Genomic DNA, 144,179 nt, shown 5'->3' with positions numbered 1-144,179 from the left:
GGGAGGTTCAGGTGGAATCCATTAGGTGGGAGAGAGTTCCACAAAGCAAGTAGGGGTCTGGGAACTTTGGGATCATATGGTTAGTTAGGAGGTCTGGGAATATGACTGCGAGATTTTCCAGATAGGCCATAAGGTGGAACTCTCTATCCTGGGGATGTTGATGAAAAATCCAGCAACCACAAAGATGATTCCCTGATGCCATAATTTTTGAAATACTTACCACAGAGTTATGTTCCCACCCACACTGGATCAGGATAATTGAGAGAGCCAAGAGAATTAACAGTGACAGCATGGTGTCCAGTTGGGCCTTAGAGTGGCTTCTACACCCACCAACTGCAAAAGAGGTGCTTCCCAGGAAGACGTGGTTGGCCAAAGCAATGGAAAAAAAGTATTGCAGTTGGGAAAAAGAGAAAAATTAACATGCCTGTTCCCATCCCCAGCATCACATTACCACTTCTGGCTGAGTGTTGATTCTTTTAAGTAAGTATTGGAGGTCTTTTAAAGGTTCACAGATGTCATCATGGTGTCCTCATTTTATGCCTTGCATAAAATGCAAAAGAAATAGGTTTAATCCTGGACAGGTGTACCCAACTAGTTATTCCCTGGAGTTTAACATGAGTAGGGTACTCAGCAACACTTGGCAAGCACCCTTCTGTTTTGGTTGTAATCCCTTGGAGGATTTTTCTTTTTCAGTTTTTAGTAAGACTAAGTCTTCTGGGAGGAGGCATTATTTTATTTCTATATTCTTAAAGGGTCTTGCAAACCTGGCCTAAATTGTAAAGGGGGCATAGTGAGGTGTCTCCAATCCCCTGTTTTGTGTCATGGACTGAATTAGTTGTTTTAGAATTTTCTTGTGTGTGTGGAAGGGGGATTTCCTTTGGCCAACAAACTTAGAATCAAAAGACTCATAGTCAATTAAACATTCTAGGCCAGTTGGGAATAGAGGTAGGCAGGTACTTAAAACCATTTTAAGCACTATAAGAGTCAAAAACTAAAAGCCAAAAATAAGGTTTTAAAACTGACTTATCTATACATTCTGTGCATTGAGCTACTGTAATCTTGACTTGTAGCAATTAGCTATACCAAACACAAGCATTTTGTTTAGGCATCTGTGTGCCTTTTTTTGATTTGGAGGGGCTGAATTAATTTTATCCCTCAAAACCAAGCCCTTGCAGTCTTTCATGCCCACTTATTCCACTATAGTTCCCAGGCCTGAAGGAATTAAATCATTTTAAATTCTAGATGTAAAACAAAACAGAGAATTAGCAATGTTTCAAGCAAAAAGGTCATAAGCCCTGCCTAGTTTTGAGAATGACAATAAAGAAAGCTCACAGGTAGCTAAACATTTAAATTATTTGGCGTCAAGGCATAGAATAAGTTATATTAATTCAGTTAGAGGCAAGATTATTAAATGAATACAAGCTTTTCTCTGTGTCTCATGAAAGCAGTTTACTTTGATTGTCTCCTTTGCCCAGGTTTAAAGACAAGGCTTTGGTTAACTTGAGTTTGATGTTAGATACTGGCAGGAATTGGTGCCATCTCTAGATGAGCTATGCATACCCAAGAATAAAAGCCCTGTAATTTAACAGCACATGGATTAGTTAATAGCACCTGATAAGGAACTTGTCAGAGGGCTGGAGGTGGTGATACTGGAGTTCATGACCCGACTGGAAGCTGTAAAAAGATTTTATAACCTTGCAGTGATTAATTTTTATAGCTTTGATAAACTCCAGCAACAAGCAAGAGATTTAAACTAGGATTCAATTCTAAGGGCATTTGTCAAAGGGGTTAAAGGCCCAAAATATTTGATCAGTGTGGAACTACAGGTTATTGTAAGCAATAGTTACTTATTTATCCAAAGTTAAATATCCTTGGCACTGTGATTACCTCTCCATATGGGAACACCACTTAAATAACCTGAAAGTTGAGTTTGATGAAGAAAAACATAATACTTGAATTTAATCAGATGCAGGAAAAGTGTATTTAAGATTATGAGTGTAGCAGGGGAACTGAGAAAGTTTTCTGGTTACACTGAAAATTTAGAAACATCAAGAAAAACCAAGAGTATAGAATCAAGTTATATTGGAGAAAAACACAGCTTTTATAGACCTCTAAGACAAAACACTTTAGTATCAGGCCACAATAACACTCAGAACCAGAAGAGAAAATGTCACAGGAGCTGATGAAAAGGCTAAAGGAGACAGTTATATGACTCTGAGAAGCAAGAGGCTTTTAAAAGAAATAGAATATAAAATCGAAAAGCAAAATTTTGGGTAATTTAGCAAATTAATACTGTAAGAAAATTTGGTTTGACATGGAGACTATTTTTAGAAAGTCTATTATATACAATTTTCTTTTAATTACAGCTAGCTTAATCACACATAAAATTCCTTTCATAAATTCCCCTTTATGAACCTTATCACAACTTACATATACCATCTACCACATGCTTGGACATTTTGACTTGTCCTATACTAACTCTTTCTTAAATAACCATTCATTTTCCTCTAGGACAAGAGTTTACTGTAGAAGATCTTTTTATACAAAATTACTCTTTCTTTATATCCTTCCTTGCAAAAAAAAATACATTTTTTATCTAGAGCTTTCTTTCTATCTCTTTTTTTTCCACTCATGGTTCCTTCATAATTTGAACCTCACCTTCAATGACTTCTGAATTTGACAAAAATTACTCCTTTTCCCAATAAAGAATATATTTTCCCTGGCACATTTTATATAAACCTAGGAGGCAAGAAATCCTGAACTTCCCAACAGTCATTGGCATTCTGTAGATAAGAACCATTTCACAATTTTAAGGTTTTCAACTACACAAAAAGCTTGCTATTTAAAGCCATTTTAACCAGTTCAAAACCTACAAACAACAGTGGTTTACCTTAAAGTTAAATTGTAAAAGGCACTATATTTTTTTCAAACTAACAAGTTCAGACTAGACTTACATGTTTAATTTATTCTTGCTCTTTTATTTATAAGCCAATCTGATAGCATGCTAGACACAGGACATGCCACAATACCTGTCTATACACACGAACACTTCAAACAAAGGGCCTATGCAGGATAACAGGATCCAAGTTATTTACAAAACTGGGACCTGTCTACCTGACCAAACTTTATTTGCCCCAATGGGTATGGAAGACAGGAAGAGGCAGGGAAGGGGATCCTGTAGCAGCCAATAAGGAAAGGAGGGGGCAAACTGTGTTACTGAAGGGGAGACCTGAGTCTCTGAGCTGCTGAAGAGCTCACCCAGCAGTGGAACACTGAAGAAAAATGTTCAGGCAGCCTCTAGTCTGCCACTGCAGGAAGCTGTTTGTCAGGTAAAGGATCTAAGATCCCTAGTAAACTTACTTGAGCAAAGCAGCTCATTGGGGCTAGTGGAAGAAGGTTAGCTCTAGAATTGATGGAGAGTTTTTTCTCTCTCTCAGTAGGGACAGTTAGGACAGTCTCATTGTCAACAGCCCTTTTGTTCATAGTAGGCACATTGATTCTGACCCAGGGGCCAGTCAGTTGGGGGCTCTCATCTGGGCATTCCAGACACTGATCTTGTGACACTTTCTTGGGATGGGTAACCCTGAGGAGGAAGAGGGCTTAAAGCTTATGCTAATAATTGCACTTTTTGGCTATTTCTTATGGTTTTGCCTCTTCTTCTCCTTTGTCACTTTTGTTCTTAACTCCAAAAACCGTCTTTAAGAGTTGGATTATGGGGGTGTGAGACCCCCTTGCTGCTGCTTTTTGTAGCATTTTCCTGATGTCAGGGGAAGACTGAGTAATAAAATGCATACCCAGGAGAGTCTGCCTTTCTGAGGAGTCTGGATCTGTGTTAGTATATTTCTTGAGTGCCTCAACCAAACGACCCTGAAACAGAGTGGGACTTTCATATTTTCCCTGAGTTATTTCTCTAACCTTGTCATAACTCATTGGCTAAACCACACCCGTTTCCCACTGCATTTCTTCCATAGCACAGCAAGTAAATGATAATACTTGCAAGTCATGACAAGTTAAATTAAAGAACATGGTCAACTTAAAAAACTCCTCTATAAACTTTTCTGGATCCTCTGAAAACTAGCCAAATTTTTTTTTTAAATACAGCCAAATCAGACATAGAAAATAGCACATGTACTCTAAGTGCTCCCCAATTTTCATCAGCTACTTCTTGCAATGGACACAGGTTTGACTTTTAGGGGCTGATATGGGGTCCACTTCTGGAGGTATTTGTTGGGCTTACTCTTTTGAGCAGTAAGAAGTATAGGCTGGAGCTAGCTGGATAAGGGGGAGAGGTGCCTGATGACCTTGGGATGGAATCCTTTGTTAGAGAACTGGCAGGACCCTCCTCAGAATGGCGGCACTGAGGAGGCTCCAGGGAGGGCATAGGCCTTCTGTGAGAGCAGCTAGGAATGCCACTTGATGCAGGGCAGGCCAGTCCCAAAACTGGGGCTTAGCCTGGGAAAATTGTTGGCTTCACTCAGGAAAGGTTTCAAGAATGAGCTGGTGGTAGAAAAAAATGGCTTTATTGGGGCAACAGTGTTACAGCTCTGTGACTGCCTCTGCAGAACCAGGATACCTCAAAGGCAGTGTGTTTGAGTAGCAGTTCAGAGGCAGTTCTCCAGTTATATTTATACATACTTTTAATTACAGGCAAATTAAGGGGTGGGTTACTCAGAAATTTCTAGAACAGAAATGGTAACTTCCAGGTGTTGGCACGGCAGTTGTAAATCATCATGGTGCTGGTAGGCATGCCTCTTCCCTGTTTCAACCAGTCTTCAATCTGGCCCGAAGTGAAATCCCACCTGCCACCTCACTTCCAGTGGTGTCTGCAGTGACATTTTGTTCCCTCTTTCAAAACCATTTTCAATGGGGTCTCTTGTGGGTGGGGCGTTAAGCACAAGTGCTCAGCCAACTGCACTGAACCAGAAATTCTGCACCTGTGCTGACCAGAGATGCTTTCTGGAAAACCAAGTGTATAAACCATGGGGACCATGGGACACATGTCACGCTGCTCTCTCACACCTTCATGCATGTCCTTTAGTGTTGCGCAGCAGCAGCCTCTAAGGGAAGCAGCCCTGAGATGTACTTTTAAAACACTTTTACTATTTCATTTGATTTTTTACAACTATGAGTCACAGATGTTTTACTGGGGAAAAAAATACGTAGAAGACATGGCTGGATGTGTGTTATGAGAAAGAGGTCAAGTGCAAATGAGAAAAAGAGGAACTCATGAACCTCTTCTGCCTTTTGGTGAGTGGCCAGTCATTTGAAACTGTGAAGCAGAAGGTAGTGAGGGGCAGTTGTTCCTGTGGGCGCCAAGGGGAAACTTCCTCTTTGCCCTTGGAAGGGTCACTGAAAATCAACTGACAAGAGACAGATTAATTGGAGAAAAGGCACACATATTTATTAATGTGCACAGGAATCTTACAAAGATCTCCAAGAAATGGTAAGGAGGTTGAGACTTTTACACTATCTTTTTAAAGCCTTTTGATATAGGGTCTCACTCTCTTGCCCAGGCTGTAGTGCAATGGCAGGATCATGGTTTACTGTAGCCTCAAACTCCTGGGCTCAAGCAGTCCTTCAAGCAATCCCGCCTCAGCCTCCTGAGTAGCTGGAACTGTAGGCCTGTGCCACCATGGCTGGCTAATTCTTTTCACTTTTTGTAGAGATGGGGGTCTCGCTATGTTGCCTTGAACTTGAACTCCTGGCCTCAAGTGATCCTCCCGCCTTGGCCTCCCAAAGTGCTGGGATTACAGGCAGGAGTCACCACATCCAGCCTATACACAGCTTAAGGTTACAGAAAAAATGTGGGCTTGGAGTACGGCCAAAAACTGGTTGTGGTGGTAAATCAGGTTATGATGTCAAGGCAGGTTATGGGAGGAAGAGAAGAGGAGGTCTGGCTTGCAAATGTGGTCTTATTATACAGGTGAAACCTTACAGGTAGCAGTCCTCAGAGAGAATAGATGGTAAATGTTTATTTCAGAAATTTAAGGTGTCAGACTCTGTTAATCTTTTCTTGATCTGGACAAGGGTTAGCCTCAGAGAAAACCTGGCTGCACCATGCTGATTCTGTACAGATGCAAATCTCCCCGCAAAGGACAGCTTTGCAAGGCTACCTCTGTTTGCAGGCCCTCTGAACAGCCACCTCAAAATATGTCAAAGAAGGATATTTGGAGGTGAAATATTTTGGTTTCCTCCATTACAAATCTGGATCTGACACAAGATAGTACCATTTACTCAATGTATAGCTTGGGCCAAGTTGTTTGAATTCTCTGTCCCTCAGTTTATCTGTAAAATGAAGAAAATAATAGCACATACTTCACAGAGTTTTATGACAATCGAATTAATATAAGCAAAGCACTTCTAATAATGCCTGGCACATTGTAAATAACCAACCTGTTATTAGAAGACAGAATCCATGGATTTACTGTTAGTATAAACAATGTGCTCTCTGCTACACAGAAAAGCAGTCTCCAAGGGGAGCATCCATTTTCCATTTGGAATTCAAGCAGAAGCAGCGTCCCTGAGCCAGGAAGGTGGGCCACAAAGAAGAGAAGGTAGATCCATGTGTGCAGGGTGGGGCCATGGCTGTAGCAGCAATGCCCATTCCTGGCCACAAGCACAGATGAAGGTGCTACCAGGATCCAGAACCAGGCACTGAAGAGGGAAGTGGGCAAGCCATGTAAGTGATCACAAAGCACTTAGGTCACGAGAAGAGGCGACCCAGACCCCACTCCCCTAACCATCATGACAAGAAAGAAGAACCAGCTCCCTGCCAAGGGGAGCTTTTTAATTAGTATGTTCATTTAACTGATGCCAGCTCTCATTTCAGAATGTAAATTCAGTCTTTCCCAAAAAATCCTTGGATATCTTCAGGAAGTCCCAAGTTACTGTTCAATGTGGACACTTGCATCCCTTCTACCTTGGCTTTTTCAGAAGCAGACGCAGATTTGAGATCCCAGTAGAAAGAATTTATTTGGCAGGTGCAAGGTACCCCAGCAAGGGAGCAGGGACATGGGACCAGGAGGGGAAGGTGAGACCAGGAAGGGAAGGCAGCGCATTTATGAGCCGCTGGAGCACAAGGAAACTGCAGAGAAATCTGTGCTTCTTCCTGAAGGATGAGGGAGCTGGGACATTCAGACACCGGCCTGTCAGTCATTGGTGGAGGGCTGCCAGGGCTATTAATTCCCTAGCACTCAAACCACCCTGGACATGGGCAGAGAGGCCTCCTGAGGCTTAGGAGAATGTCCTCAGGCAAAGAAGAAGTTGCAACTCAGATAGAACCCCCCAGGCCAGAGGGGTGTGAGTGAGTCACCAACAGTTCCTGTTACATTTACATTTAGGGAGAAGATTCTGGAACCCAACATAGATAGATCAAGGTAAAGAGCATCCCTCCCAGAAGGTTGCCAGGATGCTCTAGAGCTCATGAGATTTGCTCTTGCTGACACTGAGAAGCAGGAAGGAGTGGGAATGGAGAGTGCAGACGTTGAAATCCGCCCATCCGGGGCTGCTTCCCTGCTCTGCTCTCATAGCTCTGTGATCTTGCGCAAGTTCCGTAGCACCTCTGGGTGAGTTTTCCCATCTGTAAAACGGGGTTGATGATAATACCTGTAGGGCTGTTGTGAGGACATAACACAGTCATACAGATAAAGCACTTAAAAAGCACCCAGCCCTTAAGCGCTCAAACATTTGTATTCTACATCTTTTGTCAATTGCCTTTGTTTAGAAATGCTCTGGCATGTTGGGTGCTCAAAAGATGTTGACGGTAATTTATTCACTACGACACACCAAGAATTAATGAAATATTGCTAAGAAAATAAAAACTAGTGTTCATCACATCCTGCGATGTGATGTCTCTTCAGAGAACCAGGCGAGGGTATGTGGCCAATGAACGGCCAATGAAGTCACTGTCAGAGTGGCTTTGTCACCCAAGGAGCCTCTACTAGTTTATTAGGGCAATCTGACTTTCAGATCTGAATCCTAGCAGTGTATGGATATAAAAGATACCAAGTCTAAAAATAATAATTATAAAGATCTTAAAAACAACCTGTGACACTCACAAATCCGTTTGACTGGTAATTTTTGAGACATTGGACCATATCTAATACTTGGCAACAGGGCACCACTGTGCTATCATGAAGCATCATCATCAGTTCCAGCGAAGGTGAAATGGTTTCTATTATAGGCATGTTAATAACTTCTATTAATAGAGGCGAGGAAAAGCACAAAACCTTTATCTCTTCTTTTCATGCATGGAATAAAATGAGAACTCTATATTACAAAAAAAAAAAAAGATTCCCTTTCTAATGCCATCCAAGGAACAATATTCTAAGTGTGCCTACTGAGACAGGATTTCATCTGAATCTATTGCTATGTATTCTCCAACATCCCCTCCAAGAAGATTAGACCCTTTCCAGCTGAGACTGGTTTTTGCTAGCCATGGTTAGATTTTCACAGTTCCCAGCCCAGGGGAAGGGAGGGTGCCTCCCTGAGACTACATTGCCCTCTGCTGCCCATCCAAGGTCAAGTCAGGTAGGGAAGGCCTCTGGGGAATTACATTTTAAAAAAATAAAGTTTATGAAAATTATACATGAGATTTGCATAAAAGGTGAAGTGAGGTTGTTACAGTTGCAAAGTCTCTCACTCTCCAGGGGCAAAATTAGGAGTGCACTTGGAACTATCGGGATGGTGAGGGTCACATAGGAAGTGTGGGTTTGGAGTCAGGCTCAAGTTGTGCTGGTACTAGCTGTGCCATCTTGGGCAAGTTGTCAACCCCTCTAAGCATCAGTTTCTCATATGTGAGATGCGATAATCCCTGGGGCCACTTATCCAAAGATTAAAGAATAAAATGCACATCAAGTTGTAAGCAGAGTATGTGACACTTCGTGTCCTAACAAATGTTGGTTATTATTTCTCCAACTTCCTCCTTGCAGATGCAGAAACTGAAAACTCTCAGGACTTGACATAGGGACCCAAAGTCACATGTCTGCCTAGGGATGAGGAGGGGAGTCATCCCAGGCCAAACCTCCCACTGTCCCCAAGGCGTCCTGGGCTTTCATGAGCATCTTTAGCTCCATCCCCCAGTCACAACCCATCTCAGTGGACATGTGTCCTGGACGCTGCGCCTGGCCTACCCCACTGCCCCACACAAGGAAACATTCCCTGTGGGCTGGGCCTGACGCTTTGCTCACATTTGCCCCCTACAGAGCAGTTCACCTGGAGGGTAGCACAGGTGCTATTCCCAAAAGGCCATGTGAAGCTAGTGCAACTGTCAAAGTGAGGAGGAAATTCCATAGGCCACAAGCAGCTGGGCTGGGGCGGTAGGCTCGAGGGCAGGGGCTATTAATGACTGAACCATAGAAAAGTCCATTTGTCCATTTTTCTATTCATTCACTCCCAAGTATTTTTTGAGCAGCACATGCTAAGCAAGTCTTCTCAGCACTCATATCGAAGAAAAGAGGTGGCCCTGGTCTGCAACACTCTTGGGCACCTGGTAGGAGGCCTGGTTCCCCTTTTATGTGGTTTGTCACACTCTCAGGACTGTGACCAAAACCAAATGAGGGCATTCCCATTAGATCCTGCTGAGTGAGCAGTGCCTCCAGTAAACAAGCTTGAGCAGGTGCGGTTCATGTTAACTGAGAACCTCATGCCACCAAACAACACATGTGCTAGCAAGGGTTGCCCACACGTTGCCTCAACACCAGCGTTTGTCCTTCCTGTGTCCTTCCTTCTGGACAGCCACATAGCACCAGGGCCATTGTGCAAGAATCATTCAAATCGCCACCACTAATGGGTTTGGATTGAAATTCCAGAAATAATCCCAGCTTCACTACTTACTACCTGTATTCCTTCAGTGGAGTGATTAATCTTTCCTGTCTCCAAATTCTCATTGGATCATGCGAGTGACAATACTTATTTTGCAAAATTTTTGTAAGAATTAAAGACAGTAAATATAAAGCCCCTGGTTGCCTACACAAAGTGGACACTGAGGAAATAGCAGCCATTGTTACTATTTCACACCTAAACGAAATACACGTATGGACAGAGTATATGTACAAATTCACATACACATATTGATGCATATAAAAATATGCATGCCAATTTCTGTTGCTGTATATAAAATATATAGTATTATACTGGAAAAGCGCAAAGAACATACACTGTAGAGATTATAAAAACTAAATATGTTTATCTTGCCAAATACAACGTTTGAAAAGATACTGCTTTGGGTCATGAAGACAGTTGCTTTCTTATCTCTTGAGTTAAGGAAAATATATTTTTTATGGAAAGCTATGGAGGTAGCTACTAACTAAAAGTAAGACGTAAACTTCTTTTGAGGAATAAAATCAGTATCCTCATTTTTTTAATATTCTGAGGAAATAAAAGAGAAATCACATGTATGAATACATAGTTTAGGTCAACTTACATTTCTGCAATGTAGGATGTTGTAACAATGCTGTAGAAATATACTCCTACTAAAACCCTCAGCAGTCATCCCTTCCCCACCCCCAAAAGAAGGTGTTTCTCAGTAGCATCTGCTACTTTCAGATGGTCAAGTGATGGCAGAAGTGCTTTATAGTAACCACATGCATAAGGATATAGGGGCAGCCTAGCCTATGATCTCAGGAGCCAGACTGTCTGGCTCTGCCACTTCCTAGATGTCTGATCTTGAGAAACTTTTCTGTCAACCTGTGCCTCAGTTTCCTCTGCCAGAAAATGTAAAGAATAGCACCCTGACCTTATTTCAGATTTAAATGAGTTGATGCTTAGAGAACAGAACATAATTAGCACTGTTTGTGAAATAATGCTTTTTGAATTTATTGGCATTTTAAAAGTCCTTCAACTGAAAAGAGACCTCAAAGACTCTTGGAGAAATTGTACTTAACAATAAGGAAATAGGATACTTCATCAACCCAATAAGGAGCATCTATAGAAAACTTATAGCCTGTGTCATACTGATGGTGACATGAACACTTTTCCCTAAGATGAAAAAGGAGGTAGAAATGTTCACATCCACCAGTTCTACTCAAGGTTGTACTGGAAGTTCTAGGCATTGCTATAAGGCAAGAAAAATAAATAATTAAATAAAAAATATAAAGCTGGAAAAGGAAAATAAAACTTCCTCCATTTGCAGATGACATGACTCTTTACATAAAAAAAACTAAGGAATTTACAAAGAAACCACTATAACACAAAAGTGAACTTACTAAGGTCTCAGGATACGAAGTAAATATATAAATTTCAATTGCATACTTATATAATATCAATAAAAAATGGTAAATGAAACTTACAAAAAAACCACATACCATTTTATAATAATATAAAATACTTAGAAATAAGTAAATAAAGATGTGTAAGACCTGTACACTGAAAACTATAAAACATCACTAAAAGAAATTAAAAAGGACCTAAATTAATGGAGAGTTATACTATGTTCATAGATGGAAAGATTCACTATTGTTAAAGTATCATTTCTCCCCAAATTTACCTATATATTCAATACAATACCAACCAAAATCCAAAGAGGGCTTGTTTGTAGAAATTAACAAGCTAATTTTTTAATATTTATATGGAAATGAAAAAGACCTACAATAACCCAAACAGTCTTGAAAAATAAAATGGGGAAATAAATACCTAATTTCAAGTCTTAATGTAGTATGGTAATCAAGACAGTATGGTATTGGTGTAAGGATGAATAGATAATTAAACAGAATAGAAATTCCAGAAGTAGACCCACATGTATACAATTACAAGATTTTTGACAAAAGCATCAAAGCAATGAAAAAGGGAAAAGGAAAGTCCTTTCAAGAAATAGTGCTGAAACAACTGGATATTTGTGTAGAAAATTAATAACTCACTTCCTATTTTACACTATGCAAAAAATTAATTCAAGATGCATCAGAGTTCTATTACACATAAAAGCAATAAAATTTCTCAAAATAATAAGAGAATATCTAATGTGGTAGGCAAAGTGTTCTCAGGCTGGTAAAAAACAGCACTCATCTAAAAATAAGAAAATTGTTCCATTTCATTTAATCAAAATTAACTTCTGCTTATCAAAAGACAATGATAAGAAAATGAAAAAGGTAGCAGTAGATTAGGAGAAAATATTTGCCAAATATGTATCAGACAAATGACTTCAATCCAGAATATATCTTTTATAGTTCTACAAATTAATAATCAAAAGACATTCTAATTTTTAATGGGCAAAATATTGGACAAACACTTCATAAAAAATAACAGAAAAGAGTTCATAAGCACATAAAAATATGTTCAACATCATTGGTCATCAGGGCAACTAAGACCACAGTGAGATATCACCATCCCCTCACTAAAAGATAGTCAGATAACATCAAGTGTCGGCAAGGATGTGAAGCAACTGGAGCTCTCATACACTGCACAAATCTTGTACACAAAATGATACAACCCCTTTGGAACCTTCTTGGCATTTTCCCAGACAGCCATCTGCTCTATGACTCAGGAATTCTACTCGTAGATCCTAGGAACTTATCCAAGAGGAATTAAAATGTAAGTCCACAAAAAAGACTCACACAAGAATATTCATAGCAGCCCTATTCAAAACAGAAAAAAAAAAAACTAGACATAGCTCAAATATCCATCAACAGAACAACAAACAAATAAATATATATCTCTGCATAATTACAGTTGAAAAAAACAAACGAACAGTTTTTCTCCTACCATACTCAGTACAGAACACTTCTGGTCATCAAAGGACAGCGGGGTGTCCTTCCACTCAGTTCTAATCCGATACTATCTACCTGGAGATAGCATCAGATCACAGAGGTTGAGGGCTTAGTGTCACAAAACTCTTCCCCCTTTAGATGCCAGACCCAAGCCCCAGGGTGTGACCTGCACTTCTAGCCAGTTATAAATCAGGATTCTCAGCCGGGTGCGGTGGCTCATGCCTGTAATCCCAGCACTTTGGGAGACAGAGGCGGGCAGATCACGAGGTCAGGAGATGGAGACCATCCTGGCCAACATGGTGAAACCCTGTCTCTACTAAATTACACACACACACAAAATTAGCTGGGCGTGGTGGCGCATGCCTGTAGTCCCAGCTACTCGGGAAGCTGAGGCAGGAGAATCACTTGAACCCAGGAGGCGGAGGTAGCAGTGAGCCGAGATCGCGCCACTGCACTCCAGCCTGGTGACAGAGGGAGACTCTGTCTCAAAAATAAATAAATAAATAAATAAATAAATAAATAAGGATTCCCCCTCCTCAGGTTAGATAATTTGCTAGGACAGCTGACAGAACTCAGGGGAACACTTTACTCACATTTACCCATTTATTATGGAGGATACTAGAAAGGATACAGATAAATACTCAGATGGAAGAGATGCATAGTGCAATGTATGTGAGAAGAAGCGCAGAGCTTCCATGCCACTCCTGGGGCACCATTCTCCATTGTTCACCAATTCAGAAACTCCAAGTCTTGTCTTTTTGGGTTTTTGTGAATGTTTCATTGTAATGTTTCATTACATAGGCATAATTGATTAATGTATGGGCCCTTGGTGATCAAGTCAGACTTCAGCCCCACTCTTCTCCCCAGAAGTCCACTTGGGGCTGAGAGTTCCAAGCTGCTAATCACATGATTGGTTCCCATGGCAACCAGCCCCATCCTGAGGCTATCTAGGAGCTCCCCATCCCCCATCAGTCATCTCCTTAGCATACAAAAAGGCATTTACCATTTTGGAGATTCCAAGGCAGATAGGAGCTATATGCCAGAAAACAGGGACAAGACCAAATACAGTGTATTTCTTATTATAAGTCACAGTTATCACAATCAACAAAAAATAAATAAACAGCATGGCTGAATCTTAAAACCATGAAGTTGAGCAGATGAAACTGGACACACAAGAGTACATAAATGTGAATGACGGAGCCTTGGGAGACGTAAAAAAAAACTACATAAATGTAAGGATCTCATTTAAATAAAGTTCAAGAACAGAGAAAACGAATCTCAGATGACAGAAATCAATTTTTTTTTTTTGAGACAGAGTCTCACTGTCAGCCAGGCTGGAGTGCAATGGCGTGGTCTCAGTTCACTGCAACCTCTGCCTTCCAGGTTCAAGCTATTCTCCCACCTCAGCCTCCCAAGTAGCTGGGACTACAGGCATGTGCCACCACACTTGGTTAAGTTTTTTTTTTTTTTTTTTTTTTTTGTATTTTTTAATAGGCTCTAGGGGATTGGGGACTGGCTGCAAGGGGACAATTTCTTAGATGATGGAAATTCTCTATGTCTTGATCACAGTGATGGTTACCAATCCAAACAAAAAGAGTCAAACTCTGTAAAATATTTAATATTTTATTCTGAGCTAAATATGGGCAACCAATGGTCCATGACACAGCCCTCAGGACATCCTGAGGACTTGTGCCCAAGGTGGTTTTATACATTTAGGGAAACCTAAGACATTAATCAATACATTTAAGATGTACATTGGTTCAGTCTCAAAAGCAGGGGCTTCCAGGTCATAAGCAGATTCAAAGATTTTCTGATTGGCAAATGGTTGAGGGAGTTAATATCTTAAGACCTGGAATCAATAGAAAGAAATCTGGGTTATGATAAGGGTTTGTGAATGCCAAGGTTTATCATGCAGATGAAGCCTCCAGGTAGCAGGGCTTCAAAGAGAATAGATTGTAAGTGTTTCTTCTCAGACTTAAAGAGTCTACCAGTCTTCAGGTCTCTGTGTTGATGTTAATTCTGGTCAGCTGTGAGACATGTTCAACACCCTCTTCCCACCAAACCCCTACTTCCATCATGGATTGAACTAGTTTTTCAGGTTAACTTTAGAATGCCCTTGGCTGAGAGAAGGGGTCCTGATTGGGGGCTTAGAATTTTGTATTTGTTATACATTCTCCCTCTTCTGGCCAAGATTTGCCAGAAGCAACATCAATGGCCACCAGACTTTCACTGTGTCCCATAGCATTGCCAAAGTGGCATGGCTGTCTGCTCTGGGTCCCTCCTGTCCCTCATTGGGACGCCTATGGCCAAGGGACTTAGAGCCAAAAGATGCATAGCCAATTTAAACGTTCTAGGCCAGACAGGGATGGATGTAGACAGCTGTTCGCTAGTCCTTAAAACATTTTTTCCGTAATACAAGAGCTTACAAACAAAAAGCCAAAGACAAGGTTACAAATTGGCTTATCTACCTCTCAATTCTATATGTTGAGCTACTGTGATCTTGGTTTTAGTTACAGACTTATTGCAATTAGCTATACAAAACATAAGCACTGCCTTTTAAGCTAAGGAATTCAGAGACTTTTGCTGTGCCTCAATGATTTTTGCAGTATTTTACTCATTTGTCCCAAGATGGCTGATAATAAACATTAAATATATATATATATATAGGCCGGGCATGGTGGCTCACGCCTGTAATCCCAGCACTTTTGGAGGCCGAGGTGGGTGGATCACGAGGTCAGGAGTTCAAGACCAGCCTGACCAACATGGTGAAACCCCATCTCTACTAAAAATACAAAAATTAGCCAGGCATGGTGGTGCGTGCCTGTAATCCCAGCTACTTGGGAGGAGAATTGCTTGAACCTGGGAGGCAGAGGTTGCAGTGAGCCAACATTGTACCATTGCAGTCCAGCCTGGGTGACAGAGCTAGACTCTGTCTCAAAAATAAATAAATAAATAAAATATATATATATGCATAAATCTCATAACTGGGAGTCTTATACCCAGCAAGCTTTGTCACAAGGTGTCTTTATATCCTCTCAGTAATTTTCTTTTAATTCTATGGGAAGCAGGAAATTCTTTATGGTTAGGATGGACAAAAGGGTGCCACATACATAATAACACAGGAGGCAAAGTCCCTTATTTTACCAGCTGTTTAGGTATCTGTGATTTGGAGGGTCTAAACTAATTCTATCCCACAAAACTGACCCTTGCAATCTCACACACTGACCTCTTACGTGATAGTCCCTGGGCCTAGAGGGAGGGTGCTTTTATAGTTTTAGCAGCAGGGCATTTGCAATGAAAAACAGGTGGGGCCCGGTGGGATTCCAAATGAGGGAGATTCACAGGCTTTGTCAAATTATCTCTAGTCTTATGAATATATGATTCTAATTTTCTCAGAAGTAAAACTACATGAGATAAATAACATTAGTAACTTGCTAATCAAAACAGAATCTGTGTGTCAGAACAGAAAAAGGAAACTATTTCATTAGGGCAACAACTAAAAACATGAAGAAAATTATAAGCTGGTACTCTTTAGAGGATTATTGTAGGAAGAAATGTAATTCGATCTGCACTCTAAAACAAGTCGGGGCTGGAATTCAGTAAGGGGTGTTACAGTTTTCCCTTGAAACAATTTTTCTCTGATTCTCTAGCCCTCCTTTTCTACTAAAGAGAAATTATAGTAAGACCAATTTGTGTGCAGAATAAGTTTTTGGCTTATTACACTTGGCTTGATTATTCACATAAATTGCAGCAGGAATTACTTGTGTTTGAAATGTTTGTTCTTTGGTGCCATAAAGAAATAGCACTTGAACATAAATTTAATTTATTTAGTAAGGCCACTTTTACTTCCTGCAGAAAGGGTACACTCGCCAGCAGTTTTGCCATGAGAGTACACTGAACAAAGGAGACAGGGTCATTTATAACCTGACGTGTCCACCCTACTGTTGTGTCCAGTTTCCATTGGCTGGAACAAGAGCTTGCATTCTGTATTTGTCCTGATTGGCTAGCAACTTAGAACTTTTTAAAAGAGGCAAAGGTAGAGAGGAACAAAGGAAGGAGGAAGTAACTATTGGAAGGCTGAGAAAGGAAAAACACTTTTAAATAAGGAAGAGGAACAGGCTATGATCTAATGCTTGCTTGGACCAGTATAAGCATGCCAGGGCAAATATTTAGGCTAAATTGTGGGAGCTAGGAACATAAATTGTATATTGATTTTTTTATTATGGCTAGCAGATATTTAAGAATGTTAGCACAGGTCTTTGAATAAATTTTGCTTCTAAGAGAAGTTACTATTTATTCCTAATTAGACGGGGAGGAAAGTCTTTGAAGAGGAACCTCTACTTTACTTTTTACAGTTGGCCATAGAGACTCTTTTCAAGTTGACTTTGCTGGAGCTTCACCTAATAATGTTATTCTAGTCAAAGCCTTGGTATAATAACCAGCACCTGCAATTGTGTCCTGTTTCAAAAGAAAGGGCTCTTATTAAACATGCCTTTACATATCACATATTTATCAGTTTACTGTTGATTGCCTATCTGCCTGCTAAACTGTTTGCTTCTGCAAAATAGAGACCTTGCCTGTCTTGCACCCCCAGAGCTTAGGCCTGCATAATGCTCAGTAGACATTGCATATATAATAGATGTTGGAAGAAGATGCAGTTGGCAGAGAGATGTAAGGACAATTTCTCATTGGTTTGTCAACATAAAGTATGTATGTTTTATATTGGAAGGCTGAGATCTTGAAAAAACTGTATACAAAAATTTTTGCAGGTATGTCTCTGTTTCTCCATATTGAGCTTCCACTTTTGATGATCGTAGAAATGTGCTGTAGAATGGATTAGACCATGTTTTTTTGTTTGTTTGTTTGTTTGTTTTGAGATGGAGTTTCGCTCTTGTTGCCCAGGCTAGCGTGCAATGGCACGATCTCCACTCACCACAACCTCCACCTCCTGGGTTCAAGCGATTCTCCTGCCTCAGCCTCCCGAGTAGCTGGGATTACAGACATGTACCACCACACCCGGCTAATTTTGTATTTTTAGTAGAGACGAGATTTCTCTATGTTGGTCAGGCTGGTCTCAAACTCTTGATCTCAGGTGATCTGCCCACCTCAGCCTCCCAAAGTGCTGAGATTACAGGTGTGAGCCACTGCACCCAGCCAATTACACAGTGTTTTAAAGACAAATAAATATGTGAATTTTGTATTAAACTTCAGCTGCTCTTCACCTAAGAAATACTCATCAAGTAAGAAGTATCTGGCTTGGGTAATTGTCAACTAAAGAATCATGAGATTCATAAATTTGGAGAGGAGATTGTTATTTCTTATAAAGGCTTGCATCCAGCAGGCTGCCCACTGTGCAGGCTGGGAAGCATAGCTTCTGGTAGAAACCAAAAGCAGGCACTTTGAAAGAGGGAAAGGTGAGACAGAAATTTGGGCTGAATGGGCTAGCTAAGTATACCTATTCAATAGTTATAGGAAGGGCTGAGAATAATTATGAAGGGGGTGCACACATTCATAGCAAGCAAACATCCATGTTACATACATCTCATATTCATTTGGGGTGAAGACTTACATTTAATTGCATTATAATTTCACTCTGTATGTCACAAAGTGAAAGCAAGAACACAGGGGCATGTTGTCTGCAGCCTGTGAATACCTGCCAGAGCCAGTCTACGGCCAGTGGTCTTTTATCAGGAAGGAATGCCAGTCAGTTGTTGTGTAAATCAGAGGTGAAGCGAGTCTTTCAAAAGAGCTGGTTTCTGTCTGTTAGAGAAGGAAGATTGATGGCAGTAAGGGAGGTGGCATAACAAGGCGTGTCCCACCTCCTGTGTGCCTGGCATGGCTGGCAACTCAGTTTTTAAGGCTTCTCTGAGGCTCCTTGGACAAAGAGGGAGTCCATTCAGTTAGTTAGGGGACTTAGAATTTTATTTTTATTTCTCAGAATTTATCTAGGAAAGTTAGATGGTAGATCGTAAAGGTGCAGAATGTCATGTTAATTTGGCTTGCTATCGAGATGTATCAGAGTACAACAATAACAGTGTTATCAGCTGTATACTAAAAACATCCTTGGTCAGCAATATCTCAGACATTTTCCAAGGACAAAAGTATTAAATTTCATAAAGAAATAGCACGCTTTCAAATAACACTCCCAGGGCTTGACAAGTATATAAGAAAATCTAATTCCCAGGCACATTTCCCAGTAAGGCCATGAAAATAGCTGTGGAATGTGAAATATACATGTGACTGCCATCCTAATTTGGTTGTTTCTTTAACACCCACAAGAAGGATGATAACTTCTCTCCCCTTAGCTCCTATTATGCCACTCCAATATGCACCCTGGACCTCAAAGATCATTTCTCTTTCCTGCATCCAAATAAAAGGTCACGATTCCTGGTGCCTGGTGTGCTCTGGACCACAGTGTATTTCCCAAGGTAGTCACGACCCCTTTAATGGACCACAGTGTATTTCCCAAGGTAGTCACGACCCCTTTAATGGACCACAGTGTATTTCCCAAGGTAGTCACGACCCCTTTAATGGCAGACTCTGCCTGCAGACTGCTGGTGCTGAGAGGGTGCTGGTGCTTATGCACATAGCAAGAAGTGAAATAGAAATGACTGAGTTTGTTTTGTGCAGCATCACCACTGTTCTGGTAAAGAATGAACTATATAAGCACATAAGAACTACAAAGTGCAAATTGTGTAATTTTGGTGATTCCGCATACGAGTCCAATGTTTTTATGTTTACATTTAAAACTGGCATAACAAATTCTATGTAAAGATAAATGGTAAAGTCCGTATTAATAATTTATAATTTCTATTTTTATTTAGTTAGAATGACATTCAATAGCAAATTTAAAAAAACACTGACATCTTGAAAGAGACAACAGAAGAGAAAAAAGGTTTTATATTTTAATACCTTTAATGGCCATTTTATTTTGCTTTTTGAACCAGGATCCATTTTTTATTTTGTACTGGGCCCCACAGATTATGAAGTTGGCCCTAGGCACAACCTCACACCACTACCTGTTCTGGTTAGCTATTACTAGGTAAGATATGTAACATATTACCCCAAAACCTGGTGCCTTGAAACAACAATCATTCTTAAATATCTCACGATTTTGTGACTCAGAAGCTCAGGCGGAGCTCAGCTAGGTGATTCTTCTGCTTCACATGGCATTAACTAGGCACTCAGCTGGCTTTCAGGCTGTTAACACAGCCTTGGCAAAGATTGGGGAAGACTGGGCTCAGCTTTGCACCTCCAACTCTGCCCCACCCTTTGGCCTCTCCAGCAATCTTTGGAGTTCTTACATGGCAGTTCAGGGTTCCAAGAGACCAAGACCTAAGCTGTCCATCCTCTAAAAGGCTAGGCTTAAAATAAAAATGCCGTCACTTCTGCCACACTCTCTTGGTCAAAGCAGTAATAGGGCAGCCCAGATGCAAGAGGGAGAGTCTATTACACATCAGGAAACCAAGGCCCAGAGAGGCTCAGTAACTTGCACAAGGTCACACAGCTAGTAGGTTATAAACTTGGGAGTTGAACCAAATCTGGCTCCACGGTCAGTGCTGTAGGCCACTTTGCCATGCTGGTAATAGTAGTCTCCAAACACCTAAACTGTGTGACAATAAAGGACAAAGTCTTAACTTCAGAAAGCAGCTTTAACCCACACACACAAAGAGAGAGAGAGAGATGTCTTAGGAAGTAAAACGTGTGAAAGAACTTTATAAATATTGGAGTTCTCCAAAACTGTAACTTAGAGATTCTAAAACCTCTTCTATCCTAGAGACAGGCCCCCGGAGCAAAATTGCTGGATGTACCTCTGCCCCCAGGGATGGAGCAAACCAGTCCCAGAGCAAAGCTGACATCTGGAGGGGACTTGTGCACCCGTGATGATGCACACACTGAGATGCTGAGTGCTATCCATCCCACTCTCAAAATAGAAGCGTGAATCCCCCAACATGGTGCCAATCAATGATTGGTGGGTTTGAGTTATTCTCAAAACTGAATCAGAGAATCTGTTGTCTATGAATCCATACACATACGTATTTTCTATGTGTACTGATAATAAAAGTTAAAATCTCATCTTGTGAGGGGAGAAGCTTTTGCCCTCAGAGTTTTTCAAATCCTGAAAAAAAAAAATTATAATGAAGCAAAATTACAAAGCTGTAGTAATTAAAGCAGCAACATCCTATTGGATATTAGATAGATCAATGAAAAGCAAAAGAAACGCCAGAACTAAACCCAGGTGTTTAAGCAATCTGGCATTTGATAAAGCTTAAGTACCAATCAGTGAGGAGAAGATGGATTGTTGGATAAACTGACTAACCACTAGGGAAAAAGAAATAGAATCTCTATCTTGCTCCTTATGACCAAACAAAATCCCAAATGGATTACAAATAATTAAATGTGAAAAGGTGGCCAGGTGCTATGGCTCACGCCTGTAATCCCAGCACTGTGGGAGGCCAAGATGGGGAGATCACGAGGTCAGGAGTTTGAGACCAGCCTGGCAAACATAGTGAAACCCCGTCTCCACTAAAAATACAAAAAAATTAGCCAGGCGTGGTGGCGGGCGTCTGTAATCCCAGCTACTTGGGAAGCTGAGGCAGGAGAATGGCTTAAACCCAGGAGGTGGAGGTTGCAGTGAGCTGAGATAGTACTATTGCACTCTGGCCTGGGCGACAGTGCAAGACTCAAAAAAAATAAAAGGAGTGAACATTTTTATATACTTGGAATAACAAAGGTATCAAAGCTAGAAATCATAGTTGATTTTTTTTCCATATAAAATGTTTAAATCATATTGTTGGCACAAATAAATGAATAAATAAGAGAAAACTAAAGAATGAACTCGAGAAAATGTTAATAACATAATTGATGAACATATGATCCATTAAAAGTTTGTAAATCAATAAAGATTAGTATCTCATAAAAAATATCGAGAAATTTGATGAATAAGGATTTTACAAAAGAAATAAATATGAACAGTCAACAAACATATAAAATAGTTTTCAACTTCTATAGTTAAAATGATACAAATTAGAAACAAAAATGAGATCTCTTTTACCCCAGAATGAAAACATTAATAATGCCTGGAACTAATGGCTCTAGGTAGCAGAAATGCCTGCCCTCACAGCCTGACACCAGGAGCTTGCCTGTTCCTATAGAAACTGTGTATGATGAAGGGACAGGCACCCCTTCCTTGGGGCAGATGCAGCTCCCTGCTGGTCAAGCAGAGGGTGGTCTAGGTTTCAGCCCCACCAGACTCAGAGAGCACCCCTGTGCTGAGCACAGCCTGTACCAGGTGGAAGTATAAACCAGAATTGAATCTTTCCTAAGTGCAATTTAGCAACAAATGTCACAAATAAAACAGCATCTCCTCTGACTCTCAACATTTCTCCTAGGAATTTATCTCTTAGAGAGATTTATCAAGGATCAAAGATGTATAAACAGGAGTGTTCCCTGCATAGTAGGTCATAATAACAAAACCCTGGAAACAACTGTGTATCAGTCAGGGGTTGGTTAATAACCTCATGGTTCATGCATTCAAGAGAATGATATACAGTCAATAAGAAGACAGTATGGAAGTATTTCCACAACATGCTATCTAATCCAATAGTCAGCTTACTAAATCACATATGTAACAACATTTACACTTACATTTCTGTATGTAGAGACAGATACTAAAATATTAACAAAAGTTGGAGCATATTTGCCTCTAAGATTGGGATTTGGGGTGTCTTATATTTTACCCCCTTTATTAATTTTTCTATTATATATTATTTTTGAAACATCAGAGGGTTCTTTATCAAGTCTTTTCTACTTACAAATTCTGCACTCATTTATCCCTACCTGGCCTCAAAGCCCCCAGAGTTTCCTTGAAATCTATTTTGTCTTTGACACAAATCACAGAGCACCCCGTTTGGAGAGGAGTGAGCTGCATCTTGAGGACTCACAGACCCAGAGGTGAAAGTGTAGCCAAGAGTTCAAAACTGTGGACAATTATGGTCAATCAATCATCTCTTCCATATCTACTTGGCAATCAAGTTTTACAGCTACCTAGGTTAATAATAACAAAATATACATAACTTAATAATCCTGTCATTTTGAATTTAGTTTCACGGTAGCAACCTCGACCCTAGATCAAACTTGGAAATTGAAATCAATCAACTCTTTCAAACATTTTTCAATAAAACAGATGTGTATGGACAAGCAGGAAATGCCTATTCATACTGAAACATATTTGAGTCAGAAAATATAATCTCTGTTCCTTGTTTCTAGGCAGTTTTTTCCGAGTACACTTAAAATAGATGATGATTCCCAGTGTAGTAATATGTAACAGAATTTAACATCCATTCATTTAATATTTTATATTAGAAGACTCTCCAAAATAATGTTATAATTTTTCTCATTTTTCTTTTATATTTAGCTAAATTTCCCCTGTGGGTCACTCATCATACCATGTATGAACTTCAATAAGCAAATCCATTTGAGTACCATCAAACTGAAAGAAAAAGACTAGTTATTTTTCACACAGTGTCAGTTGTGTAAGATTAATTTTCTACTGTCTGGGATAGGCATCTGTAATCTTCAGCATATGCTCCAAGGAGGGCACAAAGATTATTTGTCTGGGTCAGGAATGAGGAGGTTGCTACTAATACTTCAGCCCCAAGAAAATCTGACAGTAGGAGGCCTATGTCCTGGCCCGTGTTCCTCAGGTCCTTGGAATCTGGTTAGCCAAGGTGTTCCACCTGGTATTTTCCATGCCCTGTCCTGCCTGCCCAGAGAGGCACACACTGCTTTCCCCACCCCAACCCCGTCAATAAAAACCCTTTAACTTCAGTGCCTCAGGAAAAAAGAAGAGAAACAGTTCTTGAATGAAAGAGTGGATAGTTTAGTCGAACCTCTCTCCAATGAAACAATTCTTTGAGTGGCAAAAATTATAAAAAATAAAACACATAAAAATCTCTGGGAATTGTCCTAAAGACACACAGCAAGTAGAAAACTATTTATTTGAGAAAAATGATAAAATATCAGTAAGAAGACAAGAGCCCGCATCATCTGAGCCATGACCTGCTCTCATCTCCTCCCCGGTGTTCAGCATAACACAAGCTCTACTCTGGGTGGAGGCTGCCAAGAAGATGGGTGTGCTCTCCCCCAGCTCCAGTCTACAGCTCCAGTTTTACCCCAGCAGGGGCAGGCCATGGGCCTCTCCCATCCCCTCACCCCCATCTTCTGGTTGCAGAAACTGCATCCCAGGACACCCATCTCCCGGTTGCAGAAGCTCCATCCCAGGAAACTGCATCAAGAGAACTGGGGCTCCCTTCCCCCACCAAGCCCCCACTCGTCGCTTGGATGCTTTACCCCAGGGACTCTAATTGCCACTTCCCTAGCACCCTTATAAGGCAGAAGTTCCACTCATAGAAGGCTACTGACCCCACCCAGTGCCCTGCTAGTAGAGTCAGGGTATCAGCCCAGGAGAACCAGGCCACTGTCTCCACTCCCAGCTCCGGTGCAAGAGAGCAGAGTTTCTTCCCAGTGGAAAGGCAGGTTGTAAGAGCAGAGAGCTCCCTAGCTCACCCTAAGGGGGCCGACTTTATTTGAAATAGAGGACAAAGTCCCAGCTAAGTATTCTCAAAAACAAGAAGGTCCTTAACAATTAAAAGGAGCAACAAGTAAAACATAGATGCCAGGAGCAACAAGAGAAACATAGACCAGCTGGAACACTAACAGAGGAAAAGAGGCGGTTCGGAGGTCTCCCGATGTGGGAGCAAGCCTCAAAGACTGGTAACAGCTGTCCTGCAAACAGCACTGACTTTAATGGGATTTGACTGGAGGAATTTATACCTTAGGGCATTGTTGAGAACAACAGAGAAATCAGCAGGCCACTAGAACAGGCTAAGATCTGTTGTGACACCAATAACAAACCGGACATAAGCTCAACAAGGAGATTAGAGACAGAGAGAGCCAAAGCGATCCCCACTCAGACCACAGTCATCCTGATGGTCAGAGAGACAGTTTCCACACCCAAGATGGCACTCATGGAAGAGCAACATCATAGGCTGCACATTGTCAGGGAAATAGATTTCACTGGAGTCCAGCCAAGACCCTAAACACATGCTAAAGCAAGCAACAACAAACCCTCAGAGGGCAATCAGTAACAGACGTGCTATAATATATTATCAAAAATGTTGGCTTTTCTTTTCTTTTCTTTTTTTTTTTTTTTTTTTTTGAGACAGAGTCTCGCTCTGTTGCCCAAGCTGGAGGGCAGTGGTGTGATCTAGGCTCACTGCAACCTCTGCCTCCTGGGTTCAAGCAATTCCCCCGCCTCAGCCTCCCACGTAGCTGGGACTACAGATGTGTGCCACCACACCTGGCTAATTTTTTTGTATCTTTAGTAGAGACAGGGTTTCACCATTTTGGCAAGGCTGGTCTTGAACTCCTGACCACAAGTGATCTGCCCACCTCGGCCTCCCAAAGTGCTGGGATTACAGGCATGAGCTATCATGCCCAGCCTAAAATGTTGAGTTTTCAACAACAAAATAGTGAGACACTCATAGAATCAGGAACATATCACTGGGATATAAAAAAACAGGCAATGGAAACTGCCTTTATAAGGACTCAGATGGTGCATTTAGCAGACTTCAAAGGAGTTATTACAAATACTATTGACAAAAAGAGTCAAACTCTATAAAATATTTGAAGAGATTTATTCTGAGTCAAATATGAGTGATCAATGGCCTGTGACCACAGCCTTCAGGAGATCCTGAGAACATGTGCCCAAGGTGATTGGGCCACAGTTTGGTTTTATACATTTTGGGGAGACATAAGACATCAATCAATATGTGTAAGATGTGTATTGGTTTGGTCCAGAACGGTGGGACAACTGAAATGGGAGTTTCCAGGTCATAGGTGCATTCAAAGCTTTACTGATGACAGTTGGTTGAAAGAGTTATTATCAACAGAAAGGAATGTCTGAGTTATGATAAGAGGTTATGGAGACCAAGGTTTTATCATGTACATGAAGCCTCCAAGTAGCAGGCTTCAGAGAGAACTGATTGTTAATGTTTCTTATCAGACTTAAAGAGTCTTTTCTATTAGTACTATTCCAAAAAGGAGGAGGGTGTGATAAGGTATGTACAGCACCCCCTATCATGGCTTGAATGGGTTTTTCAGGTTAACTTTGGAATGCCCTTGGCCAAGAGAAGGGGGTCCGTTCAGATGGTTGGAGGAAGGGAGGCTTAGAATTTACTTTTGGTTTATAATATGTTCCAAGAAGTAACGAAAACCATGCTTTAAAAAATAAGCTAAAGAAGATCCACAAAAGGACCACATTCATTGATAAGAATATTTAATATTTATTCTCAAATTGATGTAGAGATTCAACACAAGCCCTATCAAAATCTCAGCTTTTGTTTTCACATAAATGGACAAGCTGATCCTAAAATTCATATGAAAATGCAAAGGAACCATAATAGCCAACACAATATTGAAAAGGAACAAAGTTGAAGGACTCAAACTTCTTAATTTCAAAGCTTACTACAAAGTTGCAGTACTAAAAACTCTTTAGTACTTGTAAATGCCTGATGGGTTCGTCCTGCTTACTGCACAGGCAAAACCAATTTATTGAGACCACACCATCACAATAAAAGAGTTTAATTGACACAAGGCCAGCCACACCACATGAGAGATGAAGTTACTACTCAAATCAATCTCGGAAAATTTGGAGGCTAGGATTTTTCAAAGATAGTATGGCAGGCTAAGGAGTCTGTTTCTGGGTGGGAGCACATGACTGGTCCGTAGGGTTGGTGGGGTCAGGGAGGTCAGTGGGGTCAGCAGGGCCAGCAGGGTCAGCAGGGTTGGTGGATCCAGGTGAAGCCATTGGTTGTCAGAAATTCAAAAACCTAAAAGGTATCTCAAAAAGCCAATCTTAGTTTCTGCAATGGTGATGTTATCTGCAGGAGTAATTGGGAAACTTGCAAAACTTGTGACCTCTAAATAATAGCTGGTAATCATTTATGTCTACACCTTAGCAGAATTCAGGCTCCTCACACCCTCCTAACCTGGTGGCCTTTCACAAGCTTTACAAAGGTGGTTTAATTTGGGGAAAGGACTATTGTCATTTAAACTATAAACTAAATGTCTCCCCAGGATAACTTAGCTCAGACCCAAGAATGGTTAAGGGCAGTTTGGAGGCTAATGGCAAGATGAAATTCGGTTAGATCAGATACTTTCCACTGTCATAATTTTCCCACTGTTATAATTTTTGAAAAGGTGGTTTAAAGTTAGAATGGCAATCATTAAAAAGTCAGGAAGCAACAGGTGTGGAGAGGATGTGGAGAAATAGGAACACTTTTACACTGTTGGTGGAACTGTAAACTAGTTCAACCATTGTGGAAGTCAGTGTGGCGATTCCTCAGGGATCTAGAACTAGAAATACCATTTGACCCAGCCATCCCATTACTGGGTATATACCCAAAGGACTATAAATCATGCTGCTATAAAGACACATGTACACGTATGTTTATTGCGGCACTATTCACAATAGCAAATACTTGGAACCAACCCAAATGTCCAACAATGATAGACTGGATTAAGAAAATGTGGCACATATACACCATGGAATACTATGCAACCATAAAAAATGATGAGTTCATGTCCTTTGTAGGGACATGGATGAAATTGGAAATCATCATTCTCAGTAAACTATCGCAAGAACAAAAAACCAAACACTGCATATTCTCACTCATAGGTGGGAATTGAGCAATGAGAACACATGGACACAGGAAGGGGAACATCACACTCTGGGGACTGTTGTGGGGTGCGGGGAGGGGGGAGGGATAGCTTTAGGAGATATACCTAATGCTAAATGACGAGTTAATGGGTGCAGCACACCAGCATGGCACATGTATACATATGTAACTAACCTGCACATTGTGCACATGTACCCTAAAACTTAAAGTATAATAAAATAAAATAAAATAAAATAAAATAAAATAAAATAAAGAAAAGGTGGTTTTATAAAGATAAATATACAGATCAATGAAATAGAATTGGAAGTCTGGAAATAAACCTTTACATTGATTTTCAAAAAGTGTGTCAACTCAATTAGGACAGAATAATTGTTTTAACAACTACTGTTGAACTGGTACAACTGGAAATCTGCATGCAAAAAAAATGAAATTGGATCTTTTCCTCATATTGTACATGAAAATTAACTCAAAATGGATGTTGGGCATAAATGTAAGAGTTAAAACTATAAAATTCCTAGAGGAAATCATAGGAGTAAATCTTCATGACCTTAGATAGTAGTTTCTTAGATACATCACCAAAAACATAAACAACAAAAGAAAAAAGTCGATAAATTGAACTTCATCAAAATTAAAAACTTTTATTCTGCAAATGATACCATCACAAAAGTGAAAAGACAACTCTCAGAACAGGAGAAAATATTGGGAAATTCTCTATCTAATAAGAGACTTGTATTCAAAATATGTAAAGAACTCTTACAACTTAATGATACAAAGATAAGTGACTCAATTGAAAACTGGGCAAATGATCTGAATAGACACTTCTCCAAAAATATGCAAATGACAAAGAAGCACATGAAAAGATTCTCAGCATTGTTAGTCATAAATGAAATGAAAATGAAATCATCAGATACCACTTCACGCCCACTAGGATGGGTATAATCAAAACGACAGACAATAACAAGAGTTGACAAAGATGTGGAAAAATTGGAACACTCCTGTTTTGCTGGTGGAAACCTGAAAATGGTGAAGCCACTTTTGAAAACAGTTATCAGTTCCTCAAAATGACAAACATAGATTTACTATATCACTCAGCAATTCCACTCCTAGTTATATATTCAAGAAAAAAGGAAAATATACACCCACACAAAAACTTGTATAGGAATGGTTGATGCAAAATTATTTATAGTAGCCAAAGAGCAGAAACCGATGAGTGGATAAATAAAAGGTGGCCTATCCATACAATGGAATATTATTTGGTACTAAAAATGTAAAACACTGATGTATGCTATAACATGAATGAAAACATTATGCTAAGTAAATAAGCCAGTCACAAAGAGCACATATTACATCATGCAATTTATATGAAATGTCCAGAATAGGCATGTCTACAGAGACAAAAAGTAGATGGGAGGTTTTCCTAGGGCCTTGGATGGGGAGGAGGGAAAGGATTGTGTGGGATGGGAAGCATGAGAAGTGATATGGGTATGGGGTTTTGTTTTGTGGTTTAAAAAAGTTCTTCCAGGTGCAGTGGCTCACGTCTGTAATCCTAGCACTTAAGGATGCAGTGGCAGGAGTACAGTGTGAGCCCAGGAGTTTGAGACCTGCCTGGGCAATATAAAGAGACCCCATTCTTCACAAAAAAGAAAAAAAGTGCTTAAAAAAGTTCTAATATTGATAGTGATGATGGTTGTACAACTTTGTGAATACACTTAAAACAATTTAATTGTATACTTTCAACAAGTAAACTGGATGTTATGTGAATTATATCTTTTGAAAACTTAAAAATGGAACTGCACTTTGAAAAATATAAAAAAGAAAAAGAACGAAAAGATCTTGGTATGAGAAAAACCATCTAATTTTCACTACAGTGAAAAATAACAGCTGAACTACCTTCTAATTATATAATTATATTTTAAAAGAGTACTCTGTTAAGCAAATGATTAGCTACCCATTGAAACAGATGAAAGGGAGGAGTTATTTTTGAGCATAAGTTTTTTCCATCCTTTTGAATCTCCAGTGGCTTGGGTCATGTCTGGCAAGTAAAGGACCCTAATTCAATTATTGAATTGTTTGCTCCCTGGAATTTCACAAAAAAATAAGGAATCAGGTACACAGAGGAAACTTGACTTGCTCAGAGCTGCACACCTACAAAAGTAGCAGAGCTGAGACTACTATGGCCCGTGCTTCCTGACCCGTGGCCAGTGCACCTACCGCTGGGTTTAAACACATGTGATCACACTTCAGACACTATCTTTGGTCTTTAAGTAACTTTTCTGTTTTGTTTGTTCAAAAGATTACTAACAAAAGAAAAATGAGGAAGTTCACCATTTGTAGGTGAAAAGTCACTTTTATATCTGGTTGAATTGGTTAGGGAATACCAGCAGAAGGAAGTTGTTCCTCTGGCTACATCCTGTGTCATTTCGGCACCTGGATGAACGTGATCAGAAGGTGAAAATCACTGAGATAAGCCACTCACCTCCATCATGCTGGTCTATCAAAATTAACTTCCCTTCATAGGACACAATAGGGTTGTTACTTTTTTTTTAAAGGTATACCTACATATGAAAATAATTAATTTTATCTAAATTTAATGTAATATGCATAAAAATACACCTGATGCTGTCCTAACTATGCAATATTCTCCTTTGTGTGTCAATAAAAGTGTATTATTTCAATACATGCAGTTGGTTATTCTTTTACTTGCAACCTAAAGCACCTTAACAGATATATCATGTGTAACTTGTGTATTTTTTTAATTTGGAAGAGACAAAAATGAGGACCTTACATTCTAAATATTAAAATGTGCAATCACATGAGTCCAGGAGTTTGAGACCAGCCTGGCAACGTAGTAAAACCCCATCTCTACTAAAAATACAAAAAGTCCCAGCTACTCAGCAGGCTGAGGTGGGGGAATCACTTGAGCTGGGGGAGCCAAGGCTGCAGTGAGCTGTGATTGCACCACTGCACTCCAGTCTGAGTGACAGAGTAAGACCCTGTCTCAAAAAAAAAAGTACAGTGTATATTCTATAGTAAAAAACATGTGGGCCATTACATTCTGAAAGAACATAGTGAAACATTTACAGAATATCAAGGCCTCGCCATCTAGAAGAAAAGAATCCTTACTTTCCTCATCTTTCTGCCTCAAGAAAAAAGGGAAGCGGGAAGAAACAACAGTGCTGAAGTTACAAGTGGTAACCAAACAAGAAGAGGAGAACCGCTTAACAAAATGCACTTTGAAAAGCGCTGGCTCATATAAAAACCAGAAGTCTGAGAGTATCACAATGAGGCCACACTCCAACCTCCCAGAAACCATATATTGTGCGTCTACAAAATCCTGACAATTCTCACTCAGATCTTGAGAGAAGAAGAAGGGGCCGTTGTTTATCCTTAATTTTTCTCATTTTTGACTGTGGAGTAGTGAAAATGGCTGCAGTGGACATTAGTGCAAAAGGAAATAGCAGCAATGTGGCATGATTTTGTCAGAGTGTGAGGACTCCAACGACCCACATTAATTGGGGGAATGAGCTGAAACTCACAGATGCCCCCAACCTCGATGGACAGAGCAAGCTCAGCCTTCTCCCTCCCTCAATGAAGTGCGAAGCCTGCATGTTCCTCACAGTCTCACATTGGAAGGAGGGGCCCAGTTTGTGCAACACAACTCCAGCTAAGCCCACCCCCACCATTCCCACGCTCAAAGGTTATAGAAAATCAAGCTCAAAAGGAATATTAAGCCGTCATATGTAATCCAGAAAAGGGGTAAGAAAAGGCTCTGACATGAGGATTTAGGAGCTGCCACACACAAAGGGGCAGAGCAAAGTGAAAGTCTGAAGAAAGCTGCCAAGTATGGACAAGATGAAATCAATGAACTAGCAGCTATGCAAACCTTAAAAGAAAATAACATGCACAAATTAAAAATAAAATCCAGTCTGAAAGAATTTTTAAGTGCACAGGCCACAAAATTTGATAAGAGCCTGCATTCCATTTTTTAAAAAACTCAAGAACCGACTGAATAACCAAGAGAAAATAACTAAAAAGAGTGAGATAGAGAGAACCAGAGATAAAGAAATAATTTGAGGACCAATAAACCTACCTACAGGTAAATTAGAAATAACAAGAAATAAAGCAGACCCAGCTAAACATTTAGTTCCCAAAAAAAAAGAAAGGGAGAGAGAGAAAATCACTGTGAACCAGGAAGAAAAAAAAAAGTAGATTACTACAATCAGAGAAAAGATAATAGACATAGATGATAAAAAGTTAATTAATATCCTTGAAGAAAAGAACTTAACAAACAAAAAGGTATTTAAAATCACACAAGAAAAAATTCTTTGAATGAAGATCTAAATCTGTGCATTACAATGGTGGATACACAGCATTATACATTTGTTAAACACCATACAATATACAACACCAAGAGGGAACCTCAATGCAAACTTTGGGCTTTGGGTAATTATGATGTGCATTAAAGAGTGCATTGTGTTTAAGAAATAAAAGATGGCCGGGTGTGGTGACTCCTGCCATCACTTTGGGAGGCCAAGGCAGGACGATCACCTGAGGTCAGGAGTTCGAGACCAGCCTGGCCAACATGGCGAAACTCTGTCTCTACTAAAAATACAAAAAATTAGCTGGGCTTGGTGGCGGGTGCCTGTAATCCCAGCTGCTCAGGAGGCTGAGGCAGGAGAATTGCTTGAACCTGGGAGGCGGAGGTTGCAGTGAGCCAAGATCACGCCATTGCACACCAGCCTGGGCAACAAGAGTGAAACTCCATCTCAAAAAAAGAAAAAGAAATAAAAGATGCTGGTTGATCTGTATCAGTATATATCCTTGTCAAGTTTCTTAATATCTCAGTTAAAGAAAGTTTCCTCCAGCAGCCTGGAAAGAAGAGCAAGTCACCTAAAAGAGGACAAAGGACTGGCTGTTCTCACATTTCTCCAAAACAACATTCAGTGCCAAAAGGGCAAGGGAGGAAAATCAACCGAGTCTAGGCCAAAGGGAAGTAGGATGGAGACACAATGTGCCCACCTTGATGTCACTGCAATACAACAGCAACAGAATAACATCCTGAAAGTGGAGAGCATTGATAGATGCAGTATGTGGGATCACATCTTCACAGAGTCCATCCAGCTCATCAACAAAGAAAGTAGGAATGAGATATGGTGGTAGAAAGGTCTGGAGGTGCATAAGGCATCCTTTTAAATGGAGAACTAAGAAGAGACCACTGAGGGTTTATGGTTACAGAAATCAAAAATTTTAAACTTAACTATGTAAAACTCATATAACTAGGGAAACGTGAGAGGTGAGCTGAAGTGAAGTGGAGTGAGAGAGGTAATTGGTTCATGTCTCATAGCAGAGTTACTGATACTGTCTGAAATTAAAGCTCATGGTTTAGAAGAAATGACGAAAACTGCTTATTATTGTCACTTTTCTTTTCCTTTAATCAAAGTGGGGTCATTTCAGAAATGATACATTTGTGGCAAAGAATCATTTCTATAAAATCAGGAATTCTTTAGATCCCATTTCAGAATTTTTTATTCTGTTAAATTTAAGTAGAATTAAATATCATATTTAACATGGATAAAATGTATAATAAATGTATTATATTTAAAATGATGCCCATTTTTATATCTATTGCCATGTGTACATATAGAAAGAGATAATTTTGTAATGGTCACCTAACGGTAATGATGATTATGTCTGAAATTTGGGATGTTTCTATTTCCTTTGTGCTTTTATTCTTTTAAGGGATTGCCTATTAGGAATACTTGCCACTGTTACCAAAAAAACTATTTTTTTAAATTAAACACTATTTTTTAGAGCAGTTTTAGGTTCACAGTAAAAATGAGAGGCAGGTACCGAGATTTCCCATATACCCACTGACCTCACACATGCACAGCCTTTCCCATTATCAACAGCCCCATCAGACTGGTACATTTGTTTCAATTGATGAACCTACTTTGACACACCATAATCACCCAAAGCCTGAAGTTTACACTGATGTTCCCTCTTGGTGTTGTATATTGTATGGTGTTTAACAAACGTATAGTGCTGTGTATCCACCATTGTAATATCATACAGCATACTTTCACAGCCCTAAAAAATCTCTGTGCTCCTTCTATTCATCCTGCCCTCCCCACCAGCCCATGGCAGCCACTGATCTTTTTACTATCCAGATAGTTTTGCTCTTTCCAGAATATCACCTGTTGAAATTATACAGTATGTAGCCTTTTCAGAGGGCTTCTTTCACTTGGTAATATGCATTTAGATTTCATCCATCTCTTTTCATAACTTGCTAGTGCATTTCATTTTAGTGTGGAACAATATTCCATTACACTGATGTACAAGAGTTTATATATCCATTCACTTACTGAATGACATCTTGTTTGTGTCCAAGTTTTGGCAATAAACTTAGTAAATAAAGCCAGTGTAAACATTTGTGTGCAGATTTTTGTGTGAACATAAGGTTTGAACTCCTTTGGGTAAATACCAAGAAGCACAATTACTGGGTACTACTTTAGGTAAATACCAACTACTTTGGGTAAATACCAAGAAGCACAATCCTCTTACAATTACTCATGTTGTAAGAGGATGTTTAGTTTCATAAGAAACTGCCAAACTGTCTTCCACAGTGGCTGTACCATCTTGCATTCACAGCAGCAATGAATGAGTATTTCTATTGCTTCACATCCTCACTAGTGTTCACTGCGGTCAGTGTTCCGAATTTGGGCCATACTGATATCTTACTGTCTTCATTTGCATTTCCCTGATGATACATAATGTGAACCATCTTTTAGGCTAGGCATGGCGGCTCACGCCTGTAATCCCAGCATTTTGGGATGCCAAGGCAGGCAGATCATGAGGTCAGGAGATCGAGACCATCCTGGCTAACACGGTGAAACCCCGTCTCTACTAAAAATACAAAAAATTAGCCGGGCATGGTGGCGGGCGCCTATAGTCCCAGCTACTCGGGAGGCTGAGGCAGGAGAATGGCGTGAGCCCAGGAGGCGGAGCTTGCGGTGAGCTGAGATGATCGGGCCACTGTACTCCAGCCTGGGCAACAGAGTGAGGCTCCGTCTCAAAAAAAAAAAAAAAAAAAAAAAAATTACTACATGATACTAAGTAATGCGGAAGGTGACTCAAAGGGGGGAAGGAACACAGCAGTGTAAAGGAAGGAGGTTGTAAATGGATCTAGAATTTCCCCCTCATTTCCATCAGGTGAAAGCCTGAGAAAACTGCAGTCTTTGTGCAGGCTGGGTTTGCTTTGTACACACTGGTCCCCTAGTGTTCATCTCCAATAATGCTGACAACTCTGAAAACCATCTGTAGACATTCTGCAGGCTCCATCTCAGGAACAATGGCTATTTTTTCGGGTAGTTGAAGCAAAATTAAGTCCAATGATAAGCAAATATAACCATTATCAAAATCTTCCATTTATGTTTGTTAAAGCAACCTAAGTATGATCTGAGAAGGACTCTGCATTCTATATTTGAGTCCTTGTGGATGAACTGTAACCTAGCTCAATAGGCAGACAAGATTGAAAACCTAATTTAGGAGTATGTGCCTTTAACAATAGCTGAGTCTTGGCCAATCCCAATGGCCATACTTCAACCATTCATACACTGCTGAGTGTTCAAACTGTGTTCAAAGAAGGCAAAAGCCAACCTGTAACCAATCCAGTTGTTTCTCTGCCTTACCTCCAATTTCTGTATGTCACTTCCCTTTTTTTGTCTATAAATATGTTCTGACCATGAGGCATCCCTGGAGTCTCTGAATCCGCTGTGATTCTGGAAGCTGCCCCATTCGCAAATCATTCATTACTCAATTAAACTGCTTTAAATTTAATTCTGCTGAAGTTTTCTTTTAACAGGTTTAGAAAAAATAATGGCAAAAATAAATGAAAATCCAATAACCCTGGAAGCAGAAAAGGCTGGGGGCTCCAATAAGTGTAAATAGTCCCATCCCTATATTTTCTCCATGGCAATTACAATCCAGCACATTATATATATATATTTTTTTGCTTCTCGCATTTTGGCTTAGGGTAAAGCTTTTTAAAACAGGCACTGCCAACCAGTGTTATCAAGAAGGTCTGGATGCCGTTTTGTGGGAACATTTTAAAGAGGAATGTCCAAAAGGAAAAGGGGGATGGGTTGGGAGAAGGGTATCAGGCGGGTATCTCAAAACCATTCTTAGGGCTATAGGTTTAATTTATTTGGTTGTGGACGTCAGAACCGTCAAGGTAAGAAGGAAGCAAAGCCTTTTGTAATAATTAAAGCCTTCAGAAGCAGCGTGCCCCATTGCCCACTAGTGCGCCGTGAAGTCTGGTGTTCACCTACAGGGTCCCTCTCAGCACTGCCCAGGCCTCCCGAGTGCTCCAGCACAGTAGCTTGGAGCTTGTTGGTTTGGTGACCCAGATACACTCCAGGGAATATGCCATGCAGTGGAGTCTCTTCGCCGGCACTGCACAGCAAAAGGAAAGGGCCGCTGGGTGTCTGTGGGTCCTGGGCAGTCACAGAAGCCACCGCGCTGGCGGGGAGGAGGGGGACCGATGCGGTCCATGTCCCGGGCAGTCCCACCTTCTCTGCCTGCGAAGGGCCCTTGTCCGGCGGGAGGAGAGAGGCGCGCCCCACCCGGGCTCCTCTACACCTGCCGCCGCCTGGGCCGATTCCGCGGGCCGATTCCGCGGGCCTCGCCCGGCGCTTCAGCCGATTCCCGCCCAGCTCCGGGCTCATGGGCGCGGTCAGCAGGGCGGGCCAGGGCGGCGGGGCGCGACACTGGGAGGAAGTGCGGGCCGCCTGCCCGGGCGCGTTAAGGAAGTTGCCCAAAATGAGGAAGAGCCGCGGGCCCGGCGGCTGAGGCCACCCCGGCGGCGGCGGGAGAGCGAGGAGGAGCGGGTGGCCCCGCGCTGCGCCCGCCCTCGCCTCACCTGGCGCAGGTAGGTGCGGCCGCGTCCCCTACCCGGCCGGGACTTTCTGGTAAGGAGAGGAGGTTACGGGGAACGACGCGCTGCTTTCATGCCCTTTCTTGTTCTGCCTTTCTTGTGTGCCCAGTCACACCGGGTAGGTGCCCGCAGGGCCTTCATCGGCCGAGGTAAAAGTGCTGAAACCATGTGAATAAATACAGGTGGGTTCCGCCAGCTTCGCTCCTGAACCTACCCGCGCTCGGGATCCAGAAGCTGCGCCGGGAGAGAGGGGCTCAGGCCTGGGCGGAGGGGACAGAGGTCAGACCGTGCGGAAAGTGACCCGGGCACCCCAGGGCGCCCAGGCCCCCAGGGAGCGCGGAAAGTGCGGTCGCGGCCCGGCCCTCGGGAGACGCGGGATTGGGATCAGGCACAGCGCGAGGAAGTCGATCTTGGAGCTAGAACATTTTCCTTTGGCCATTTACACGAATCCACTGGAAAATGCCGCAGTGTTTATCAAAGTTACTCAAAGTAGAAATGTCCAGACGTCTTATGAGCTTAGACAAATCTTTTACTACAGAAAGAAACAGCAGTTGCATTCAAACAACAAACCTTCTGAACCACTACTAAAATTTAGCATAATTACTCTTGTGGATACGTTTTCATTGTCAAGTAATTTACTTAGCCAATGAACTTGGAGAGCAAGAAAGTTTTATGTAGTAAAATGTAAATTTGAGTTAAGAGTTAAGGGTGTTTCTTTTTGTCTGTTTGTTTTTGGCAATGTGGCTCCAAAACCTTAAGCCCACCTAAAAACTATATAAATGCAATCCATTCTTTTGTTGGAATGTTCAAGGACTAGAAAGACAATGGGAGAAGTGAGAGTTTGAATCTTTTTTTACGTTGGAAACAGTGTTGCAAAATATTTTTTGAGTTTTGCCTGACTTAGCAAAGATTCAGTCGAACTCAAGTAGAGTTCAAAGCATTGCAGCGTGTAGTTAAAAAAAAAAAAAAAAAAAAAAAAAGAGTTGAAGATATTGTGCCATATCTGATTCTTGGTATTAAAAATAAAAAAAGGAACCATTTAATCCCTGAGAGTTCCTGGAAGAAATGGAATTGATTCTACCATCTGACTTCTTTGTCTTAATAGGGACAAATTCATTGCCTTTACACAGGCAGCATTTTAATTAAATGCAACTAAATACATTGATGTCCTCCTTCTCCCCAGTGAAAGTCCAAGCAGTGCATAGATAGAATTATATTTTCTCAAAAAGGCTTAAATACATGTAAATTATTAAGTGTTTTAAGTGAGAAATCTTTGTCAGTTGAAATTATTTTATCAAATCATTTTTGTTCTGAACGGCACTTTTGTTTTAACGTATTTAGAAAACTCTTGCATTAAAACAGAAATTGATTTGTATTATCCCCTGTATTTGAAGTGCACTTTAAAGTGTATTTGAATGAGAGATTATAATCAAATTACTTGATTTGTGTCTTATCCTCTTACTCTTCTACCTTGGATTTGAAAAGGTTGGATTTGAACACTAGGAAAAAAGAGATTTTTCTACTGAGGGATTGTGGGAAGATTTTTTTTTAAGCCTCTGTATTTGAAGTGAAATATAAAATAGGATTTTATAATAGTCTTAATAACTAGAAAGTTTTAAGCTAGGATAAAAATGGGGTGTATACTTTAGGTCTTTATCTTTCCTGAGAGATGAAATTGGTAGAAACGTTATTTTATTGCTAGATTTCACTTTAGAAATGAATCACCCTGATCTTTGTTAGGCCCCTATTTAATATTCTAAATGCAGGTCTAATCTCTCTGCTTTTTTTTAATGGAAGACTTCTTAGTAGAACTTCACTTATTTAGCACATTGTTTGCCCATGGTTATAATCCAATATGCTTGTGCCAAGGCGTATTTTGGAATTCAAGCTTTTTCAGAATTTGGAATTAAAATTTAGAATCTAAATTTCAGAACTGAGAAAGACATTGCTCAGAATTTAGAAAGGTAAACATACATGTTGACCCTGCTGGTTACATGCCATTCCAATATAGTCTGGAGAGAATCCTGTAATTCCATGCATTAATATTTCTGTACTTTTACATTTAAGAACATGAATATTCTCACTAAGTGGAATAAATAAAGACTATAAAGAGCTGTGTGTCTGTTTAGAGCAGGTGTTATCACTACGAGAGCTTCTCTAAGACTTACCAAAAAAAAAAAAAGTGTTGTTTTTCAGAGCTTTTTAGAGCTGCAGCTGAGGGACTGAGTCTGTATTAGACTCCACTGAACTACGGTTTGCTTTTAAAAGGAAAGTGCATTTATATTGTTCAATACTTCACACTTTCCAGTAATTAGAAGGGCAGTTCCTCTCTCTTTAGGGAGTCTTAAATAGCAAGATTTTACTGAATTTTCAATCATACCGATCAAAATAGAGGTACTTCAAGTAAGAGTGGATGTCTCATCTTTGTAATATAATTTCAAACAGCATAGTTTCTGACAGTCTACCATTTTAGAGAAACAGAGCAGAAGTTACTTACAGGAGGGGTTACTGTCACCCTTTACAGCTGCAGTCTGTCCATGGAAGAAATATTATTTCCTGTTAACTTCGCAACCAGCTGGGTTTGTGTCAGTTATCTAAGCCTAAGTGATAGCTAATTTTTACTTTCTCAACTTTCCCTGTATAGATTTTTTTCCAGCTACCCCCTGACTTTTCTACTCTTGCTTTGCTGGTTTTAACATTTTCCACTACTTCTGGATTGGTTTAGCTATAACTGGGTGGAGAAAACAACAACAACAACAGGAATTTAGGCCTTTGGGGAAGAATTTGTTTTGTTTTAGAAGTCTACACATTGAGCATTACTTTTTCTTCTAAAGCAACTAAAATCAGAAGGCAGAGTCCTAATGAGAGATTATGATCAAATTACCTCATTTGTGTCTTATCACCTTCCTCTTCTACTTAGATTTGAACAGGTTGGATTTGAATACTAGGAAAAAAGGGTTTTCTACTGAGGGATTGTGGGAAGATGTTTTAAGAACTAGTCTGATTGGATTTTAGGAAAGTTCATTCATTTTGATATGATGTTATCAGGGACATTTTCTATTTGCTTATAATTTTATCTGACCAATATTAGCTTGTATCAATTTGAGGTTTTTTTTTTCCTTTATGAATCAATTGTGCAAGGTTTGCCCTACGTCTCTTAAAAGGTGGTTAAACTGGAATCTTAAAGACAGTTGAATTTAGCCAAGACCAAAGATATGCAAAGAAAGAATATTTTGTTTATGTTACAGTACGTTTAATAAATCCAAATGGCTCCCTTGATTCTTTTCTTTCTGGGAAACCACGTATTGATTTCTGGCAGCTGGCCAAAGGCAGATGGTGGTGGAGCAAGCGAGGACAGTTAAGAATATTGATGATTACTGGATTACTGAGGAGTACTGTGAGCTTTCTGGTCCTCTGCTCAGAGGTGTCTAGCTCTGAAACTGGGATCCTGGCTCTGAGCTGGAGAGGCGCTTGCAGTCACTGCTGTCCTGGAGCGCTGGAAGGGAGCATAAGTGTGAGGAGACAGTGGGCTTTTAGCCTGGGATGCAGATGAGAGATGTCTTGACCTGAGTGAAAACCTTGCAGGCAAGCTGCAGGTCTACCGAGCAGGGTGAGGGAGGCTCTCGACCTGGATACTGTGAACTGGGGAGAGAATGTAAATTCAACAGAAGGAGGGCCCAGGGCAGAGATTTAGGAATATCCACAGTTTAAATATTGCTTTACTTAAGTATACTCTGCCTGACTATAAGTAGCATTTGAATGTTCAACATATGACCTTTCATTTCTCCCCTCCATTGGTTTGTCTTAACTGATAAATCTTTATTTTCCCGTGGTCAACCTGGTAGTTTATTAATATTACATCTATCAGTTCCTGTTGAGTTGACATGAAAATGTTTTGGTGTGACCTAAGTTAATTTCTCTTTTTGTTTAATTTTAATTTGTAATGAGTTCCTCTTTTCATTCTGCCCATCCTTTGGTACTGCTTTGAGTTATTTCCTCTAGAATTCTCACTATTTCCTTATGATTGGCATATTTTCAAAGTTTTTTGGTGTACTAATTTTAAACAGTGTTTGTTGACACTGAGAATTCAGGACTTTGGAGTTTTGGACCACCATCACTTTCTACTCCTTCTCACACCATCCCAGGATAATTATTCTCTCATTTGAGATTAAGAAGTTATTTGGTTTATTTTATTATGGTTATATAAATATAGTTTACTGCTAAAGCAAGGTATATCATTCCATTTTCTATCTCGTACCCCATTTTGCTCTTCCTGGGGTAAACCCTTGCTTTGTTTTTGTGTTTTCTTAGTTTGCACTGTGCCTATTATCATTTCCTTCCCAACTTTCTGACATAAAGATGAAAGCCCTATTGACACAATTTTCTACAGTGTCAGATATACCAAGTAATCTCACGGTTCCATTTTTCTTTCTTTTTTTCTGGAACCCTCCATCTTCTTCTTCTTGTCTAACAGTTGCTCTTCAGTCTTGCTATACATACAGTAATACCTGAAGAATGTTTGGAGGCTATTTGGTGTGGGATTTTTCTTTTTTTTTTTTTTTTTTTTTGTAGAGATGGGCTCTCGCTATGTTGCCCAGGCTAGTCTCAAACTCCTGGGCCCAAGTAATCCTCTTGCCTCAGCCTCCCAAAGTGCTGGGATTATAGGCATGATCCACTGTGCCCAGCCCTATGGGGAATATTTGTTGACTAAATATGTTTTATGTAAATTGCTTATCATACTCTTTGTTGTAACATCTGTGGCATTAATATGCCTCTTGTTAACACTCATCTACATTTTACCTGTTGTAAATCCACTGTCATAATTATTGAAAATATTTCTCCAGAGCTTTTTAATTCTATGGTTATTTATTTATTGTAGTATAGAACTTTTATGATTTCTTCCATCAGGGTGCATTCTGAATCATGCTTAGTGAGAGATGGTTTTTAACTCCACTTTAACAGTTAGCATCTATGTTTTACATCAGTGTCAATGTCACTTTTGTATTAGATACGACACCAACATTTTATTATCTGAGTGATGAGAATGTTTATTTTTGTGGAAATGGAGATCTCATGAGACTTTAAGCAGATTGCTGGCCTTCTCCTCGATTTCCTTGATTGATTCCTGAAGTGGACACTGCAGTGCTAAGTGGAATTCCCTGGGAAGCTTGCTCGAGTAAGTAAGCATGAGAAATGCTGGATGAAATAAAGTGCAGCAAGCAGGGATAAATATCATGGGCATCTTCAGAGCCTTTGTGCAGGTAACATGTACAGAGATTCTCTGAGAGAGCCAGTCTCAGCCAGTGGTCCTACACTTCCATGACCCTGCAGTGCGTTTGTTCTTAGAGTGGCTTTCAGGGCTGGCTCTGCCGCAGCCTCTTTGGGAAACACTGCATGACCTCTTGCTGCTCCTTACCAAGCTCCTTAGGCTTTGCTTGGTAGAGGCAGAATGTTGTGGTTGTTTTCATCTTAAATGCTAACAATATATGAATTATGTGGTGGATACAATGCCTCAAAGTGACATTTATTGAATATTTTTGTAGCTACGGGTTGAGAGTAAGGGTCTGAGGCCCCACTGGGTTCAAGTCCCCCTTCTTTATTTGTAAGCTCTTCTTTTGTAAATGGAGCAGTCACAGGGGGCTTCGCTCTGATACCTAATGGAGACCGTGCCTGCAGTGCTCGGTACCTGGTATGTGGTTAAAACTGACATAACTGTCAGAGCCTCTCCCAGGCGGGCTGACTCTGGGAATCTGCCCTGCAGTCTTGGAGGGAAGGCATGTCCAGATAGGTTTGATGAGCAACTACAATTGCCAAAGTTAGTTTCTCTGACCTCCAAGATGGGAGAACTTTCTAATATTTTCTTTTAGGAAAGTTGTCCATTGCATAACTGATACACGAGTACATATCCTTTAGTACAGGATTCAGATACAGCGAGCAACAGAAAAGCCCTTCTTAACCTCCACCCTCAGTCCCAGCCCTGCCCCCAGTCCCACTGTTGGGGAGCAGTTGGAGCTCTAACCTCTCCTCTTTCGTCCTGTGCATTCATGTGTGCATGTGTGCACGTCTTCCGAAGATATAATGGTGGGGTGTGTATGTCTTCTTAATACCTTTATCACTCTGGAACTTTCTTTTTATTAATATGTTGGGGTGCGGGGAGGTCTCCATATTCAGTGATTATTGTAATTTTTATGACAGTCCAGAATAGGCATGTCGATTTTTTTTAATTTTTGATATTATAAACAGTGCTGCAATGAATGCACTTTTTCTTTTCATTCTTTCCCTCCCCTTTGCCATTTGCACTGTGTTTTCATGAAACCATCAGGTTAATCTTTATCTCAAGGAAGCCCTTCATCCCTGTCCATCCTGTTCTTCAGTCCATCCACTTAGTTTTCCTATGATTATTTTAGCAAGCAGGCGGTTAATTTCCAAGGAATGTAGTTACTTTTTTGGGATTTTTTTAAGTGATGTATTAGGTTTCTGTGTATTTTATTACTTGTTTGAGTGCACCATTACCCCCATCTCCCGGGGCATCAGTTCATCTGCTTGCATGCTTGGTGCCTCTCTCTCCTGCTGTCAGCTTTCCTGATGTGCTGGGTATTTCCACGTGTGTGTTGGTTTTTTTTTTTTTTAGGTACCCTAGGCATTAGTCTTTTAAGGCTGCATTCTTGCAGCCTGTCCCACATGAGATAGGAGGAGGGCAAGACCTGGATGTGCACAGGGCAGGATGGGCCCATAACTGGTCTGTGTGGTGTGTGGGTGGCAGGAACTCCCTGTTCTTTGTGGGTGTGGCCATGCCTTCCCTATTCAAACGAAGCCACACACCTGTCTTTTCCTGCGAGGCGGCTTCTGCTGCTTTCTTGGAGCTGGGGAGCATCTACTCTTCCCTTGTCCTCCCGCTCCTCCCTGTTCCTCCCTCAGGTCTCTGTCACTTCTAAGGCACTCCACCCTTGGTCTTCTCCCACCTTGCACCCCCCCACACTGCTGCCTGCCTGCACTGGGGGACTGTGATTGCCCCCTTCAGTGTGAGCCTGTCCTGCTTCATGCCTTTCAAGGAGAGCATTCATTGCCAAGCTACTCATGGAACATCTCCTCAGATCCTCAGCGTGCTATGACTTCATTTTCTGTAATACTCTTTTTCATGTTTCTTCCCCTTCTCTGCATTTATAGCTGTGCATATGCTTGAGGTGGAAGGCCACCACTTCCTTTTGGTTAGCAACACCAATCAGCTGATGGTCATGGCTACGTGAAGGAACTCACAGTGAGGGCGACGGGGAAGAGCCTGGCTAGAGCAGGCTGCATCGCAGGCCTTGGCGTTAGGTTCCCCAAATCACTGCCGGTGATCTTGTAGCTCTGTCATGAAGTCTGTCCTGCTTATTAGGATACCGAGAGTCCAAATTCATAGATTCTTAGAAGCCTGTTTAAATATGCAGAGCATCTAATTCAACCCGATTAGAGACAGGCTCAGAAAGGTGAAGGGATTTGTCCAACCACTGAGTGATGCTGCTGGGATTAGAACTCTCAAAACTAGGTGTTTCTAATCCAGAACCAGAATCCCCATCCACTACTCTAATAAGGCGTAAAAGAGGATCTGCTGTCCTGCCTAATTGGTGGGCAGGTTTGGTGTCCTGTCAACAGCTCAGGAAAGCCTGGAGAGGCAGAGGGAGGACACAGGCTCAGTGTCAGACATGCCAATTTTACTCATCACCAATGGTTACACAAAACTTGTTTTGATCTTTGTGGCTTTTGCATTGAGAAGTTAAGCATATACAATAGGAATTAGACACAATCCCAAACCAATGAGAGACTCAAGTGAGAAGAGCTGAAGCTTTTATGCATGCCTTCCTTCCATAGAGATAAATTTACTATCCAGAGTGAACTAGAGCCTCGTGGAAAGTAAGCGCCGAGCCCCTAGCAGTGAGTGTCTCTGTCCTTCCCACATCAGACCTCCATGTCTGTGGCTGTCCCCCTACAGGGCAGAACTGCTGCTCTCTGCTTGCGTTGCTGTCGTGAGGGTTGGGAGTGGACAGGTGTGGACAGATCTCAGACCCGTTTCCCTCCTGTTATGGAAATGTTTGTGAGGCAGGTGGGACTTCAATGATTTGGTCAAGGAAAGGCAGCTTGGCAGCTGGGGAGAAGGGCTTAGGCTAGAAAGGCAAACGTTTGTGAGGGATGATTTCCCCAAAGAAGCCAGCAGTGTGTAAGGTATTCCTTGGAGCTTATTTCTTCTCAGAAGACTCTGGAAGCTGTGTCAGTGTCTGTTATGGAGGAATGGAGTATCAGTCCGATCAGGCTTTCATAACAAAGCACCACATACTGAACGGCTTGAACAGCCCAATGTGTCGCCTCCCAACTCTGAGCCAAAGAGACTGAGGTCAGGATGTCCCAGGGTGGCTCCTTCCAAGGGTTGGGTGGGACAATGTGCCCCTAGCATCTCCTTGGCTTGTGGATGACCATCTCCAGCTCCACATGGCATGCTCCCTGTGTGCCTGTCTCTGGGTCCAGATCTCCTTTTCATGTGAGGACACCAGTCATGTTGGAGTAGGGCTCACCCTAAGGACTTCAATGGGGTGTAATCACTGCTGTAAAGACCCGTCTTTAAATAAGGTCACACTCAGAGGGGTTAGGGAGTTAGGACATCAACATTTGAACTTGGGGGGACACAATTCAACTTGTAACAAATGTGTGAGTGAAGACTGGCACCTCCCCACGATGGCCTTTCTGTGATGCCGTCAAGAGCACCAGGGAGCTCTCCAGATATGGAGATGGACAGATGTCTAAGGCCCCTGAAATGAGCCTGCTGTACAGATGATTCCAGAACTCTGTCAGTGTGAAGACCAAACACAATTAAGCACATTAAAATACTTACGGTAAAGTGTTTCTTTCACTTTAGATGTGCAAAAACTTAAAGAGAGAGAGACTTATGAGAAGACTCAGGGAAGAAATGTAAGATAAAGGTGTTAAGGGAGACAAAATCCACAAAATTGTAAAGTGAAGCTGCTGTGGGGAGTAGAGCCCAGACCCAGATAATATGCAGGCATGGGTCCAAGGGAGGCTTTGCACACCAGGCGGGGGAGGTGCAGGGCCATGGATGAATGGTCTTGGGAAAACTGCAAATCGTTTGGAAAAAAAAACAAAACTTTGCTCTTTATATCAAAATAAATTCCAAGCTGAACAAAGAATAAAAATATAGCATTGAAATAATAAAGCTATTAAAAGAAAACTTAGGTGAGTTTTAAAATAATTGTGAAGAGGCCTGTCTAAATGTGATAAAACATATGCATTTATATTCACACTCATCCCAAGATTGATAAGCATGATTTCCTAAAATTTTAAGCAAATCCCCGTAAGATGAAAAAATATATAAATAAGTGAAAAAAAAATGGTAAGATATATTTAATTTCAATACTTGTGGTAAAGCATCAATAGCTTTAATATGCAGCGAGTTTTTTCAAATCAATAAGAAAAAAGACACAGATGGGTGCTGACAGGGCCGTTTGGTAATATCTTTTAAAAGTTAAAACACAAGTGCTTTCACTCAACAACTTCACTTTTAGGAACCTATCACACATATAAATTGACAAAAGTGGAGAAATATTCATTGCAACATTTTATTTTATAATAGCAAAAAAAAAATCACTAAGGGAAGTGCAGTTGATTCATATGTTGGAATCCTATGCAGTCTTCTAAAAAATGTGGAATTTATTTCATACACCAAATATAACAATGTCCAAGTTCTACTAGTGAAAAAGCAAGATGTAACATATCATTGTATTTGTTTAAAAAACTCATGCTGGGTTGGGTGCAATGACTCATGCCTGTAATTCCAGCACTTTGGGAAGCCAAGGTGGGTGGATTGCTTGAGCTCAGGAGTTTGAAGCCAGCCTGGGCAATATGGCAAAACCCCACCTCTATGACAAATACCAAAAAAAAAAAAAAAAAAAAAAAAAAAACTAGCCTGGACTGGTGGTGTGCACCTGTAGTCCCAGCTACATGGGGGCGCTGAGGTGGGGGGATCACTTGAGTCGAAGAGGTCAAGGCTGCAGTGAGCTGAGATCATGCCACTGCACGCCAGCCTGGGTGACAGAGCAAGACCCTGTCTCAAAAATAATAAGTGAAAAAAAAAAAAAAAAACCTAAAAATCTCCCACATGCACATAATAATTTAAGTGATATTGGATTGTCGTTTACTACTTATACATGCATTTCTGCCTATACATATTCTATCCAGTGTGTACACATGTGTATGTAAATACATAGCATGATCTGGAAGTGTAAGCACCAAATTAAGAACAGCAGTTTTTGGGGGAGGGGAATAGAATTGGTTTAGAGAAAAAGGTGAAATTAACATTTTTATTCTGCCTACTTCAGTGTACCTGCAGTATTTACAACGATCAGGAGTGTGTACTTTTTTCAATTTAGAAAAATGATAATAATAAGGTTTGCTTGGGGGGAAAGGGTAAGTAGGATGAGACCAGGAAGAGAAGTAACTTAGAAACACATCATGCATCATGACTGCTGGCACCATTCTGTCCTCCAAAGAAGAGTGAGGCTTTGAGAGGTTCAGCAGCTCACCCAAAGGTGTACAGCCATGGTCTCAAACATGTTTGCACCCTGCTGTCACTCAGGTCCTGAAGCCCAGGCCACCTCCAAGGACACTGGGGTGCTCTGGGGTGCAGCCTGCCTTCAGATGTTTCTTAAAGCCACTCCTACTCCACCTCACCCAGTGCAGGAGCCAAGATTGAGGACCACCATTTGACAGCTAGTTCATAGGATTTCATAGCACACAAACACATCTTTAAAGGCTGACGAGGTTTCCACCAAATTGGGATTTATTGGTATGCTGGGTATAATGGCAGCTGTGTGTGCCTTTGACTGCAAAGACACTGGGCAGGCCAGAGTGGCTCCTCCCCATTTGATGTGTGTGTGTGTGTGTGTGTGTGTGTGTGTGTGAGATTGAGAGAGAGAGGGCTCGTGTTTTTCTGTTGCGAACAGTCCTTTCCACGGGAACTTATATTCTCCTAAGGTTTGCCACGCTGCAGAACTTTTGGAGGAAAGCCTTAGAGTGAGAATGTCAGTGCATTCTCAGCATGCAACTGTAAGACTTGCAGGAGGTGAATGCACATGAAATAATTCTCAGAGGAAGAATATGTGCACTGGTCAGATAGGAAAACCGACCTGTAACATTTTCTACACAAGAGGATTTGAATGGTTTTCGTCTTTAAGATTTTTCTTTTAACATTATGCTTAGTCCACCATGCTTTATTCTGTCAGACCATTTGTCATCTGCATGCTTCATGAGAAATGTTTTTTTCTCGTGAGAAGGACGTAAGCAATTTCGCTCCTGGTTGAGAGTTTGGTCCATAGTTTCTTGGTGTCTGTGGGTTGGCTTCTGGGCCTCGCTGGCTGCAGCTGATGGTGACCAGAAGGGCTGTTCTTGTGAGTCATTAGGGGATGGGCCGCTGCTACTACCTCCCCACCCCAGCCACCTCCATCAGCACTGTGCCATACTCGCCCAGAAGAGCCCCTGGACTCATCGCCTGCCCCCGTGTTTACACTTTTTAATAAAATCTCTAGAATTGTGGCTTTGACCTGTAAACGTCCAGTTCCAAGAAGTGGCTCTAAAGCCCTCTCTGGGGGCAGAGTGGTTGTCAGAAGCAGACCAGGCCTCAGGGTCTAGATTCCATCCTTCACTGGAAACTGCTGGGGGCTGGTAGTACCCCATCTGCAAAATGAGGTTAAAAATACCTAACCCTTGGGTTGCTATCAAGCTCAGAGATGCTGTATGCAAAGCACCAATCAGACTGGCTCACAAAGAATAGGCCCTCTGTCAAATGTTCATGGTTGAGTGCGGGATGTCAAGGATAAATAGCTACTGGTTACCAGGGAATTGAAGACAGGGTTCTTTTACAAGCAAAAAGATTTTATAAGAGGGTCACAGAAGCAGAGTAACTCTTACCCAACAGTATCATAAGCAAATAAGCTGTGTCTAGATCCTAATCATGTGTTTAGGTCTCTGCTGGGTTTAATAAGCAACACATAGGGGGTGCGTTGTCCTCCACTCTCACATCCCCAGTCACTAGACAAGGTCACTCCCCCCGGGGGCATCTTACTCAGAAGCTCTAAAAGACTTTGTTGCATGACTTTGGCCTGTGCTCTTTTAAAATGTCCAGTTGGAGACCATGGCATGGAGAGTTTTGTATACTCTGCTCCCAGCATGGCACCCTCTTTGCATATTGTGGGCACTCTTAAAGTTATTTCTCATATTTTAATATATCAGATATGACTTGGATATAGTCAACTAGATATTTCGTGAAAAATGTATCACCCCCATTATCAAAAGAAAACCCAGAGCCTTCAAGTTTGGCCCAACTAGAAGGAATTTCTGGAAGGGGGAAGTACCAGGACCACACAGACTCTGGTCCTGGGGGTGTGTTTATAAGATGCAGCTCATCATGTTGGTCTCTGTCATCCCTGCTAAGGCTGTTCATTATGGAACCACTGGCCACATGTGGCCACTGACTGCTCAATTACTTAAAACCATTTAAAATAAATGTTGAATTTCATTTAAAATTTAAAATTCAGTTCTCAGTCACACAGGCCAGGTTTCAGGGACCAGTTGCCACACGTGGGTGGAAGGTCTGTGTCAGGCAGAGTAGAACAGGTATTTCCATTGCTGTAGCAAGGTCTGCCAGACACCAAATTGCTCTCAGCCCATCCCCTGAGGAGCCCAGAGGGATATGAACTTCCACCCACCTCTCCCCTTTCTCAGCTCTCAGTGCCACTCCTTGCCTAAGTGCACGGTAATACTCGCCGCTATTTCATGTGTTGATACCTGCAGCTCCCAATTTTCTTAAGAGGATCTGACCCTGGGAACTGATGAGGGCACCAGGAGTGCCCTCTCCTTTGACATGAGACCTTGAGTCTTGTCCATGGGGCCCTGGCCTGGCCCTTTTCATCCCCAAGGCTGTAACATTCTTCTGCACAACAAAACACACGTGTGCACACACACACACACACACACACACGATAATGTTACTTCTCAGTCACCCGGGAACTGACATGGTTCCCAGTTATTTCCTTGCAGCAGCCCTCCAAGCGGTAACACAGCCTTGGAGAAAGCTACTAAGTCATGTATCCTTGGGGTAAGCATACTTGGTTCAGAATAGTTTCTGAAAGAACAAACCAGGTTTTTGCTTAAGAGGGTTTTGAGGGACTGGAGAAAACCTTAGTGCTTGTTCCTTTCTCTTCGGTTAAAAAAAAAATCCAACATAGTTTCCTTGAAACATTTGGAACCTGAGGTTTTGTCCATTTTGAAAAGAAGATGTAGAGAGGGAACGTGTTTCTCACAAAGGCAAAACAAAAAAATAAGATGCCAAGCAAGTGGCCCTTGTACCTTCAAGACCAAGAAATAAGGCTTTTGTTTCTGGGAATGCCTTCCATTTGCTCATTTTGTAAGTATTCAAGGCAGGCTGAGAGGGGAGCCTTCTGAGGCACCCCAGTGAGTAGAGGTGGGGTCCTGCCACTGGCCCCTCGGCTCCAACCTTGCCTCACTCCAGGCGCTGGCGCAGAGCTGTGTGGTTGGCCTGTCTCTGGAGTTCCTGTGCTGCTTAATTTGAGTAGAGATAAAAGGCCACAAGAGAAGTCGTTTTGAAGGGTTTGTGAATTATAGGACTTCCTTTCATGATTCAGCCTGACTCCAGGAAGTGCAGTCACGTGCTGCCCTCCTAGGGGAGCTTCGCCCCACCACCAGCACTCAGGCTCCACTTACTGCAAAAGGCGCGATCAAGATTCTTCTTCCTGAATTATTGTCTTAACAAAATTGATATGTCTAAACATTGAGTTAACACTTTCATTCACTAAAAATGTTTTCCTGAATGATGCTTTTCATGTGACTTCTTTATAGTCCCACGTGAAAAGGGGAATGTGCTCGGCTCTGTGCTTGTTCCCCTCTGTTTGGGAGCCTGCGCTGCTGCTCACTTCTGCAGTCAGCTCTGTTTGGATCAGTTTTGAACCCCAGAACCTTCCACATAGAGGTGATAATTCTAGATAATTCTAGAGCAACTGCTTCTCTATCTGGCTGTATGCTAAGCTCTCTAGAGAGCTTTACAAGAGACAGATTCTGAGTGTTAGGGCTGGGAAAAGAGCACTCTGTGTGATCCTAATCTGCAGCTGAAATGCAGAGCCACTGTTCTCAGCTGGAGCTTTTCATTGTTTTTTGTTTGTTTGTTTGTTTTGTTTTGTTTGTGAATTGAGCTTACTAATGGAAGCAGGAGCTTGTTCTGTTTAGCGATCGTGAGAACCACCTAGGCAGCGGAGCCTGCCCTTAGAATCTGCTTCACTGGGCTGTACTGGGCTGGGCATTGGCAGTTTTAGGACACATCTAGATGTGTCCCAAACAATCTGATATTTTGATGTTTATCTTACAGAGAAGCATGTGTTTAGAAGGCAGATAGCTGTGCTTCTGTTCTTCTGATTTTCGACAGAGACATCAGAACCTTCCACAGTCATTTTAGTCTAAGTCCTGAAATCATTCACTGCCAGCCCTGAGTCTAGCTGGACTATATGCCTCTGGTTGGACACGTCTGCCACCTCTGAGAACTGTGTGGATGTAACTCTTCTGTCTTCTGGCTCGATGTGTTTCCAAGGAGAAGCTTGAGGCCCAGTAATACTTAAAAATTTTTTGGACAAATTTAATCTTACATAATTATGGGGTACACAGTGATATTATATCTGTACAAGGTGGAAGGGTTGAATCAAGCCAATTAACATACCCATCATCATAAATGCTTATCATTAATCCTCCTCTCTATCTGCAACTTTGTAGTCTTTGACTGTCATCTCCTTATTCCATCACTCCCCAGCCCCTGGTAACCACTATTTTGTTCTCTGTTTCTATGAGTTCAATCATTTTAGATTCCACATATGAGTGAGATCATGAGGTATTTGTTTTTCTGTGCTTGACTTATTTCACTTTACATAACTTTCTCCAGCTTCTTCTATGTTATCACAAACAATAGGATTTCCTTCTTTTTCATGGCTGAATAGTATTCCATTGTGTGTGTGCCACATTTTCCTTAGCCGTTTATTCCTTGGTGGACTTTTAAGTTGATTTTGTATCTTGGCTATTGCGAATAGTGCTGCAGTGAAGCATGGGAGTACAGATATCTTTTCAACATAAATTTATAAATTTTCTTAAAACATTATGAGTTTTTTGTTTTGTTTTGTTTTTTGCAATTTTTTGGTTTTGGCTCATCAGCTATCATTAGTGTTAGTATATTTTATGTGTGGCTCAAGACAATTCTTCTTCTTCCAGTGTGGCCCAGGAAAGCCAAAAGATTGCACATCCCTGCTCTAGAGGTTCCTGGATAAGATGCTCTTTTAACCCCTGTAGACAAGACATTTTTTTATTTCTGGAAATTTTATAACTTTAAACATGTGTTCTACTCCTTTATTTTAATTCTCTATTTCAGGGACATTAATTTTATATATTTTAGATCTCCCCTGTCTTTCTCAATTTTTCTGTTGAATTCCTGAAGTCTTTGTTAATTCCTATTTCATTTTTCTCAAGCTCCACAGATCCTGTCCCCCATGCTGCCTGCAGTGTTAATATCCATTCATTTTTCCCTGCTTGATATAATAGCCAACATTTCTTTTCTGGCCTTTTCTCCTGATCTCTGCTGGCTTATCATTGTTGTTTTTTTTTTGTTTTTTTTTTTTGTTTGTTTGTTTTTTGTTTTGCCCCTTCCTCCCTTTTGAGCTGTTATTTTAACCAAGTGATTATTCTGTTAAGTTCTTTGATTCCATATCTGTGTGTGTGGACATGACTTCATCTGCCTTTTGGGACATTTTTCTGGTGAAAGTCCTTTGCCATTTGTTTCTCCTGTTGCTTCTCTTCTTTAATTATTTCAGCATAATTGTACAAATCCAAGGTAGGATCCTCATCTTTGAAATAGATCATGGAAGGGCCTTGGATGTGTTCCAGTTTACCAGAATATTTCCTCCCTTCTCAATAATGTTGTGTGTGTGTGTGTGTGTGTGAGAGAGAGAGAGAGAGAGAGACAGAGAGTGAAAGAGAGAGAATGAATTGGTTTAATACATATTTCTCCCCAGTGAGGCTGCCAGTCATTCAGTCTCCTCTCTTCACCACTCTAAGAAATGGTTGGCTTTCCATTGCTGTGTATATCCTTCCACTCTGCAGGCCTTGTCTGAAGTCTACAGCAGCCAGTCCCCACTAAGGGTCTTCATGATCCCAGGGCAAACATAGCTGCATTGGGCTCCGCTTGAGGCATGTTATTGCTCAGGATCGGGGTGCCCACTGGTTCCATTTTATTTCTTTATTTGGTTCTTGTTGCAGGGTCATTTCAGAGAGGAGGGGGCAGTATCTCTGCCAACACCCAAGCAATCTGATATTTTGATGTTTATCTTACAGAGTGACTTAGAGCATGTGGCATTGAAACCAATGGTTAAAAATCAACAAATAAGCAGGAAACAACTTCAGAATGACCAAAAAAGTTCCTGGGGCACTCTTAGCTTCCACCAGCCTCTCTGATGGTCAACCAGGCCATTTTGTTGGCTTTGATCCGTTCAGCACATTGAGTTATGGGGCGCCTCCCACGTGTCAGGAGCAGGGTGAGGTATGGGGGCTGTCGCAGCAGCTGAGATGCTTCCCTGCACTTGACTTGTTTACAGTCAGATCGTAAGGAAGCATGGGAGCCCAGCATCAGGCCCTGCTCATGCGTAATCTCATTTATTCGTGACAGCAACCATAGGGTTTTTCTTTGTGAAAAAAATTATAAAATACAGAACAGTGCAGTACCACCCAAATTAATAAATGTTGTTATTTTACCATTTATGCCTTTATTTTTCCTAAAAGAACAGTCCCAATAAAGTGGAAGCTATAACCTTTTATGGATGAGGAAGTGGAGAGTAATCTGCTCAAGGCTGGCTAGCTGGTGAGCAGCAGGCCTGGCTCAGGCCCCTCTGGTGCCCCTGATTTAGGCTTCATGGCCTTCTCTACCCTGTAGGAATTATGCTGGCTCAGCTGTGCAGGTTGGCGACTGCAAATATCAACCCCTCTAATAGGAAACCAGGCAGATTTTTCTCATGCCATCAGCTGATTTTTGGTATATGTAAATAAAACCTATGTTTTTGAGAGTAGCAGGAAACATTTTGTTAGAAAACCAAATGAATACAGGGAGATATGGCTATCAGGAGCTGAGACTGATATTATAATTTTCCAAGTACTAGTATCTGTGTATTGATTTTTACAGTAATTCGTACTTTCCCATCCAGCTTGTTTGTGACCACTGAGGCCCTTGGTGAATATCTTAGAAGTCACTCAAAATGGATAAAGAATGAATGTGAGTCACCCGTAGCAGTCTTATGTGAGATAATATATGGTTGATCCTCAGTATTCATGGCTTCTGAATTTGTGAATTTGCCTACTCACAATCACAATCATTTATCTGTAATCCCCAAATCAATAACCATGATGCTTTCAAGACCATTTGAGGTCATACACACAGTGTATTAGTTCATTTTCCCACTGCTGATAAAGACATGCCCAAGACTGGGAAGAAAAAGAGGTTTAATTGGAATTACAGTTCCACATGGCTGGGGAGGCCTCAGAATCATGGCAGGAGGTGAAAGGCACTTCTTACATGGTGGCAGCAAGAGAAAATGAGGAAGAAGCAAAAGAGGAAACCCCTGATAAGTCCATGAGATCTTGTAAGACTTCATCGCTATTACAAGAATAGCATGGAAAAGACTGGCCCCCATGATTCAATTACCCCCCTTCCTCGGGTCCCTCCCATAACATGTGGGAATTCTGGGAGGTACAATTCAAGTTGAGATTTGGGTGGGGACACAGCCAAATCATATCACCCACCCCTGGCCCCTTCAAATCTCATGTCCTCAAATTTCAAAACCAATCATGCCTTCCCAATAGTCCCCCAAAGTCTTAACTCATTTCAGCATTAACCCAAAAGTCCACAGTCCAAGTTTCATCTGAGACAAGGCAAGTCCCTTCCATCTCTGAGGCTGTAAAATCAAAAGCAAGCTAGTTACTTCCTAGATACAATGGGGGTACAGGTATTGGGTAAATACACCCATTCCAACTGGGAGAAATTGACCAAAACAAAGAGGTTACAGGGCCAATGCAAGCTGAAATCCAGCAGTGCAGTCAATTTTTAAGCTCCAAGATGATCTCCTTTGACTCCAGGTCACACAGCCAGGTCCCATTGATGCAAGAGATGGGTTCCCATGGTCTCGGACAGCTTCATCCCTGTGGCTTTGCAGGGTACAGCCTCCCTCATGGCTGCTTTCACAGGCTGGCATTGAGTGTCTGTGGCTTTTCCAGGCACATGGTGCAAGCTGTCAGTGGATCTACCATTCTGAGGTCTGTAGGATGGTGACCCTCTACTCATGGCTCCACTAGGCAGTGCCCCAGTAGGGACTCTGTGTGGGAGCTGTGACCCCACATTTCCCTTCTGTGCTGCCCTAGCAGAGGTTGTCCATGAGGGCCCTGCCCCTGCAGCAAACTTTTCCCTGGTCATCCAGGCATTTTCATACATCTTCTGAAGTCTAGGCAGAGGTTCCCAAACCTCAATTCTTGACTTCTGTGCACTCGCAGGCTCAACACCACGTGGAAGCTGCCAAAGCTTGGGGCTTTCACCCTCTGAAGCCACAGCCTGAGCTCTACGGTAGCCCCTTTCAGCCACAGCTGGAGCAGCTGGGACACAGGGCACCAAGTCCCTAGGCTGCACACTGCATGAGGACCCTGGGCCCGGGCCACGAAACCACTTTTTCCTCCTGGGCCTCCAGGTCTGTGATAGGAGGGACTGCTGTGGAGGTCTCTGACATGGCCTGGAGACATCTTCCCCATGGTCTTGGGGATTAACATTAGGCTCATTGCTACTTATGCAAATTTCTGCAGCTGAGTTGAATTTCTCCCCAGAAAATGGGTATTTCTTTTCTATTACATAGTCAGGCTGCAAATTTTCCAAACTTTTATGCTCTGCTTTTTTTTTTTAATAAAACTGAATGACTTTAACAGTCCCCAAGTCACCTCTTGAATGCTTTGCCTGCTTAGAAATTTCTTCTGCCAGATACCCTAAATCATCGCTCTCAAGTTCAAAGTTTCACAGATCTCTAGGGCAGGGGCAAAATGCTACCAATCTCTTTGCTAAAACATAACAAGAGTCACCTTTACTCCAGTTCCCAACAAGTTTCTCATCTCCATCTGAGACCGCCTCAGCCTGGACCTTATTGTTAATATCGTTAGCATTTTTGTCAAAACCATTCAACAAGTCTCTAGGAGGTTCCAGACTTTCCCACATTTTCCTGTCTTCTTCTGAACCTTCCAAACTGTTCCAGCCTCTGCCTGTTACCCAGTTCCAAAGTCACTTCCACATTTTGGAGTATCTTTTCAGCAACACTCCATTCTTCTGGTACCAATTTACTGTATTCGTTTATTTTCACATTGCTGATAAAGACATATCTAAGACTGGGAAGAAAAAGAGGTTTAATTGGACTTACAGTTCCACATGGCTGGGAGGCCTCAGAATCATGGAGGGAGGTGAAAGGCACTTCTTATATGGCAGCAGCAAGAGAAAATGAGGAAGAAGCAAAAGTGGAAACCCCTGATAAACCCATTAGATCTCATGAGACTTATTCACTACCATGAGAATAGCATGGGAAAGACCGGCCCCAGTAATTCAATTACCTCCCCGTGGGTCCCTCTCACAACATGTGGGAATTCTGGGAGATACAATTCAAGTTGAGATTTGGGTTGAGGACACAGCCAAACCATATCACAGAGTGGCACAAAATTTTAGCCACATGCATATTCCAGACACTCCAACTCCTCCTTTCACCTCATATTATAAGTAAGTGTCTTTTTCCCCAGTCTACTTAGTGCCGTATTTTTTGCATTTTTGTTCCTTTTTTCAAATTGTGGTGACTTTGCTGTTTAGAGTAGCCCCCAGCTGAAGTGCTCTCTGGTGTCCCTAGGTGTAAGAAGGCTGTGCTGTGCCTTACAGGGAAAATATGTGGGTTAGAGAAGCCTCTGTCAGGCATGAGTCATAGTTAGTGCTGTCGGCCATGAGTTCAATGGTAATGCCTCAACAATAGATATGAAATAAGGTGCCTTTACACAGAAACACATAAAACAAGTGATGCATTGATCAGTTGATGAAAATATGGTGACCGCAGGCTCTCAGGCACATAACCCCTGAGAAGCGATGGGCTACTACTTGCTAATTCAGTTTTGGGGGTGACTTTGTGGAATGTATAACCTGAAATAATGAGAATAAACTATATTTTACTTCTTTTACAAAGCAAGGAAATAATTTTTAAAAGCAAGTTAAATTTTACTGTTTTTGTAAGAGATATGTTTTTGAAACAGTTGAACTGTTTTATAATACAGAGAAAGTCTCTTTGCCTTACATTTTATATTAGTTAATTAAGTCAGCAGATTTTTCTTGGGCTCCTGTGATGTGACTGGCACTGTTTTGGTACCAAAAGGGCATTGCAAAAAAAGTCCAGAAGTAGACAGATCACAGCCTTCAGGATTAAAAGCAGTCTCATCAATGTGATATTTCGTTTAAACTTAGTAGCAAGCCCATTGAATTCTCAAAATGAGAATCTGCTAATTATCACACACTTTTCTTATGAAAGAATAATTTTTCATAGTCAATATTTCTAAAATATAATGTCTCTTTCTCATTAGCAGAGACCGATTGTATGGCAGATTTACTTGCACCTGAGGATGCTGGAGACAGGTGATCATTTAGTATAGTGCACATCCACCAGGCGGTCCTCCTGGGTCCCAATATTTAGGCCCACAGGACGAGTCCAGGTGATATTGGGCACAGGCTCACTCAGAGGCTATCAGGCAGAAAGCTCTGCCTCACTGCACAGCAGCTTCAAGCATTGCCTTCAGTGGGAGTCTTACTTGCAGTCCACACAGCTCAGGTACAAGGCCCTGAGGTCCACACCTGGAGCTAATCATCTCTTTGAATAACACTGTAGACATAGCTACCAGAAAATAAAAGAAATGGAAAGGCATGATTAATACAAGCCTCACTAGGTTCTTATGGTGAAGATCTGAGAAAGAGCTCCTCATGGCCCTGGCATGGGAGGGAAGAGTGATAACTGTAAAATACCCCTAGGCTTTCTCCATGACAATGGTTACTCTCCAAGGGAAAACACTTTGCGAGAGCCTTGTCTCAGCTGGGAATTCCCAAGGGAATTCCTCAAGTTCCAGCACTCTCATCACTTTATCACTTAAAGGACAAAAAGCTCATAGCCAACAGGGGTCAGCGCTTCAAGGAAATTGTTACAGAATGGTAAAGGGGTCGAATATCCAAGAAGACATAACAATCCTAAATGTGTATGTGCGTAACAACAGAGCATCAAAATATGCAAGACAAACACTGGTAAGACTGAAAGGAGAAGTAGACAAATCCTGTCTTATAGTTAGAGATTTTAATCTCTTTCTCACAAAAGTTGATAGACCAAATAGATAGGATAAAAATGACCTGAGCAGTACTGTCACTCAACTTGATCTAATTGACATTTATAAAATATTCCATTCAACAACAGAAAAATACACATTCTTCTCAAGCTCACTTGGAATATTCACCAAGATAGAGCACATTCTTGGAAAACATGTTAACACATTTGAAAGAATAAACGTCATACCAATTATGTTCTCAGAACACAGTATAATTAAACTAGATATCAACAACAAAAAGATGGAGGTTTTGGGAAATTTCCCAGATATCTGGAAATCAAACAACAGACTTCTATATAACCTATGTTTCCAAGAAGAAGTCTCCAAAATTAAAAAAAATATTTTGAAGTGCATAAAAATAAAAATATAATTTATCAAAAATTTTGGAATGTAGCAAAAGCAGTGCTTACAGAGAAATTTATAGCACTAAGTGCACACATTAGGTAAAAAATATATAAAGAAAATTACTTGTGATTCTACTTTTAAGAAACTACAGAAAGAAGAGCAAATTAGGCCTAAACCAAGCAAAAGAAAAGAAATAATTAAAATTAAAGCAGAAATCATTGAAATTAAAAACAGGAAAACAGTAGAGAAAAGTCAATAAAACCAATGTTGGTTCTTTGAAATTATCAACCAAATTGATAAACCTTTAACCAAGAAAAAAAAAGAAAAAAATGTAGAAGATGCAATTTGCCAATATCAGAAATGAAGGAAAGGTCATAACTGTTGATCTAATGGATATAAAAAGATGATAAAGGAAGATCATGAACAACTCTGTACTCACAAATGTGGTAACTTAGGTGAAATAAACTAATGCTTGAGTGACACAAACTACTAAAACTTACAGAAGAAATAGGTAGCCTGAATAGCCCTATATCTTTAAAATTTAAATTAATATAACCTTTCAAACAGAAATCATCAGGCCCAGATGGGTCCACTAGTGAATTCTGTCAAACACTTAAGAAAGAAAGAATACCAGTTTTCCATAATCTCTTCCAGAAAATAGAAATGGAGGAAACAGTTTCTAATTCATTTTATGAGTTCAGATTTCACGTAATACCAAAACCAGTTAAGGCATTACAAGAAAACAAAGCAATATTACTTATATATACAAAAACCCTCAACAAAATGTTAGAAAATCAAACCCAACAATGTATGAAAAGAGCTATGTACCACAGCCAAGTGGAATTTATTCCAGGTATGCAAAACAGGTTCAACATTTGAAAATAAATTAATGTGATCCATCACATCAATGGGCTAGAGAAGAAAAATCATATGACCATGTTAATGGAGGCAGAAAGGGCATTTGACAAAATCAAAACACTCTTTCATGTCAAAAAAAAAATCTTAAACTAGGAATAGAGGAAAACTTTTGTAACTTGATAAAGAGCATTAAAAAAAAAAACCTACAGGTAACATCATACTTAATGGTGAGAGACTGAACACTGTCCCTCTGATATTGAAAACAAGGTAAGACTGTCCTCTCTTACCACTCTGTTCAACATCCTACTGGGAGCCCTAGCTAGTGCAAGAAAACAAAACAAAACTTATACAGATCAGAAAAGAAGAAATAAGACATCTTTATTCACAGATAATATGCATGTCCATATGGAGAACTTCAAAGAATCCATAAAACAACTCTAATAACCAATAAGTGAGTCTACAGGATGCTAGATCAATATACAAAAGGTGGTTGCTTTCCTATATACCAGTAGTAAACTATTGAAATTTGAAATAAGAATAATTACCATGTATAATAGCACCAAAAAGACAGAAAAAAAACACACAAAAATACTTAGGTATAAATCTAACAAAATAGGTACAGGATCTGTATGCAGAAAACTACAAAATAATGATGGAAGAATCAAAGAAGATGTAAATAAATGGAAAAGCAGTCCATGTTCGTACATTGGAAGACTCAATGTTGTTAAAATGTTCATTCTGCCAAGCTTGATCTGTAGATTCAACCCAATCCCAATCAAAATCCCAGCAAGCTGTTTTGTAGCTAATGATGAAATGATTCTAAACTTTACTTGGGATGGTAAAAGATCTAGAATACCCAACACAATACCCACTAAAAAGGACAAACTTGGAGGACTCACACTACTCAATTTCAAGTCTTACTAGAAACAGATACAATTTCTGCCCTTATGGGACAAACAGACATTCATCAAAAATTCACATGCTAGAAAGTAAAGGTAAATTAAGTCAAAACAGTGGTCAGTGGTACAAAAGGAAAGCATGTTGGTTTTGACTGTGGGGACAGGGACATGTTTATCCTGAGCTCAAAGGGTAGCCTGGACAGTGGAGGATTTTTAGCAGAGAAAAGGGCCACAGCTTAGAACATGTGGGAAGGGAGCAAGGTGGGGGCATTGACAGCCAGAGCTACTCAAAAGAGATGTGGAGGGAAAGGATGTTATGTGGTTTTGAAGACAAGTAGGCATGTGTGGGAGGCTGAGAGGTGAGATGGGAGGGATTGGCAAGGGGTTGACTTTAAGCAGTGTAGAGAAGGGAATGATCCTTAGATCATTCCCTTGGATTTTTATCTTCATAAATGGATGGAGCTCTTGGGCCAAGGTTCTCAAATTTGAGCTTTTAAAATACAAAACCTAGAGCTTCACCCCAGAGTTTCTGATTTGGCAGGTCAGGATGGAACCCTAAGAATTTTCGTATCCTCCATGTTTCCTGGTGATGCTGACATTGCTGGTCCAGAGACGCACATTGAGAACCCAGCTCCAGGGAACAAGAAGGAGCTCCAAGTTAGGCAGGAAAGCCCCAAGCTTACATTTGGATGGGTTGACTATGAGGGCCTTTTCACTGCCACCTGAAGATGGTAGCTAAGAGAAGAGGCAGGCTTCAAATATTGGCTCCACCACATACTGTGTGTTCTTCAGCAAGCCAGTTGACCCTCCTGAGGCTCGATGACCAGGTCTGTGAATTGAGGATAACAATAGTATCTACCATTAGGGATGTTGTGCACATCAGTTGATAACCTTTGAGTCAAGTACTCATGGAATAGCTGTTTTGCATTATCCTCATCACCTTCATCATCATGGCCATTCTGGCCAGCACTAAAGATGTACAGCCAACCTCTTCTGTGGCTGAAGTTTATCTTCTATAAAATGAGAACTTGTTTTTCATGAAGCTGTCATTTTCACAAGTTTGGGGTGCAGGTGCGATTGCCTACTGCTGCGTTTCTGAACACTTCCCTCGCGAGGCTCCTAACCCCACCCCAGTAAACTCATCAACATGACTCCTTCCAGCTTCTACAGCTCTGGAGAGGGTTCCTTTTTATCTTGCGTTTCCAGGGATGTTTCACAGCCTTTTGTGGAGTGGGCCCTGGCTGAGCTTCTGGCCCTTCTTGAGTGTGGAGGATGTCACAGACTGCAGTGGGAAATTAAAAAGCTGCTTGCTTCACAGAGTAAGGGAATGTTAGTAGATGCTTGAAAAGTACCCTGAGGGAGCTGGTCAGAGGTGCTCTGTAAAGTTGCATCTGTTGCTAGCACCATAAGCAGCTAGCTGTCTGACCAGGAGGCCTGGGAATAGGGACAGAGAGAGCTGGCACCCTTCTTTCCTCTGCCCTACACATTGGCCTTTCCGCCATTAAGTCCATCTCTGCTTGACTTTTTCAGTCTCCTGGCTGGCAATTAGCATCTTGAGGTCTCCATTAAGATCTTTTCAAGGATGCTCTTCCTATTTGGTTCAATCTTCTGGTTGAATTTGATACATGTTATGATGTAGGACTTTTTAAAAAAACATAAAACCATCAGGAAAATGTTGCTATACCCATTCCAGCAATTCAAGACCAAGTTCATTTTGGTAAAAACACTTGGGAAAGGGCATTTCCAGGCTGGCTAAGCACTAAATGGCACAGCCCTGTCCACTGGCTCCCTCCTCAACTGGTGTGTGTTCTGGAGGTATCCATGTCTCAGAGCATTACTTCATTTTGAATGTGCAATTAAAAGAGGCCCCATGCTGCTGGGGATCTCACACTTCTGCTTTCTGGTTTGTTTTGCATGCTGACACTTTGAGGAAAAGCCCACTTCCCTAATTACAGACATCGTCCAGCAGCAGGAAGCACTCTGGCTTGTTGATGCCTGTCTTGTGCTTTCTCTCTGTTTCAGCTGTTTTCCTTTTAAGATACTCCTCTCAGATTTGTGTGCTTCTTCCCTTCCCACATTCTATACTGCCCAGCGCCTGGGATTCCAGATCTGCGTTTGAATCCAGGAAAGGGAGGTAGGTCAAATTTGCGGGAATCAAGCATATTTAGAAACCCTAACCTCAGGCTCTGCGCATCTGTGGGTGTCTGTAGGAGGGATACTTAGGTTTCATGCCTGCGTCTGCGTTTCCTCTCCTCTGCCGCTAACATTCTTCCACTGAGCACATGTCCATCTTGAGCTGGAAGGTTTAGCGGTTTGCCATCTTGTCTTGCCTGCAGTTATGATGCAGCTAAAGCATCCTTCTCTCCTTCCTATAACCTATGCCACTTTGCTTTAAGCATTGGGTATATTTATGTCTCAGGTTTATGAAAGACAATTATAAAATCTCAGGAGACCATCATAAGCTCCTGTAATATCTTGCAGTCCTGAGTTACCCGCAATTACTTTTTAACTGGCTAGGAAAAAGAATGCTAGCGATTTTTTTAAATAGACATTCAGTAAAACTCTAGATATTTCTTAATCCACATTTACTGTGTCCTTTTTGCTTAAGTCAGGTGTTTTGGTTTCTCTAGCAGCTGCAGGATCCCCATAAAGATTATGCTCATAAGGTAGTGATAGAAAAGTAAAATAGAGCCTGAAAGCGGGAAACTTCAGCAAGGCACTAAGGCACAGACAAGAGATGTTAGGTCTGCCGGCTGTTGTCATTGCAGTCCGCTGTGGCCTCACCCCCCCCCCCACCCCGCCCCGCCCAGGCCTTCACAGCTGAGTAGGAAAGTATCTTGGGATGGGTACCAGGGCAGGATCAAGGAAAGCCTGCAACTGCGCTGCCCTTCTCATCATCCATATGTGATTTGCCTAGATAAAAACAATATAGTAAGATCTATCAGGCATATTCAACGTGAGTTCTTTTTTCTAGCATCTTGTTGGTTGTTTGTGTTTTTCCCCAGAGAAGAGTGAGTGATGAGGTGGCCCTGGGACATGGTAGATGGTGCAGTTCACTGGGGAGACGTCCTTGGCCCCACTCAGGGTCAATATGCGCCCCACACTGCTGGCTGCAACCCCACCCTGTCCTCTTCTGCTCAAAAGAGCGTGCAAGGGACATTGCTAAGTGGCAACTTTGGTTGCAACCCAGTGTTCTGTTAATTATTCACCAAAGCTAGCTCTCTTTTTAATTACCAATTGTGTGTGTGTTGCGTGTGCGTCCCTTCCCCCTTCTCTGAGCACACCTGTGTGATGAGGCATGTACTTCTTCCTGGTGGAGAAGAACTGCAGAGATGTCTCCCAGGTTGAGCCTGCAGCCTGGCCCGGTCACCAGCACAGCACGGTGACTTGACTGTCCTCCCTGGCTCTCTTCCCCACCCGTGGCAAGTGGCAACTTGCTTTCGCTCACACTGAATGCGGTCAACTTGCCTCCCTGTCACACTGTAGCACTTGAATAGGGCAATATTAGATTATAGCAGAGATTCTCAGACATTAGAGTGCTTAAAAATCACCTGGGAAGCAGGCCAGGCGCAGAGGCTCACGCCTGTAATCCCAACACTTTGGGATGCCGAGGTGGGCAGATCATGAGGTCAGGAGTTTGACACCAGCCTGGCCAACATAGTGAAACCCTGTCTCTACTAAAAATACAAAAAATTAGCTGGGTGTGGTGGTGTGCGCTGTAGTCCCAGCTACTTGGGAGGCTGAGGCAGGAGAATTGCTTGAACCCAGGAGGCAGACGTTGCAGTGAGTGGAGATCGTGCCATTGCACTCCAGCCGGGGTGACAGAGTAAGACTCCGTCTCAAAAAAAAAAAAAAAATCACCTAGGAAGCTGTTTAAAATTTACCCTTCTTGTCCATATGCCCTATTTGCTGGGTCTGAGGTGGGCCCAGAACCCTGCTTTCCAGAAGGGAGTCTGAGGGTGGGGTGCCCTGAAGACCACACTCAGGAAGAACCGGACATGTGAGCTTTCATGAGCCAGAGTCCTGCCGAGAACTAGAATCTGCAGGTGGCTTTGGCCAGTCCCACTTAGAGGCAAGAAGACGTGAGGATAGTAGAGAACCTGGAAATCACACAGTCCCCAGGATGAAAGTGGAACTCTTGGACCAGATCCTTATTCTCTTACTTTCGTGAGCCATTTCTGCCTACCTGTTGTCAGGGAGGCAGGAGGTTCATCTTTCTCTCACATGGTGCCTGACATAATGACCTGCACGTGATAGATGCTCAACAAGCATATTGAGTGAATCAATCAGTTAGATTATAAATTAAATGCACCAGATGGGCTGGTTGTTTATTTATAACTACACAGTTAACATTTATATTAACGTAATATTAACACCAAAGCATAATATCTGTTTCTGTGTTAATTATGGCAAGGTGGGCATGGAGAAGAGATTTCTGAGTGTCTTTTGCAGAGCTTGAAAATGTCTATGTGTTGGTTGAGGTAGATCAGCCTTTACTTGATGCACTTTCAATCTTTTAAGTTCTGAAGGCACAGCAAGAGAATTTGGTGTTGAAGGTTTGGATAATGTTTTCAAGTATTTCAATATCCCTCTATTTCTAAACATTAGTAAAAATCATGCCTCATGCTACCATCCTTAGCTTCACTTTGTGTTTCTGAATTGTGTATCTCTATATACTAAGAAGTCCCCCATGTATGCCTGCAAATATGGGAGAGTCAACCGCTCAGCAGAATGTGCACAATGTAAGGCTGTGCCTTGGAGACCAGGCACCCTGTGCAGTGTGATGCACAGGCAGGCCTCAGGATGGCGCCGTGGAGGGCAAGTGATACTTATTGACGAAGCCAGTGGAGTGGATGCAAGGCCAACTCAGGTCCTGCAGCTGGGGTTCTGTTCCTCAGTGTTGAGGCCACAGGTCTGTGTCCACATGTTTTCTTTTGCACAGTGGGATTCTGCCGCACAAGGCAGTGCCCCCAGCCCTTTGCAGATGAGTCAAACATGCTTGTTTGCAGAGCCTGGTGCTGGGTGGGGTGGTCCCATCACATCACCTCTTCCTTGGTCATTTCTCTGTAATTAATCAGCCAGTCCCTGACCAAACCAGCAAGATCAATTCTCCCTCTGGTTGGACTCATTCCTCTTTTTTTTTTTTTTTTTTTTTTTTTGAGATGGAGTCTTGCTCTGTCGCCCAGGCTGGAGTGCAGTGGCATGATTTCTGCTCACTGCAAGCTCCGCCTCCCAGGTTCACGCCATTCTCCTGCCTCAGCATCCCAAGTAGCTGGGACTACAGGCGCCCACCACCACGCCTGGCTAATTTTTTGTATTTTTAGTAGAGATGGGGTTTCACCCTGTTAGCCAGGATGGTCTCGATCTCCTGACCTTGTGATCCACCCGCCTCAGCCTCCCAAAGTGCTGGGATTACAGGCGTGAGCCACCGCACCCGGCCTCCTCTTTCTTATGAAAATTAACCCACAGATGAAGTTTCCTTTCACCCAAGTCTTGACAATTTTCTCAGCTTCAAGCTGCAGAGGAAATTCCTAGGCGCATCTTAACAGGGCTGCTTTGCATTGAGGGGGCTGTGTGGTTTGAGCGTGATAAGCCTGGATATCTTTCTGCACTGTGCTGATTTTGTTCCCTTAAATGGTATGGATTTGGCAGCAATTGTTTGCAGGTGATCTTTTCCCAGAGAACCACTTATTTCCCCCCACTGTCTCTGTATGATAGGAGGGCTCTCATGGCCCAGGGATGTGAAAGTTAGACACCTTCAATCGCTAAGGACTGCTGGAAATGTGAACTACAGGAAGTTGAGGGGGCTGGAGGGGAGGAGGCAGCACCTGCAGGAGCCATGCTTCAGTGGGTCTCAAGAAAAGCAGAAGCCTGGAATCTCAGGGCTGAGGCGCCTTGATAACTAGGACAGATGGGTTAATAAAAAGGGATACAGAGACATAGGCTACCTCTTCTGGTTCAATGCCAAGCTAGAAAATCCTGAAATGAACACAGATTTATGAGATAGGAGTAATATATTTAAGAACACAGTCTTACATAGAGATAACTATTTTCCCAAAACATCCAAGGTAAATTTATATATCTTTATGGATGAGGTTGGGTCTTTTCAGGGAAGGTTGGGGAGACGGAAGGGAAATTACTTATTATCAGTCCTCATGATTCATGGAATCCATATCTCCGCATTCACCTATTCATTTAAATCTGTTTGCAACCCCAAAATCAATACTCACAGCACTTTTGCAGTCATTTGTGACGTGCACAAAGCAGTGAAAAATTTAAGTCACCCAACACATATGTTGAGGTCGCACAAGGTGACACTCTGCTTTCTTGTTTTAGCTCTTATAAACACATCTTCTTTTCTCTTGGCCTATTTAGTCCATGGTTTTTGCATTTTTGTGCTTTTTTGGGGTGATTTTGCTATTTAAAAATGGCCCCAAACACAATGCTAAAGTACTTACTGTCTGATGTCTCTAAGTGCAAGAAGGTTGTGATGTGCTTTACAGAGAAAATATGTGTGTTAGGGAAGCTACTTTCAGGCATGAGTTATTGTGCTGTTGACCATGAGTTCAAGGTTAATGAATCAACAATATATATGAAATAAATATCTTTAAATAGAAATACACATAAAACAAGGTTCTGTATTGATTGATTGACAAAAAAGTTGTAACCAGAGGATCACAAAAACCTAACACCATATTTCCCCAGGAGCAACTGTTCAGGATTTGCAAATTCAGCTTTCATGGTGATTTTATAGAGCATAACTATTGTGAATAACAAGAAGCAACTGTATTTTGTTTCATGCATAAGATGGAAAGAGAACAGAACCAGAAGTATGATATCGATGAAATGGAGAGAGGAGAAAGAAAAGAAAGAAATGACACCATGAAGATTTATTAGTTAAAATGTTACTAGTGATAATAAATTAATCAGAACTTTGGCCTCTGCCTTTGATCCTGGTTCCCATAATCTCTAAGTGCCAGGCTCAGATAATGTGGCCCTTGCAGGGTTTGGGCAGCTAGTCCTCTAACCATTTTCTACAGGTAAACGTGGACATGAAAGAAGCCAGGGTGAGGCAGGCAGCTTCCAGGAGCACACACTGGGCTCAGCTCCTTCCTTCCTAACCTCTATTTTAGCTGCACGTACCTCTTCAATACCAGAAAGTCTTCTTCTGATTCTGCCAGAGCCCAGCTCCTAGAACCTAGCTCATACACTCACCAGCCTTTTTTGTCAACAATTCATTCAAATATTTATTTACTTAAATATCCATTAAGCACTGTTGCTTCTCTCGCCCAACTCCATTGCACATACTATATCAGTTATCTGTTGCTACATAACAGATCACTCTAAACTTAGTGGTTTAAAACAACAATAATTACTTATTATTGCTCATAATTTCTGTGGGCCAAGCATTTGAGATAGCTGGGTAGGCTCAGGCCCTCTGTAGGGTTGTAGTCAGGTGTGGGCCAGGGCTACAGTCTCATCTGAAGGCTTGATAGAGGCTGGAGGATACTATTCCAAGGTGGCTGCTCATACGGCTGGTCACTTACTGCTGGCTATTGGCTAGAGGCCTCAGTTCCTTACCACATGAGCCTCCCCAAAGAGCTACTTGAGCATCTTTCCAATGAGGCATCTGGTTTCCCCAGAGTGAGCAATCCAAAAGCTGAGGAAAAGTGTTAAGGGCTTTCATGAGCTAGCTTCAGAGACCCAACATTGTCACTCTGCAGTCAGCCACTCTGTGTGCAAGGGATGGGAGTACCAGGAAGTGAGGATCACTGGGCACCATCTTGGAGGCTGCCTGCCATGTATACATTTTAACTCTCAAACAAAATTTGAAGACTGAAGACCCATACTTAAAGTAGCCTCTGTTCTAGGCAGTAGGGAACAAAATGGTAAACGTACTTACACTAATGGAGTGTCTATTCTAGTGGCTTTGGGGAATATAGACAAACAAACAGAACTAAAACTCTAAGGTGGGACAGGGAGCTGGGAGTGTTAGTGTCAGGTGGGCCTATAGAGCTCAGCCCCCCTTCATCATGTTGGCATTCATGCTGGCTGTTCCTCTGTAGGGGATGAAATTTTCCTCTGCCAGAAGAATGGGCTCTGGACAGCTTGTTCAGCTGCTTGCTCAGGTGTGAGCATCTGTGCCTAATCTTCCAGTCAGACTGCCCTAGAAACATCATTTCTTAATTAGCTGAAAGGGTATCTGAAACATTGTACTTATGGTGGCAAGCATGGATCTATTGCTCTTCATCTATAAAGTTGCTGCCTGATAAGGTAGAACTACACAAATGATAGTTTCCCAACTAAATGCATTTTAAAGGGCAAAGGTTGTATAGTCAGCCTTAGTCCTGGCATAGGGGAAATGGACTATGGAAGTCTAGTTGGAAGAGAAGATTGAAACATGCCAGTAAGTGCAAAACGATACAGTATAATTTAAGTAAAACACATGGAAGACATGAGGATGCTAGTGGGATATGATGGGCTCATCCATTTCTGCAGGCTCCAGGAGGGTGGCTGGTAGGGCTTCTTTGGTGTGGGGCAGAAAGAATCAAAGCCTGTAGAATAAATCTGACTCCGTTCTAGATTTAACTCCTCATGGTGTATCACGTGCAAGGTGAAGTCTGACTGGCACTAGGGAGGATTTTGAGGTAAGAAAGCATTGTCTTTGGTTCAGTTCAAGCCCTCACTGACTTTCCACCATCCTCAGGTGGGGGTGGGCATGTCTGTCTGTCTCCCAGCCTCATGCACACACATGTGTGCACACACATGCACACACATGCACGCCTTCTTATGAAGTGTGAATCTGGCTGCCCATGCTTTTCTCTTTTCTTCATCTCACCATGACTTATCCTTCCCTCTTCTATTCAAAGTTCCCACTTGAGAGGGTCCAGTTGCCCTGGGCACCCCTCCACACTCCCCACTCATGACTGAAATCAGTTACAGTGGCTTTGGTATACTGTCATCCCCTTTCACCAGTGAAGAACTCTGTTGCTATGGTGCCCAGGTCCCACAAAGCTGGGCCGGGTCGCCAGCCTTCCTGATTCTCACCTCTGTATCCCTGGGTTTCCTGCTCTCTGGCCCAGTGGAACCACCTCCACGGGGTTCCATTCCTTTCCAGCCTTGTCTTTTGTTCATTGGCAATGATGTTAACAAATTAAATAGGGGAATATTTGTTCATCTAATTTATTGGTAAAAAGGCTAGAACAAGCTTATCCAACCCGTGGCCCATAGGCCACATGTGGTCCAGGATAGCTAGGAATGTGGCCCAACTAAAATTTGTAAGCTTTCTTAGAACATTATGAGATTTCTTTCCCTTCTTTTCTGTAGTTCATCAGCTATCATTAGTATTAGTATATTTTATATGTGGCCCAAGACAATCCTTCTTTTATCAGTGTGGCCCAGGGAAGCCAAAAGATTGGACACCCCTGGGCTAGAGCAATAAAAGGGGCACGTCAGATTTGTGTCCACAATAGCTGACACAGTGGTTTCCAGTCAGGGGTAAGTTACCCTTAGGGAACACTTGGCAATATCTGGAGACGATGTTTCGCTGTCATGATTGGGGAATGGGGTGCTACTGGCATCTAGTGGGGAGAGGCCAGGGATGCTGCTCAATAGTCTGTACTAGATGAGACAGCCCCCGACCCTACACACATAACAGAGAAGGATCCAGCCCAAATGTCAAGAGTGCCAAGGTTGAGTAACCCCAAGCTAATGTGATGAATGGTGCCAGATGGAAATGGGTGGGACCATCATAAGGTGGGGGAACAGGGTAAAGGCAACCATCTTAATTTGTAAATTGAGTGTGGGGGATGTGTTTTGACCACATGCTTTTGAAAAGGGAAGCTGTTCATTCTCCAGAAGCCCAGCGGAGATGTTGGACGGATGGGGCCACCCATAGCTGCATTCATGGACAGCTGGACACGGGCCCAGGAAATCTTGGCAGCGTCACTGGGGCCGGTGCACTTTTAAGAGGGGCTTGGGTGATGTGAAATTGTTTGGACAAAATGAGTGAGAGGTCTTGAAATAATGTCAAGGCAGGAAGAATGCATTGACTTGGAGTGGCTGCCAAGAGCAAGCATTTGCAGGTTGTTTTGGGGAAGCAGAACTGGCTGTGTTCTCTTTGTCCTGTGCACAGTTGGAAGACGGGAAATGGAGGAGGAGAGATGGGGAAGGAGAGATGGGGAATCAGATAAGAAAGTGTTTTCCAACAGAAGCATCGGCACACATTGGAGTGAGTTCCCTTCCCTTAAGAGGCCAGGAGCTTATGTAGGAACCAAGCTCCATCTGAAGCAGCCACAGGGCTGGAGCATCTCACAGATTAGTTGCCAGGGTTCTCTGATTCTGACCCTGTTAGCCTCCATCTGGACACACAGCAATTGCATGTTTAGCATTTTTATTACAAAAGCAACATACAATTTTGACCCTTGAACGTTACAGGTTTGAACCACGTGGGTTCACTTATATGCGGATTTTTTTTTCAACAAAAATATTGGAAAAAAGTTTTGAAGGTTTTTGACAATTTTAAAAACTTGCAGATGAACTCCATAGCCCAGAAATATAAAAAATGTTGGCCGGGCGCTGTGGCTCACGCCTCTAATCCCAGCACTTTGGGAGGCTGAGGAGGGCAGATCACGAGGTCAGGAGATCGAGATCATCCTGGCTAACAAGGTGAAACGCCGTCTTTACTAAACATACAAAAGTTAGCCAGGCGTGGTGGTGGGCACCTGTAATCCCAGCTACTTGGGAGGCTGAGGCAGGAGAACGGCGTGAACTGGGGAGGCGGAGCTTGCAGTGAGCCGAGATTGTGCCACTGCACTCCAGCCTGGGCAACAGAGCGAGACTTCATCTCAAAAAAAAAAAAAAAAAAAAGTTAAGAAAAAGTTAAGTGTATATTGAATGCACAAAATATATGTAGTCTATTTTTTCATTTACTACCATAAAATGTGTACAAATCTATTATTAAAATTAAAATTTATCAAAACTTACACATAAATACTTATATGCCATTCACAGTCGAGGAAAATGTAAATAAATATAAAGATGCAGTATTAAATCATAATTGCATAAAATTAACTGCAGTACACACTGTACTGCTGTAATAATTTCATAGCCACTTCCTGTTGCTATTGTGATGAGCTCGAGAGTTGCAAGCACCTGCCTAAATCACTGTGTGATGCTCGTCATCTCTGTGTGAGCAGTTCATCTCTCCAGTAAATTGCATATTGCAGTAAAAAGTGATCTTTAATAAGTGATATCTTGCAGTTCTCAAGTATTTTTCATAATGTTTAGTGCAATACCGTACAACCTGAATAACACCATGGGTCCCATATGAAGGGTCACAGTGAGGCTGGAAGTGCTCCCAAGAAGTCATGACATTATAAGAAAAAGCTGAATTGCTTGATGAGGATTGTAGATGGAGGACTGTAGCCGTGGTTGCCTGCCATTTCAGATGGATGAGTCATCTTGTAAACAGATGACAGTAAATTTATGGTATTGATAAATACAGTACAGTATTGTAAACAGATATTCTATTCCTTATGATTTTCTTAATGACATTTTTTCTCTAGCTTACCTCACTATAAGAATATAGTATATGATACATATAACATGCAAAATATGTGTTAATCAGTTATTTATGTTATAGATAAGCCTTCTGGTCAACAGTAGACTATTAGTTAAGTTTTGGGGGAGTCAAAAGTTATACATGAATTTTTACTACAGGGTGGGTGGTCAGCATCCCCACATTGTTCAAGGGTCAGTTGTATATTCACTGTGGAAATCCTAAAAAGCAAAGAGCAACATGCTTCCATCGAGCAGGGTTTTGCCAGCCTCTGGTTAAACCCTGAAGCCTGAGCAAGGCAGTGAAATCTCCAGACCTTTGGAGCTCACATTTTAGGGAAAGGGCAGGTTTGTGTTGATGCTACAAAGGTAATAGATGCTTTTGAGAAGTTAACTATGTGCGGGGGTGGCCGAGGTAGGCCGAAGCAGCACCTGAGACTGGATCATCATGATGCAACTCTCTGAGTAAAGGCCTGAGAAGGAGGAAGCCAAGCAGGAGGCAGGAGAGGCCTCAACCTGGAGGCAGAAGCACAGTGTGGTGGAGATAGTGAGCAAGGTGAGGTTGCAGGTCTCGGGCCTGGTCAAGGAGAGCCTTGTGGAGGAGCGATGAAGATTTGCAATGTGATGTGGATGGAGAGGTTCTTTGTGAGCCTCACTCCACCTTCAGGGTAGGGAATTGTCAGCAAGGAAAGGAAGGACCAGGTGAGACTTCCAATACCTGAGAGATGGCGGTGGCTTCCACGAGGGCAGCCTCAGGAGCTATGGGGAGACATGATGGCTTGGGAATATATTTTTAAAAAAAGCTACTCAGAGGACCTGGAGACCAGCTCATCTAACCTGCTTCAAGATTCTCCATCCCTGTGACTGCATCAGATGGAGCTCAGCTCCTGCACAAGCTCATGGCTTCCCTGCATCAGTGTGAGTGGCCAATGCTTCTGGTAGAAAGCACATTCCTTTCTGACTTGGTGAGAGGGAAGACTCCTGAAAGCAGCCAGGGTCTCATCCTCAGCAACTGTGGTGCTCAGTGTCATTTCCTCAATTAGCAGAGCCTGAGGGAGGAAGAGATTTGCTGAGGGAGTGGCAGGAGGAGTCAAAAGCCTCATCTGGAGTATGTGGAGGTCAACTTGTCTGTTACACATCCAAGGGGGAACGTCAGATAAGCAGACATGCAGGTCAGGAGCTCAGTGGAGAGAAATAAATACCCATTAACCAACAAATATTTTTGATGACTTATTCTGCACTAGGAGCTGTTCCAGGCATGGTGATATGGCAGTGAACAAGGTCATCCTATTCTCACCTCCCAGAGCTGGCCCTCTGGTGAATTTGAGACAATGCTCAAATTCAACAGTGAATCATGATTTAAAGGGCTGCTGCCTTATGGAGATGTGCTGCAGAGAAAAATTAGGCAGGGAAGGGAGGTATGCGGCCCAGGACATTACAAAAGATTATTTCATGTCAAAAAACATTTTTCTACAACTAAGTGCACACTTAACTTGTGTCACAAAAAAAGGTCTCAAAAGAGCAAGGGATTTGCAGTGTTTTCAGGAGCTCACCAGACACCTGAAAACCCTCCTTGCTGAACCGCTACCTCCCCAGGTGTTCACTGAGGTGCCAGACCCAGCAGGCTGAGGGGTACAGGTGGAGTTAAGGAGGAGCTAAGTTGCCTGGTTTGTTTCTCAGTTTTGTGCTTTGGAATGAAGTAGTGTCACACATGGAAAAAAATAACTGGGAATGTTGAATTAAGAAAAAATAGGGAGCAAGTTCTAAACACTATTTAGGAGAAAATGATCCCTGGGAATGCTAAAGAGAATTTGAGCCATGGGCTGTGCCTGTAGTCAGAGTTAAGCGTTGTGAGTTGGCAAAAGCATCAGGCGGGAAGGACTGAGTCTGTGTGTGTAGGAGGAATGCCTGCAGGGGAAAGTCGCGGGCTCCGTCCCTGTCTCAGTTGGTGGGGGTGGCAGAGATGCCACAGCCGTGGCCAAGACTACACTGGGTGAAAAGGGAGACTCTCTGGATTTGCCATACAGACTGCGAGCTGATATCTGAAAAGTGGAGCTGAGAACAGCAGCCTGGGCCACCGTGGGCAGTGTCTGGAATGGAGATGGCCATTTCCTGCCAAGGTGGCCTGAGAAAGAGGAGGTTGGAGACCAGGACAAGGCCCCGGGTGGGTGCCGGTGGGTGCCAGTCCTGAGAAGGTATGCACAGGAACACCATGGACATTGTTTATTCCCCCAATTAAGTAGCCCAAAAATGGGCCATAAGCTGTCCTTACAGTGAACCAGTGATTCTGCCCAAACCATCACCACCAACACACCCAGGTCAACTCCAGCACAGGAAGTCACATGGCCAGAAAAGGGCCATCAGCCACATCGGTGCTGACACTGAGTGCAGCACATTCTTCTGCCACCTGCTTGGGAACATATCTGCAATGCACCATCAAAGCCACACAGAGTGTCCCTGGCGTGTGCCTGGAGGTTGCTCCGGGTCTGCAGATGCTCCCCAAGACCTGACCACAGCCTGTCTCACTTCCTTTCCATTCACTTCAATATGGGATTCATGCCCAAGTGCCAGCACCGATGTAATGATTAGTGACAAGCCAATGAATTTTTAAAATAGTAGCTATGTTAAGATTTATATGAATTAAAAAGTATTTGCTCTCATTTTATTTAAAATTTTGTTCCTACAAAGTTACTGTCTCAGTTTGAGCTGATGGTGCAGTCTGCTGTTCTGCAACTACATAAAAAGTAACCTGGGCCCTGCAGAGGGGACGCAAGCATCGGGGCCAGGTACACAGCGACAGGGGTATTTGAGCTGGGTCTGCAAGGATGACTGAGATGGCTAGGAGGAAGAGCTGCACGCCTCAGCAGAAAGCACACGTGGTGACAACAAGAAGGGAAAGCCACAGCATCCCGGTGCAGTCCAGTGTGGTCTGTGGACTGGGCATGTTGGAATAGGCAGGGAGGGCTGATGTGTGCTTTGAGGGAGGACCGGGCAGCTGGAGAGGGAGGCGTCAGGAAGCAGGAGGGCAGAAGGTGAGGAGTGAAGGGCAGCAGTGGAAAGGACAGGGTTACGCCAAGCAGGGGTCATGGATATGGGCAGTAAGGAACATGCACCAAGGGCGCTTGGAAAACGAACCTTAGAGAATGCAAGGCCTGCGGAGGACTCCTGGGTTCCTGGCTGGGGCACCGCCTGGGCAGGGAAGGCAGAGAAGATGGAGAACCTGGTCTCAGGTGGCATCAGAACCCAGCATCCGCATCACCAGGATTGCAGGAGCAGCAGCCTCTCAGGCCCTGGGTGTGTCAGAGCCCCCAGGCCACATGGAAGTATGAGACGTGCTGGGCTGCAGGGGAAACAATGGAAATGAGGTTGGAGGCCCGAGAAGACCCACTGCAGGAAAAGGGTGGAGTGGGGGAAAGGCAGGCTGGGGGCAGTGGCTGGCCTGCAACAAAAGCATTGTAGATTGCAGGCGTGAGCCACCACGCCCGGCCAAGGCGGGCAGATCACGAGGTCAGGAGATCGCGACCATCCTGGCTAATGTGGTGAAAGCCCGTCTCTACTAAAAAAAAAAAAAAAAACTGTAGAAAGGGGAAAGCAGTCCAAAGAGAAGTATTTCTTCCAAGAGACTCATCAGCACACTGTGTTTCCAGAGATGTCTTTCTGTTAACAGCATTCTTAGACTCAAAAGTAAATGTAGATATACTTTAAAAAACAAAAACAAAAACACCTTGCTAAGAGATGAATATTTAGAAACTTGTTGGACAAAGAAAATTCATTGATAGTCAACTGCTGTGAGAGGCAAGCCAGGAAATGATGATTAATACCCTCAAATTATAATAAAACCCATGCCTCATTAGGGGCTCGCCCAGGAGTACTGACTTGAGGATAGACACCGTCTGGGGAAAACTCTGTCGCCTGTGTCAGGCTGACGCTCTTACATTTTATAGCCCATTGTAGGATAGTGCATGTTGAGAAGAAGCGGCTTCACATCATCGTTCTGCAGGATCTGTGGTGTGGTGTGCTTCATGTGTGTGTTTTGTGTGTGTAGTGTGTATGTAGTGTCGTGTGAGTTGTGTGTACTATGGTGTGTGTGTGGCATGTATGTAGTTTGTGTGTGGTGTGTGTGCAGTGTGTGTGATGTGTGTAGTGTGCATGTAGTGATGTGGTGTGGTTTGTGTGTGTGTTACGTGTAGTGTGTATGTAGTATGTGTGTTGCATGTAGTGTGTTGTGTGTCGTGTGTATGTAGTTTGTGTGTGTGGTGTGTTTGCAGTGTGTGTGGGTATGTACTGTGTTATGTGTGTAATGTGTATGTAGTTTGTGTGCTGCATGTAGTGTGTTGTGTGTGTACTGTGTATGTAGTTTGTGTATACTGTGTGTAGTATGTGTGCAGTGTGTATGTAGTTTGTGTATGACATGTGGGCAGTGTGTGTAAGATGTGTGTAATGTGTTCTGTGTGTAGTGTGTATGTAGTTTGTGGTATGTGTGCAGTGTGTGTGTGTTGTGTGTAGTGTGTTGTGTGTGTAGTGTGTATGTAGTTTGTGTGTGTGTGGTGTGCGTGTAGTGCATGTGTGGTATGTGTCCATATGTGTGGCATGCATGTAGTGTGCATGTAGTATGCGGAGGTGTATGTGTGTGGTGTAGTGTGTGTGATGTGTGTAGTGTGCATGTAGTTGTGTGGTGTGTTTCGTGTGTGTTTTGTGTGTGTAGTGTGTATGTAGTGTAGCATTGTTGTGTATAGTATGGTGTGTGTGGTGTGTATGTAGTTTGTGTGTGATATGTGTGTAGTATGTGTGATGTGTGTAGTGTGTACTGTGTGTGGTGTGTATGTATTTTGTGTGTGTAGTGTATGTGATGTGTGTAGTACATGGTGTGTGTAGTGTGTTATGTGTGTAGTGTATGTGGTGTGTGTGTAGTTTGTGTGTGTTGTGTGTGCAGTGTGTTATGTGTGTAGTGTGTTGTGTGTGTAGTGTGTATGTAGTTTGTGGTGTGTGTGATGTGTGTAGTGTCCGTGTGCTACATGGTGTGTGTAGTGTGTGTGGTGTGTGTAGTGTGTTGTATGTGGAGTGTATGTAGTTTTTGTGTGTTGTGTGTGCAGTGTGTGATATGTGTAGTGTGTTGTGTGTGTGGTGTACATGTAGTTGGTGTGTGTGATGTGTATAGTGTCCATGTAGTACATGGTGTGTGTAGAGTGTGTAGTGTGTGTAGTGTGTTGTATGTGGTATGTATGTAATTTGTGTTGTGTGTGCAGTGTGTGTTGTTTGTAGTGTGTTGTGTGTGTGGTGTGTATGTAGTTTGTGTGTGTGGTGTGTGTGTGATGTGCGTAGTGTGCGTGTAGTGCATGGTGTGTGTGTAGTGCAGGTGTGGCATGTGTTCGTAGTGTGTGTGGCATGCATGTAGTGTCCATGTGGTATGGAGTGCGTGTGTGTGGTGTAGTGTATGTGATGTGTGTGGTGTGTGGTGTACCGTATGTGATGTGTGTAGTGCGCATGTAGTCATGTGGTGTGTTTCATGTGTGTTTTGTGTGTATGTAACGTAGAATGTGGTGTGTGTGGTGTGTTTCATGTGTGTGGTGTGTATGTAGTTTGTGTGTATGTGTGTGGGGTAGTGTGTGTGATGTGTGTTGTGTGCATGCAGTGGTGTGTTTCATGTCTGTTTTGTGTGTGTAGCATGTATGTAGTGTAGCATGTGATGTGTGTAGTGTGTTTCGTGTGTGTGGTGTGTATGTAGTTTGTGTGTTTGGTGTGTGTGATGTGCATAGTGTGCATGTAGTACATGGTGTGTGTGTAGTGCAGGTGTGGCATGTGTTCATAGTGTGTGTGGCATGCATGTAGTGTGCATGTGGTATGGAGAGTGTGTGTGTGTGTGTGTGTGTGTACCATGAGGGACATGGGCTTTGCTCCCTGGATAAATGGATGGAGTCATCTAGATAATTTTCCATTCACGACCAGCCCCTTTTGGTTAAAATGTGCCTCCTTGGATACTTTTGGGGCTGGCAATATGTATCCTTCTAGTTTACAACCATGATTGAGAGGGAATACTCTCCATGTTAAATATGCATTGGCCACCTTTCTTTTTGCTTCTGAAATGTATTTATTTACTGCAAGCAGTGTCTCTCCTGTGTCAGATGTCCTCGTGGGCTGGGAACCGGCACTATCTCTTTAACACGGGCCCTGCAGATGGGAAGTGGCGTTGCCCAGGAAGTGGTCTGGAGAAGCGGGGAGAAGACAGCCTATGGGCCCCAGGCCTCGGGAGCCGGGAGGGTGTCACTCTTCATGTCTCAGGCAATGGCTTGTTGCTGTCATAGCCCCGGGCTGGAGGTGGGAAGGCCTTATGGTGACCACAAGTCACAGTTCCGTGTGGGCCCTCAACGTGGCCTCACTTCACCTCTGGGGCTCAGCACCAGCGTGTGACTGACTGCTCGAGGCAGCGTCTTGCAGCTCAGGTGGGTGAGGTGGTGGTAGCGTCCTCCTTGGTAATATCACTGTGATGAGGAGCAAGGCTTCTCTAACATTGTCTGGACTCAGGAGGAGCAGTTGGTTTGTTCTCATGTAGATTCTGCCTCCTGTATGCTGCTGGGACCCTGAGGGTCAGCCCAAGAGTCCTGTTTTGCAATAGCCCTTCTGTTTGCTTCTCTTTGCGGTATGTTTATTTTTAGAATTCTTTGCCTTTCCCCACTCCCCCCAAAAAAGAATTATTTAATTTGGTCACTTCCATCAAATGCTCTGATTTTAGCTTAGTTAGAAGGCATGCTGAAAACTGTAATGATGATGTGAACAGAAAGACAACTGTGTGTTGGGAGGGCCAAAGAGGGAAGTGCCTTTGTTCAGAGATGGGAGGGTTTGTCTCCACTTTGAAAGTGTTTGAGTGGTTTTAGCAAACGTTCCCTGCCATGTGGGGTCCTCACCAAAGTTCTCTGTCTCTGTCTTGCCCAGGTGGACACCTGCGCAGGTGTGTGCCCTCCGGCCCCTGAAGCATGGCCAGCAGCGGCATGGCTGACAGCGCCAACCACCTGCCCTTCTTTTTCGGCAACATCACCCGGGAGGAGGCAGAAGATTACCTGGTCCAGGGGGGCATGAGTGATGGGCTTTATTTGCTGCGCCAGAGCCGCAACTACCTGGGCGGCTTCGCCCTGTCCGTGGCCCACGGGAAGAAGGCACACCACTACACCATCGAGCGGGAGCTGAATGGCACCTACGCCATCGCTGGTGGCAGGACCCATGCCAGCCCTGCCGACCTCTGCCACTACCACTCCCAGGAGTCTGATGGCCTGGTCTGCCTCCTCAAGAAGCCCTTCAACCGGCCCCAAGGGGTGCAGCCCAAGACTGGGCCCTTTGAGGATTTGAAGGAAAACCTCATCAGGGAATATGTGAAGCAGACATGGAACCTGCAGGTGGGCCACAGCCGGTCCTGCTCCCTGGGCCCAGGGGGCCCTGTGACCCCACACACACTTCCTGGCTACATGCAACACGTGTGCCTATGTGCCCTGTGTGCCCAAATAACACAACCATCTCCTTAAGCATCAATTTTGGCCAAAAAATGCCTCTCTCTGATAAGAGCCTTTCCTCTTTCACAGCCACAGCTGAGAGGGTGGGTCCCTTTGTGCCAGCAGTGTGGGTTTCTCCACCGCAGGGAACCACCATTACCCAGTGCATGGAGGGCCTTTTCAGAGAGGCATTGATAGGTGTTCATTGGTTTCTGTTTATCTGACAAGGTCCTACCATACACACTGATAGGCACTTGATTTTATGGCTTCCTAATGTCTCTTGCAGAACTTTCTGTGTCAACACTCATATAGTTGCATCACCCGTTCTTTGGCTATCTGGTATCACCTGCTATGCACCATAATTTATTTAACTAGTACCTATTGATGGACACATTTGCTGTTTATGAATAAACGCTGCTAACAACATTGCTCTAGACCTATCGTATACTACAATTGTATGCAACGTCTGCAGGATAAACTTTGAAAGGGTTGGGATTGCCACAGCAAAGGATATGTGTGTTTATTTTTTTATTTTTTATTTTTTGAGACAGAGTCTTGCTCTGTCACCCAGGCTGGAGTGCAGTGGCATGATCTCAGCTCAATGCAACCTCTGGCTCCAAGGTTCAAGCGATTCTCCTGCCTCAGCCTCCCAAGTAGCTGGGATTACAGGCATGTGCCACCACACCTGGCTAATTTTTGTATTTTTAGTAGAGATGGGGTTTCCCCATGCTGGCCAGGCTGGTCTCAAACTCCTGACCTCAAGTGAACCATCCTCCTTGGCCTCCCAAAATACTGGGATTATAAGTGTGAGCCACCGTGCCCGGCCATATTCTTTTTATTTATACACTTGAAAGTACTTAAGTAATGTGTAAAGGTCTTTCTGGTTTTATTTACTGAATGAATGAGTGAATAAGGTTTGATCCTGTTTTACCATGCCAGGACTCGAGATAGATTGGAAATGCCTTCTGCATCATTTTCATTTTTCCTCGGTATGGTTTACTCTGCTTTGCTCTCCATGTGGCAGGGTCAGGCTCTGGAGCAGGCCATCATCAGTCAGAAGCCTCAGCTGGAGAAGCTGATCGCTACCACAGCCCATGAAAAAATGCCTTGGTTCCATGGAAAAATCTCTCGGGAAGAATCTGAGCAAATTGTCCTGATAGGATCAAAGACAAATGGAAAGTTCCTGTGAGTATCGTGCCTTCCCCCTCACCTCCTGCCACCAGGCCTGTGTGGACAATTGGGAATAATTCAGCTTCCTTGTGACTGGCCTCACATGACCCTGGGAAGAGGCCATGCATTGTCATTTGACAACATGCATGCTGGCCTGTTCTAAAGACATTTCTAACCAAAGCTATCACTTGTGACCCAGTGTTTATTTTGCCCAGTCTAACTCTAAAATGAACACTCTTTTTGGGCACCGAGGGATGTAATATTTAAAGAAAATGTGATTCAGCCCCATATTCTCCTTTTAATGGCAAATTATAGGTTGCATAGCACATTCTGTGGTTATCCAACTAAAATTAAAATACTGCAGTTTTTTTTCTCAAACTACCCCCTTGATCTCAGACTTTACTTCTATTTTACATGAAACAAGATGCCAACAGGAAAGATGTTAAGGAAAAGTTCCTGGGAGTAGCATCCATGAGTGGTGAGTGCAGGTTTGAAGGCTTCAGCCTTAGGCCCACAGTCATTAGAGGGTCTGTCTGAATCCTGGGTTCTGTTTGCTATCCTCAGTGGTTCAGTGTAAATCTAAACTGTAGAAGGTTCTGAGATACAGGCCAATGTGGTCAGTCAGTTGTCCAGAGAAGGTAAAGAACTGTCTTTGGGAGGTGTCAACCTTGTTCCCTCGAGGGGGTCTGGTCAAGGTGGCTCAGTGGGGCAGTTGTCCCTGGGGGAAATGATCCCCTGGTCACCTCTCAGTGTCCCTACAGAGTTGCTTACCTTGGAAACATAACCAGAAACAGCGATGCAGCCTCATGGTTTGGCAATTGGTGAATCCCCAGCCGACTTCGTAAACTTTTCCTAGATTTAGAAGCGTTTTCTCTGCATGTCCATCTATTCAAAGGAATTTCCTCAGACCTCACTGTCATACCTTTTATTTTAAAAATGATCTTAGCTGAGTGCAGTGGCACGCACCTGTAGTCCCAGCTACTCCTGGCAGGAGGATCACTTCATCCTCACTATGATCTCACTATGGTTTGAGGCTAGTTTGAGACCAGCCTGGGCAACATAGTGAGGCCCTGTCTCAAAAAAAGAAAGAAAGAAAAGAAAAGAAATTGACCACAATACTCTTAAAAAAAAAAAAAAAAGAAGAAGGAAGAGTGGCCTAGGTTGCCATGCGGCAGTGCCGAGAGTGATGGTCTTTAGTGGGATGCAGCCCCAGCCAGCAGCAGAATGCTGTGGGGAGGGAAGACATTGCCCCTCAGTGGAGGCACCTATGGCTATTTTTGCTGAGGTTTGGCTTCTTACCATCTCAGCAATAATTTCCAACATGAATGTCATGGGACCATGCACATAGCATCTTGGCATGTGAAGTCAACCCAAAATAGCATAATCCACACTATGAGGCTGGCCAACTTCTGCTGGTTAAGAAGCCTGCTCATAGCCTCTTTGGCCACGAAGCCGTTTCTTTATTCAGAGTTGTCTATTCCCGAAAACAGCAGTTGCATCCTTCATGGCCATGACTTTTGCTCTCTCCTTCCTTTCTGGGAGATGTGTATAAACCCCATGCAGAAGGCTGGGAGGTGCAGCTCTTGTTTGATGAACATGCCTTGTTCCCTATCTGCCCTGTACAGACTGACATCTCCTGTGTCCTCACAGCACATGTCCCTGACACTGAGGCTTATGGTTTATACAAGAGAGTCTCAAATTTGCCGTGCTTCCTATTCAGCTGGCGTCAGAGCTAACCAGGCATGGGCCTGTGAGAGAGGGGCCTGGGCTTCTGTGTTTTCATCGAGCACCCTCTCCTTAGTTGTCCTCTTCTCCTGGGTTCTTATTCCACTTTATATTGCAGTTGCCCAGTTATCACCCCATAATTGCCAACCTCCCAGATAAGAGCTTCCAAGGCTTTCTCCCTTGTGTTGTCCACAGCTCAGTCCCACACCTTCCGGTGCTCCCTCCACACCTGCAGGGCTCACCTGTGGACTGATGGTGCATAGCACCCCATGCCCAGGCCTGGCATCAGGCAGGGTATTAGTGAGAGGGAAGAGCAGAGCTAAGCCTGGGCAGCAAGACCCAGCTTCAGAACCCATGTTCCCATGACGGTTGTAGAACCTTAGACTAAGGGAAACTTTCCCCAGGCTCTGCTCCTCTGGGTCTGTGACTGTCTTGAGGATTCAGTGAAAATACACACCACGTACACCGCACAGCACATGTGGTCATCACTGATGTAGCTTTTCTTCTCTCTTCAGTGCTCTTTCTCCATCATGAGCACCAGGAAAGTCTCCTTGTCAGGTTATCTTATGGTGTTTGTAACAGAGAAAGTGTGAGGAAACACCTTGGAGGGGTTTGCCACCTGGCAATTTCACCTCTTGACAACCTTTCATCTCCTACAGAACCTGGCTGGGGTTCTTGGCTGTTGCTGGGTGTGTAAACCTTCCTTGTTGCAGTGTAGTGGGCGTGTTATACTGTGAGTGTTTGAATATGGTTGTGTATGCTTGTGGAGAGCAGGGAGAGTTTGCCAGCGTACTGGATACAGTCCAAGTCTACCATGCTTCCAGCACGGGGCAGGGTCTGCATCTCTGAATACAACGTCTCCCAAGTCCAGGTTGCCTAGACGTTGGTCCAGATTCTTTCATCTTTAGAAGTGTTTCTTTGTGTGTTTCTTTCATGGGAAATAGAGCTAAAAGGCTCCAGGGAACTCTTGTAACCATCACCAGATCCTGTGGCTGCCCTCTCGGTGTGAGTGCGTCAGCTCCTGATTCACTGTGGGAGTCTGTCCTATATTCCCCTGTTGGGTCAGGCCAACGTTGCAGGAAGTCCCAGACCTGGTTTTGAATCATCCAAATCTGCCCTACTTGCAGATAGTTTTATAAAATGTACGTTATTTGCAACGAATAGCCACAGCACAAGGTCTTTGGAGTCAGAACTAGATTCCAGTCACTGCTGGATGTCCTCACTGAGCCAGCTGCTGTTTTTTTCCCACTGTTCTTCTCGGGCCTTCATTCAGATTCTCCTAACGAATGTGCTCATGTCTACTTTCCAATCATCATGTCAGCTAATCCATCCATGGACCAACATTACTGGAGTCTGTAGTTGCATGAAGCACTAAGTGCCAGGCACCATTCTGGACTTTGGGAAGGGAGAAGTCAATCAGCAAGCACCTGCCCTCATGGACCCTGCATTTCAGTGGGAGAAAGGACACTGAACAATAGGAAAGAACTGCATTTAAGTAAGGGCATAGAGCACACTGGGGTCTGGATGCTGGGGCTTGTTTCTGCTGTGTGGGGAGGATGGACCTTGCCGTGAGGGAGGCCATTGAGAAGAGGCCTGAAGGCAGCGAGGAACCATCCCCGCCCAGGGAATGGCAAATTCGAATGCCCTGTGGCAGGAGCGTGCCTGGGGAGCAGGGCACCCACAGAGGCCAGTGTCACTGGCACAGAGTGAGTGGAGAAGGGTGGAGTTGAGGGCCAGGTTGCAGAGCACTCACGGCACTGGGAGGACCCTGCTTTGGGCGAGTTGGGGGGGCTGTCTTTAGGAAGCAAACGGCCAGGGCCAGCTGACATTCGGTGGGCTCTGCCTGGCTGCCGCATCATCGGTTTGCTGTGGGGAGTTGTGCCTGTTCATATACTTGCAAACCAAATGTGTTGATTTTTTTATTGTGATTTCAGGGCCTTCACTTTCTCATGCCTGAGCATCAGTCAGTTTGTCTCCGCTCTGATCTCCTGTCCACCCCACCCACCGTGCTTTTACCTGGGTCCTGTACAGGCCTGTGGGCTGGCCCTTAGGGGGTTTTCAATGAATGCTTGTCACCTAAATCAATGAATTGTTTGGATCCATTCTCCATCTCCCAGCTCGCTTTTGCTTTCCACTTCCTGACATGTAGTAATACCACTGTAGTTCTGTATGGGGGCAGCTCCACACCTGTCTGTGTTGGGGAGGGATTGGGGATTCTTGCACCTCTTTCTACCTCCTCTTAAATCATTACTGATGGACAGATGCAGGGACACAGCAATAGATATAGAAATATAAAAACATGACACTGCACACTCTATGGTTTGTAAGATTCACTTTCTGTGGGTAGGAGGCAGTGTGGCCTGTTAACAACATACCATTCAGGTTGTCTGGCCTCAAATGCTGGCTCCACCTTATCACCAGCTATGGGACCTTGAGCAAGTTACTCAGTGGTCTGTTTCCTTCATTTCTTTGTCTGTAAAATGGCTTTAATGTCATCTCTGACTCTTAGAGTCATTGAGGGTTATAGAGTATCATAAACCAAAGGCCTGCTGCACGGTGCTTGGCACCGAATGAAGCAGCTTCACCCCCCTCCTGCAGTGGCCTGGACTACACTTGGATACATCAGTAACATACACTGAAGGTCAGGTCCTCCATGCAAACTCTTTCCGTCCCTGCATCACAGGTGTACCATGACCTCTGCAGGTGAGTCATTCTTCTGCAGGTGAGAAAACCAGGCAGGTCCCCCTTATCCTTCCCTTCTCTTCTTCAGTCTGCAGTAGGTGTGTTTATTTCCACTCTGTGGCTATGAATAGATACAGTGAGAGTCACTGGCCATAAAAGGATTCACACTAGGCTTTTGCTTTTATGAAGTGACAGACTTAAATAAAGAATAATTATTTCGGCCAGGCATGGTGGCTCATGCCTGTAATCCCAGCACTTTGGGAGGCTGAGGCAGGCAATCACAAGGTCTAGAGATCGAGACCATCCTGGCCAACATGGTGAAACCCCATCTCTACTAACAGTATAAAAATTAGCTGAGCATAGTGGTGTGTGCCTGTAGTCCCAGCTACTTGGGAGGCTGAGGCAGGAGAATCTGTTGAACCCAGGAGGCGGAGGTTGCAGTGAGCCAAGATCGTGCCACTGCACTCCAGCCTGGGCAACAGAGCAAGACTCCATCTCAAAAAATATATATATTATTATTATTATTTCACAGAGGGGCTTGGAAGTTTATTTTTGCATTGCAAGCCATAAACTAATCAAGAGGATTTTACTAGTTTGGTGGATAATACAGGTAAACAAAATCCCAGCGATTACTCTTCACACTTTCATCGTGTGTACCAATATGCTGTCTCCACCATTCAGATGCCAGCATTTCAGTCTGAGAATCGCTTTACGTGGAAAGTGGCATTGGTAAGAATTGGACTAAAAGGTGAAAAAAAAAAAAAGAATTCCTGAAATGCATGCACCTCCATAGCCATCACAAAATGCCTTTGCTCAAACAGACCTTGAAAACACTGAGGGTAAGGCAGCATATTTTGGAGATCTAAATCTGATTATAAATCCTAGGTAATGCAGTTCAAAATGCAGATGATGGAAGCAGATTACGTCTGGGAGATGCTGTCCAACTCGGATCCCAGTTTTCTCTCCTCAGAACTATATGTGAAATCCACTTACAGTGAGAGTACACCTGAGCTAGAGGGCATTTACCACTTAAGGGGGCTAAACTTCTTGTTTTTCAAACAAGAACTCGGGTGTGGAGGAGCTTGTCCAAGGCAGGAAGGCAAAACCAGGTCCCTGATGTTGTCTGGGGCTAAGCAGAAACAGCAGCCAGCAACCAAATCCATCTCCAGAGACTCCACAACCACGGGCCCCTCCCTATTCCCCATGCAAGGTGCAGCACCAGGGCATGTCCATGTGAAATCTCAGAACACACAGAGGCGTCCATCAGCTTTCCCCTCTCTTGTGTCCTGTCCACACAGCTTACCCACACCATTCAGGAGTGACTTTGAGAAGGTAGTTACAGGGCCTTTGCACATGTGCTTGAAGAATAACGAATATAAACAGAGGCTCTTTGTGGAGGGGCTGGGCAGTGTGGGTCAGTGGTTGTCCCTCACAGCCGCCTGTGGCATTTCTGGAGGTGATGTTCATCACCTGGCCTTTGATATAGCAGCCCTGCCCTTGTCTGGGGTCTAGCTGGCCAGAAGCGAGCACTGGAGGGGGAGTCCTCCAGCCCACGTTTGGTGGGTGAGGGTCAGAGTGCTGGGGACGTCGGGGACCAAGTGCTGGGGACGTCGGGGGTCAGGATGACGTCAGGGACCAAGGCAAGGGAGAGGAGCTGAGTGGGGAAGGAGATCCCCTGCCCCCAGAGACCTTGTATAACAGCACAGTTTGCTATTTTGAGAAGCTAGTCACAGCTGTCTGTGAAAAATGAATTTGTTAGGAAAAGGAAACAAAGCTTACTTTATAAAAATTATATATCCCTTCCCCAAAAGGGAGGATCCAGGATTGAGGGGTCTGAAGCATATACAATTTGAAGACTCTCTTATTTTTTTAAAAATATAAAATTAGGCATACAATAGAATGTATTTTTTGGACTAAGGAAAAAAATTCAATAAATTAGAATTTTTTAAAGGCTGGTCAATACTACAAGCATACAAACTTTAGAAAAGATAATGTAATATTTTAATTAACTGCCTGACACGTCTCTATAACACCTTTTATTTCCTCCATGTCCTTGACTTCACTGTGTTTAACTGCATCTTAGTTCAACAATATTTAATAATATATTTGTCTATATATAGAAAAAGACTATTCATTCCTTCCTCTAGGTTCACACTTCATTATTAATAATATCATGTACATTTTTAGAATCCTTGTCAAATTTGGGAGGGGAAGATAAAGTAGAACAGAGTGAGCTTCCCTGGCTGTGACTAAAATATCTTTTGCAATCTGTACAAAACCTAACGCCGTGCAGTCACATTGCTGGGCTCCTCTTGGTCTGGAGGAGGCTGTGATCAACTCATCTCTGACCCTCATCCACTTGGTTCACACAATGTGGTTTATTGCCATTGTGCACAGCCAATTCTCCCACACACATCGCTCTGCTAAAATGTAATGGGATGTGGCCTTCATTTCATCTTATAAATGATCTTAGAATGGAAATGCTCTAAAAAGTCCATGCCAGGCAAAATTTTAAAGATGGAAGTATTGTTTTCTTTGTGTTAAGTGTATTGTTTTGGCTAAGAGTCCTTGTAAATCTTACAAAGCCAAGAACAAGTTCAAGGTGACCTTTAAGACACATAAGTGGCTGCTCTCCAAATAGCTCGATTAATGTTAAAAATAAAAGGTAGTATTTCAGATTTGTGGACGGAGTCGTCCAACCAGTAAGTCACCAATGCCATTTTAACTACAGTTTCTACCTTCTGACTTTAGAAAAAAAAGTTACAAAAATAGTCATTCATTCAACAAAATAGGCATGTTTTCAACCAGACATGCAGCAGGCATTGTGATAGGACTTGGCTACTGTGAGGAATAAGTCAGACCTTAGTCCCTGCCCTCACCGGACTTTGACTGCAGGGGGAAGATGACAAACGCAAGCTGATGTGCTGCAACGTCTGCAATGCATGGCAGTAGGTCCCCTCCACCACGACACTGGGCCTACGCCGCATGATCTTGATTCTGTTTTCATTGACTTGTTTATAGTCCGCACCCCCACTTGCTCTGGATGCACAAGGGCAGAGATGGGGCTGTTGCCTTCACAAGTGCAACCCAGCACCTAGAACATGGTCTTGGTGGGAAAAATCTCTCTGGGTAAAGGAACATTCTGGCTGCTAACTTGAATGGTGGCCACTACTTGGATAGGAGGAGGGACAACATGGTTCATCGGGCCTGTCTCAGGTGCCCAGGCTGGACTATCATCTAGTGTGTCGCTAACTATAGGAACTGGGAAGTGGCCTTCAGAGCAAGTGGGCTGACTGGATTTGGCAGAGCTTGACACCTCACCAGGCAGATGCAACAAAAGAGCAGGGCAGACCCAGCCATCCCATTACTGGGTATATACCCAAAGGACTATAAATCATGCTGCTATAAAGACACATGCACACGTATGTTTATTGCAGCACTATTCACAATAGCAAAGACTTGGAGCCAACCCAGATGTCCAACAATGATAGACTGGATTAAGAAAATGTGGCACACATACACCATGGAATACTATGCAGCCATAAAAAGTGATGAGTTCATGTCCTTTGTAGGGACATGGATGAAATTGGAAATCATCATTCTCAGTAAACTATCGCAAGGACGAAAAAACAAACACCGCATGTTCTCACTCATAGGTGGGAATTGAACACTGAGAACACATGGACACAGGAAGGGGAACATCACACTCTGGGGACTGTTGTGGGGTGGGAGGAGCGGGGAGGGATAGCATTAGGAGATATACCTAATGCTAAATGACGAGTTAATGGGTGCAGCACACCAGCATGTCACATGTATACATATGTAACTAACCTGCACATTGTGCACATGTACCCTAAAACTTAAAGTATAATAATAATAAAAGAAAAAAGAAAAAAAAGAGAGCAGGGCAGCAAGAGATTCACGGGGTAGCATGGGTGTGGTGGCCAGGGCAGGCCTGGATGCCTGCAGGAGAGGGAGGGAAGTGAAGCAGTGGATGCCGAGTGGGCGTGCAGGGGCCCGGGCATCTCCAGAGCCCCAGTCCGAGCCCCAGGAGGCAGCACCATGTCATGGTCACGTGGTGCCCTGAGACCATTTTGGTGCCCTGAGATTCTATGGATGGTGGCAGAGTTTTCCTTGATGGTGGCAGACTGGCCGGGTGGTGGACGGATTGGCACGTGGCTGCCCCAGGCCACACCATGAGGTGTTGAGAGAGACCCTGGCTGCTCAGCTGCCCCGAGTGTGCAGCATGGAGCAGGGGCAGCTGCTCTGACGGCTCACAGCAGGAGAGGCACCTGGAGAGCTGGGCTGTGATCAGGCCCAGTAGTTTGCAGATGTCTGGAGAGAAACTGAGTCAGAGAGGAAGCCCAGGAGGTTGTGAGCCTCAGCAATCTGAGAGGCATGCATGTTGAAGTGTGAGTGAGGAGGATGGGAAGCCTGCAGGCTTGGTGGGTCCTAAAGTTGCAAGAACATCACTGTCCCCTGCAGCTAAGTGGGCCTGATGTACTCCACTCAGGCCACAGTTGCTGTACATGATCTCTTGGGACCCTAGAAGTGCTCCTTTCCATGATAGCTCTTTAATACATTAGTTAAAACGATCCCCAGGAAGCCCTTGTTCCAAGTATGCAGGATAAGATAAAAAGCGCAGAAACCCTCAGAGCAGGGACCGACTGTGAGTGCAGTTTGCCCTCAGAGGCCTTGGTAGTCACCCCTTCCCAACCCCCATGCCACCACTGAATCCCCATGTGGCTTGTTCTTATATGCTCTGCAGCTGAAATTCAGGTGCCCTCCTGACCTTCCTTCCCCTGTCCATTTTGAAAAGAAATAAACAGTGTAATCTTTGAGTCATCCCTTTTGTACTAGCCAAGTTCCAGGTGCAGTATGACACACTCGTTATCTCCACCTCTCTTCTCCCCTTCCTTTCCCTCATGTCTGCACACACTCCCATACCCTCACTTCTTCCCCCTACACCCCGCCTCTCTCTCTCTCTCTCTCTCTCACACACACACACACACACACACACACACACTTGAGAACCGCGGCTGCATATCATCTCCTGTGGACCTGTGCACAACCTGTGGAGCCCAACTTAAAGTACTGCATCCATTCTCCATGGTTTATTCTAATTTAGGTTTGTTTCCTGGTCATATAGAATACTGAAGTGTATGTCTTTAGGAACTGTCTTAGTTTCTCAGAGAAATGGGATATACGTGAATAAAATTTTTATGATTCCCTTATACTGAGTCCCACTTGCACTGCAAAGGATTAATAACATCTGTTTCCAAAGCAAGGCATCACCTGCCAAGCAAGCCACATGCTGGGGAGGGGAGGCGAAGGGTGTGAGCATTGGTGAGAGGTGTTGTTCTCATGTTCAAGGTGACAGGTATGTTATCTGGTGTCCCCAAGCTGGGTCCCACCCAGGGCCTGCTCCTGGACGAGGGCTGTATGGCTCTGATTTGCACACCCCTGATTCTGGTGGACACAACCCTTTTTCTTAGAGAGCCAGAATCACTGCATCTTCTAGTCCTTAGCTGCATTAAAAAATGGGGTGCAAAACTTCTCTGGACTGTCTATTCTTATTGTTCATTGGTTTATCCTGCAGGGCCACCCATGGAGCCCGTAACTTAAGATGCACAAATGAGCTATTGAGTGAGTGTGTGTGTGTGTGTGTGTGTGTGTGTGAGAGAGAGAGAGAGACAGAGACAGAGACAGAGACAGAGACAGAGAAAAAGAAAGAACCATCTGGAGGGCTGGCAAAAGCACAGATTTCTGCGTCCCATCCCCTGAGTTTTTAATTCACAGGTCTGTGTAAGGACTCTTCCATTTGCATTCCTGCCAAGTTCTCAAATGATGCTGATGCTGCTGGTCTGGGGATATGGTGTGAGCTTGTTTGAGATACCTGTTACCTACCTGGGCTGGATTAACAACTATGATCATTCGAGATTTTCATAGTTCATTGGAGGGTCTGTAACTGCATTTGCAGTTGCAATTCCTGCAAAATGCCCAAATACTGTATTATTGGACTGGTTCCGATAAAGTTAACTTTGAAAATGCCTCTATTTGTAGAAACTTAAGTTAGATAGTAAAGAAATTCAGGCCATGAGTCAGACAGGCCCTGCCACTTAATAGCTCTGTGATTTGGACAACTTAATTTTGCTCTCTGAGCCTCTGTTTCCTCAGTAATAAAATGGGGAGACTGATGTTTTATCTGAGTCATTATGGAGATGAATTAAGTAATGTGTATAAAGCTAAGCCAATGGTTCTCATGTCTCTGTGGTTCCTACATCCATGAATTCTTTTCTTTCATCAGTTCTGAAAAACATCTTGCTATTTTTTCTTCAAACATTGCTCTTTGTTGTTCTTGCCCATTTCTTCCTTCAGAGACTCCTATTAAATACAGTTTGACCTTCTCAATTCATCCTTTATATTTTTTATTTTCCCTTGCCTTTTCTGTGTCCTGTGCTATGAGTAATGTCATTGAATTAGTCTTCCAGCGCACTAATTTTTCCTTCATTTGTGTCCAGTCTGCTCTTATGCTCATTCACTGATTTTTTTTTAATTACATTTTTTAGAAAATTTCTGGCAGTTCTATTTGTTTGTTTGTTTGTTTTTTCAAATATTTCTGGGGCATTTTTAGAGTATCTTATTGGTTGCTAATTTCCATGGTACCGTTTTTTATTTTGTTAAACATTTCATAGTTTATATTCTATATCTGATTATTCTACTACTGAAACTTTTGGAGGATGTAAATCTCTCTCTCTTTCCCTCCCTACACCTTTTCTCATAACTCATGCTTCCTTATGTTTTCAGTGATCTTTCTGAGCTTAGGCCTGATTGATATTAATCTGTGGGAATCCTGAGTATTCAATGCTGGGAACACTTTCCTCCAGAGTTGAAGGGGATTTCCTCTTCACAGGTCCTTGCTTTAAGGTGGGAATCCCACATCCAGGTGCTCACTATGCTGCTGGCCTAAGATTCTGTCCCTGTCCAGAGCTGTGCTGATATTGGCATTGGCCCTTTGGCCAAACCCACTTTAATTGCTCTCATTTGCCACTCACTTTTTGCTGTTCAAGTTTCAACTCACTTTTTGTCCTATACTTCAATTTCAAAAGTGAATTTGTGGCTTAGGAAAAACCTTTTCCTTGTTCATTGATGAATGAGACTGTGTTATGCTGTCACGAGCCTCCTTTGCCACAACAAAAACTCTGTTCCATCAGTGCTTTCATATGCTGCCGTAATTGATCAAAGTATGCCATTTTATTTGACACATGTGGTTTTGCAGACCTAGGTCATCATAAAGAGTCATGACCTGTCTGAAGTTAAAACTTCAAAGAGAGTTGTGGGCTGATGTCAATATCACTTCATTGATGCTGATCAAAGTCTCTTTGAAGCTGAAAGACAAGATATGTTAAATAATTCCACCTTCATGAACTAAAGCAGAGGGAGAGAATGAGAGGGCGTTTGTAATAAAATGTTTTAAACGACAGGTGTGTTAAAACAGCTTGGTGTGGCCTCAGATAGGGATTGTGTACTGATCTTGCTCTTGTTTGTGTGGAATGCACATGTGCCTCAGTAGTGCTATGGTGCAAGGCAGAAGCACTCAGAAGTTGCATTATCTATATCTTTCATGGATCAGTAAAGCTGGCATTTCTCCGGCCTCTTGCTGACATACACACTGTTCAGGACCTCATTCGCTCCCACATCCTCCTCTTCCCCTCTCACAGCTCTCTTTGAGAAACCACTGTTGGGAGATGGCTCTGAGTGAGGACTGCCCACCCAACCCAGCACAGGCCCCCTCTGTCTATCTGCCCAGCCCACCTTAGCCACATTGAGCATTCATCCTTTGCACATCTAATGCACACAGCCAATCCCAGGCATCTTCCTTCCCCTTGTATGAGTCTAACAACTGACCCGGTGATACTCTACTCTGCCATGGAAAAAAAAATGGCAGGGGAGAATGAGAACACCTAGTGGGCTGGAATGTGCCCGGCTTTTCTGTTCCGTCTACAGCAGATACAGGCAGTGTCCCAGTAGCCCTGGGGAGGCCACCTTGAGTGCCACACTACTTCTTGGATCCTCACTTTCCCCTTGGTGCCCGGGCATCACCTCTGTATATTCTCTCTCCCCTAGGAGGGTGCAGGAGAGTAGAGGGGTCCAGCCCTTCCAGGCCATGCCCCAGCAGAGTCAACATGCCTCACCTTTGCATAGTGCTCTAGTGTCTGTGAGGCACAAGGCCTGCTCACCCCAGAGGCCAAGGCTGCCTACCCTGGGAAAGTAGACATGCCACAGGTCAAGGACTGTCTCAAGACCAGTTAGGACAGCTTCTCAGCATCATCTCAAGCTCAAGCCCTGGAAATCTCAGGCTTTGCAATAGCAAAACACAAATCTATTAACTTACTCCTCCCAAGACAATTACTGGGAAAAAATATTTTGTAAATATTCAGAGGCTTCTGTGAACAGCCTGAGGCCAGTTGACCCTGAAGGCGGAAGGCAGCAAGCCAGACAGGAGCCAGGAGCCTTGCCTGTGTGCACGCCCTCTCTGGGTGTCTGTAGAGCCATAAAGCCTGGGTGGGTGTGCTGATGCCACCACCAGGGCAAAGCTCCAGTAAGAGGACACAAGCCAAGAGGAGGAGCAAGGCTTCCAAATCAGTTTGTCTCCTATGTTAAATTAAAAATAGCCTGGTCCAGGATCTGCCTGCAGCCAGCAGATACCTCACAGTTGCTGGTGGTTAATGTCGCGAGCCTTCTGGTCTTTGCCACCTACAGATGCTGGGCCTGTGGGTTTCCTTTCTCTGCTCTTATTTCCTGCCACCTGCCACAGGGGGCTGCCCAGGCCACATGTCCATGGTCACTACCTATACCTTCCAGTTACCTGTTGCCAGGACTGACCAGGGCTGTTTGGTGGAGCACAGGAAGAGAGGGGATCGCTTGCAGAACCTGTCCTCTTGAAGAGCCTCAAGAAAGTGAGGCCTTTGCAGAAACCGCTTGTTCCAAAGCAAAGGGCACTCTCTGTTTCCTCTGGGTTGTTCTCTATTTCCTCCTGGTACCAGCTCTCTTTTTATACTGCTTTTATTGTGAAATAGAAAACAAACACATAAGAGTGCATAACTAAATAAGTACAACTTAATGAATGATTATCAAGCAAACACAATCCAGTCAAGAAATGAAATGCACCCAGCATTGCAGGAGACCACTCCGCCCTCACACAGTCATACCCATCTGTACAGCTGGCCTCCTGGGAGGCACCACCTCCTGAACTCTTGTGTTCATCACGCCCTTGCTTTTTTTGTTGTTATTTTTCATTTGTTTGTTTTTTTAGTTTTACCACCTAGGTGTACATCACTAGATAAAACAGGTGGCTTTTGTCTGTTTGGGGACTTTGTGTATATGGAAGCATGGAGTGAGTTTTATGTTTGTGAGACTCATCTGTGCTTTGTATAGCTACCATTTGCTCATTTTATTGCTTTAGAATACAGTATTGTGTGAATTCCTACAATTTACTTGCTCTGTGGTCACTTAGGTTGTGTGCAGTTTTTGATAAGCACAGATGAAGCTGCTATAAGTAGCCTTGGGGTGCATAGTGCACACATTTCATACACCCAGGGGTGGAATTGCTCATTCACGAGGTCTGTGAATGAATAAGTTCAGTTTCAGGAGACTGTTCCAAATTGTTTTCCAAAGTGGGTGAGCCCATTTGTGCTCCCACAAGCAACATAGGAGGGGCCCTGCTGCTCCCCACTCTCAGTAGCACTTAGAATGATCTTTCTAACTTCCACCAGTCTGAAGAGCGTGGAATGGTACTTCCCTGGGGTCTTCATTTGTGTTTGCCAGATGCCTAATGAGGTTGATGGCATCATCTCTCAGGGCAACCTGTGCTTGTCCGTCTCAGTTTTTAACAAGAAAATGTCAATCAAGACATAGGGTAAGATGGAGTACAGCAGATTGGACATGGATTCAGAAACCAGAGTTCAGATCCCATTTATTACTACTATCTTTTTTTTTTTGTAGAAATGGTGTCTCACTCTGTTGCCCAGGCTGGAGTGCCATGGTGCTGTCTTGGCTCACTGCAGCTTTGACCTCCTGGGCTCAAGTAATCCTCCTGCCTTGGCCTCCCAAAGTGCTAGGATTACAGATGTGTGCCACTGCACCTGGTTCAGATCCCATGTATTATCTCCATGACCTTGAGGTCACAGACGTAAAAGATTAAATTATAGGAAATACTTTGGAGTGACATATTGTCACCATTCTTTCAAGGCCAACTTTTATAGGCATATGCATCCACTCTTACTGCTGTGGTATTTGGATAGCTCTCTATACCCTCAAACTATAAGCCACTGATATGTATAGAATAAACATAAATAGTCTCGCTTTATAAGATACTTTCCCTATAAAACAGACTCAGTTCTCCCTTTATATGAAAAGATTACACTGTGGTTTTTTGTTGTGTTGTGTTGTATTTAACAGTCACCAACTGCTGGCTGTAGTCGGCCATGTGGCTGTGAAAAGGGAGCTCACACCTTGGGCGCTGGCAACTCGGTTGGTTTGGGAGGAAGAGGCTGTTCTCACAGTGGGGAGGTTTCAGCACAGCCACCTGCTGAGGCCACAGAGAACCTAGATATGTGTCCTGTACCCTGGCCAGCTGCCCTGAGCTGTGGGGTGCTGTGCACGGCCAAGCACCGCTAGAAAAGACACTTATTCTGAATTTCACTCCTCCCATGCCATCGTTCAGCTTTCAAGTCTTGGGTTAGCTTTTTGAGATGAGTCTCCATGGCAAGGGACAGGAAAGCATGGCCATGTCCAGTTCTGAAGGCCATCTCAACTCTCCCTGTGGTCGTGTATCTGACCTCTTGCAACCAGAAGGAGGCATCAGAAATTTCCCCAGTACCCAGACGTCCCAAGGCAGTTGGGCATACTTGAACTCTGCACGTGGCTTAACAATTTTGGACCTCAGTTTCCTCATTTTAGAAAATGCAGGGGCCAAAGAGGCTTCCTGGGACTTCATGACTCACCCTCAGAACCTAAGATCTCATGATCCAAAGGGCTGCAGCTGTGGAGAGGGGAGAATGGGGCTGTGTGTGTGACTACAAAGCTAAACTGGGGGATTCGCACCCATTTCGTGCCTTTTCAGCCTCCACTGGGACCTCGAACTCCCCAAGTCCCACAGGTCTTCCAGGGGATCTCTCACCTCCCCATGAGTCATAAGCCTTACGTGGCATGCACTGCAGTGGGGGTGTTGTTCCCTGCCTGGCATCAGACTCCCGCGTCTCTGTTCACCAGGACCCAGGGCAGGGGGTTGTTCTGAGGGTCGCCCAGCATTACCATGAAGACAGAGCCTTGGCTGCTCAGCACGGCCAGCACAGCTCTGGTTTCACCTCTGTCTCTTCACCCCACAGTGGATGTCATTTTCTTCTCCTGGGGGTGTTACCCGACAATATCATCATTTGAAAGTGTTTGAAGTCCAGCTCTGCCTCCCTTTCCTGCAGTGGGAGAGTGGAAGTCCAGCCCTGCCTCCCTTTCCTGCAGTGGGAGCATGGGAGGGACTGAGGAAGGCCCGGGGGATGGAAGCTTCCATGTCCCTCCATCTCTGGTCCAGAAGATGGCTGGTTAAAATGCCCACCAAACACCCCCGCCCACACTCCAAGCTAGGTGGTGGAGCTGTCCATCTTGGATCTAACCCAAATGCAGGCCCTGGTGAAGAAAGGTGAGTCCACAGTGCTCCACAGATAATCAGGGCCCATGGAGCCCCTGTGCTCATCACCCTGAGAAGCGTCACTGCTACCAAGCACCAGGCTCTCCTGACCACTGCCCAGAGCTCCTGGGCCCTGCTAGAGCTTAGCCATGGTCCATTCATCACCAACCTGCTAGCATTTCCTTGTTGCAAGTTTGCCCACTGGCATCATCCCTGAGTGGTAAACCGGGCCTTCCTGGGTTGGGTAAAGCCCTTGACCCTGAGGCTCCAAACTCTGCCCTCCAGCTGCCTTGCCAGGTGACAGGCCCCAGAGAGCAGCTGCTGACCGTTCAGGCCAGGGTGCTTCCTCCCAGGGTCCCACCTGGGGACTGGCGGGCCTGGGGATGATGCAGTTCCATCCTCTCTTCTAGGATCCGAGCCAGAGACAACAATGGCTCCTACGCCCTGTGCCTGCTGCACGAAGGGAAGGTGCTGCACTATCGCATCGACAAAGACAAGACAGGGAAGCTCTCCATCCCCGAGGGAAAGAAGTTCGACACGCTCTGGCAGGTACCCAGCCTCCTCTCCCCACCTTGTGGGTAGAGTACAGGGCACGTGGGGCTTCTTGTCCCATGGACTCTTAGACATGAGAGGAACTGGACCACCCACTGCCCACAGTGTGGTCCCCAGGCCAGCAGCAGCTCTGGAGCTCATGAGAAACACACACCCGGACCACACCTGGGCCCCTGCCCCACCTGCCCATCAGACCCCACTTTCAGCCTCCAGGTGGCTTCTGTGTTTGAGAAGCTCTGGTCCAGAGGCCATCATGTGAGGTGAACGAAGTTTCCATGGCTTGTTCAGGGCCACTCAGCCCTCAGTGCCACAAGGTGATGTAAATGCAGGGCTGTGTTCAGAGTTTAACAAGACATTCTCTTTGGAGAGCTAGAAAATATTTCTTCCTAGGATATTCTAACTAGAGCCCAGAACAGCCTTTCAGACAAAGACACACAAAATAAAGGAATGGATGCCTGGGGAAGGAGGCCTAGGAACAGCCAAGCAGGACTTTGTTGGTGGTGTGACAGGCTGAATTAGACAACAAATGTCAGGTGCCCTCCTCATTGTAAATCGAGTCTCTCTCTGTGGAAACTAAGGCAATTTAGGAAGCACATCCTAAATTTAGGAAGCATACTCCCTGGGCTCCAGGCTGCTGCTTATACTGATTGCCACAGCCCTGGTCTAAAAAGTGCTTATTCCTGACCCAGCTACTAGAAAACCCTGAAACAACTCCCAATTTGGAAGTTCCTTAGGCACTAATGAGCACTAAAATAATGCTCATCACTGCTTTCCCTGAATCGCAGTGAGCACAGATTGCTTGTCTTAATTTTGCATCACAGCTACACTGGCTGATGATGAAGGAAATAGCCGTAATAGTACTTCGTGCATCATCTTCGCAGAGCATCCTATAAACTGTAGTAGGTTCAGAAACAGGGAGAAAGCCAACCGACTCTGCCACCACCCCACCGCCCCAGAGCACCAGCTACCTTGAACATGTGTGGGTGAGGGGCATAATCAGGGCGTGTTCCAATGTCCTCACCCAAGCCCAGCTGGGGCCACACATGCAGTCAATGTTGCGGAAAGGACTCAACTCAAAATCCTGTCTTTTCAAAAACTGAGACTACAGAGCCTTAGCCCCTTTAAAGCACTTAAAGTTACTACTTCCAAATGTGATTTGCTTTCTAGTGCTGTAATTGGAAAAAAAAAAATACTCCTTTTTTGAATGCTGGATATGATCATATTAAAAAATGTTAGTCACAACATTTACATTGTCTTTTGATTTTGTGGCTCATTGCCATTTGTCATCATTAACCACAGGCTTCTTTCTTTTAACGATATTGATTGGAAAGAGTATTTAACCTTTCTACACTCAAAGCCCCAAAGCGCATCAGGGAGGTGAGTAGGGAATGTGGCCTTCTGGAATGCAAAGGCACCTGGAGTCCTCTATGCCAGCTTAATGCTCCAAGGTCCCAGGCCCCATCACTTATAAACAGCCATTCATTCACCTTCTCCTGAAAGGGCATTTTATGTGTGTGGCGTTCTGTCACCATTTCAAAGGCTGAGCACTCACCATAGTGTTAAGCATCTCTAATTATTGAGAATGTCCTTCCCAAGAATCTTTACTATTTGTATTGATTCCCCTGGTAGATCATAGCATTCATCCCTAATTAAATATTCCTCATTGTATATTTTCTAGGCACTGTGTTTAGGAAACTACGTCAAAAATGCCAGCAATACGTTCCAATTTCCCATGCATGATTTCATTGATTTTTCTTGACAGCGTTCTAAGGTACTTCTGTACCCTACCCAACTCCAGGGCCCCAGTGCTATTTCACGGAGAGTTGGTGATTGCCGTAATACCCTATTTCAATATTCTTTACTGTAGACCAGGGATCTGCAAACCCACAGACCAACTCTGGCTCTCAGCCTGTTTCTGTGTAGTCCCTGAAGAGAATGGTTTGTATGCTGTTACAGGTGTTGTTTTGGATAAATAAATAAATAAACAAAGGACACAGATACGGTATGAGGCCCACAAAAGCCTAAAATACCACTTTCTGGCCCTTTACAGAAAAAATTTGCTGCCCCTAGACCAAGAGGGGGGATCCCTAGCTGTGGGCCCACTTCCCCAGCCACCCTTGTGGAGTGGACTTAAGCATATAAAAGCATTTATGTGTCTTGGGGCCACTTCAAAAGCCCAACAGTCAGTCAGTAGCTCTCAGTCACTATTTGTCTATTTCCTGACCTTGGTATTTACCACTTTCTTACTTTTTTCTCTTTCAGCTAGTCGAGCATTATTCTTATAAAGCAGATGGTTTGTTAAGAGTTCTTACTGTCCCATGTCAAAAAATCGGCACACAGGGTGAGTTCCCGAGACACTGGAGTCTCAGTGTTTGAGGTATCAGTGACAATCGGCCTCATTTTAGACTTAGCTGATTGCAGATTTGGGTTGGATGAGGACTTCTTTTTACGGGTTGATTAATAATGATATCAGAGCACTCCGATTTTGTATATCGTGAATCAAAAAATAGCCAGTTGCTTTAACTTTAAAAAAATTGTAATTTATTTGTCTTCATTGCATGCGGGAAAAAGTAAAAGAGAGTCGAAAGAAGTACCGGCAGAAAGCGTGCTCACTTCTCAAGCAGCAGCACATCCTGATCTCATTGATTGATCTGCAGTGGGGAGGGGAAGGAAGTGGTTTCCACAGATAGAGCAGTAATTGTCCATGCTCTCTCTAACCAGGAAATGTTAATTTTGGAGGCCGTCCACAACTTCCAGGTTCCCATCCTGCGGTAAGTGTCACTAGGAATACCACTGAATGAGAAGCTGTTGCATATTTCACAAATGAAAAGCATGTTTTAGCTAACAGGAGTAGTGGGCATTGATATTTTGATTGCCCTTCAAAACATACTCCGTGATGAGCTGGGATTGCTAGTGAGTGTTAGGCAGAATCAGCCTCCTATTAGTGATAAACTAACCACATTTTCTTTTCTTTTTCTCTTTTTCTTTTTTTTTTTTTTTTGGAGATGGAGTGTCTCACTCTGTCACCCTGACTGGAGTGCAGTGGTGCAATCACGGCTCACTGCAACCTCTGCCTCCCAGGTTCAAGCCATTCTCATGCCTCAGCCTCCCGAGTAGCTGGGATTACAGGTGCCTGCCATCACACCCGGCTAATTTTTGTATTTTTTAGTAGAGACGAGGTTTTGCCATTTTGGTCAGGCTGGTCTCAAATTCCTGGCCTCAAGTTATCCTCCTGCTTCGACCTCCCAAAGTGCTTGGATTACAGGCATGAGCCACCACACCCTGCCTAGCCACATTTTCTTAACTTATTGTCTAGATGAAATTATCTTGTCTAGATGAAATTCTCTTCATTTTTGGAGAATATACACAATGCAAATGAAACCCAATATTAAATCAGAAGTAGGCCTCTTGCAATATTTGAGAAATGGGAACGTATTTTTTAACTTCATCCTTGAGCCGTCTATGTTAACACACATGTGTAATTCACAGGACCCCAGCTGTCTCCTCCCTCCAGCCTGTTAGGAGGTCAGGTACAGATTTATGCTCTAAGCAGGAATTATTTTCCTGCTCTTTTCTTGGGGCTACATATGGCCTTTTTTTTTTTTTTTTTTTTTTTTTTTTTTTTTTTTTGAGACGGAGTCTCGCTCTGTTGCCCAGGCTGGAGTGCAGTGGCGCGATCTCAGCTCACTGCAAGCTCCGCCTCCCGGGTTCACGCCATTCTCCTGCCTCAGCCTCGCGAGTAGCTGGGACTACAGGCGCCCGCCACAACGCCCGGCTAATTTTTTTATATTTTTAGTAGAGATGAGGTTTCACCGTGTTAGCCAGGATGGTCTCAATCTCCTAACCTCGTGATCTGCCCACCTCGGCCTCCCAAAGTGCTGGGATTACAGGCGTGAGCCACCGCGCCCGGCCCATATGGACTTTTTATGCCCTTTAATGGCATCTGTGAAGTGTGCCCTCTGCACCTCACTTTTTGCCTGGTAACCCTTGAAAAACAAAATCTGCAGAAAGCCAAATATACATCCTGCCTCCAGTAGGGACAATTGGCTGCCCAGTAGCTGAGCCCAGGTTGAAACAAGGGAGGCTGTCCAGGGGCAGCACTTGTTATCAAATGCAGGGAATGTGAATTTGCTAAAATACCAGTGAACTTTGGGATCAAAATGTAATGCCTTTATGGAAGTGTGACTTTATTTTGCCCTTTACAGGGCTCACAGGCCTGGCAACTCTATCTTAATATTATAGGCTCGGTGAGACAGAGCCATACACCCTTCAGATGGATGGGGGCTTAGGGCTGAGAACTCTTAAAAGAATGTCAAGCCCTGTGTTTAACCATCATCACCCAATGACTACAAGAAGTTAGATATTTTGGAATAACTTTTTAATTGACTGGTAAGATACATACGGGAAAAAAAAGGCACACGCCCTATGTGTACAACTCAATTTCCACAAAATTTTCCACTGTGGAACCAGCACCCACCATGAAGAAGCAACACAACTGAGCACTCAGATCTACTTGTAGTTTCTTTTGGTGGTTTGTCTTGAGCTTGCAACTTAACAATTCCACATGAAGCATAAGCTAGTGAATGTAACAGCTGTAATTTTGTAGCCTTCAGTGGAACATATTTCCCAAATATATTTCTAGATCCTTCTTCCCAAGTGGCAGGCCCTTCCAGAAGCCTTCCCAATGATCAGCTGTTGCCTGTGGTCGATCTCATTGGCAGGGACAGGAGGGGGTTAGTGGTGCGATTATAGAAGCAAGTTTAAGTAGTATGTCATGGAAGGGATCCTGTATTTGTTTTCTGAAACATTTACTGTTCCTCTTTGCCGTTGTGGTTTCTAGACTTGGTCAGCGGGTGGAATAATCTCAAGAATCAAATCATACTCCTTCCCAAAGCCTGGCCACAGAAAGGTGCTAAAGTATCCCCTGCTTGCTGTCCAACTAAGTGGTAGGACCAACGCGCACTCAGCTCCCGCCCGTCCAGTCTGCCCTGTGTGTGCGCTGCCCCCCATCTCTTGCCACTCTGCTTCCAGGCCTCTTTGCCCTTGCTCACACCTGCTGTTCCTGGGCAGCCGCGCCCCAGGTACATCATGTGCTTTTCATGTGGGTCCTCAGTCCGTCAGCTGGAAGTCCAACAGTGTGAGCATGCTTTCTGTGCTCAAGCGTCATTTTAAAGTCGTTTCAGTTGGCGTCATCCGTCATAGCTAATTATCATGTCGGAAAATCTTTTCAAAGATGGCCCACTTACTTTTTGGTGGCCAGACTCACGTGTTGCAGTGTTCTGGTAATTGATTATGTAAGTTACGTTGTGATGGAGGGAACACCAAGGTTTTGTGAGGTGCGCTGCACAGTGAGGTCAGGCAGTGCATGGTAACTTCATTATGGCTTAGACGTCTAACACAGAACTGCAAATGTGACACGTAAAGAAGAGGTGTAATCTGAGGACTAGAAAAAACAGTTTTCTTTTTGAGGCAGTAATGTTGACATCTCATTGATTTCCATGTTTTGTTCTATTATTGGATTTTGAGGGAAAATAAAAATAAGTTCTTTTTCATGACTTTTATTTATAATGACTTATTTATTCCTTCCCCCAAAATATGTATATATAATGTGTTTGAATTGCTTTTTTTCCATTCTACTTTTATTATCAGTGGGGTAAAATTGATTCTTTTATCAGTAATTCTTTTTATTTTCATATTACTTGGTGTTTTTACCGACATTTTAGCATATAATTGAACATCCACTCATGAAATAGATTGCCTAAAGTATTTACTAGAAACAACAGAAATAAAAGACATAAAACCCCTGAGATTTTATTTAGTAATAATTTTCCAAGTTTACTCATACTCAAGAAGTTCTCAATCGTGTTGACCGTAGAACAGAAAGATTTAATGCAGTGTTTGAGAGGAAGAAAAGGTTTATTTTACACTTGAATAAAGTAACTATGTCTGTTTTTCATGTTTACCCAAGGCAAAACACCCCCACAGATTACTCACAGTGGCTAAAGAAATACCTAGAAAATAAGTTTGGTGCATCTTTAGATTACAGGAGAACATGTCAGAAAAAAGTTGAAGAAAATATCAGTGACCACCTAAAAATAAAGAAGTATATGTGTAGATAAGAACCATAACATCATCAAAAGAGAAATGAGAAACTGAGAGTAAGTAGCACTAATGCTGACACATAGATTAATAGCTTTAATATACAAAGAGATTCTAAAAATAATTAAGAAAAATATTAACTGTCTACTAGGATAATTGGCAGGGAATATCAGTAGTAGTTTATAGTAAAGCAAATATAAATAGTTCTTAAATATATGAAATGTTGTTTAACTTCATGAGAAGAGAAATGCAAGTTAAAACTATGGTGCTTAACTGTGTCCACCTATGATCCAAATTTTAAAAGCTTGATAACACTGTAGTAAAGGCATGGTAGATAAGCACTTTCACTCTCCCTTGGGGAAGTCTGAAATGATGCAATCTGTAAGAAAGGCTCTGCAATTTTATTTCTAAGTATGTACAGATATTCTTGCATTTGTGTGAAATCATGTACATGTGAAGGTGTTTTTTCCAAAATTGTATAATTGACAAAGTCTGATAATAATTTAAATGCCTATCAATGGAAAACAAATGAAATTGGTTACAGTAAAATTGCTACTATGGGAGGCAGCTGAGATCTAGAATTGTTTTCAAAATATAATTTTAAGTGTAAAAGACATTGTCCTGCACACACACACATACACATACATATATACAGAATGTGTTGATATCGTATACAGTATCCTAGAAAAATACAGAAAATGCTGGCAATGCTGGTTGCCTCTGGAGTAAGAGATGGGAATGTTAAGAAATCCCACTTTTCATTGTAAACTCTGTTGTATCTTTTTAAATTTGAACCTGTTAAGAAATTTTAATCAATTTTTTTAAAACAGAAAATTAAATAGTAGAGAGTAATTAATCTGATTAATATTGTGAAAATAGCTTTCTGGCAAAAACAAAGTTTGCTTTCTATTTAAGTTTAGAAGAACTTTAAAGTATACATTGAATTTTTTATAGAAATAAGAAACTGGAAATAAGTATTACTAATGATGACACATATATAAGGCCAAAAATATCAACAGATAATTTTTAAAAGATCAAGGTTGTATGGTTTAAGCTATAGATTAAAAATATTTTAATTGCTTATCAGAAATATTTTAGAGCTAATATGTATATTTTCACAAACAAATGGGGAACTTTCCCTTATGTAATCAGTCATGAGAAAAGAACTGTGAGAGTTATGTCAAATGTCCCATCATGTTACCTAAGAGATAAATAACTTTCATGAACTTGTTAATTTGCTCAGTGTACATAGTTGTTTTAATAATTCAGGCACAAAAAATACATGTTAGAACTTGAACTACCTGTAGCATCTAGATAGTTAATGAAAAGTATGTTTAGATTTGAAGATGATTATGAATCAGATAATTTAAATTTTTCATAAAATTACTAACAGGCTGATGCATCTTAAACTTGTCTTTAGAAATTAGTAGCTTACTGCCAAGCACAGTGGCTCATGCCTATAATCCCAGCACTTTGGGAGGCCGAGGCAGGTGGATCACTTGAGGTCAGGAGTTCAAGACTAGCCTGGCCAATATGGTGAAAACTCGTCTCTATTAAAAATACAAAAATTAGCCAGGCGTGGTGGCACACGCCTATAATCCCAGCTACTCAGGAGGCTGAAGCAGGAAAATCACTTAAGCCTGGGAAGTGGAGATTGTAGAGATCGTGCCACTGCCCTCCAGCCTGGGAGACAGAGCAAGACTGTCTCAAAAACAAAAAAAGAAAAGAAAAGAAAAGAAAAGAAAAGAAATTAGTAACATACTTATAAAATATAAACAAAATTAACTTAAGAATACAACTAGTAGTCTTTAAATGAATTAAACCCCTCCCAGTATTAGTCCTGGAATTTCTTTCTCTGCTGCTTTAAGCACAGAACCTTATCCTTCTTTTATGGAAAATAGGTGGAAATTAAACAGCAACATCCCTAAAAAGACTTCCAGGGAACTTTTCAGCTTTGCATTTCAAAGGCACATCCCCTAAGAGGATTAAACTGAAATGTGTCCCAGAATTTCCAATTAAAACCCATTTTTCATGTTTTATTCCAACACATACATTGGTGATTATAATATTTTAAAACTTACATTTAAGTACAGGGCTCAGTGGGAAGAGAAAAAAGAAAGAAACATCCTCAAGTCATACCCTGTTGCTTGGTAATGCCTTAGTAGACCAGACCCTTGAGAAAATGTGTTTTCATATAATTATAAAGGAACAGATTTTAGATCTTCACTGTAAGAGAAGAGTAATTGCAGAGGTCAAGTGTTATTTTCATGGATCTCAGAACAAAGCTAATAGTAGCCTATTCCCCAGCCAACAGTCTGCCCTCGCCTGTGGGGGTCTACTGAACCAGGGTAATTCCACCAAAAAAAGGAAACCAAACCTAGTTTATTGCAGCCAATATTTCTAAAGCCAACTGGCTCTTTTGTCACTATTATTGTGATGACTAATGACTGTATTGTCATCTGCATTACTGCTGTTGCCTAATTTGAAAATGGCCCAAGAATCTGGGAGTAAAAATTAAGATCTAGTAAATGGATGTTAGGACACTTGGCAATACTCTGGAATCAGGAAACTCTGAATGGACCTATCAGTTCCACAGACCAATAATTTTTTCCTCTTTTGTTCACTTTTGGATCACCAGCTTTTAAACATAGGCACTCAAAGAATGCTTGTCAAATACATTTTCTATTCGCAGTTAAACCTTACCAATAGGAAATCAGGGATAATAATTTATAACTGGACTTATTATTGCACAGTGATATCCTTACCTGAATTTATAAAATTTAAAGAAAAGTCACCAGTTGTTCTTTTGGAAGGTAGAAAGCAAAGGTGGCTAATGCCATCTAGCGGTGGACTGCAGGTTTGAGCCTGTTCTGAGTATTAGCAAAAATGAAGAAAGTGGAATGGTCAACATTTCATTTACACCTTGTTGCTCACTGTGCAGAACAGATGACACTTATTGATTGGGACAGAATGGCTCTCTCAAATGCAAACATAAAGAATAAAAGGTTTTTATTAAAATTAAATGTCATTACATTTTTTAAAAATAGTATTTTTACAATTTATCATTATGCCACTGTGCTCATTCTTTACAAACTCCTCAAATTTTTCTTTTTAACTGAGCATTTTCTTGTAGAGATTGTTTTGGTTATTGTTCTACTAAGTGGCATATTCACCAAGTGCTTTGGGAAAGATGAAGCATGGATTTTGCATCTTCATCTTTATCATAAAGTAACTACTGTTCTTTTAACTGACTCAATAGGAAACCTCCCATTTCTTCCACATTCTTCCAGTTGTGGCATCATTCTTTGCTCCAGTCCTGTTAGTCACCAGAAAGAGATAGGGGCAGGGAGCCCAGGGATCTGGGTAGGAGAGAGTTGATGTGGGGTTGTTGAGAGACATGAGGGTTCTTTGTGGCTTGGCTTAAAAGGCTGATAATCACATAGTGGTCTGTGTTTGGCAGCATGGAAATGAAGCCCCAAGCTTTCTTGGCTATAAACGTGGAGTTCTAATTTCCGAGGAAGATCTCCCATCTGTTTCCCTATCCATAAGCCAAGATAGACTAGGGGTGAACAACACACTGCTAGTGAGAGTATAAATTATTTGTGCCCAGGGGTTTAGATTCTCTGTGTCCATCGCTACTAATTCTTACTCATTCCTGACACCCTAGTATCCCTTTCAGCATATTTTGACAACCCCATCTCTGTTTTAAAATTCTTCCCTGCAGGATTCATATGTCAGGGAATTGGGTTCTGGTTTAATTGGAACAAGCCATTTGGAAGTCCTCCTGGTCTGGAGAACATTCTGTGAGGTAGAGAGGCTGCAACCCCAGGATAATGTCCTCAGTGGGAGGGACAGAAGGTCTTATGTCAAGAAGAGGTGATGGTCCCTCTCCTCACCAGTGATGGCTAGTCCGAGGACATCCTTTAATTCCACATCTGTTCAAGTTTTGTCTTTGGATCTCAGAATGTGCCTGCCTGCAGGGAAAATCAAAGGAGTTGAAATGGCAGTAAATATTAACCTTGAAAGAGACTTTAAAAAAAATAAAACTATTTTCAGCCTAGAATTGGTTGCGGGAGAGAACTGGGCAAAAGAGGAGGATGGAAAGCCTAGGGGATCACCCAGTTTCTGTCAGGACAGTTTTCCAGAGGCAGGATAATTATATTATAAATCAGAAGTGAAACCACAGCACAGTCCTGTAATCATATGTAAATGTTTAAAAGAAATAGATTGTCATTTGGAATTATTCATTCTTATTTCTCTTCATCAGCATAAAGGCTTGAGAGAGAGCTAATTTTTAAAGCACATTAGATTATACTTCACATCTCCTAGTTTTTAGAAGTGATTTTCATTCATTCACCCGTCCATTCATTCATGTGTTTGTTCAACACATTTTTATTGAGCGCCCTTGTGGACGTGGCACAGTTCCGAGTGCAGTGAATAAATGTCTCCCCCTCCTTGAGCTTATATTCTATTTTTATTTTTGATGTATCATAGTTACTTCTGTTAATCAGTTCAGTAGAAGTGCTGAGATACTCTGTGACAAAACGGATCCCATCGACATCATTTTTACAAATAAGACCAGATGTCCTTTAGCCTTGTCAACAGGCTTGGGCCATGGTGAACAATGTCTGCCTCTGAAGTGCTCAGCAGACCGTGTGAAAGAAGAAGGTCCGGGTGTTTGGAAACAATGGCTGAGTGGCGGTAGTGGTGCATTGTGACCTCATTATTCTGCTTTTGGTTTCTCGCCTTGTAATATGAATAAGGCACATGAGGATTTAGTGTGTGTCATAAGATAAGTGACTGTCACGTTAAGCTTAATGTCTCTGTTTCTTTAACTTTCTCCAAAATCTGGCAGTATCTCATTTCTTTGTGGCCAGTGTTTGGGCACTGAAAAGGTCAATCGATACATAGAATTGCGACTCAACTCACACTGAAAAAGAAAAAAAGCATCTGAATCATGGTTCTCCTGTGAATTAAATTTAGTAGCAAGAATCTTGTTTTAATTTGGAAGAAAGGGTGGGTCAGGAAAACTCAAGATAGAGACTTTCAAAAGGGAAAGTCCTTAGGATAATGAGTAGATTTTCCCCCCAGTTGTTTCATGATATAAACTGATGTGGACCAAATAAATAATAGGGAAGGTTGCTGTTAACAGGCTGCATAACTTTGTCTCAGATATGCCTCTATTACCTGCTGTGGGCATTAGGAAGAATTGCCTTCCTTCAGCTGCACAAAGAGGAGCCCGTCTCACAGGGGTACTGATTTCCAGCATTAGCTGTGGCAGCTGGAGCATTGCTGGCCTAGGTGGCAGCAACTGGCCTTCCCTTAGGACCTGTAGTCACTGACCAGTGCCACCCTCTGCCATCCACCCCAATGCTGTTGCATCTCCACCGAAGATAAAGACTTGGGTGGAGACTTGGAAAACATACGTGCGTTGGAGTTGGGAAGTAGGTAGGAGCAGCTGATGAGTACTAATTTTCCTCTTTAAATAATGTCCATGTAATATGAAATTGAAGAGCACAAGTTAAAGAAGGAAAATGCTTCCAAGGCAAACATGCAAATCATCAGCGATCTTTGGTAGGTGGGAATAGGATGTGCAAGGGGGTGAGTGGGGAAGCAGCTCTATCTAGGCCAGTAGAGTTGACTCTCACCACACCCTCTGAACACCTCACAGGGTCCCTTGAGTTGTAGCAGCACAAGCTTGCTTTAGCCCTTGCAAGATCCAAATAATTGCCCGAAGAATGAGATCAGCCTTATTTTCTTCCCTGTTTTTCGTAATTCTTTCCTGTGTCTTTCCTGCAAAAGTTAAACTGTGATTATTGGAAAATAAAAATAATTATGCAGATCAACTTAACAGTTTTGTGGATGAAGAAAAACAACCTGTTGTCCTTTATGTACTTTAGTCCTCCCCTGCCCAAGGGAACCGGCAAGAGAGTACTGTGTCATTCAATCCGTATGAGCCAGAACTTGCACCCTGGGCTGCAGAAAAAGGTGAGACTTCCTTTCATTCAAGGGACATTCACAGAGCAAAGCGCATGGTCACTTGTAAGTTTGTAGAGTTGGTTCACGAATCCACACCACGTCCGTGATTGCAATACAGCCACAGTTAGCCATGGAAACACTCACATCTAGTGGCAGGCAGCAGGCACCACATGCCCATGAGCAGTGGTGGTGCTATTGAATGAAATGGTCTTTCCCACCTCCCTCACCCAGCGACGTTGGAAATGTCCCTGCCACTCTTCAGAATTTCTCATCCCTTGCAACATTGATGCTACTCTGAGTTCATATTCCCATGAAGATCATGTTCTTGGAAGGATGAATCCTGGTGTGGGGTCCAGCCCCAGGTCGTATGTTTCTTGACTGCATTGCAGGCCCCCAGAGGGAAGCCCTACCCATGGACACAGAGGTGTACGAGAGCCCCTACGCGGACCCCGAGGAGATCAGGCCCAAGGAGGTTTACCTGGACCGAAAGCTGCTGACGCTGGAAGACAAAGAACTGGGCTCTGGTAATTTTGGAACTGTGAAAAAGGGCTACTACCAAATGAAAAAGTAAGTTGCTATGTTCCACCAGTCTCACCCTCACATGAGCTCAGGTTCTAGACACGACTGAAAATAACAAAATGTAACCTGGCATGACTAAACCCTTTTTTTATTAATGCTACCATTCTTGTTAATTTCTGGTATATTATAATAAAAGCGTCCATTACATTTAATGGCAAAAACTGCAATTACTTTTGCACCAACCTAATAGTACATGCACCTTATGGAAAATTAGGAAATAGAAACAAGCAGAAACATAAGAAAATAAAAACATCAAATTGGCATGGTGGCTCATGCCTGTAATCTTAGCAATTTGGGAGGCTGGGATAGGAGGATTGTTTGAGGCCTGGAGCTTGAGACCAGCCTGGGCAACATAGCAAGACCCTGTCTCTACAAAATAAATAAATACATAAATAAATAAATAAAACATAAAAATTAGCCAGACATAGTAGTGCACACATATACTTCCAGCTGCTCAAGAGGCCAAGAAGTCAAGGCTGCAGTGAGCCATGATTGCACCACTGCACTCTAGCCTGGGTAACAAAGCAAGGCCCTGTTTCAAAAAACAAAACAAAAAAAAGAAAAGAAAAGAAGAATATCATATTTGTATAATACCATCCCAACACTACTACTGTTAACTAAACATTACTACTGTTAACTTAATCTTATTGTATATATTTTTAGATCTTTATTTGTACACATAGATATTATTTAATTAAAACAAAATCATTCCATTATAGCAATAGTTTTTACATTTATTTTCTTTAATTTTATAGTTACATCTCATTTTTCTTACATGAAAATTGTTGATTCCAAATATGATTAGTATAATTATTTATTGGCTTTATCCTATGATTTCAGATAACAATACATATTATACAACAGTAAAAATTGCTAAATTTCGAAAATATCTTTGTATTTCTTTTGGTCTTTAGAAGGTACCCAACATAGAATGTACAAGTAAAACTACTGGTTTCTAAAGTCCTTTGAAATACACCCTCTGTTTGAATTGGTATGATACTAATATGAATGTGGTTAGATTTAGTAGCTTCATGGTATTTCAAATGTAAGGGATTTTTGTAAAAAAAAAATTCGTGAGTAGGTAATTTTTATGATTCAAGGGTTAAAAATATCGACAAAAATATACACAGACATGCGTGCTTTCTGGCCGGGTGCCGTGGCTCATGCCTATAATCCCAGCACTTTGGGAGGCCAAGGTAGGTGGATCACCTGAGGTCTGGAGTTCAAGACCATCCTGGCCAACATGGTAAAACCTCGTCTCCACTAAAAATACAAAAAATTAGCTGGGTGTGGTGGCATACACCTGTAGTCCCAACTACTCAGGAGGCTGAGGCAGGAGAATCACTTGAACCTGGGAGGAAGAGGTTGCAGCGAGCCAAGATCACACCATTGCACTCCAGCCTGGGCAACAAGAGTGAAACTCTGCCTCAAAAAAAAAAAAAGAAAGAAAGAAAAAAGAAATGCTTGCTTTCCAATCTGTCCCTTCGATTTGTTTTTGTGCATGTGTGTGTGTGTAAATTAGATACACATACATGTATGTATACACACACAAACATACACACACGTATACATTCACAAGTATATACATGCGCACATATATACACACACAATCAAAATTGGTTGTAATACTTATTTTAAAATATATGTTTGTATATCACAGTCATTTTGTACAATGAGTAAAAATGTTTCTGTATTAATCATAAGCTTTTTCAGATTATGAAAGGTTGTGATCTTTATTCTGTGCTTAAATTTGTGAATTAACATAGACATGACTGTGGACATAATTTCAACTAGAGAATTTGGGGAGAGGAGAGGCTCTCTCGGTCAATTTGGGGAAAAATGATGTCTTTACAATACTGAGTCTTTCAATCTATAAACACAGCCCATCTCTCCATTTACCAGGTCTTCTTCAGCCTCTCTCAGGAGAGTTGTTTACCTTTTCAATGTATTACATTGAAATATATGCTTTTAAATTCTGCACCTAGAAATTCACTTTCAACAATTATGAAAGGCATTTTATATTCACATTCATTGCATGTAATCTGAGATGGTGAATCCCAAGATGTTACAGGAATTCGTGCATGTCATCGTTGGTGAAGTTTATTTACAAGTTATTTAAATATTTTACAGTTTAGGGTTTTTGCTTGGTTGGGACATTCTTCAGTACTGTTCTTCACCATTCTTTTTATTTTATATTATTTTTTAGAAACAGGGTTTCACTGTGTCACCCAGGCTGGAGTGAAGTGGCAAGAAGCTCACTGCAGCCTTGAACTCCTGAGTCCAAGTGATTCTCCCACCTCAGCCTCCCGAGCAGCTGGGACTACAGGCTTGCACTGTCACGCCTGGGTGATTTTTTTTAGAGATGGGGGTCTCACTATGTTGCCCAGGCTGACCTTGAACTTCTGACCTCAAGCAATCCTCCCCTTTCAACCTCCCAAAGTGTGGGGATTGTCAGCATGAGCCACCATGCCCAGCCCCCACCATCCTTTTTTAGTAATGGAGTATTACTCTCATTTTCTATAAAATAAGGGAATATAGGTTGGAAGGCCAGCCATCCATTACAGGCTTCTGAAGACACATTGCCACTCTGTGGCAGGTATTTCCGTGGGACTGTTTCCACAGGGGGATTATGCTTCACAGGATAAGATTATCTAGAAGTGAGGCATTTTGGAAAGTTTCTTGTGTGTTATGATTTCTCTTGCAGAGTTGTGAAAACCGTGGCTGTGAAAATACTGAAAAACGAGGCCAATGACCCCGCTCTTAAAGATGAGTTATTAGCAGAAGCAAATGTCATGCAGCAGCTGGACAACCCGTACATCGTGCGCATGATTGGGATATGCGAGGCCGAGTCCTGGATGCTGGTTATGGAGATGGCAGAACTTGGTCCCCTCAATAAGTATTTGCAGCAGAACAGGTATTGTCAGGTGCCCCCACACATCTGGAAGCTATCCCCTAAGGGACAGGGCCCACCTCTGGATGGGCCGAGCAGCCTGATTTCCTTGGGAAGCCTTCCCACCCTCCTGTGCCTTCCTTTATTGGTCCATACTCAGGGACCTTGACAGAGGGACAGGGAGACACAGTCTTTGGATTCAGCTCTGTTAGCTCTAGTTGTTCAGAGAAGAACTCATTTGACAGTTTTGTCTTTCTTTTCTTCCTGTAGTCATTCAGTCTTGGCCTAGTGATAGACTCAACCTCAGAATATCTTGACATGGAATCTCCTTTCTCACTGGGAAGAACACTTTCTTTTTAAAGAAACATTTTAAATAAATGCTTTTCTAAGAGGTGACAGTTAAGTCTTATCTGTTTGGCTGACCTTATGTTCTCATGAGTGATGACTTCTGAAAATACCAATCACTGCTAATTGATTACATCCATCAAGGGAGTAATCGTGTTCTTCTCATCTAAAGCTGTTGTTGAGATGAAGAAACTCACTTGGAGTAAGACAGAATGATGGCCACCGAGGAGCTTGCCTCATTTGCTGTGCTACGTTTGTACTTAGATTGTCTCTTTAGTCTCCATGGAAGGGAGGTGTTCTTACCCTTACTTTGTAGGTGAGAAACTGATTCTCAGGGTTAGTTCTGTGACCTGTGTGATACTGGAACAAGGATTTGAGGTGGTGCCTGGCTGTCTGTGAGCCAGGCCTGACTACTCTGTTACACTGCTTTTCTTGCAATTCCAAGCATGCCAGGAAACTCAATCCCATTGAACACCAGGAGAATATGGCATTGAGTCCTGAAGAGCTATATGCTAACAAAGTTATTTGTCACCACTCGTGAGTTTTGTTGTTTAAGAAGAGGGAAGGAGTAGATTCACCCACTGCCTGCGTGAGGAGCATGGTTGTTTGTTGTGAAATGGGTCACTGTCTGTTATAGCTGATGAGATCATTATGACTTTCAGACATGTCAAGGATAAGAACATCATAGAACTGGTTCATCAGGTTTCCATGGGCATGAAGTACTTGGAGGAGAGCAATTTTGTGCACAGAGATCTGGCTGCAAGAAATGTGTTGCTAGTTACCCAACATTACGCCAAGATCAGTGATTTCGGACTTTCCAAAGCACTGCGTGCTGATGAAAACTACTACAAGGTAAGTACAACTTAGCTAATATTCAGAGCAGCAGGTGGTAAAAAATACAAGATAAATGTACGTTTTCTTTATTTTATTATTGGTATGGTTTCAAAAAGCAGTTTTGCTACTGAAAAATAACTATGTAAGAAATGTTCTTATAATCTTTGATTTTACTGTTTAAAAAATAAAAATAATATCACACCTTGAGATTTACTCAAAGTAGTATATTCTAAATTATGTTTCATGGAATGATCAGGAATCGAGGTATTAAGTGAAGATTTGTTTTGAAAAAAGAAGAATGGGATTCCTTCATTAAGTTAATTTGAAAAGTTTGCATTGGACAGCTTGATTCTTGCAGGATTTCCCCGAAGCCCTTTTCATGCTACTCAACATTACGAATCTCAGTAGAGGGTTTACTGCACTGCATTTCTCAAACCAGATTCATCCATGGCATCCTTTTCTGATGGGACATTTCATAACATGTGATGGAACACTGTTCCACAGCATGGAGCTATTGGAGCTTGGAGCTCCAGTACTGCAGTTCAGAGCTCCAATATTGCAGCTTGGAGCTATTCCAAAATAACTTTCTAATGAACACCTACCTATACATGCAAAAGTTAGGAAGTGAAGATTTATCAAATAAACTCGTCATCTGTGTATGTCCACTACATATGTAGAAATTGTTCTATTGGCTTAACTGGTATCCAGAAGAGTTGAAGTGTCAAAAAATAGATGCAGTGCTGGAAAGAAGAGATCTAGATAGTTATGTGACTGAAGCTAAAAGAAATATGCCCCTTGGTTTGGTGAGGCAGAGATTATCAAGAATTAAGGGTGGACTTCCAGCAAAACATAAAGTAGAAACTAGTTCTGGGTGCAGGTTTGGACTTCCTAAAAAATAATTTCACAGTGACCAATCCCCTTGCTAATATAACTTGACCCCTCTCTGAACCCTCAAATGAACCAATAACAACTAAAAGAAGAAAAGATAAGAAAGCTCTATCTTCATATTAACTCATCTGTGGTGTATACCTAGGGTCTATGTTAACCAACTGGAAAACGTGATGGCACCAATCCCACTGAGTCAAAGAGGGTGCCGAAGGCAGGTTAACAACCCTGCTAGTCTCTGGTGAAGTCCACATGCTCAGAAATAGATGGCAGACCTTCAAAATCTACCTAGTGGGTGGCAGATAGGATCCTGTGTTTCATGCTCTGCAGTGGTCAGAGACCCCACCCTGAGTGACAATACCCACCCACTCACCTTTCCCTAAGAGGCAGTCCATGGACTGGTAGGTGATGGGGAATGGTGGACCTCGGCCAGCAAAGGGACTGCATGAAGGGTAAGCCACAAGAGCCAAGCTCCCAGGCAGGCAGGCAGACTCCACCATCTTGAGCACAAAGGCCAGGCGAGAGTACAGCAGGGGTCAGGCTGGCCCTCCTCACCCCATTCTTCATACAGTAGCTTCCCAGAAGGAAGCCCTTTCAGAGGTGAACCACTGTGAGAAAGGCATCAGCATGGGCCTGGATAGAAACAGCAGGGAAACAGAGCAAGGAAGACAGCAGCCTAGGATGACCAGCATGGGACATGCTGGAGAAAGAAGCCTGTTGTAATGCTGGATGTACCTCATCATGATCATTACAGAAAAGAAGACAGCCTGTCTGAAACAAGGACACAGAGGAGATAGAGAAAATGAAACATGAATGCTGGGCACCTTATCCACTGCTGTATAACAAATCACCCCAAACTTAGTGCCAAAAACACCACCAGGTGTTGGTTTCCCTGCCGTCCTGCTGTGTGGGCAGGGCCAGGTAGGCAGGGTTCAGTGCGTCTGCTCACACAGGGGATTGCACAGTGGCCCGAGGGACAGGAGGACCGTTTCCACTCTGCTCACTCACACTACTCAGCCACTGAGCAGCTGGTTAGACACAGCCCATGCTGGAGACCTCTGCGGGGCTGTCAGCCAGCTCACCTGCACATGGCCTCTCCTTGGGGCCCTTGGGCTTCCCTTGGGCCCATGCTTCCCTTGGGCAGCATGGCAGCTGCGGGCTGAGCGCAGTTACCCAAGAGGCAGGAAGTGGGGGCTGCCAGGCCTATAAAACCAGGCCCAGAAACTACCTCAGGGTCACTTCCACCTGATCCTATTGGTCAGAGCAGCCAAGGCCACCAGCTTCAAAGGACGGGATAGATAGAACCACCCTTTTGAGGAGAAGTGTCAAAGAGTCAAAGAACATGGGGCCAATTCTAAAACTGCTGTAGATATTCAACAGCATACCATTAAAAAGTAAACTAAACTAAAAAGTAAACCAAAGATTGTCTTTGGACAATCAATGAAGAAAAAAGCCACTAGGGAAATAAAAGCCATCTTGGAAGCAGCAAAAAGAGACAAAACTACTGAAAAGATAGGGTAGTGGAAGATTTCTGTATGAAAACAAAGCAAAGTGAAATGGAAAAGAATAAAAAGTGGGCCGGGCGTGGTGGCTCACGCCTGTAATCCCAGCACTTTGGGAGGCTGAGGTGGGTGGATTACCCGAGGTCAATGGATTACCTGAGGTCAGGAGTTCGAGACCAGCCTGGCCAACATGGTGAAATCCCGTCTCTACTAAAAACACAAAAATTAGCCAGGCATGGTGGCAGGCACCTGTAATCCCAGCTACTCTGGTGGCTGAGGCAGGAGAATTGCTTGAGCCCAGGAGGTGGAGGTTGCAGTGAGCTGAGATCGTGCCACTGCACTCTAGCCTGGCCAACAGAGCAAGACTCTGTCTCAAAAAAAAAAAAAAAAAAAAAAGAATAAAGAGTGAAACAAGATCAAAGAAAAGTGCTAGCTGTGGAAGCAAACGAACTCTGGCACTCGGGAAACCATGCGTGGCAGGGTAGATTTGTGCAGCATCACGACTGAAAAACACAGGTGTTCTTTGATCCAGCAGCTCCTTCCGAGAGCAAACACACACATCTGGTAATGTGCACTCTAGCACAGGCTGCCATGGCAAAAATCTGGAAACTGCCTGACGACTGCTCCGCAGGGTTTGGTCCAATCAGTCATAGCAGATTCACAGGAAGCTCACAATGCAACCCTTTTAAAAGTGACTTATTTGCATGTGCTGACCTAGAAATATGTCTACTATACATGGTTAGGTAGAAAAATTAAAAAGTACAGTGCACAAAGAATATGCCCCTAGTTTTATGACCAGAAAAAAGTATACACTACCTATTTATGCATGTATCTAGGTTATTCTGAAGACAGCCTAAATTTCATTGCATTTAAGATTTGTCAACGGTTTACTTTTTTCATCAGTTCAAAATTCAGAAGAAACCTGAAATAACACACATGGTTGTATTGTTCATGACTTGTAAGATCAAAATTTTAAAATAGCACACAAGGTGATGGAAACAGAAGTATAATCAGTTGTATCATTTGGAAGAGAAGTGCCAGGGCACCTTATGGTCTCCAGATTGATGTCCTGAATGTCTCCTTGTGATCCACTGTAGTGTCATGAAATCAGTTTTCACTGAAATCATGTCCCCCTCTCCACCCCAATGAGACCTCACACAGGTGACATCAGCAGAAGATAACCAGACTCCGCTGTGTGCCCCCTGAATCCCAAACCCCGAGAGAGAGTTTTGCTATGCAGTTTTGACCTCTGTACTATCACTTGCTTTTTAAAATTAGGAAATTAGAATGCTTAGATCATTTTTTAATGATGCTAGCAAGTAGTGCATGCTAAAATAATTGACCTGGGTGGAGAACTGATCAAGATGGACAACTAAATGCAACTAGTATATGCTCCTCCGTAGAGAGGGACCAAAATAACAAGTACATATTCACACTTCCAATAGATGGTCTAAGAGAGAACACAGATGCAACCAAGGAGCGACAGGAAGCACCAAAAGCAAAGCACAGGGAAACAAGGCAGCCTGCTTGGCCAGGAATGACTGGGAGCTGGGAGAAGCTTCCAGATATGGGGAAAGCATAAATGAGAGATCCCCAGGGCTCCACATTCCAGCCAAGGACTTCTACAATCCTAGCGACAGAAGAACCCCTCGACCCACGTGGGCCTTAAGACTAACATAGAGAGCTGCCTAGGGATCACACAGAGGCATTGCTCCATAGAGGGAACTCACGCTGAGTCCCACAGGCTTCCAAGCTCTGAGTAGCTGCAGCTTGGTGCCATACTGAGAACCAAGTCCCCAAAGGACTGCATCTTGCCCTGGGACTATTGCTGATGCTGCCATCACCAGGCCAAGGACAGAGGGGAGAATGGACACTTTCACACACCCCAGGGACAGATCCCCCTGCTGCTACAGGCTGCTGTGGGACTGAGACACAAGCAAATCACACCCCCTATAGCTGCCTGCCTACACTGCTCCCCCTGAGAATGTCCGCAGCCTCCCCAGGAGCAGGCCCATAGCCAGCGCCATTCTGAGAGCCAAGCCTCCAAAGGTCTGTGTCGTTCCTTGGGCCAGGGCTGATGCTGCCACTGCCTGGCCACATAGGGAGAAGGGAGGCCAGGCACTTTCACATGCCACAAAAACAAATACCACCACCACTGCTGAGGGCTGCTGTGGGACCAAGGCTCAAGAAGACCGCATATCCCACAGCTACCTGCCTACTCTGCACCTATTGAGAGTGGCCCTACCCTTTCTGGTGGTAGGCCTTCAGGGCAGCCACTGCTGGCAACCTAGAGACCACCCCTCCCTGCGTATCACAGCCAGCAGCTGAATGCACTACCAGGGAGCCTGAGCACAAGTCCATTGGCCTCGTCACATGCCCCAATACTTGAGCATGACATCCTGTTGCAGCCACCGCCAACACCAACATGGACCACATGGGTTCCAGTGAGTTGCCCTACCACCATTACTGCCATCACCCACATCACACCCACTCCCCAGGAACCCAAGAACCTGCCCACATGCCCAGCCACTGCAGCATCCACACAATCTACCTGAAAGCCCAAGGGTCAGCCTTCTTAGACCTACTAACACCAGTGCTAGTGTATACCGCCCTAGGGCCCAAGGACAGGCATACTCAGCTCACTGCTGTCACCACTGGGGTCTGAAGACTGGCCCACCTAGCATCCTGTTCACAGTACACCTTCACAACAGCCTCCACTAATAACCATACCCTAAGGCACTGAGAAAATCACAGGTGTCACTGAGGCTGTTTATGGCCATAGAAATTATACATAGATTAAATACTGCATTCACCCCAAATCAAACCCAAAGTGCCCTACATATATATATGTGTGTGTATATATATATACACACATACACATACGTGTATATATACACACATACACATACGTGTATATATACACACATACACATACGTGTATATATACACACATATACACACATACACATACGTGTATATATACACACATATACACATACACATACGTGTATATATACACATATACACACATACGTGTATATATACACATATACACACATACGTGTATATATACACATATACACACATACGTGTATATATACACATATACACACATACGTGTATATATACACATATACACACATACGTGTATATATACACATATACACACATACGTGTATATATACACATACACACATACGTGTATATATACACATACACACATACGTGTATATATACACATACACACATGTGTATATATACACATATACACACATGTGTATATATACACATATACACACATGTGTATATATACACATATACACACATGTGTATATATACATATACACACATGTGTATATATACATATACACGTATGTGTATATATACATATACACGTATGTGTATATATACATATATACATATACACATGTGTATATGTACATATATACATATACACATGTGTATATGTACATATATACATATACACGTGTATATGTACATATATACATATACACATGTGTATATATACATATACACACACGTGTATATGTACATATATACATACACACACGTGTATATGTACATATATACATACACACACGTGTATATGTACATATATACATACACACACGTGTATATGTACATATATACATACACACACGTGTATATGTACATATATACATACACACACGTGTATATGTACATATATACATATACACATGTGTATATATATACATATACACACATGTGTATATATATACATATACATATACACACATGTGTATATATATACATATACACACATGTGTATATATATACATATACACACATGTGTATATATACACATATATACACATATATGTGTATATATATACATATGTGTGTATATGTATATATATACCCAACATATATACCCAACAACATATATATATTTTCAGGAAAAAGACCTCCTCTACAAAAGCAATTTCAAAAAACTGGAAGAAATGACTGTTGTACCACATGGGCAGATATCAATGTAAGAACACAGGAAACATGAAAAAGCAAGGAAATATGATACCTCCAAAGGAACACACAATTCTCCAGCAAAAAAATCCCAATCAAAAAGAAATTCACAAAACCCCAGATGAACAATTCAAAATATTGATTTTAAAGAAGCTAAATAAGATATAAGAGAATTCTGAAAAAACAATAGAGAGAATTCAGAAAAACAGTTCAGGATATGAATGAGAAATTTATCAAAGAAATAGATATTTTTAAAAGAACCAAACAGAAATTCTGGAACTAAAGATTCATTGAATGCAATAAAAAATACATCCCAAACTCCACCAATAGACTAGATCAGGCAAAAGAAAGAATCTCAGAACTTGAAGACAGGTCTTTTGAAACAACCTATTCAGACAAAAATAAAGAGAAAAGAATAAAAAAGAATGAGCAAACCCTTCATGATATATGGGGCAGTGTAAAGCAACTGAATATTCAAATCATCAGTGTCCCCAAGGGTGAAGAGAGAATGAAAGATTAGAAATCCTATTTAATGAAATATTAGATCAAAACTTCCCAAATATAACAACAAACCTAGACATCCAGATGCAGGAGGCCCAAAGGTCCCCAAACAGATACAATGTAAAATCATCTTCTCCACAGCACATTATAATCAAACCACTTAAAGTCAAAGCAAAAGCAAATATACTAAAAAGAGCAAAAGAAAATCTTCTAATTACCCATAAAGGAACCACCATTAGACTAACAGTGGATTTCTCAGCAGACACCTTACAGGCCAGGAGAGAAGGGGATGACATTTTCAAAGTGCTGAAAGAAAAATACTGCCACCCAAGGAGACCATGTCCAGCAAAACTATTCTTCATAAATAAAAGAAAAATAAAGCCTTTCCCAGGTAAGCAAACACTGAGGGAATTCATCACCACTAGACTGATCCTAGAAGAAATACTCAAAGGAATCTTAAACGTGGAAGTAAAAGGACAATATTTACCATCATAAAAACACACAAAAGTATAAAACTCACTGGTAAACCAAACATACAAATAATCCTGTTAAATAGTGGGCTAAGAACATAGATAGACATTTCTCAAAAGAAGATATACGAATGGCCAACAGGTATATGAAAAAATGCTCAATATCACCAAACAGCAGGGAAATGCAAATTACAAACACAATGAGATACCATCTTACCCCGGCTAGAATGGCTGTTATTAAAAAGATTTTTTTTTAAAAAATGCTTTGCAGATGCAGGAAAAAAGGGAACTCTTATACATTGTTTGTGGGAATGTAAATTAGTATAGTCACTACGGAAAATAGTAGAGAGACTTCTCAAAACAAAAACAGGCCGGGCACGGTGGCTCACACCTGTAATCCCAGCAATTTTGGAAGGCCGAGGCGGGCGGATCACAAGGTCAGGAGATCAAGACCATCCTGGCTAACACGGTGAAACCCCGTCTCTACTAAAAATACAAAAAATTGGCCAGGCCTGGTGGCAGGTGCCTGTCATCCCAGCTACCTGGGAGGCTGAGGCAGAAGAATGGCATGAACCCAGGAGGCGGAGCTTGCAGTGAGCCGAAATCACACTACTGCACACTCCAGCCTGGGCGATAGAGCGAGACTCCATCTCAAAAACAAAAAGAAGAAAAAAAAACTAACTACACATAGAATTACCATATGATCCAGCAAGTCTACTATTGTGTATTTATCCAAAGGCAAATAAACTTGTATCAAAGGGACACATACACTCAACGTGCTTATCATAGAACTATTCACAATAGCAAAGATGTGGAATCAACCTAACTGTCCATGGATGGATGAATGGATAAAGAAAATGTGGTGTGTATATATATATATATATATATATATACACCTCTAGATGTGTTCACTGGTTACTTAGGGTACACCCTATGTAAATGAAGAGGCTAAAGTGAAGTTACAAAGTTATTTACTTGGTGTACACCCTGTGTAAATGAAGAGGATATTTCCTGTCATAGCTGAAGTGTTTCCATTTGATTTAGTTCTAGGAAGTCCTTACGTTCCCTGCCTCCAGGCCCTATTCTCCTGTTTCAATTTCACTCAGTATAATGTCCTCCAGGCTCATGCATATTGTAGTGAATTCCCTTCCTTTTGAAGGCTGAATGCTATTCCATTGTCTATATAGAGGGTGTTTTGTTTATCCACTCATCCGCTGAAGGACACTTGGGTTGCTTTCATGTTTTAGCTATTGGGAATAATGCTGCTATGAACATGAATGTACACAATTTTATGCTTTTCTTTCTTTTCTTTTTTTTTTTTTTTTTTTTTGAGATGGAGTTTCTCATTGTGTCACCCAGGCTGCAGTGCAGTGGTGTGATCTCAGATCACTGCAACTTCTGCCTTCTGGGTTCAAGCAATTCTCCTGCCTCAGCCTCCCAAGTAGCTGGAATTACAGGCACCCGCCACCACACCTGGCTAATTTTTGTATTTTTAATAGAGATGGGGTTTCCTCTTGGCCAGGCTGGTCTCGAGCTCCCGATCTCAAGTGATCTGCTCTCCTCAGCCTCCCAAAGTACTGGGATTACAGGCATGAACCAATGTGCCCGGCCCACAATTTTATTCTTAATGGAATTTCTCCCTCTGCTTTGCTTCTAGGCCCAGACCCATGGAAAGTGGCCTGTCAAGTGGTACGCTCCAGAATGCATCAACTACTACAAGTTCTCCAGCAAAAGCGATGTCTGGAGCTTTGGAGTGTTGATGTGGGAAGCATTCTCCTATGGGCAGAAGCCATATCGAGTGAGCCACTCCTGCTTCATTTTCTCACTGTGGGGCCATTAGAACAGATAAGCACCAGATTGTCTTTACAACAACCTGAAAATCCTAATCTGAGTCTCTCATTATCTTTTACCAGTAAGCAGTTAATGTGCCCTCAGTCTATTCCAAACTGAGAACGAAATATCTGATGCTCACTGAAGAGTGTGTTTTTCCCATTGTGTGTCAACACATGTAAATATACACAAAATATAACCCAGATCATTACTCAGTAGAGTTGAAATAGAAATAATGACTATTTACAGTATCTTAATTACATTTTTTAGATCTTTTAATTAAAACATATATACCAAAAAGGGCACAACTCTTAGCATGCAGTACAGTGGTTTTCCACAAATGAAACATACCCATGAAATCAGCCCCCAGATGAAGAACAGAACCCCAGAAGCCTGTTTCCTCTGCACACACAGCCTTCCCCAGGGGTGACCCAACTGACTCCAACATCACAGATTAAGTGCTCCTGTTTTTATACTTCGTATAATTGAAATCATACAATGTGTACTCCTTCATGTCTTGGAGTGGCTGTTTTGTTTTGTTTGACTAACACCTTTAAAAAAAAAAAAAAAAGCTTATGCATATCTTGCATGTTGTAGGGGATGAAAGGAAGTGAAGTCACCGCTATGTTAGAGAAAGGAGAGCGGATGGGGTGCCCTGCAGGGTGTCCAAGAGAGATGTACGATCTCATGAATCTGTGCTGGACATACGAGTGAGTACCTGACACTGACTGTGATGTATTCAGATGCTCTGGAAACAGGTGAAATGGTTGGGCGTCTAAAAAAAGGATAAAGTTCACCTTTTCATGAATCAGGAATGTGCCCGCTTTCTAAACAAACAACGGTGGGGGCTGGTCTTGCTTTAGAGACCTTGCTTTCTGGCCCATGCACTTACATGTAGTAGAGCCTAAAGAGCAAGTTTAGATGGGGACTCTAACCTGAGTGTCCAAATTTAAATGTCGATAATGGTGGAGAGATGGGGCAAGGGCAGTCAAAGTAAAAAAGTGTTTGTAAGAGTTTGGGGCTGGACGCCATTTTTAGCATAGAGGATGGCAGAAGCACTCGGTAGGGGATGGTATACTTTCCTGACTCCCTGATTACCATGAGCAGTGAGGGGTGACCTCGGACTCTGGCCAGCTCACAGATACATTGGCTAAGGTTGCACTTCCCTAGAATCTACCTCATCCTTGAAGTGGTGGCCTCAGTCCACCCTGACTGCCGTCATACGTCTCGCTTAGTGGATCCCAGGTGCTGTTATGCTTTTAAAGTACACCTGGCATTATTCTCAGGTGATGTTCAGGGCAGCTCAGCAAGGAAGGAAAATGCATTGCCACTGAAAATTAGGAGTACAGTTTTGCCAGGCTCAGCAGCCTGCTTGTGCGTGCATAGCACGGTGACCCCAAGCCGCCATCTCCAGCTCCCTGGTACTGAACTGTGCACACAGAGCCCACACAGCTGAGAATCGATGTGGTTTGTGATCAGGAGGACATCACAAATCCTGGCCATGGATTTGATGCTTTGCGGAATCAGGTTTGCCTTCAGATACAGCTGACATTGCCAGAGCCTCTGAAAGATGAGGGCTATTCCAAATGCTGCAGATGCCACCTGGGATTCCGAGACCTCCCCTCCCCACCCTGGGAGTATCACTCTACCACAATTGTGAGTAACAGGGAAATAATCTCATTCTCTATCTAGAAACCACCCAGGGGGCAGCCACAAAGGCAGCAGGCAAACTGTGGGTATTTGCTTCCCTGCCCCTGCTGCTGCCGTGGCTCAGGAGAGGAGCCTGGCCCGGGCCCCGGGGCATCTTCTCCAACCCCAAGTGTTAGTGCGACAGGGAGAGCTAAGTGTCAGCAAGAGGGAAGTGTTACTCATGGATCTAAGAGGATGTTTATTCCTCAGTCTTGGCTTAATTCTCCCAGTGCCTAAACTAGAATCGTAAGAACCATTGGCAGGTAGGCACTGGCAGCACTGGACCCTGGGGAGGGCAGCCCTTGGGCACGTGGCAGCCTATGACCCTTTACTGAAAGTGTTCTTTGGTCCAGCCTGCAGCTCCCTTTGCAAGGCTTCCCTTCTTGTAGAAGGGTGAGGAGGGTAGAGTTTAAATCATTGTGATACAAATGCAAAAACTTTGAATTAAAAATGAACTCGCAGTGGGGGAGTTTTTGCATTTAACCTTGATGCTGATCTATGTACTTCTGTCGATTCTTCTTTGTGGTGTGTGTTTAACAGTGAGGAGTGAAAGGTGGGTGGTAAGAGGGCAGGGTGCTGCAGCCAGGGGCACCACCTCCCACTTGTCTCCCAGGTGGGTGCAGTGAGGCTGCTGAATACCCTTTGGACTCGTGGTGTATTCTTGTGACTCAAGGAATCAGGATAGGGGCTGCTGGGCCGACCTCTATCCTCCATGGACGCACGTAACAGTGGGCAGTTATTTCCAGAGTGGTCCACCAGGGGCAGACCGGGGAGGGAAAGCAGTCTACGTGATATTCACTGGATGTCCACCAGAATTACAGCAAAGTAGAGCAGTAGAACAGTCTCCTTAAGAGAGTATTCTTTCTAAATGTATTTTCCCGCCTGGAGATTTAAGATGGAACCTGAGTGAGGTTCACAGGCAGGCAATGTCTTTCCCCTTGGTTCCCACCCCAGTCCGCTCTGCAGGGGTGCATTTCAGTGAGTTCTGCAGGCTTGGAGGAGTCAGCTCCAGGGCACAAGCCCCAGTCAAAAGGAAATCATGACAATGGCCCATGCCCCATATTAGAAATCACAGCTCTTTATCAGACTTTGATTTATTTCCCAACAAAGCTATATTTCTGAAGGTTACAGTGTTTCTAGTAGTGACCTCAAACAGGGTTGGGGGAGGTGGGGAGATGTTCTAAAACTTTTGAAGCAGCTGTGTTTGTCTGGGGTAATACCTGAGCTCGTTGCCTCACGCCAAGGAAATCAAAGATGCAGATACACAAGAAGTGAGTTTAAGAGCAGAGGTTTAATAGGCAACAGAAAAGAGAAAAGCTCTCTTTCCTGCAGAGAGATAAGGGCTCCCAAGTGGTTCTTCCGGCTCCGTGTCGAAATGCACAGGGTTTTATAGACGAGCTTGAGTCTGATTACATAGGGCCCAAAGATCGGTTGGACAGCTGGGCCATTTACATAACACGAAAAGAAACTGGCTGCCCCACCCTAATCTTTTATTATGCAGATGAGGTCTCTCCTTGGCCGACGCCATGTTGCCTGCTTTTTTTTTTTTTTTTTTTTTTTTGAGACGGAGTCTCACTCTGTCGCCCAGGCTGGAGTGCAGTGGCGCGATCTGGGCTCACTGCAAGCTCTGTCTCCCGGGTTCACACCATACTCCTGCCTCAGCCTCCCGAGTAGCTGGGACTACAGGCGCCCGCCACCACGCCCAGCTAATTTTTTTGTATTTTTAGTGGAGACGGGGTTTCACCGTGTTAGTCAGGATGGTCTCGATCTCCTGACCTCATGATCCGCCCGCCTCAGCCTTGTTGCCTGCTTTTTTACTGCACACGTGGCAACAAGGAAAGTGGAAGAGGGAACCTCCATGTTGAATATCCCTGGCTCCAGGGATCCCTTTTCTATTGACACAGCTGCCGGCATTTACCTATGTGAGCTTTTAGCTTGCTTAGCTATGCTTGCAGCTTGATTTTTCAGGCTGCTTTTTGTTAGAAAAGACATGATTTAGGAGCTGCTTTTTATTGCAAGGAAACCTTACAGAGGACTCTGTTACCCTCACTATCTGCCTAAATAATTTCTTTCTAGCTCTGAATCACTTTGTCTAAACATAAGAAATTCAATGAGGTGCAGTTGAATGAAAAAAAAGGAAAAGATTCCTTGGAGCAGGGCCACAAGGAGAACTCAGAAGCGCCAAGGGCTGGTCCTGGTAACCCGGGCTATTGCTGGAGGCCCTCCAGAAGATGCAGGGGGTCCCTCACTGCAGGCCTTGTCATCAGTTCCAGGGTGTGGTCCTGGAGGGAATTCAAAGGGACTTCCCAGCCTCAATGACAAAGCCCTGAGAAGGCAGACAGCATCCCTCACCCTTGTAAGACAGCCAGAGATTACCTCCAACCCCTTTTTAGTCTTAATGGACTCTTCAGCTGGACCTAGAAACCAAATTGATACCAGGCCAGATTAACAAAAGAAAAGCTTACCAATTTTACTAGATTTACATGTTTATGGGGATCCTCACAAGACAGTGAAGTCTAAAGAAGTGGCCAAAACAAGATGCTTTTATAATCTTTAGACAAAGAACCATACATTTAAGGAGAAATGACAGGACAAATAAAATCTGGCTAGAAGGAGTAAATTTTCTAGAGAAGGCGCCAGGAGATATGAGGAGGGTGTAAAACCAGTGGAAGATAAGGGATACTGTGTTAAATATGTTTACTCAGGCCCATTGCAGCTCCAATGCCCAGTCTCTGATGATAAGGGGCATTTTCTCATCCTGCTACAGGAAGGGTCTCCTTCCCAGAGGAATCTTTATGGCTTGCTGCAGGCATGAAGAGACAGGTCAGTTCATCCTTTCCGAAACTACAATGTATACAATATTTTCAACTCAAAATAATCAATATCCCAATCTGGCATATTTTGGGATGGCCCATGCTTCACTCCTTCCCCCTCTCACTTTCCAAAGAGGAAACACAACATCAGAGTCCTGCCCTGTGCAGGTCACTCAAGGAGGCAGCGTGAAAGCCAGGAAGGAAACACTGGCCCTAAGAAAAGCAGGAATCAGTCAGGAAGGCTTCCACTGTGTTTTCCAGAGCCAAGTCATGCTTGGGGTGATTAAAGACACCAGTGGGGAAAGCCCTTGCAAATGGAGAGAAGTTAGTGCTCTTGATCCTGAAAAACAGTTTCCTAATAGTCCCAGCCCTCCAGTGGGGGCCTCTGCCGAATGGAGAAATTTCCTGGGCTCTCCAGGTTCTCTGAGAGTCAGGGAGGCTCTAGATGCGGCTCAAATTCCTGTTTAAAGATCAACAAGCCCAAGATAAAACATGAATTCCCAGGACCTTGGTGAGATGTCCCCTGGCTCCCTGCACAGCCTCAGCTCCAAGGCTTTCCTCTGAGCGGCACATCCTCTGAGAGCCCTGGGTCATTCACAGGGTCGGTGGCCACTGCCGGAGCTCCTGCTATGCAGGCTGCCACCCCAGGTGCAAGCCTCACAGAAGCCTCAGACCCTGTCCTTATCAGACCTTATAGTTGGGGCTGGGGCAGACAGGCAATAAACAATAAGCGAAAAATAAGTGTGTCCTATGATGTGTCTTAGGAAAGGGATGACTCCAGTGGGAATTCTAAGCAAGGAGGGCAAACGGGCCTGGAAGATATCACATGTATATATGGGGTTTTTTAAGCCCTCTCGTGTCAAAGTAGTTTCTCACAGTTGCCTGCAGCACAGAAGCATATTGGAGCTTCTAGAATGTGGTGGATTCAATGAAGGGACTACAGGTGGTCCTAGTATATTCTCTGTTTTGTTTTGTTTTGCTTTGTTTTTTCATTTTTTCCTCAGTAGTAAACAGCCACTCTCTCCAAGGTGATATATAGAGACAGACAGAGAGAGCGGGAGGGAGGTAGATGAAGGGAGAAAAGGAGGGAGGGAGGGAGAGAAATAGTCTCATTAGCACAAACCCAGGTATGGTTGAAGGGGGTTTATTATGAGTAACAAAAGATGCTGCTTTCAGCCCAACAATCAGGAAATTCCAAGGGTTTTAGGAGCTCTGTGCCAGGAACCCAGGATAAAGACCATATATCTCTTTATATAAAATCACACACTGGAAACTTTAAAAGAGAACAGAAAATTATGGGGAGGGAAGCCTCACACTTCCAGCAGGGGCTCCAGATAGGCCACCTTTAGGGATTGCAGCTGAGACCTGCAGGCTAAGAAGCAAGGTTGAGTGCAGGGATGAGGGGAGAGGAGGAGGGTCACTGGGTACAAGGGGCAGAGCAGAATCTGCACTCTGGCCCGAAAGCAGAGTGGCAGGCCAGGGCAGGCCAGGAAGCTGGGCACGCAAGGGCACTGCATCACCCTCCTGCTGCTGAAGCACAGCTGTGTCCCAGCTTCCTGGAGGCAGCATCTCCCATGGATGTACAGGAGAGATTTCCTAGGAGACCTGACCAGGTGTTTTTCCTGAGGACGAGTCTGTATTCCTGTTTCCCTGCATTTGTTTGCTCCTTGGCTGCTGGGCAGATGAACCCCCAGAGCAAGATCCAAAGGTGCTCTTTGTACCATTTGGATCCCCACAGTTGAAGCAGAGCCCCCTGTTTTGCAAAGATGCTGAAGTGTGTTCTCTTTGACTGTAGAAGTTTAGGAGCAAGACAGAGGCTGTCCCTCTGGGTGGACACATGCTCCTGTACCAGAGGCTTGGCCACCATATCCCCTCTCGGAACACACTTCGTGGCCAGAGACAAAGCCCCTCTCAGTGACACCCTGGGAGGCCCGTGTCCCCAGACATGACCACAGATGGCTGACCACACTGATCAATTCGAGCAGTTTTATCATTTTGCTCACTATTGAAAGCTATAAGAGAAACCATGTATTTTGATGCCATTTGACAAAGCTACCCATTTTGATTTGTAGAAGCCACTCTGCTCTTACAATAATAAGTGAGTCTTGGTCCTGATGCGCGTTCTATGGCTGTTCTCTTGTGTCGACATTGAATCATATGAAATTGCCATTGACATAGGTCAAAATGGCTGAATGTGGACGGTTTCCTACAATTTAACCTCACATTCTGTTTCACTTTTTCACTTATTGTATTTCAACTTCACCCACTTGCAATATATCCAGAAATCTTGCAAAATAAGAAAAATAACTTCTAAGTGAGGATCGATTATCAGGGTTTTAGTACTTACTTCCAACTGATCTGTACAGGATGTCTGTGTAAGACAAAACAGAAGTGTCTGTAAGTGTTTGTTTAGAGACTGCGAATTGTTAATGCTTTTGCCCATAGTTTACTGACATTAGTGCCTCCCTGGCCAGCAGTGGCAGTAAGGACTGGCTATATTAAGGTGGATCATAGACAAGCCCTGGGTCTTTGCTCCTGCCATGACATGTTTTGAGCTTTCCTAAGAACCCATATCAACAGCCTATTTTCAGAAAATCCAGAGCCATCGATTAGAGCGTGGAAAGGGAGAATTAAAGTTATGTTCCTATTTCTTCTCTTAACAAGATTATGAGTCAGATGTTGACTATATCTGCAGAACATTTGCCAAGTATTTTCAGACACCTGTTTTTCTAAAATCACAGAGAGACAGCCTCTTTGTGTTGCCTGTGGCACAGAAGCATATTGTGTGCCGCATATCTGAACCTGGGGCTAAAACACTCCCAGTTCTAATGCAAAAAGTCTCCTACTTTAAGGTGGACATGAATCACCTGGAGGTCTTGTTAAAGTGCAGATATGGGTTATTTAGGTCTACAGTAGGCTGACGCTATTTTTGACAGCCTTGTGGTCACCCTGGGGTGGGGGGCACAGGGACCACGCTGTGAGCTGCAGGCCCTAGAGTTAGCCACCAGGGAGCAGCACCACTGGTACTCAGCCTGCAGAGGCCCCGCTTGTGATCAGCATTTTTTCACAAGCACATTGACAAACAAGAATGCATCTCTTCCATTCCAGTGTGGAAAACAGGCCCGGATTCGCAGCAGTGGAACTGCGGCTGCGCAATTACTACTATGACGTGGTGAACTAACCGCTCCCGCACCTGTCGGTGGCTGCATTTGATCACAGGAGCAATCACAGGAAAATGTATCCAGAGGAATTGATTGTCAGCCACCTCCCTCTGCCAGTCGGGAGAGCCAGGCTTGGATGGAACATGCCCGCGACTTGTCACCCAAAGCCTGTCCCAGGACTCACCCTCCACAAAGCAAAGGCAGTCCTGGGAGAAAAGACGGACGGCAGGATCCAAGGGGCTAGCTGGATTTGTTTGTTTTCTTGTCTGTGTGATTTTCATACAGGTTATTTTTACGATCTGTTTCCAAATCCCTTTCATGTCTTTCCACTTCTCTGGGTCCCGGGGTGCATTTGTTACTCATCGGGCCCAGGGACATTGCAGAGTGGCCTAGAGCACTCTCACCCCAAGCGGCATTTTCCAAATGCCCAAGGATGCCTTAGCATGTGCCTCCTGAAGGGAAGGCAAAGGCAGAGGAATTTGGCTGCTTCTACGGCCATGAGACTGATCCTTGGCCACTGAAAAGCTTTCCTGACAATAAAAATGTTTTGAGGCTTTAAAAAGAAAATCAAGTTTGACCAGTGCAGTTTCTAAGCATGTAGCCAGTTAAGGAAAGAAAAAAAAAAAAAAAAAAAAGGCCTAGATACTGCTTTTGCTGTCTCTGTTATGAGATGGAAGACTTACATGTTTGTGATAAAAGGGGACCATGAGAATGAATTGGCTTGGCTTACTTTCCCCCTGAAATCCTCTCTCCTGCAGACTGTCTTGAAGACCTGGTGACTGGTAAATAAAGCCCGCATGGAGGCTGCACAGCAGGGGCAAGAGGCCCATCCCCCAGCATCTCACTGAGGACAGCTTCAGGCTGCCTTCCTCTGAACGTGGTCCACACCTTCCTCTCCTCCACAGAGAGGGTGCCGCCAGAATCCCCTGTCGCTTTCTGTGTCTGCAATGGGGGGCAGCACAGGGATCAAAGCCATCTAAAGAGTTTCCAAAGAAAGTATTAATTCAGAACAAGCCAAAGACCCTGAGCCTCACCACAAACAGGCCTTTTGGAGTGTGAATTTGAGTTGAAGATACAAGACCGGAGAATGATTTTCTGGTCTTAACTAATCCTCGTCTTCATGTTTGATCTTAAAGAAGTCATCACCCATTGATTTCAGTTTTGCTGTACCTCTTGAAAGTTAAAGAGACATCTCAGCACTTTAGGAGGCCGAGGCGGGTGGATCACTTGAGGTAAGGAGTTTGAGACTAGCCTGGCTAATATGGTAAAACACCATCTCTACTAAAAATACAAAAATTAGCCGGGCATGGTGGCATGTGTCTGTAGTCCCAGCTACTGGGGAGGCTGAGGCAGGAGAATCGCTTGAACCCAGGAAACGGAGGTCGCAGTGAGCCAAGATCATGCCACTGCACTCCAGCTTGGGCATCACAGCGAGACTCTGTCAAAACAAACAAACAAACAGAAAAACAACTTAAAGAGGTAATTTAGCCATCATTCTTATGCCAGCAGATATAAATAAACTTGGACCCATCTGGTCTTCAGCTAAACCTGAGACATTTTAAAGTGCATGGACAGCCATGGACAGCAGGCCCTCCTCTAACAGGGGATGCAAGGCATGGAGAAAGACAATCAGTACCCAAGCTCAGCCACAGAAGACAGGAGTCACTCATATAACTTGTGTTTAGAAGTTTTTGGTAGCCACGCACACTTTCTAAAATCACACTATCTGGTGGTTTAATCATATTTTTAAAGACAGAATCCCTGAGTGCTGAGCAGATTCTCAAAACACATTTAGAATCCCTGAAATTAGAAAGATCAATGATAAAATATCTGTCAGCCAGGCCACAAACAGGTGTAAAATTATGAAAGGAGTGGTTCGATGTGCCAAGTTTGGTAAAGTGGTGACTGCATCTGAGAAAGAGGCTGTGAGGCTGAACTCTTGGTGGCTTCCTTCTGTAACTTCCGGAGGGAGTCTTCAACACAGGCCCCATGCTCGTAGGAATACGGTAGCACCTATGTAGGAAGTGTATGGAGTTTTCTGTCTTCTTTCTGTGTGATTTTTGGCCTTTTTATCAGCACTTCTCCCCTCCCAGGAGCCTGGGGATGCCAAACATCCAGAATGTGATGGGACAAGATGAGGGCAGGGGCCTTACCTCCCTGCAGAGGTCCGGCCAGGTCTCCTTGTCCCTAGACAATCTCCTGAGCCTCTCTGCTTGGTGGAGCAGGCACCTGTGTGCAGAATTCCCACTGTGGCCAGCACGAGGAAGTCTTTTCTAGTGAAAATGGGTCTTGTGGTCAGGAATAATTATCCTTTCCCCTGCAGCCACCAAGGAGGGCAAATAGAGAAAGGTAACCTAATTGAAGGATTGGTCATGTGAAAAGGGCTACATTTGGGAAGCTGGGAAAGGCCTCCAGGCTTCTAGAGCAGCTAGCTTGGGCTGGATTCTCACACCCAGGCTGCCCCTTGGATTGTTCTACCCAAGCTTTTCCCTGGGGTCTGGGCTCACTCCATAAGGTAAGGTGCCTTTTACCTTATGGTCCTTCTTTAGTAGGGAACAAAGGAGCATCAGGGGCAGGCTGCCCTGGTGGCATCACACTGGCTAGTGAGGCCGTGAATATCTTGTCCCCCAGCAGGGCCGACAGTTTCTATCACAGAAAACAGTGTGTTCAGTGGTGAAAATCGTTGCATGCATGTTTTCATCTGAGTGTGTCCTTCTCCCATACTCCCTATCAGCCAGCCCTGCCTGTAGCTGCTGTATGGTGATTGCACTTGGACATCAGTCCAATGACTGCAAGTCGGCCTGGATTTTCACTTGCAGAGGCTACAGCTGCATTGTCAGGTCTCCCAGCCCTGCAGAGAGCTCCCTCCACTGGTTAGCAGTGTGTTGTGTTTTCCATTCATTTCAGAAGAGCTACATTGTGTCACTGGACATTTTTAAAAACTGTGATTTTTAATAAAAATTTAAAATTTGCTTTGTGATGATTTTCATGGAAGTTATTAGGATGTGGTAAGTCACACTGTCAAATAGTGTCAAGCAGCATTGTCAAAGGGGTAGCTAAATGTTTTCTAAAACATTAAGTCCCTGCCATGTCCCAAAAAAGTGAATGTGTTGGCCGGGTGCAGTAGCTCATGCCTGTAATCCCAGCAGTTTGGGAGCCCAAGGCAGGAGGATCTCTTGAGCCCAGAGTTTGAGACCAGCCTGGACAACATAGTAAGACTTTAGCTCTGCAGAAATCAAAACATTAGCCAGGTGTGGTGGTATGCACCTGTAGTCCCAGCTACTTGGGAGGCTGGGGCAGGAAGATTGCTTGAGCCTGGGAGGTCGAGGCTGAAATGAGCTGTGATGGCACCACTGCACTCCCAGCTGGGTGACAGAGCAAGATCCTATCTCAAAAAAAAAAAAAGTGGATGTGCACAGGTCAAAGTTGTCTGTGAGATTCCACCACACAGAACGGGGAGGCCCATCAGGGAGGGCCCTGTCCTGCCCTGCCTCTATCTTTTATTCATGAGCAGAGCATCTACCCAGCCAGGGCCTGACAGCCCATGGCCTGCCTAATAAAAGACAGACTGAGGAGACCCAGAAATCCCCCATCAGGCCAAAGCAGGGCTGTGGGTTTTGAGCTATCCCTTTCTCTATGAAGACAGCCTAAAAGGAACTGCGGTAGGCAAAGAAAGGATTCCAGAGCCCCAATTTCTGCCTGTTCTAAGGAGGTTACACACATGCGCAGACATGCACACATATACATCCACATGCACACATGCATTCACACATGCACAGAAGGCATGCACACGTGTACATCTGCACACATGCATATATGTCAATGCATACATGTATATGCACACATGTACATACACATGTGCATGGGCACAAATGCATGCATTTACATGTATGCATGCATCCACACACATAAGCACATGCACAAATGTACACATACATTCACACATGTGCACACATGTGCATACATGTACACACACCTGTACCCACATGCACACATATACGTACACATATGCAGAGACGGGCACACATACATACACATGCACACAAATACACAGAACATGCATGCACCACACAGTACACATATACACATACCAAACACATACCACATACACCTTCACACACCACACACATACATACACTGCACATACACATACTATGCCATACACACACACCACGCAAGCACACACACACAAAACGCACACACCACCGCACATAGTGAACCTTACTCCAAATAACCACTTAAAAATCCATGTGAGGCAGTGGTCCTGCAGTGGACACACCCTCGTGTCTGTATCCATCTTCATTACCACCCTCTCTGGTGTCAAGCACTAAGGGACTCTCCTCACAATCTTCCATCCTAGTCTCCCCTGGGTCCCCTCTGCTCTTCAAGCCAAGTTAGGTTTGGAGGAAACAATTAAGTTGGCTGGGCCAAGGCTCCCTGGGTCAGCTGGGAGATGGGAAGGACACAGACTGCCCAGTAGCCCAGTGGCCTGCGGGGGGCTGCTCCAAATACAGTGGGGTGGTGAAGAGCCCTGAAGTCAGAGAAGAACACAACACACAAGAGACCACTGGGCTACAGCACTAACCTTAGGCATGTCCTATAAATTGAACCCCTGAGCACCACAATTTCAGCTGAGGGTGCCTACGCTGACACATGTTAAGTGCCAGCACAGTGGCCTTATTCTAAAAATGTCAGCAGATGCCATGGTCTGTGCTGTTCATGCCAGTGGCCATCTGCTGGGAGGAATGCTGCAGGCAGCAGACGGTGCAGGCCCTAGGACGGCTCTGGAAATAAGCACTGGCCTTTGGCTTCAACCCCAGGGAGGGAAAAACTCTTGTGATAATGTATCACTGCACTGCAGTGAGATGGCTTTACCACTAGCCTGAGCTGCAGCAGGGAAGCGGTTTAAGACCCCCGGGCTTGTCCTTCGGAGATGAGGAGGGGACTTTAGAACTGGTAGATAAATATATTCTCATTTTAGGGAGGAAGGGAGCACTTTGGAAAAGGCAGATTTTGGTTTTTAAATTATGTTTTAGTTTGTGATAAACAATGCAGTGTCTCTTTTCCTCTCTTGGTTACTCGCTGGTGGTCTCAGGGTGGAAATTCATCCCTGCTTCTGGGCAAGCAACCCTACCGAATTATTACCTCCTCTCTGGTGTTAGGCTGCAACAGGGACCAACACCTCTGTGCTGTGGGACCTCCCACCCCCTCCTGCTCCATGCTCTGTCTCCTATGGCCTGACATTTCCAAAGAGCATCCCCAAAAAAGGCATTTCACAAAGTGTCTTCCGGGATATGAGTCTGAAAGGTGGAGACATGCTCTACAGCACACAGTTTCCCTGATTAACTAACTTAGAAAACATGGCCAAGTACATTCACAGTGCTCATTAATCTACTAATAGCTCCAAAGAGCGCTGCAACCAAGATCTTTTCGTGGATCTTTTCTAGCTCAACATTCTCCTGACTTCTTTTGCCACTACCACTAGGTGCTCAATACCTATTAGCATGATAGAGTGCTGTTCCCCCCACACTCACTGGGAAATGTGCTTAAGGAGAATTAGGGAGGCATCTCTAAAGGGCAATGGTCATTTGGTCCCCTGAAATCACGCCAAGGAAGCAGGTATCTGTGTTCTTATTAACTGGAAAGCCAGCCCTGTCCTGTCAGTTCTCAAAGGTTAATTTACACATGATATGTTCTTTCACTCTCTCTCTCTCAGATACATACACACACACACACACTCTCTCTCTCTCTCTCTGTCTCTCTCTCTCTCCAGGACACATAGATTCAATCTTTCCTCCAAAGAAAAAGAGGAAACGATGACAGCATTTTGGTATAGAAAGGTGTGGGCAGCAAGACACCCAGGTGCCGAGGCAAGAGACTGAAGGCACAAGCTGTTCCAGTATAATAAAGAAAATAATAAGAATAAGAATAGTTATACTAGAAATAGAATATAGATATGATTATATATGAATATTATTAATCATTAGTTTGTAGAATTACTCTTTGTTCTGTTATTATAATAATCCCTATTCTAGAATTATAACCTAGGAATAACCAGGCCATACGGAGTTAGGAGCTGAAGGGACACGATGAGAAGTGACCAGAAGGCAAGAGTGTGAGCCCTCTGTCACGCCCAGATAAGCGCAACTAGAGGACTCCTTGGTCTAGTGGTAGCGCCAGTGCCTGGGAAGGTACCTGTTACTTAAGCGGGAAAGGGAATCTCCTTTTCCCTGGAGGAATTAGAGAACACTCTGCTCCACCACTTCTTGTGGGAGTCCTGACATTAGCCAGGCCCACACACAGCCATTCAGAAGCTTGAACGTCTCCCAGTGATGCTGTGCTTCAGCAGTCACGCTCCTGGTCCACTTTCATGTTCCGCTCTGTACCTCTGGCTCCTCCTTCTAGATAGCAGTAGCAGAATTAGTGAAAGTATTAAAGTCTTTGATCTTTCTGTTAAGTGCTTAGAAGAAATGATGACGTATGATGTATGCTGTCCTCTCTCTCTCTGCCTCGGCTGCCATAAAGGGAAAGGCCCCCTGTATGGTGGACACGTGACTCGTGTGACCTTATCAATCACTGGAGATGACTCACACTCCTTGCCCTGCCCCCTTGCCATATATACAATAAATAGCAGCATGGCCAAGCATTCAGGGCTACTACCAGTCTCCACATCTTGGTGGTAGTTGTCCCCCGGGCCCAGCTGTTTTTTCTTCTATCTCTTTGTCTTGTGTCTTTATTTCTACAATCTCTTGTCTTTGCACATGAAGAGAAAACCCACAAGCCCTGTAGGGCTGGACACTACATCTGGCACCCAACGAGGATTTCTCTTTCATTATGTGAAGGCGCGCTTTGAGCGTGGAACACAGTGGAGAGCATCAATGACAGATTCCTGAGAACTGCAGTCAATACGCTTGGTGGTAGGCTTGGGCACTCAGAGTATCCCCGGACACCATGGGACAGGCCAGTACTAAGTACTCGGCTTATTTAAACTTTATAAAAACTCTCCTTAAAGAAGGAGGTGTAAAAGTCTCTACTGATAAGTTAATTGCAGTGTTTGAGGTCATAGATCTCCTCTGCCCTTGGTTTCCTACTGACGGAACTTTAGAACTCAAAGATTGGGATGAGATTGGCCGACAATTCAAAATTGCTCATAAAGGGGGAAATATTCCTCCCACCATTTGGTCAATCTGGGCTTTGGTTCACTCTGTTCTAGATTCCTTGCAGACTCAGGAGAACAACATGAAGACTGACCCCTGTTTCCTGTCCTCTGAGGAGGTTGAGGAAGTCCTCAGTTCTCTGTCCCCTGAGGAAACTGCACAGATTGAGGCCATCATTTTACAGATGAACCTCCATTCTGACATTCCTTTGACCCTGCCACCTACACCAGAGCCTACCGCGCCCCCATTATCACTTTATGATGAACTTTTACATGATTTAAATAATCTCATTTCCCCAAACCAGAGAAATCCAACCGAAATACATTCTCAACAGCTGTTGTAACTGGACCCTCCTGTCTTTCCTCAGACCTGCTGTAGGGCCCCCGACCTTCCATCTGCGCAGCCCGAAAATGGCTCTAAACTACCTTTCTATGGAGCCCGGTAATAAGGCTCTCAATTCTGTCCCTGTTCAGCCCTGCTGTAGGGCCCTCAAACTTCCACCTGTTCAGCCCGGTAATGAGGCTCTCAACTCTGTCCCTGTTCAGCCCTGCTGCAGGGCCCTCAACTTTCCATCTATTCGGCCGGGCAATGAGGCCCTCAAACCTGTCCCTCTGCAGCCTGATTATCCATCTCTCACTTTTGTTTCTCCTTCAGCAAATCAGGCTCCCTTGAAGCCTCAGGGTCCCTTGAAGCCTGTCCTGCAGTTACCACTGCAGCCTGGACCTCAGGCCCCTGAAGGACCTGCCCAGCAGGTAATCTCACCTCAACCTGGCTTACAGGTTCTCAATTCTTCCTCCGTTCAAAATCCTAACTTCGTTTCTCCTTCTGGTCTGGTCACTACTGCCGCTCATAAGCAACAAGTTACATACATCCCTCAAGATGATACTCCTCTTATGAGAGCCATCGCTCAGGCCAGAGAATATGGGGCCCCTGAGGCCTGGCAATTTCCTGTAATTTTACAACCTCCTATACCTGCCGTCCCTGCGGCACAAAATCAGCCACAGCCCGCTGACCCTGCTCAGCAGGAGGCTGATCCCGTGGCTCCTCAATATCTACAGCCTGAGAATCAGGCTCCTCAGGCAAATAATCAGCCCCCACAACTGCCTGCTGCTGTGGCACAGCCAGTTCCAGGTATACGTCCAGGCAGCAGTCCAACTAGATCCTATTCATCCAGGCCAGGTTTGGCTACGCCCTGCTACTTGGGAAAGTTTTTCTTTTAAATTCCTCAAAGATTTCAAAGCATCAGTGAAGCAGTACAGCACCAACTCCCCGTTTGTTTGTTCCACATTAAAGGCCCTAGCAGAAGGTAAACGTTTGGTGCCCTATGACTGGAAAATTCTAGCAAAGTCAGTCTTATTTAAATCCCAACATTTACAATTCAGGACTTGGTGGGTTAATGCTGTCCAGGAATGCATTCATCTTTATCAGGGTTCTAATCCTCCTGTTAATGTTACGGCTGACCAGTTACTGGGAATGGGACTATGGGATGGAATTCGAAACCAAGCTATACTAAATGATGAGGTTATTGAACAATTACGAAAATGTTGCCTAGATGCTTGGGATAACATTCAGAATGATGGTAAAATATGTCCATCTTTTACGGCTGTTACACAGGGACAACAGGAACCCCATCCAGACTTTATTGCCCATCTTCAAGATGCGACAGAGAAAACCATCCCTGATAGCCACGGCCAACGACTTGTTGTAGAACTTATGGCTTATGAACAAACAAATGCAGACTGCCAAGTGGCTATTCGCCCCATTAAAGGCAAAATTCCACCAGGAGGTGATATACTCTTCTACATTAAAGCCTGTGAAGGCGTGGGGGAACTCCACATACAGCAATGGTCATGGCACAAGCCATGGCCACTATCAGAATGCCTGGACGATTCTCTGGCAAATGCTTTCAATGCAGCCAATCAGGGCATTGTAGAAAAAATTGTCCTCGGCTTTCAGGCTGCCATTCTTTTCAACGCCAACAACAAAACCCTATACAGCAACAAATCTTGCCCTCCAGTCTGTGCCCACGATGCCGTAAGGGAAATCATTGGGCTGCTCAGTGCCGTGCAAAATTTGACATTGATGGTAACCCTTTAAAGCCATTCAGCAACTAGGGAAATGGAAAGAGGGGCCAGCCCCAGGCCCCTCCAAACAATGGGGCATTCCTCAACTCACAGCCTTTGGCAGCCAGCCAGATGAGCACTTTCCCAGCCCAATCCATTCAACCTGCCCCCCAGTTCCCACTTCAGCCATTTGTACCACAGGATCTAACGACTCAGTCCCAACACAAATCTCAGTACAATGCTTGTCCCCTGCCACCACAGGCTCAGCCACTGTAGATCTCTGCTGCACTCGAGATATTTCTCTCTTACCCAGAGAGCCACCTATTGCTGTTTCCACAGGTGTGTTTGGCCGTTTGCCACCTGGCACTGTCGGCTTGCTTCTTGGTCGCTCAAGACTAAATTTAAAAGGTGTTCAAGTACATACTGGTGTAATCGACTCTGATTATTCAGGTGAAATTCACATTGTCATTAGCTCTGCAGTATCTTGGTATGCAGCAGCAGGAGACAGCATTGCTCAACTTCTTATACTCCGTTACATTCCACTAGGATCTAGTTCTTGTAAGAGAACCAGAGGTTTCGGAAGCACAGACTTTCAGGGCAAAACAGCCTATTGGGCCAGCAAAATTTCTGATACTCGTCCTGTGTGCTCCATGCATACATATTCAAGGAAGGAAGTTTGAGGGAATGATTGACACGGGTGCTGATATCACCATTATAGCCTCATATCAATAGCCTAGACACTGGCCCAAAGAATATGCATCCACAGCATTAGTTGGTGTTGGTCAGGCTTCAGAGGTTTATGAAAATTCCACTATTTTACACTGTACGGGCCCAGAGGGACAGACTGGTACTGTTCACCCCCTCATTACGCCTATTCCAGTTAATCTTTGGGGAAGAGATCTTTTACAACAATGGAGGACACAGATTTCTTTCCCACAAGGTAATTACAGCCAACAAAGTAAAGACATTATGGCAAAAATGGGATTTGTTCAAGGTATGGTTCTGGAAAAATCAGCACAAGGTATTACTGATACTATTATAACTACTCATAAATCTGATTCAACAGGACTTGGTTATTCTTTTTAGAAGCAGTCACTATCAAGCCTCCAGATCCCATCCCCTTAGCTTGGAAAACTCAGAAACCGGTTTGGGTAGATCAGTGGCTGCTCCCTAAAAATAAGCTGGCGGCACTCCATATTTTGGTCCTTGAACAATTAAAATTGGGACACATAAAGCAATCTTTTTCTCCTTGGAATTCACCTGTTTTTGTTATTCAAAAGAAATCTGGTAAGTGGAAAATGCTTACTGATCTTAGGGCAGTAAATGCTGTCCTTCAACCTATGGCAACCCGACTTGCCATCCCCCACTACGATTCCTGAGTATTGGCCATTTATCATCATTGATCTTAAAACTGTTTCTTTAATATTCCTCTGGCCCCCTCAGGACTTTAAAAAATCCACAGGCCCTGTAGGGCTGGACCCTACAGAAGGGTACATAATTTCATGTTTCATTAGAGAGTGCTTTTTAAGGCCACTTGTTATTTTATAGCTTTGCAAAATTAAGTGGTGAAAGGAAGAACACTTTCTCAGAGCCCCGCCCACCAAACCCAGCGAGCCTGCACTGCGATGCCCATCACATCCCAACAGATGTCACATGTCTGGCATTTGCCTGAACCCCTACCTCACAGCCTGTTGCTGCCACCACTCCCTTATGGCGCATCACACAGCTAAGAGATGCTCACAGCCCCCACGCAGCTCAGCTGGTGATGTTTCCCGGAGCTATTTTTCCTTATTAGTTAAGCATTATTTTACCAAAGCCATGAGTCATAAGACTTTAAACATCTGCAAATCTTTGAGGTCTTTGAATAACTCAGTTTTCCACGACTATCATCAAACTGTGGAACAATGAGTGAAAAATGTATTTTGTTCATAAACAACTCATCCTCATTCATAAAAATAAAGAGCCAGTGTCTCATACTGTTTGTTCTCCACAGCTCATATCAAATGACATCATAAATTTCTGTCAACCAAGCCCACTGGAACACAGTGAGGTGAACACACCCCCGCTTGTGAACAGCTGCTTTAGTTCTTTCCTTCGCTGAAACAAGAGTAGAGGGAAGACCTCAGCCTCCAAGCGTAGTGAACAGGTTAGGAAATGGAGGCCCATCACTATCAAGAAAATGATTTTGCTAGAGTCCTTATCAAGTGGATTGTGCCAGAAAGAAAGTGATCATCATAGGAGTAGGCAAGTCAGCCTCGCCAACTGCACAGGACATGACCTTTCCATTTCCTGATGAACCCGGAGGTGTAAGGTCACACCCATAGCAATGGCTCCTCTCGTACCAAAAGCGCCTGGTAAAGCACACTTTCTGGACGCCGGATGTATTCCCAGGGATGCCAGAGAGCTCCCTGCAGCCGGTGGCATCCAGGTGGACAGACTTACACAGCAGCACGCTGTCCCTCGCTGCATCGGTCAGAATTTAGGGACACAAGCTGCCCAGTGCACCTCCATCCATCACCTCTCTTCCCCCTCTTCTTGCTTCCTTCATTATTCAACCTCAAAATAAAAAAGAAAACAAGATGCTTGGTCAAGCCAATCTCAACTACCGAGACTTTCTACCTCACACTACTGTGTACATGGCAGGAAATCTCAACAGAACAGGGGTGAGAAAAGACTCCTTGGACAGACTTCAGTGGACCAGGATCTGAGCAGGATTTGCTCGCCTTGGAAATAAGGCAGACCTCCCAAGATGGAGAGAATTTAAGTAGAAGAGATTCATGAAAAGAAAAATATCGCCCAGTTAAAGCATGGCCGTGAACAAACAGCCATTTTATTTATTTTTCTACAGTCAAAACATTAGACACTTGTTCATTCAATCTTCTCTTTTAAAATTAATGAGATATCCATTCCTTAATGTCATGCTATGAATTTTTTTCTCAGCGTCACCCCAGTTCTTTAATCTTGAGCACTAAATAGTAGCTTTCTAGAGGATGCTTTTTATCATTTGCTACCAGGGCTTCCCCTAATGGGCCGGAGGGTTCATCCTGTTCGGAATCTGTGTGTGTGTGGGAGGGGGTGTACGTGTGCATCTGTCTGTAGTATGTGTGTGTCCATTCATGATGTGCGCATGTGGTTTGGGGAGGTGTCTGTGTGTGTCCATGTGTGTTTGTATGTTTGCATGCATACATGGTGTGTGTATATGTGTGTATCTCTGGTGTATCTGTGTTTGTATATGTGTGGCATGTGTGTGTCTATGTGTGTAGTGTGTGCGTGTGGTATGTGGGGATGTCTGTGTATACATATGTATGCATGTTTATGTATCTGTGTGTATGTATTTGTGTGTGTGGTGTGTTTGTGTGGCATATGTCTATGTATGTGCTTCTGTATGTGGTGTGTATTTGTGTACTTGTGTGTATGCATATCTGCATGTGTATACCTGTGTATATCTGCATGTATGTGTGTATGTGTAGTGTGTGTGGTGTGTGTACGTGTACCTGTGTGTTTGTGTGTGGTGTACGTGTGTCTCTGTTAAGCAGATGTCTTTGTCCTTTCATTTTTCAGATCTTCTTATGCTCTCAACATTACTGCCAACGTGAAAATGACCTTTTATTATTAACCAGCTTGGTCATCATTTTTCCCCATTCGGGTCACGGTGTGTAGAACCGGTTTTCCATCTCGCTGGCATCCACAGGAGTTAGCCCTTCCCCGGTGGATCTGGACATGACACCCCCACTCCCATCTCAAACCACCTGCGATTGGCTCTATGATAGACGCCACCATTACCACAGTAAAAATAAAACAATGGAGAGGCCATTACTTAGGTCCCTGAAGCCCAAAACAGGCCAGTACACTTTTACCTAAGACTTCATGAGAGCCAAGCACCTCCACTCACAGCGAAAGGTCTGCCTCTCCCGCACAGCCTAAAGAAGGACCCTGCCTCTGCCCCTCTGGGGCGTGCAGAGGGTGGGAGGGCACTGAGCAGCACCCACATCACACCCATGGGTGCTTTCCCATGGAAGCTAGGCTTGCCAGGACCGCCTGTTCTCCTTCAGACAGCATCTGCCCTGCCGCAGCCCGAAGTGAGAAAGCAGCCAAGCGGGAAGTGGGCTTTGAGCCTCGAGACAGACTCCATCTCTCTTGTTTCTCACATGGTCTCCTGCTGCATGGCCTGAAGGAGGGGTGCCAGCCCAATGGCTCCCGGCACTCAGCAGTGTCAGCAGCTGCCAGGGCCCAGTGTGGCTCAAAATCATGCCCTGCTAGGCTCCCAGTACAGCTGGTGGGGCAGGGACCCTTCCCAGGTTTTGGCTGATGTTTCAGGCCATGGGCAGTTCTTGGAGATGCCTTCTTAAAGCCAGAACAGGCTTCTCTAGGAGAAAAACCACAGTTAGACTATTCATCTACATCATTTGACAGTGACATTAGAGTCTGGCTGTCACTGTCTCCCTGCCTCCCCATTCTCAGCCTTTGGAGAGTGAGTACACAGGTGAGTACCCAAGGATCAAAGTACGCTCAATGATGCCCTCCAGCAGCTCATCG

General features: G+C 43.4%; 1 protein-coding gene across 8 annotated transcripts; it reads left to right on the top strand.

Annotated features, from left to right (window-relative positions):
- Positions 1-35,953: 35,953 nt before the first annotated feature.
- On the top strand, positions 35,954-130,990 carry SYK (spleen associated tyrosine kinase). Of its 8 annotated transcripts, none has more exons than XM_016961119.4 (14): positions 35,954-36,368; positions 78,479-78,936; positions 80,054-80,214; positions 96,703-96,841; positions 99,107-99,185; positions 99,566-99,615; positions 101,685-101,753; positions 108,844-108,931; positions 109,312-109,489; positions 112,206-112,415; positions 113,399-113,588; positions 122,588-122,728; positions 123,358-123,470; positions 130,371-130,990. In XM_016961119.4, exons 2-14 carry the CDS (start codon positions 78,520-78,522, stop codon positions 130,441-130,443), a joined length of 1,908 nt encoding a protein of 635 aa, XP_016816608.1. In that variant the 5' UTR covers positions 35,954-36,368; positions 78,479-78,519; the 3' UTR covers positions 130,444-130,990. The 8 variants fall into 8 exon arrangements, with proteins under 8 accessions (XP_016816608.1, XP_016816613.1, XP_063643750.1 ...); XM_063787680.1 differs by having other exon boundaries at positions 36,207-36,408; XM_016961121.4 differs by lacking the exon at positions 35,954-36,368 and adding an exon at positions 36,371-36,556.
- The last annotated feature ends 13,189 nt before the right edge of the window (positions 130,991-144,179 follow it).

This window comes from Pan troglodytes, chromosome 11 (genome assembly GCF_028858775.2).
Source record: "Pan troglodytes isolate AG18354 chromosome 11, NHGRI_mPanTro3-v2.0_pri, whole genome shotgun sequence".
Taxonomy (NCBI): domain Eukaryota; kingdom Metazoa; phylum Chordata; class Mammalia; order Primates; family Hominidae; genus Pan; species Pan troglodytes.
This window is presented reverse-complemented; position numbering and strand designations above follow the sequence as displayed.

Bases quoted from the DNA above. Each gene is read 5' to 3' on its own strand.
- SYK (XM_016961119.4), top strand. From the start codon at position 78,520: ATGGCCAGCAGCGGCATGGCTGACAGCGCCAACCACCTGCCCTTCTTT. The intron at 99,186-99,565 runs GTGAGTTCCCGA...CTCTCTAACCAG, and splicing joins TCAAAAAATCGGCACACAGG to GAAATGTTAATTTTGGAGGC. The intron at 108,932-109,311 runs GTGAGACTTCCT...ACTGCATTGCAG, and splicing joins ACCCTGGGCTGCAGAAAAAG to GCCCCCAGAGGGAAGCCCTA.